Genomic DNA, 144179 nt, shown 5'->3' with positions numbered 1-144179 from the left:
TACCAATACAGTACAGCTATTTCACAGCTATTTAATTTTATTTCAATCAACCACATTATATATTTTCATCACACAGAATGCATGTGTAAAATATCTCAGCCCTTGTAATTGCGCTGTGCAGCGGATGTACATTAATTCATTAAGTGACCTGAGTCAACAGGAATGACTAAATAGGACTTACTGGTGGGCTGCACTTGTTATTTTATTGCTGTTTCTGGGGTCATTTTTCAGTTGTAATTTTCTTAAATGAGCGGGTACTCTCAATGGAATCTCCTTAATTCAGTTAAGCAGTAAATCCAAGAGCAGAGAGAGCGCGGAAGCTAGTTCTCTCTCTGCTCCTTTTAATGGGAGTGCAGCGTGCTTAATGGGTATTATTCCAAGACAGAAAGGGGTCACATTCCTCTAAACGTCCACCACCAAAATAAATGAGCTGTAAATACAATTATCTCCAGGAAAAGATTAAAACAAACAAAAAAAACATTTATGATTTATTTCATTATTTATTTAACTGCATGCATTCGCTAATGGCGCGCACAAAGTGACTGTTAGTCAGCCGTGCAACTGGGATTACGGCCGTTATGAGATTCTACTGTTTCTGATTATGCCACACGTAGTTCGTTCATCCACTTCGCTGCCAAACATGTGTTTAAGCACTCCATTGAAAATTTCCATCGTCACCCCCAGCTTCCCAGATGCATTCATTAGTGTGGCCTTAATAGTTTCAAATAAAAACGCACAGAATGCAATTTATCCAAAAAATTTGCGGGTAAGAAATGTGCACAGCATGCACGCAGACTCTCACACAAACCGCACTCACATACAAAGAAACGCACATGCCATATGATCTGCTTGCATTTTTGAAAATTAAAGACAGATGAAAAAAAAAATCCTGCCACATTACACGAACAATAAGAGGACCATCAACAAGAACGCAGCCGAGGAGAAGATAACATGCTAACATGATACGCTGTGTTTTCAGCATTTCCGTAACCTGGAATATCTCAATGTTACCTTTTCTGTGTATCTGCCAATTTAGGTGATTCAGAATTTCTTGATTTGTGCTGGAAGGAATGTTAAACACTGTAATTTACCCTCTGGAAACCTGCGGCATGGTCTAGAGAACATTTCCTTGTGTTTTTTTTTTTTTTTTTTTTTGACGGGGGTTCACTGAAGGGCGATCCAAGCCATGAAGAAACATTGCTGCACTGTCTCCCCAAAACGTCAGTGAAAACCCCATTAAAATTACGGAGTGGCACATTGATGCAAACTGTTTTGGAGGAAAGTTACTGGTCTTTTTTCTTTACCAAGTAGGCCTTGCCTCACTTGCAAACCACAATGAGATGAGTTTTTTTCATGAAAGGAGGCAAGATTCTTGCCCTTTTGAATTTTACCACTACAATATTACTACTAACAGAAACAACTTTCACAAGGAATTTGGTTATGAAATCATATTCCCCTCAAGGGCTTAGCGACAAAGTTACTTCGTGTGTATGGGACAAATAGACTTAGGGACACACTACACAATCTGTGCTGTATGTTATCACATCTATTTGATACATTTAACTATTAATTTTTCAGAACCCTGTCTTTAACGTGCAAAGAGTGGTAAATTCAAAGTATGGGACTCAATGAGCACTACAGAGAACATAACACAAACCACAGACTACAGTACCTGCAAGCTGTTCTGCAGGGGAACATCAATGGGCCTTTTTTTTATTCCTCACTGAAGTCAAAATTACATGGTTACTTTGTGCTGCAGTTTCATGAATGCAGTTCATCCGTTATACGGTAAATGCATTTCCAAGGTTGTCGGCAAGCAAGTATTTTTTAACAATACATTCCCACATAAAATTATACAAATTACATTTTTTGAACTGAGGCTGTCTCTCTGTGGGCCTTTCCACAGTAACGCAGTGCATACCGTCGAAATGCTCAGGCATGAGAAGCCACATCGATTCCAAACGTAGAATAAAATAAAGTGGAATTAAAGACCAGCAGTGTCTTTCGGATAGTTTAATAACAGTGGTCATTAAAAATAGATGATATCCATCCAGCCTGAGGGGATATATGTAATAGTGTAAAATAAATGATCATAACCTCATTAAACATTAAAGCTGGGCCATACAGTATGTTAAAGGATACATGTGTTGCATTTAAGTGCATATTGTTTAGACGTCCCCCTGAGCTGTGCCTGAGCTTGGTGTTAGATCAGGGCACCCGCCTAAACTCCTACATTCACCATTTGTGCATTTTCCAGGTCGACCAGCCGTCATTCATAATCTACAATGCGAGACAGCCAATAATCAGTTGTACATGAAATCTAATTAACAAATACTGGTACTGCACAAGCTCTAAGTCTCATTCCTGATCAATCACATATGTATTAGTCACACATGAATTGACAAATGAGTAACATGCTAGCTGCTGATCATAACTTTTTTGAATGGCCATTATGATCAGCCCTGTGGCTGTCCACTAATGTAACAGTGTGTTCATTTTTTAATTTAAAATTTTCAAATTATATAACTTCAAGTTTATGCTACTACTAAATTTATTGCTACAAATAACAGCAGTAATAAATACTCTTATTTTAGCACTTTTGCAGCTCAGTGCTTATTTCCTGTTTTACCGGTTGTCTTGTACCTATCTTCCTGTTGCTCCAGTGATATATATTTTAATGACTTGTCTCCATGGTAGGCCTGTATGTCTCTCTGGATCAAAGCCCCTGCCAAATAAATGGATAAAAATATAAATTGGCCTAATAAATGTCATACAAAGAACTCAGGAGCCCTTTATCAGTCGTCAGGACATGAGGGTTTTATGAGCTAAGAGGTCCAGGATGTGTGGATGAGAAGCAAGTTGGCCTAAAACGGTGTCATGCACAGTAAGCCTCGACATTCAGCAGAGAGCGGAGTCAAGGGGACGGGCGGCAGGGCAGGACGTTAGTAACGACACAACAGTGACACTTCCTGCTGAGCCAGTGAAATCCAGATGGCCGTTCCTTCGTTGCTTCGGAGGCTGGTGAATAATTCACTGGGCCGGCGCGGTTCGTCACAGCGCTGACGGCGCTGACGCGGGTAACGGCAGGGGGACGGGCAGAGCAGGCGGACCTCTGGCAGCCGATCCTTGAGGCATTCTGGGAGCAAAGCTTGCGGCCATTCTGTCTTTCCTCGGCTGGGCCAGCTGCATGCTCTGGACCGCCTGGAGACTGTTGCTATAGCGCAGAGAGCACCCTGGAGACAGACTGTGAGGGATGGTGGTTGGGGTGGGAGATGTGGAGGGGGGATATTCAGTGCCTTCTGCATCACTGTCCCATGGAGCGCAGAAATAATCCTGTATTTAAAACACAATTCCCTGTGTCCGGATAAATTATTTATAAGTTGTGTCAAAGAGATGGTGAGAGAGGGAAAATGTTGGTGTTACTGCAGAGGGGTGTAAGGGGTGGGGATCGTACAGACTGATGCTGTCTTGGGACAAGGATTTCCCTGAACCAGGCAAGGGTGTGGACACCCTACGCCCCACGATACAAGTGCTCATTCTGCTGTGGTTCTCATGTCTTTCTAGAGACAGCTGATGCCCTTCAGCGATAAGCCATGTGTTCATGGGAAACCAGATGAATCATCAAATGAAAGCGCAAATCAGACACACCTGGCAGCTGCTCCTGATGCATATTCTGCTTTTTGTGTTGCTCTTGCTGTTCAGAATGATGGTGCCTTGTTGCTCAGCAAAGCATGTAGTCAGCTGAGGTCAGAACAACACAATATGACATTTTCAATACACATGCAGATCTAATCAGCATCACATTTAAACAATTGCAGACAACCACATACCATAATTCCACTGAATAGCTATTTTTTATATGCTTTTCTATGAAGTAATGTGCATGTTAGAGAGATTCACATCTCTGCCATAGGAATTTATACAGTACTTACTCATGAGGTAAACATGCATTGCAGTGATCTATATGACAGTTAATACAGAGAACAGCCAGCCCATATCTGAGGGGTGACGGGGGAAAACTTCACACCCTATGCATTCAGTTTTGTTTTGTTATGCCCATTTTGTCATCACAGGACACCTGACAGTCCACTTAGTGTTGCTTTGATTCTGTTACTGACCTGAAAACGAAACAATTTTTCCCAAGACACAACAAAGCCACTTCGGTAAAGGAGATACAATTTCATGAAAAACTGAGGGGTGGCGGCTCTGAATTTTACCTGCATTTTTGAATAAAACTGATAGCTCAAGGTGTGCTCAGCCACTCACAAGGCCATAAGGTTTTGACTCCATCAGAATGATTATCTTCATTACTAAAGTAGATGTGGATCAGCGGCCCAGAAGGGTATTGAAACACTTCATGAAGCTCCCCCAGCCCCCCTCTATATGGGGTCAGTTATGGGCCAGGAACCAACAACCTCTCGGGCCCTGCAATGCACAGTTGTGAAAGAAGCCCATCTTGCCATGCCAAAAAATCCAGATCTCAGGAGAGTGGCTTCTCTTACCATCTGTCTCCAGATGGTGGTGTCACTGTCTGCTATGGGGAAATAACCAGGAACAGGCTCAGCAATGGTCTTTGCTTTCCTGCTACTCATGTACATCACAAAAGCAGTAAACTATCACCTCCTAAAAATGAATTACATTTCAACAGAAAAGAGAAAATTTCTGTGTGCTGCCATCAAGGCTATGTGGCTCCTGGCTATTGGACATTTCTTGATGCAAAATGTTTTGTGGTTGTTTAGAATCAATTAGTATAGTGTGTACGGCACCTCTGACCAAGCGCCTCTCTTTAAGAGTGGATTTTAGATTTAATTGTGTTGATTTAATGTAGCCGAGGTAGAAAGAAAAGGCCTGAGAAAAACAGCCCTTGACACAGCCCTAGCAAAATAGAGCAACAGTCTTTCATCTGCGCCAAATACAAACTCATGTGCCCTGCTTTCCTTTTTTTCTAAACAAATAAGGAGTTTGCTGTTGCGATTTGCTCACTTGATCAAAGCCTTGAAGTTCAGTTGTTCTCTTTTAAGCTTCTAAATACACAGAGCTTTCACAGTAATCTCCCTCGGCTTTTACAGAGCGATCCCAAACTCTGGTGCGCTTCAGTGAGCTTAATGTAACATTGCCGCCCTGTATTTTCCTTTTATCTTGCATTAGTTTTAACCCCCACCCCCCGAAAAGACACCCAACTGAAATAGCATCTGGACCAAATTCCAGCTGGGTTATTTAATTACATTTTTGTCCAGGGCGTTTAGGTCCTCTGTGACCTTGACCTGTTCCAGAGCCATCAGACACCCAGACGAATCCTGTAAGAAGCTAAATCCCAAACAGAAGACTCAGATCCTCAGCGTGTCCTTTTTTAAAACCCTTGCTAATGACAGCAGCTCATCTCAAAAGACAGGCAGGATTGACTGTAACATCCGCACGAGCAATGCAAGGCAGCTCAGGTATGTTGACTCATCAAAAGGGTATTTTGTCATCTTGACAACTCAAGCGCATGTCATCTCGCCTGTCGCTGAGAATGGACTTTAAGAAATCTGTACGTTAATAAAGTCTCAGCTTGTTGCTTATGGGCAGCAGTGTGGTTAAGGTGCTGGCCTTGTAACCAGAGTGTTGTTGGTTTGAATCCATTATGTCATACTGATGTTACACTGGTAGAGTATCTATGCTTACTATTGTAGAGATGTACAAACACACTTCTCTTCCAGTCTGTCTGTAGTCTGTTATGCTTGATCTTGTTATGATCTTTGTAAGTGGCGTCACATCCGGCTTGTCTGCAAACACATCTGTTTGAACAGGACTGGCTCTATGCTGTGGTGGGGCCATGCAGGTGGAAATGACATTTTTTTTGCAGGAGGTCATTTAAACAGCACACCTCACTGTGCTTTTTCTTCTACTTTAATTACTTTTTTCATCCTGCACCGGTGCTAATTATTGGATGTGCGTGTGCCTCTCTCTTTTCCGGACCTGTCAGGAGGCGTGCTTTGCTCTCTGTCACAGCACCAGTCTTAAGTACACCTTGACTGTAACATACTTTACTGCGGCTCGCAGTCCCAGAAGAGCTGCTTTTGCTGCAGGCGCTACGCCGAGCTGACAGGTGCATTTGTTTTTTACGCCCGTTTCTTTCCACTGAGTGAAGCTCGGCCTGGCATCACCCACACAGCCCCCGCCAACTACACGCCGTTTTCCGCTTTGCTTTCTACAGGTGCTCAGATCTGTAGAGGTTGTGGGATGGATGTGTGGCAAATAAAGAGGAATTGGGGGGAATCCCCTGTGAAAAGATTCTGGTGATTTTGCTTTTCCACATAATGAAAAACCACCCTGTCATCCCTGTTATGACTTTCATAATATGACATATGTATTTTATAATGTGCCATAGACTTGTGACCAGTGGGTTGCAGGTCCTAAGTGAGTCCTAGCTATGACAGAATGGTACTGTTGTGCCAATGACTGTGAAGCTTAAATCGAATTACTTCCATAAAATATCCAGCTCTGCAAAGGAACAACACATATATACTCTATGCTCACCCTTGAATAAGGCCTCTGAAAAGCATCATATCCACCTATCAGTTTGATTCATAATGTCTTGGGTGTTGCTAGTTATCTTCTGTTCTTCTGTGAATGTCTGCCAAGGAGCAAACTCAGTGCCATGGTACACATTCTGCAAGTGAAGGTGGGGATACATGGAAAGGAAAAACTTAAAAAAAAAAAGATGGAGATCAAGCAAATACCAGGAGGCCCAAAATGATATATGCGCCTGGATCTGTATACAAGCGATCACAGAGCCCTTGGCTGCCAGAGCTCAGATACTGTTTACTCAATAAATCAGTAAACCTCCCAGCGCATTGTGGGTAGTTTCTGAATTTTGCAGTGCGGTTACTGTGTTGCTTGAAAGGCGATCCATATCGCCTTAGAATGCGGATCTAATTGGATAGAAATACCACACTAACAAGAATATGAACGACTAAGCTCTATGAGCAGCATTATAAAAAATGATTTTTCCTCACTGTGTCTGCATTAAATCTTACTTTCAATACATCAGGGAAATTAGACATGAAGGAGAGAAATGGCAATAATGCAAGACTACTTAAACAGTTTCTTTTAATTACTCCTACCTGGGGATTTGCGTGTTTTATTCCAAATCGGTAAATTAATCATAACAGAATTGTAAATTCTTCAGGATGAATGTTTTTCTTTTTTTAATTAAATCATACATTTGTCATTCTGAAATCACCCTGCAGCTTGCATCATGAAGACTCGCGCACAGTACGTCACAGCCTCTCAAACAAAATGACATTGGTCACACAAGCTTGCATGATACAGTACCAGTACAGTAGTCACGTGTGTCTTTAACACTGACGTACTGAATTTTGTAAACTCTAAAATTTGTTTGTGGGCTGGCGTTTCCACAACGCTGGCATTCTTAGTGGGTTGTTGTTGCTCTTAGCTATTTTGTATTTCTTTAACATGGACACTTTTAGCAGGATGGTGTATCGTCAACATTATCACTATGTCATTAAAACTGACTCTCTTTTGGTGGGTTTTTAACACAGACACTGTCTTAAGGTTGGTGTTGCCACAGTCTGGGGTCTGTGGGCAAAGCTTTTGGTCACATTGGTTCACCATAAAGGCAGAGCAGTTCGCATTTGGAATGACAATTTCAATAGGAGGTTTTAACACTTTTAAGAATACCATACCACAGCACAGCAGACCAACAAGGGGATCCACAGTAGAGCTAGAGAAGATACTTCTCAGCTCTTGTCAGGATCTTTCAAGATCTTTCAAAATCCTTGTATATGACAGTAACTGTAACAGAATTCTGATGGTAATCTGTATTCCATGGTGATTTTAAAGGATCTGCAGAGGATTCTGGGATAGGTTTCAAGAAGATTGCAATCCTCCAACCATGGGAGAGATTGAACCAGAAAAAATCATCACAAAAATCATCACCACATGGAGGAAAGAAGACTCCATGAAACAGAATTTCCCATCAAGTTATTCATAGATTAAAATTTTAATTTCATTCCCGGAGTTGCCAATTACCCACCTCAGGCCCCTACCTATTCCCTGCATGGGGTTCACAGATTCCTAATTGACAGACATCATGATCTTCCCACCTTCACCTCCATGCCCTTTAAGCCCTCAGAATAGCCATAATAATTATTGTAAATAATAAAAATACTGGAGAAGGCCGCAGTGAAAATCAAGAACTGGAAGATGGCTAAGGTCCTATGCCTGAGAACCTTCCTTATGATAGATAAGAGCACAATGATGGCACTCTCACACTGGTTGACACACCACCCTTTCTCTGCTTCATATGATGTTGTGTCACAGTGCTTTATCATTACATGCTATAGAAACACCCGAGAGGTTATGAATGTTTCCAGTTGAGCTGTATTGTGGTTATCATCTTGTAGCCTGCCCAGGCCATCCTGATTGGATACACTCTGACAGTATATGACTGATTTTATCAGACTGTTGTGTGTTATAAACAGGGCTGCCTCCTGAAAGTAATGAGTAATCATGGGAAATAGGAGAATGAAAATGGCACTGAAGATTTCCTCTACAGTCCTGCTGAAAGTCAAACATCTGAGAGTATGTGTGAAGAACTGCAAATTGTTCTCAAGTTCATGGGGAAATGGCAGCATTTCAGACTGAGGCAAAATGAAGGCTTGACATCTGAATTTAGTAAGGATAAAAGGCGATGTCTTCAAAAGAGTGTCAGATTTTTATCCTTTTTGAGGAGTAATTGCACAGTCTTTGTCAAAGCACAGAAAGGAGCCTTCTAAAAAGCAGTGGTCATCACGTTCTGCAACAATGGGCATAACTGTGACCAAAATGAATGACCAGAGTCGGTCACACTTTATTTTATGTGCCAATTTATATTGTTAGAAGACAGAGGATAAATATAGCCCAACATATTAATTAAGTATGACCTATTCTTTAAAGTAGCTATCAAAAGACAGTGAGCAGATAGCAAATGAGTAATTACATACCAGAGTGTAAAATCCATTAGAAATCATAATTCTAAAGATCCATTTCTCCTTTGTTCAGATTTTTTGTTTTGATGTCAGTTTGTGACATTAATTTTACAGTTTAGTCACTGCCTGAAAACCAGCAGTCAAGATGGAAATTAAACATTATCTCATTCATCTGTCATTAACCGTTTTGTAAATAAGTCACACTTATTTAATACATAGTTACATATTTATTAAATGTGATAGTAATTGCATCCAGACCTGAGGATTTGTAGGCCTTTTACCTGACCATCACCCCCTCCTTCAGCTGCCATGGAAACAGTGGAGAGCCTTATTCCGCAGGTCTAGTGAGTGCAGAAATTTTAGGCATACAGCAACCTATGCATCTTTTCATATTTGTGCAAAATAAAGAATAAAAAAGGGACCAGGGACTTGGTTAATTTGCTTGTGGTCACCAGTTATTTAACCTTAGACTGAAGGTCATTATTATTATTATTGTGTTGATTCTGTACAGTTGCTGGATGTAATGCAGCATTAGCATTATTATAAATAATTATTAAAAATAACAAAATAGTGATAACTATAGTTTATTTGGATAGTTTGTGCCATTTTAATGGTCATTTGGCCTTGTGATGGTGAGACAGAATGTCTGTAAAGTGTTCATTATTATGAAGCTTTAGTGATATCTTTCTGGATCTATTCTTGTTAAAATAATTATTTTGTTTTCTTGTATGAATAAGGAATTTTGCCTCATTTCTCAGTAAGGAGTTCAATTTATCTTTTAACTGTTCAATCAGAATCAATTTGCTGTCTCTGAAATCAGAGAACTGGATCTGCAGGGTATGTCTGGCAATTTTAAGTTCAGTTTTTAGATTGTGTTATTCATGACAAGAGTAGCTTTTCATGAATCTCTTTACTGCATCCAGTCTGAAAGCAATGAATCCATTTTAGTTTACTTGAGAAGTGCTGGCAAAGAGTTATTGCAACACAGCTGTGTAGCCTAATCCTGAGTTTCAAAAAAAATAATTATACATTTTATACATATTGTACAATGTTGTCAGGAATGTACGTAAGGAAGATTTCTGCATTTTCAGTCTAGGAAAAAGGAGATAAGCAATTATCAGTTCTGGAGTAAGACTGTTGACTAGAAGGGAAAGAAACTAATATACCCTGACTGTTGGATTAAAGTTTGGCATATATAGTTACATAGCTGGGCTAGTATCTGCAATAGCTATGGGGAGAGTTAGCTGGCATGGAGCAGTGGGTGCAGTGGTTTGGGAGTGTCATACATATTTGCTCAATTAAAGCACAGTATTTATTTCAGACCCTATGAGGAAAAAAGCTCGGATAGTTTACACAAATTGTTGTAAAAGTAAAAAGATTTCAAACCAAAGATTTTCCCCCCTACCAATAGTAGTTTTTATAAATGAAATCTTACCATTCTTTTGCTCATCAGAACTCACCATTTTTGTGTGGAGTGAGCAGTATCTTAGTATGTATACCCAACTAGTTGTTTTGGGAGTAGGGGAGGAGGAAATTATCATGTATTAGTGGGTCTGCAAACATGTTCTAGCTTTAAATAGGATTTTTGAAACATAGTTATATCTTCAATTTTCTCTACACAGAAAATCAAGACACATTTGTTAGGGTGACTGAGTCCTTGTGCATTCCAGGATTGAAATGTTAATGATAGTACTCAAAGATGTTGAAGCTCGTCCTAATTTAAAACGGAAAGGTGACTGTCTGAAACTCCAAAATCATTTCTTGGAACCATTCTGAACCATTATTAAAATAAGGCACCGAGTAACATTTGTCCCTCTCTGCTGTCTGGCAAAACAATTTCTCCTTAACCAGGGCTCAACAGAAAATAATAGCATAGTGAACTAAAATCACATGAATCATTGACTTCGGCTTTCAAAACTTTTTCGTTTTTGTGTGTTTATTTTAATAGATGGTGTCAGTGTTGGCATAGGTGTTATCCAGTTAGCCATAAGTATTGCCTGCTCAACCTCACCACCACCCTCCCCAAACCAGCAGTGTCTCCAGCGACGAGTGTGCGTCTGCTTGGCTGCTGTGCTGACCTCGGGTTTGACAGCGTGTCAAGTACGATTCTCTGTCCACATGTAACCACCACCGTACCTGCATCCCGACCATCTGCTGTGAATACAGGCTTCTGTCAGGCCTCATCTGATCATCTCTGCTTCGGTCGCCTGCTTTCGCTCCGAGGAAACGCCAGGAGCGGACAAATCTATGCTCTAATTTATAATTAATACTGTCCTGATAACTTTGTTCTTGTTTTAGGTGGAGCCAAAGGCAATTTTCCATTTGTGGAAAAAAGGCGATTAATCACTTTTTTTCTACTTTTCTGCCATGAAGGGCTTTTTGTCACATTTACTATATTAAGTATTTAAACTAAAACTGCTGAGTCATTTTAAGAGATAGCGCTACTGAAATGAACGAAAAAATGGTTAGAGATCAATTGAGTGGAGTCAGATATTAATCCAGTACTGTACCACAACTCACTCTCTCTCTCTCTCTCTCTCTCTTTGACAGTTTTGATTGAAAACAGGGATAAATCCTCAACCTAAATAAAGTAAAATAAATCACATCCCTGTTTTAGTAGAACAGTAGTTGTGTAGTAGCTGGACCTCTGAACATGTTAGTTATGGGTTGGCGTGCTAGATTGGGATGTTGCTGGTGCACTGTTCTGCAAAGTTCTCACCCTCGTTTGCTTCAGGGATAGCTTTATAATTGGGTAACAGAGATGGCCAATTGAAAGCCTCTCTGAGTAATCGCATTTCCAAAGCTAACAGATGATAACAAATTGCCTAAAGTTGCAATTTGCACTTACAAAACATTATCACTGTGTGAAGGAACCTCTTGATTAAACATTCATACCAAATACATGTTTGTAAGTTCCAATGAGACAAACTAGTGTAAGGCACAGGATGGAAACGCAAGCAAACGGAGGATTATCTCCAGCGTATTCTTCCCGATATTATGCAGAGCTCATTTTCATTTCCAGTGTGACAGTTTGATAAATGCTCTTTATCTTATTTTTGTAGAGGAAGAAAATATTAATGAATCTGTTTCATGTTGCAGCATTTAAAATACCTTGACATCATTTTTTTGTCGATTCAAGGCCAGTTCAGGTGCTAAAGCTCCACGAGCATAAGTGGAGATGTACCTTTGTGTCGTCGTGGGTAATACAAAAGGCATAATTAACACTTAATTAGCATTTAGAGTCAATCTGTAACAGATGCAATGAGTGTCAGTGACCAAGCTGTTAATTCAGTTTCCCAAATTCAAATTCACCTTTTGATTTTGGAATGAATGGAATGGCACCAGAGCGCACTCTTCTCATTTTCTTTTTATTTTGGAGATCACATAAAGCAGAGGCTTTCAAGCACATGCAGTCACATAGAAGCAGAACTACAGTGATAATAAAAATATTAATAAGAATAATGTTTTATTTGTGTAGCACCTAAAGCAAACTAAACAGATGACATGTGAAATGGGATTATATAATTAAATTATTATTAAATAATATAAATAAAAGTTACAGAATTACAGTTTATAATACAAAGCACAAGAATGGCGACAAAGTGAAACATTATAGATGGTCTTATCAGTGCTGCTGCTGTTCAATACTGTTTTATAAAATGTTCTTAGGTAATTTTTTTTTTTTTTTCCTGAAAGCATCTCACTTTCATTTCAGTTTCCTATATTCATTCAGATACACAATCCTGTATCTTGGTGGCTTCTCATGAGTCGCAGGAGCCAGAGACCTTACCTTTAAATTTTAACGGTAATAAATCACAATGAGCAAGCTTACCTGAACCAGGCCCGAACACTTGCAGGTGAGTCTGTTTGCCTTAGTCAAGCTTAATGGGGTATCACCAACATGGTGCACTTCATATGAAATCATCTCACTAACAACATTTTTATATTTTTTATACGGAAGATATCCACGGTTGTCTGGTTTTTAATTTTGAACCAGTCGTTTCGTTTTTTGTCGTCTTGTTGTTTTTTCATTATGACTACATGGGAATCGCACAGACACAGAACCTCCACATTAGATGCCTTTGTAAGAGAGAGATTCTCATCGGCTGCTCATTTTAACAGTTCAGGGTAATGTTTGCTATCAAATAAAAGGAAGTTCCTTGTCTGTACAGTTTGTAGCTTCCTGACCACCGCTGATGTATATACTGTCCCCTGTGTGCTCTGTCCTGCACCACGCTGTTACATTCCATAAACCAGCACGCAACATCTTCCTGAAAGCTGGCAGGAGACTCTCAGTGCCAGCCAAGCACATCATTTGCCATTTTCAGCAAAAAAAAAGGAAAAAAAAACCAACAAAAAGAAAAACGACAAACCCAAATCAGAATCCGAACATGTTCCGAACGTTATTAAATTCCATTTGGTGCTCATTTAAGACTCAGAGATGTAAGCTAATCCTGCTATATTCCTCCCTCCTATCTGAAAATCCCATTTCTGTCGCATGTTTCTCCTCTTCAAAGGTTACAGAATAATGATCCCCGTCTTTCAATTCCGCTTAAGGGCTTTCTGAAATTGATTTTTTTTCCCTGGCAGGTTACCTGCTGAGATGTAGGTACATTCATCACAAAAGCAGTGTGTGAGAGCTATGGGACCGCCACACTTAGTATTTAGGTAAAGGTGGAGGTCTTTGAGTACACAGTGTTAATGATAAGCAGGAGGAGGGGAAGCAGTCGATAGGTAGCTGGACTTGTGGATAAGGGTCTCAAGTCTGAATCACAAATACAGGGCTGAATACCCTTTGGCGGAGCACTTCACCCAGATTGCTTCTGTAAATATTCTGCTCTATTGTTAATATCCAGATTTATCATTTTCAATATCTGGTCACTTACTTTAGATCTAATTATTACTATTAGGCCAGTATCCCAGTCATTTTACTGCACAGCAAACAGCCATTATACCCTTGTAAATACAAACATATAGATGAAACATCGATATGCGCAATAATAATTGTAACAAATGTTGTAATCTACCCTTGGAAAAGTGTTGCCACTTAAGCCAATTATGCAATTTCATAATCCACTCAGTTTCCTAATAACAGGGTGAGCAGTGAATAATATTCCAATTCAGCCTCTAAGTACTGATAATCTAATTCCCCTGCTGGACCGCGAGCGATGCACAGGGCAATCCGCAGCAATCAAAGGGGAAATGCTCTCCTTGCTGCCGGTCTCCTCTGAAGACATGCGTTTTCTAATGGTGTCCATGCTCAGCAGGACTCCCTCTGTCTCTGCCCTCAGCGTCTCAGCGTGTCCCCATCTACATCCTGCATCTCGACGGTGTTCGGCAGCGATCAGACGGTAACGGCGTGATTGAGCTGCACTGTCACCGGAACAGCTGTTGTGGGATAGTGCGAGTCCTGGCGGAGAACAGCAGGGGGTGGACTCTGCGTGGAGTTCCGCTGAGTCTCTGGAGCTCCTGAGAGTGTGAGCAAGTAAACCAAAGCAAAAAAAAAAAAAAAAAACGAGAGCACAAACACATGCTGAAACTCACCCGGAGGCCCCATCCGCTTCTGTTTCTGCTCCTGCCGGATGGAACGCGCAGCCCAGTCTGCTTCTGACAGCAGCCGTTTAACAGCCAAACCTCTGTCTCTCCTGCTCACAGGTAAGAGAGGAAGCCCATGTTTGGGGATTTGAAACCCCTGACCTTCAGGATGGAATACCAGCATGGCTGCCGAGTCGGTTCCTCGTGTGGAGAGCTCAGGTGCAATTAGTCCGAGCTGATATCTGTGTTACTTCTTGCACATCTACTCGGGAGCTACCAAGAGGTGCACTGCTTTGCCATTGCTCCCTTAAAAAATGGGAAACACAAAGTACCCGAGCATGCTCCAATAAGAGGAATGGTGGGAATACTACAGCAGCACGTTAACACACTGTTGTCTGGTGTGTGTATCAGGGGAGCGTCTTCAGCATTTGATGTCATCGACAGCTCTGATGGACCTGTGATGCATTGAAATGTTAGGCTGGAATTCCATCAGGAACAGACATTAGAGACCACAGCACGCTAAACGTCACCGGCGCACTGTTGAAATGCCACTGCCATTTATCCCCAGATTAGTGCAGCACAAATATTTTTGAAGGATGCCTGTTTTTAAGCTTCTGTCTTCTGGTGGCGAGGGTAGCTCACCTACAAAAGGTGAGAGTGGTCATGTTAGACATGATCGCTGGAAGCAGTGGGTGATTTGTTCATTTTTAACAGGGGGGATGGCAGATGCAGACGTAGCACTCTCTGTTACTAACTAGGGGATGGATAGGGGGGATGGCAGGGGGATGCATTTTGGTCATTTTGCTAACAAGGGGGATAGCATCCCCCTTCATATCGCCTACTGGCTGGAAGTATAATACTTCTCCAGGCGTTTGGATTATTAAAGAGGAACATGGTGACATTGTGAATTTTGGCCTGCCTTTTTGTGCATATTTAAGATCTTAGAAGCTAGTTACCAGGAATAGTGACATATCAGACTGGATTCGGCTTTCTTCAGCCTCTGTTCATTATTTTCCTTTGTGTTAATTATTTTAGATTTTATATACATATGCACAATGTTTCATAAAAAAGCCATGTAACCTACTGAAAAGGTTTTACAGCCTATATATTTATATATCAAACTCAAATACAATACTGTTAACAACAGAAAAGAAAACGTACATTAATCTATGCTTTAACTGGGGTTTGCAAAGAAGAGAAAAGGATCACCCTGAAATATGATTATGGAAGAAACGCCTTTAACAATTAAATTAAGAATAAGATTAAAGTTATGACAAGCTCTATGAATAATTCATACAGCGTTTATTTCCCAGGAAGTCTACTGTAAAACATATCTCCAGTTAAGAGGTCTCCCTCTGTTTGAAGCCCCTACATTTAATCTAGCACAATATTGATGGATAGCATTATAAAATAAACTAATTAAATCTGAAAAGGAAAATGAATTGTGCCTCTATTTCATACCCTACATCATTACAGAACTGAGTTAGACAATTTTTGCTGTTGAAATATTAAATGCATAAATCAACCGGTCAAATATAAGAAAAAGAAAAAAAAAGAGAGAATTCTGCTAGAGGTCTTAGTTTTAACAGATTGTGATATCCTTTATGTGATATCCGGCTGGTGCGTGCCGAATTATGCAAGACACGGGTATAGCCTCACCCTCCTTACGGCGTGCTGGAGAAAGCAATGCGATTGTTGCCGTCCGGCGATGAGGATCGCTCACTCAGACAGTGGCCATCTTTCTCATCGGCCTTCTTGTTTAATCACATTCCAGAATTTCATCTCTCTTCCCCTGGAATGGCATTCATCCATGGATATGAAGCGGGGGACTGTACGTGCCTTTGTGCTTTAAGCTTACTGTACAGGACATCCTTGTGCCAACCACTGAACAATCATGTGTGTTTACTTCTATATGTATTTATTTATATACGTATACAGTATATATATATATATATATATATATATATATATATATATATATATATACAGTACCAGTCAAAAGTTTTGACACACCTACTCATAGATGGATTTTTCTTTATCTTTACTATTTTCCACATTTGAGAATAATATTAAAGATGTCAGAAGGAGATTCATACATAGACATCAACTTCACTATTTATATCTGTCTCAGAAACTAATTTCAAGCATTTAAGCATAAGACTTTTGATCAAAATGTCTTTGAACGCATGTTTCCCATTATCTTAATCTGGTGTGTCCAAACATTTGACTGGTACTATATATATATATATACATACAAAAAAAATATATATATATTATATATATATTATATATATATATATATATATATATATATATATATATATATATATTTTTTTTTTTTTTTTTTTTAATTACCATGTTGACAGAACAATTTCAAATTTATCAGGTATAACTTGTAACTGCAGCTGGTAACTGTAATATTAATATTGTGACACCTTAAGGAGAAGGTATGATAAGTACAGAGTTATTTAAAGACAAGATCAGAAATGACTACAATCCTTCTGAGAAGGATAACATTATTATTTATTCAGATATCAGACAGTGGCAAACAGTATGTTGACATACATTTATAGAGTTGGAAATTCAGGTTAAGCAGCTTTCTCAATGACATTACCCCATCTAGGGATCAAACCTAAAACCTTGGGGTTGTACGCTGAGTCTCATTGCCGCCTCACGCTGTCAGAAGGGAGTAGAAAGATGAGAGACTGACGAGGCTGTGAAACGGATGTTCTCTGCGGGCACTGGGCTTGGCAGAGGGAAGAGTCACTGTGGTAGTTTGGCCCAGGGAGTGGAAGGTAGGTGTCACGCGAGCACACAACTCAAAGTCAGCTCTGCCAGCCAGCCTCTGTTCAGCAGACTGCCCTTTTTAATTCATTAATTAATTAATTTTTTTGCAAAAAAATGTGAGAGTGCACCTGAGCGCCCTGCGAGAGCTGAGAGGCATGGCCAGCTGGAACAGGGAGGCAGGTTGCAGGCGTGTTCACCTGAGACGGAGGCCTGACACCATGCTGAGGTCGGCGAGGCGTGTCCGTTTGACCAAACCCACCCAACGGGGCCGGGGGAACATTCAGGGCCGGTACCACTGAGAGACGCTTCCTCACGCTGGGCAATGACCGGGCCCTCACATCGCGGGTGCTGAGTCGAGTTTGGCTGCCGTGGTTACGTGACACAGTCACCGACTCCTCGTGGATGTCGGGTCGGGTCTGGCTGCCGTGGTTACGTGATGCTGTCTGTGGCTCTGAGAATCAGCTGTCTAATGAAACGTGCTGCAGGGCCGAGAAACACACTGAACAGTTTGCACTCGGAATGTTTGAAGAGAGGTTTCAGACAGCGATCAGAGCACGACTAGGAGATGAGGGAGCTCACAAGAGACCTGCAAGGGCAGCTGGTGCAAGCGTCCCACCACTGAGAAGAAACCATTCATCGGTACATTGAATGTCCAAAAGTCATTCATTCTTACCAATAATTCTCAGAAATAATTCTCTACCGATTATGGGACTAATATTATTATTATATTCTTACATATGCTTAGTTACAATGACATTCTCTAAAAGAATGTGTGTGTGTGTGTGTGTGTGTGTGTGTGCGCACATGCGAGTGTGTGTATGTGTATGTGTGTGTGTGTGTGTGTGTTTGTGAACTGGAGCTTGCCTTCACCTTTGGTTTCTAGACACCAGACACTGTATCACTTAGATATTACTCATCCTTAATCCTTCATTTTAAAAGCTACATTACCATCTGCTAGATTAGTGCTGTCTTACCAGCTCACTGGCTGAGTAAATGCATATGCTTTTATATTTCAAAGGATAAAAGTTCTTCTGTCCTTTTTCCTCACTTTGTCAGAAATAAGACAAATCAGCCAGGGACCAGAACAGAGGAAGAGATTTCCAAAAAAAAGACACTGATTGAAAATAACTCAAATTGCACAACTGCAACTGAAAAGCACATTGATTTACACTGCTGATACCTTTAATTAAACACACCTTCTCATTAAAAAAGCTTCATTTGATACACACCAGATTCTATGCTGTGATAAGGGATGATCTGATCTCCTTATTTCATGAAGGCAATGAAAATGGCAGCAAGCACTTTTGAAAATCAGGAGTGTGAAAAAGGCTGCCTTTGAAAAATGAAGACATATCCATGTCCTTCTCTAATACTAAAAAAATGATTTACATGTCTCTACAATCACTTTTTGGTCAAGGTTCTTTAACCCCACAAAGCATTTTGCTGTTAACTTTGTTAAGTTGTTAAGTTAACAAAGAAGGTATTATGTTTGCTATTTTTGTAAATAACATCATGTGTTTGACTGTTGATGGAATTTGTATGAAATGTAGCACATGAAACATAAAAAACAGATAATTTCCTCAAAGCTAAGGAAAAATATAGATTAATCATTCCTTATAGAAGCAAAAAATGTGAAAATTTCAACTAAATGACCTCATGGTTGTGACCTTACAATGCAGTTGAAGGCCTTCTTTCCTTGTGATTTCTGAATTTCAGCTTTGAATTGCCATAAATGAAAAAAGGTGCCAAAAACTTCAAATGTGATTTTGCTTCTCCCCCCAGATAGCTTGCAACCATTCACCTCTGCATCGCTGTGGCTGTGGTTTCGTGCGAGAAGCCAAGCTCGCCCACTTTAACAGTCTCATCTCCTATCTGCCTCTATATCAGCATAATACAGGCTTTGTTGTGTCTTCCATCAGGTAAGGCGGCAATGGAGTCACTGCTGATGTGGGCCAGGAGCAAGCTGATGAGCTACAAGCGCTTTAACGCAGAATATCGAGTCTGCCTTGAGGACGGTAATGAAACGTGTACCTTGAGAAAGTGGCGCCTAAATTTCAGAGTTATTGCTGCAAAATACCTCAGTGTAGACATTTTTGATATGCCAGGCACGTAGCGAAGATGTGTGCTGAAAACTGTTCCGGTTGATAAGGGGAGCGAGACGTGGTGGTTTGCTTGGTGTTGGTGACACCTGGCTGGATTCATTCATTTTAGCTGTGTCCCTAATATTATTTATGTTGTTGCTTGTTCAAATACCTTTCAAACCAATCACAAAGCTAAAAGAAGCCACCTTCTGTTAAACAACTCAATTTTGTAACCCAACTTTGTAATGTACCACTCTAAACAATTCTAAACAGTTTTGTGGGTTGTTAAAACAAATTAAAAAAAACTTTCCTTTAGTGTAATGTGGAACATTTGAAGACAGATTACGGAATCTTCCTCCAGCGTCCCCATCCTAACAGCATGCGACACGAACAGCAGCTGGAACAGGGCCGCCAGGATCCTAATTGTAAACAACAATTTGCTGCATGTAATGACCTGAGAAGATCAAATGAAGCCGGTGTACTCTGGTCGGTAGGGGTGCTGCAGCCCCGTCCCCCTCACACCATTAGTGGCCTTGATTCAAAGCAAGGCCCCCTGGGAAGGGGAGGGCGGTCACAGCCTGAAGTCCCATCATTAGCAGGGACTCGAATTTTGGGGGTTTTAAGGTGAGGTCCTCCCTAGCCCCCCAACCATAGCTGGTTCTCACTGTCATCGAAAGGGCTTTCTGTCTACAGTGGACACAAGGCACAGCCTTTATTAATTAAGTATGAAGTACTTTCATAATGCTAATAATATCTGTCATTTTTTTGTGCTGCAGGAGTATTATGTGGTTCACTTTGTAAAGCCCTCTGTACTTTTGAGTTGCTTTCCAAGTATTACAGTAACAGAAGAGACTGTAAGTACTAACCTTCCATAAAAATAAATACATAACTGTTATAAATACTATGTCTACATCTTCTACTACTACTACAACTACTACTGCTACTACTACTAATAATAATAATAATATGAAAACTTTACACTTGGGTCCAATACAATTCTCAAAGCAAATACTGCAATATCAAATCAGAAAATATGCTTCATAAATATACTTAAAAATGTTTTATATAACCGTATGTTGCATTAATCATCACTTTGTATTTAGCATATAGTATACGGCATAATGCCATAACATATTCTAATAGTATATGCATCTGTATATAAAGCTGTGTGTGTCACATATTTTAATGTATATGATTCAATGTCCTTGATATTCCGTTGTTTAATAACTGAATATCTGTTAGCATGTACAGTGCCATTTCCTCTTGAGAGGGACTGCATCCTTGACACTTGGGGGTACACGTATCTGTCACGCTTCCTGCTGCACGCTCATCACCCCCACATCTCCCCCATAATCAGTGTTTCCTGTGATGGCACCCCCTCTCTGCCGGGCCTCCACAAAGCTCTTTCCACACAGGAGACATTAGGCAGAAATACCGCCCTTCACCAAAAATAAATCAAAGGCATGCGTCTGGGGGTGGGGGGTGGCGGGGGGGCTGTCCGCGCCCCTCGCGTTTAGAAGCAGAGATGCATCACTGAGCCGCTTTTGTTGACAGAAATATTCACAAGGTTGCAAGCGCACAAGGCTGTGTTTTCTGAACGATCCGTTTCTGTTCAGGTTCTCTCACGAGAGGGGTCAAAGTTCGCCCTCGCTGTGAATCTCAATCACAACCTTGAATTCACCTGACTCCTTTTTTCCCCTTACCGGTGATATTATTCTAGATATACAGTACTGTGTGGTAGAAAAAGAATAATTCCTTTTATTAAGATTATATTTGTTAGTCCGTAATAGCTTGTCTTGTTTTCACTGACTATTTTGGGCCTCCACTGAGGCATTTTAAATATTTCTTACAATATCTGCTCACATAACGACGACATAATTACATGATTTATGACCTTTTCACATAGCAGAGAGAGATTGTGTAAGCGCACCATTCAGACCTGTCACTCAACTGATTGTTCTCATGACAACGGACACCAACAAAGCAATCAGGAAACGCAGGACCATTCAGTTTCAAGGGAAGCTATTAGTCCCGTCCTCAATACTGATTTAACCTTGCCAGTGTTTTCATTATAATGTTATTATAACGTTGCAATTGACTGCTGGGGCTCCAGTCAAAAAGATGGTGGCATTCAGTGAAACCACAGAGCACAACAACATTACATTTCAACAGCCCCACTGGCTGCCTGATCAGTCAAGCTGTGTGTCCATGATGATGCTCAGATAAATACTGTAATCTAATCCCTCCCCAGCACAGCCACAGCATACCGACCTGAACAGAGATCAGCACAGTCATCACCTGGAGGTAACTAAAGACAAGTGACCTCGTCTCTTTGTCTCCCCTAGGACAGTCATGAGGCCCATCTATTGGGCCACATTTGTATCCCCGCCACATCCCCCTGTGGCTGTCAGATTAGCTTTGCTTATTTACCCAGCAAGCTTTGCATGGCTCATAGTTTTAACATTCACCTATTCAGGTAGGTTGAATGGATGCCTGTGGAATGGGACCTTCTCAAGACGGCCCTTGTGATGGCCACGCCCCTGCCGGCTCACAAACGCAAACATGCAGACAAGTGTCTGCCACAGAAGGTGATGTCACCCCCTGGAGTGAGACAGGAGCGTGATTTAGCGAATCGCTCCTCTTGCTAGGTGTGCTGATTTCCACGGGGTGCCAGGTGGGCAGTGTGGGCCATGGCTCAAAATCTACAGCAGGCTCTACATGACAGAGCAGCACCAGACAAAGCCCCTTTTGGATTCAATACCTGGACTGATTCCGCAGATCGCTCAGTAAAGTGAGAGAGAGAGAGAGACAGGGAGGAACCGAGGGCACTTGCTCGCGGGAACACTCATGGGTTTAAGGAACGGGGGGAGAGAGAGAGATGCATAACACAAGGAGACAAACAGAGAGAGGAAGCAGAGATAAGCGCTCCCTTGCGCCCCCCCAACGCCCCCGCCACCTCCCACTGTCCTCCCTGCCAAACAAGAGCGAAGCTGCAACAAATCACCACACTGACACCTCGATGCATAAATCCGGACGCCGGAGACGGCGAGCAGAGTGTTGACTTCCCCGATGCCGCTCGAGATACAACAGCGAGATTCGCTGTAGCGCGGTATAGAGGTTATGCCGCTAGGTTGCTAATGCCAAGGTTGCAGATTTAAATCCCAATCTGGGGGCACTGCCACTCTATATCTAAGCAAGGTTGTACTTTCAGTACACTGCATCCTTGCATAGTCATCTATATACACAAAGAAGATGTAAAAAACAAGCTATGCAAGTATCCTTACATAAACCTGTCTGCTAAGGAAAGACTTGCTGTAATGTAAAGTGCAAATATTTGTGTCCTTTTATTTTGCTTTTTTTCCTGCACAATAACCATATTTTGAAATCAGTCACCTCTAAAGGACATGGAGAAAGAAGACACATTGAGGTAGCTTTCACCCTCTGTCGTTATGGAAAGGCGCCCCCCTGTGCCACCAGCATCTTTAGTCTGGAGTGCGGGAGAAGGGCGTTAGATCCAGGCTGTCGCCATTGTCGTTGAGGAGCCGGACAGGCCTGGGATCAGTGTCACTGGCATATAGCCACACCTGGACTTCCTGCTTCCTCTGGAGTTTCTGTAAAGAAGTGTGGCGCTACAGAAAGCATGACACAGGGTTAATCCACCTTGCATGGCAGTCCTGCAGGAGAACGAGCAGCAGGCCGGTGAAGTGCGCTGTGACTTTTACACACTGAGCGCGTCTCTAAAATATTAATTGACCCAAGCGTCCCCCCGTCCCCCCCACCCCACTACCCACCCACAGAGAGTGCTGCCAATGCATCAGATAACATTGACCGCCTCGCCCGCAAGCCGTGAGGCAATGCGATAGCCCCCGTATCCGAAGCTACCTCACGCCCCTGGAGATACTTCAGAATGTACAGTGAGCTTAGATCAATTAAGCTGATGCATTTACATATGCAAAGTATCATATAAATGTATGCGACCGCTGACATTCAGATATTTCCAATTAGCATATTCACCGTGCTAATCACTCCAGTCATTTCCACCCGGACCCTGTGCTTTTAATGAGGTCGGCCTGGCCCAACTCTTGCCGGATGAGCCGGAATGTTCCGCTTGGCCTCGAGAGAAAGGCAGCCCTCGGGACGCTGAAGGGTCTTGTCTGGTCTGAGCAGCACACGTTGTTCTCTATAAGATAGGTTTGGTGTAGTGTGGTGGCTGGAAAGCAGGACCTCCTGGCAGACAGGCCTAGGCTCAGATCCCTTCAAATCCCTTTCGCCTGAGTATGGGAGATGTGTTGTTTAAGAAGGTTTATGCTCATTAAATGGGTAATGTGTAAAATATAAGCTTTATCCTCTTACAAGAGTTACCTGGCATTAATCATTTTTCACCTGTAGCTTTCCACTCCCACCTGTCGCTTTCTACTCCCATGTGTAGATTTCTACTCTCATTTTTGGCTTTCTACATCCACCTGTAGATTTCTACCCCCACCTATAGATTTCTGCTCCCACCTGCAGATTTCTACTCTCACCTGTAGCTTTGCACTTTAAGCTATAACTTTCTGACCTGCCACTTCATGCTTCTGCCTGTAACTTATTCGTGAGTCTGAGATGGCTGAGCTAGGGCAACACTTGCCCCTGATTCCAAGCGTCACGGTCTCGGGCCTGCAGCCCTGTGCTACCTCAGGTCCTCCATTTAAAGTCTGTCAGCATAACATCGGCTAAGGAGCGCAGACAGAGAAAGCACGTTGTTGCCTCCTTGCCTGCTCCACGTGCTTGTTGTTTGGGAGGTCCTCACAGCTTGGAGCGATCTGGACTGTGCCGCAGCCACCGAAGATAAGAGGCTGCAGAGCACGGCACAGGCTAACCGAGTTCAGACAAGGGTCACAGACACTGCAGCGGCCGCCTGCACCGGAGACGGGTCTCAACCTGCCTCTGCACTCCTCCTGCAAGGAGCAGAATTAGAATAAACAGGTTTCATGTCTCTGGTGTGTGTTTTTTGGCATGGGATGGCCTATTACTTGTTGCCTGCCTGCTTTTCCAACAGTAATTAACACGGTGGTGATTAGCTGGACAGTGATGTGATTTACAAGTCTGAGTACACCCCCCCCCCACCCCCCTTCCAGTCCCATATGAAAATGGCTCTGGCCAATTTAGTTATCAGTTGAATAATGACTTTCCTTCAGCCAAGGAAGACACACATTTGTGAAAAATGAAAGGGTGTATTTATGTAACATAACTCTTATGTTCTCCATATCCTTGACCTATCAGCACTGCTGTTAAAAACAGCACCTCCACCCACCTCATAATTAAAAATGGAAATGGAAAATTTCCTGAACTGTTCTGCTAATCAGACAAATTGTGCTTTTTTCTATAATTACATTTGTCTCTGCAAATACCACCTAATCTATAATAATGATGGTAATAATAACAACAATAATAATCATAATAAGACAGTGAAACCAGTGACAAAAGACCACCAAAGCAGCAAAAGATGTTTTTCTTTTTTTATTATTATTATTATTCATAGTTGCTCAGACACGTGTATATACAAATACAGACCTTTAGATTTTTTTCTTTATTTCTTTTTGTTTATATAGTGGAAAAGCGGGTTGCTGTGGCACTGATAAGTGCAAAGGAAAGTCGGGACGCTGGGTGCTAGGAGCATGGGGCCTGCACATACCATGAGTGACTTTCAGTACACGGTGTCACAGAGGGGGGGACAAGGACAGAGCAAGGCTCCTGGATAACCTCCGACACACTAGCATCCATTAAAACCCTTTAGACAATGGCAGCCAGTCTATTGTGCAGAGATTTGTTTCGAGTCACAGGAGCTCGAGGGCAGAGGCTGGGGAAACACTTCACTGCTGCCAGACACACACACACACACACACACGCGCGCCGCACACACGCACACACATTCTTACATACACCCACACACATACACACACACACACACACACATATACTTACAGACACGCATGCACACGCACACGCACTTACACAGACACACACACACTTACGGAAGTACATACATACACATACACGCACACATACTTGCAAACACACACATGCACACATGTTCACACACACATACACATGCACTTACATACAGACTGCACATACAAATCTGCGCACACACACACACAGACACACACATACACAAAAACTCACACATTCCTATACAAGCGCACAGAGGTGTGAATGGAGATGGCAGACAACCAAATGTACTGTTCATGGCAGGAACAAAAAGCTTAGCAGTGTGTTCATCTCAGAAAATAATACAGACCCTTCCTCCTCCTCTTCTTCTCCTCCCCCAAAGAAACAAAGCAGGATTATGTACATTTGATTTGGTTTCTGGACAGGTAACAAGGCAAGCCTTTCAACTCTCTGATATGACTTCAGAGGGAACGCTGACACACAACATGGTACAGAGAGGAAATCCAACACTCAAAAAAACAAAAGGATACCAACAACATTTTTTTTTTATCTGAATCATGTCCATGCGCATGCCACATATGACACTGGCGGGATCCTTCGGCGAAAACGAGCTCCGCCCGTCCCCAGGGGGATTCTTCATCGGGCCAACATGCTTCGGAACGTCCGGCTCTGGCATTCGACCAATCAACATTTTAAGACAAAAACACAGAGCATCAAAAAAGTCTGCGCTTCCATTCTTTGCTAAAATCCTCTTTGATGGTGGTGGAGGGGGGGTGCGTGTGGTCGGGGTAGAGGGTCGGGGGTGGCGCATGTTGGAGGTGACACCCTTCCCCCCCAGCCCGGCTCCATGTTCACAGAGCTTGCTGCTGCCACAGAGTGCTGCAGTTCTGAGATTTAAAATCTTCGTTAAGCATCAAAGATGATGGAACAGATGTGCAAGCTCCAAACCCACAGATTCTACCTTGTTCATTTTTTTTTTATAAAAGACATAAGAATCAAATTAATACTTTAATATCAAACAGTATTTACAACAAGAGGTTTTTTCGCTAATAATACAGAGTTTTAACAATGAAGTGTCTCACGTTGTTTTTTTGTTTTTTGTTTTTTTTGTCTCTTTGTCCTCCAGAAAGGTACAAAAACCAAGTACTATCAATCTAACACTACATGTTATATTATTGACTACTTCAGGATACACGGTATCCATTTAACAAGTTGATCCTTATTTCCCTGTCTGAAGTGTGTACAAATAATGATAATAACAATAATTATAATAATAATGATGATGATGATGATGATGATAACGATACAATTAAAAAAAGAACATCCAGAACTGACGTACTAATCCGACAACAGGTCACCACCAACAACAATTCCATGGCTTCTGAACCAAAGAATGCTTTTCTTGTGTCATGAAATCTGCAGTCTAGCCTAACATCCTGTGTGATTGCCTCTGTCCATACACTGAAAGCAGCTATCATATGGAAATAGCATTGTTACCATGAACAAAACAAAACAAAAAAAATGGAGGATCTCAAACGGGGCACTGCACCTCAGCAAGGTCTGAACAGTATTCGTGTAATGTAAGATAAGATATATAAAAACAGGGGTATTGGGGTTGGTTAGTTTCTAAAAGGAGCATTTCCCCATGTTAACTCCGCCCCCTTTTACACAGCTACATCCTTCAACAGTAGAGGTCTTTGAAAATCCACAGAGGAGCCCACAGTCCTGCTTGCCCGTCCGTTTCTCGTTCCAGAAACAACTCCTTCAGCTCGCAGTGGGGGCTCTGCCCGCCCGTTACTTTGAACCTCATTAAAGGGACACTTAAGCCCGTAACAGTAGTAGCTGTGGCTCTGGGTGCCGGTCCCATACCCCCTGCCCAGTTCCGCTAGCCAGCCTGTAACAACAGACCAAGTCTCCCCCTCACGTCCGTCTCAGGCTGGGAAAGAAAACAGGATTTCCATGTAGAACAAAAACAGCCCTAAGTGTGACAGCAGGATTTTAATGGAACTTGAGTTTCACTCTGTGTGGAAAAAAAATATTAAAAATACAAATGGGGCCATATCCAGTCCAGACACAGGTATGAGAAACACGTTCATATGTAGTATAAAAAGAAAGGATGCATTTGTTTAAATCTGATTTAGAAGTGTGTTAAGTACACATAAACATGTCCAAGTCACGTATTCTAGGTGTGGGGGGGGGGGGGGTGTGAGGGGGAATGCACTATGCAGCACAGTATCCATAGCAACAGTACACGAAGGACATCACTCTCGAATTTGAGAGATTTGAGGTTGGCGTTAAGGCTAGGGGTAAAGATTTATCGAGAAATAAAACACGTCTTGGTTGCCATGCTGCCTCCACATTGAAAGTTTCTGAATCAATTATTTAAAATGCAAAAAAAGAAGAACAGATAAAAAAGGATAAAAAACGGTTAATTCAGCTCAGAGGCAACAGAGACAGAAACAGAGTAAAGGCGGCTACCTCAGGCCCCTTGACTTTTTATCTTTCAAATATCCTGAGAAATGTGTACCATTTTGAAGAAAACTGGATGGATGCGTAAAAAAAATACATAGATTCCCATTGTAATATGACCATTATTGGTAATAACTTCTAATGCAATTTAAAAAAGAACAGAGCAGAACATAGAAATGTAGAAGTGGAGCTGTGGAATAACTTCCCACCAAACAGAATCCCACCAGCGCCTGACTGAGGGAAAGTGTGGCGGCTGGAAATAGCAAAATAGTTTGGCTTATCCTTTTACACTTCACAAAATACTTTACAATGCAATCTTTTTCTGTCTGTTTTATAAAGACTGACACAAAAGAGCGATTAGAAATGAAATCCCGCCCCACTAACCCCCCCTCCCATAAACTATAAACCATGCCTGATTCGTTTGCTCCACTGCAATTAACTTCAAAAATATTGATCTTTCCTTCTTACAATAGTCCCACAAAGCACACGCAGTGAAAGCTTATTCCTCTCTTTCTGCTTCGTATCTGAGTATTCTCTTTTCGGCACCTCTTCAAATGTTACCCCTCCCTCTCCCTAATCCCCCCACCCCCCCTCCCCAACCACACAAGGGGATTCTTTACCCCACAGTCACGGATGACTTTCTGTAATTACTGTAAGTCTTCAACAAAGAGCCCACAGCACTGACACCAGACATATTGATATTTCCCAGAGAGTCTGCCTTGATCACATCCTTATTGGATGGCCAGCATTAGGCCTTGAGCCTACATAACCCCCCTCCCCTCCAAACAACATATTCTCACACACACAAACACTGTTTCCATTCCCATCCTGTCTCTCTCTGCGTAGTGCCTTTCTGTGAATATCATTTGAATTTTGAATCCTGACAATTTCGTGGGAAGGGCCTTGGGGGGGGGGGGTTCCTCGGCTTTTTTTGTATCTTGGTGTATGAAATCTGAGTAGCTTTCAGCTACATAGGGCACTAATGACAGTGGGTAGGGATGTATATAAAGGTGTGTGTGTGTGTGTGTGTGTGTGTGTGTGTGTATACACACGTGTGTGTGTAAATGTGTCCATGAACACTTGTAAAGACGCAGAAATAGAGGGCCCAGTGACTGGGGGAAGTCTAGACTTACAGGAAAATAAGAATCACTATGTGTCAAAGGACCATTTGGCGTCTTGGTGGAAAGTTCTGTGGAAACTGGCTCTCCCATATGGATCAGCTCTTTATCAGGGACTGGGAAAGACCATTTAAATAACTGCAAAAAAAAGAGTGTTCGTGGAGAGGGACCCCCCCACCCCAATTTCCTCCACCCCTTTGTGGGGGGGGGGGGTTCTGCAGCTCCAAGATGCTCTAAGTTTTCCTCCAATCAGAAACAGGCGCTATAACGGCAACAGCATGGCTAGAAAAAAGAGAGCAGAGGCCATCAGTGGGCTTGCTCTCTGCGGTCTCTCCGAGGCACTGGCATCACTGCGAGATGGCTCGGCGGACTCGTGACTTGTGTCGTCTAAAGAGAGGCAAAAAAAGAAAACAACATTTAATATATAAACGTTGGCAGGAATGAAAATCAGTTTTTCACAAGTAAACCAAGACACTGAGACTCCCTGTGCTGTAGACAGAGACTGACAGTTAAGCCCCGTCACTTCTCAAAGGGTTCCTTATTTCACTCGGTTTGGCTCCTCTTTTTTAACCAATGATTGCTAATTTTATTTCACGTATTTGTCATTATTTTTTATAATCGTCTGACTTAGTAACCGACTCCCCATTTACACGATCCTTGCTCTTTCGAAAAAATGCAGACATTATTCAGCATGTGAAAGTTATCATATAATTGTGGTCCCTAGTTTTTTTTTTGTTCGTTTTAATTTTAAAAAGAAAAACAAAACGTCCAGATCAAAAAAAAACTATTCTTTAAGGGAAACGTATTCAAAGCCTTGGCGGTCACGAAGCCGAATCTGACCGGCATTGTTAGCCGTGACCGTGCCGCGGCGGTGGAAAGCGTGAAGCCAGCAGCCGGCGGCAGACGTGCCATTGGAGAACAGACAGGTGTGAAACACAAAGAGGCAGACAAATATGCTCCTGAGCCGGAGCGGCGCGATCGCTCGCCAAGGGGCCTCAGGCAGGCATGCAGCAGGCAGGGGCACACAACCTGTGGGCTTCTGGGTAATGAATCAGGCATCTTTACGAGGGCTGCCAGAGCGGGAGGGCGAGGTGCGGCGCGAGGCCGCGCGAGATAAAATATCATTACCAGGGCACGGCAAACCGCTGCGACCAAGAGATATTGAAAATATGATATCGTACGTGGGAACACAACGGTCCGCTTTTCGACCGTAATTGCTAATGCCGTGACAAATACTCTTCATAATATTCCATTTGAAATAACTAATGCCGTGTAATCTGACAGGCTTAACCATCAGAATTTTTCTCTCTCCAACAGCAAGTGGGAGCTTCAGTAAAACAACAGAATCACCCAAGACACATTCCACTCAGGCTGGGTTAGAGGCATGCAAGTCATTGGAAACGGGCGGGAGTGTTTAACAGGGGCAATGCAATCAACCAGCAGAGACACAGGCAGAAAGACCATGACTGACCATGTGTTAAAAGCAGATGATTTCAGACATGTTAACATCTCAGTGTAGGTGTAAACAGCCATACAGTGTGTTCACTGCTTCACTGTGCCCCAATGTGGATGCAGCTCCCATATGCTGTCAATCAGTGACTCATATGAACCAATCAAACCACCTTGCTCTCAATGGCAAAATATTGTGATTGGCTCAAATTCAATGAGTAACGGACGGCACATTATGGCTCCACCCATTTTGGGGTTGATGAAGGCTCCCACCACTAAGGTTACTATGCAGCATGCAGGCATTCAGGCGCTGGTTGCCATGCTAAGGAGAGGTGTGATGCATGCACATGGACATCACAACATCACAGCAGCATAAGCCACACCTTCTAACATGATGGCCATGCTACCATGTTAGGAGGGTGGAGAGAACAGACCAAGAAAGGAAGGAGGAAAACCTCTGTGTGTGTGTGTGTGTGTGTGTGTGTGTGTGGTGTGTGTGTGTGTGTTTGTGTGTGTGTGTGTGTGTGTGTATGCAAATGTGTCAGTGTGTGTCTGTGTAGGTATGTATATGTGTGTTTCAGTGTATGTGTATGTGTGTATAGGATAGGCAAAGGGACAGAAGCACTACTTAAACAAAAAAAATTCTAAGCCATACTAACCTCTTGGTTCTAATGAATTGTCTACTTTGTCGTTAACGTCAAAAACATGATCGTGAACGCCTATAGTTTTCACACAGCTGTCTACAACAGAAATAAAGAGGATGAGCCAATCAGGTTAGTGACATTTTGACCCCACCCTCAAAAGAAAACCTCGCTCAAAGCTTATGACACCACTCAGAAACAAAAGAAAAAAGGTGTGATCTGTCTTTACTAAATCAAACACAGAGCAGCGACTGGCATAGAATTACATTAACAAAGCTGTCATGAGGAATGAACCTAGAGTGCAGTATACAGAGCAGCTCACCAGCCCCTCAGGGCTTTCATAAAGACCAGCTAAAAGTACACAGAACTTTACAAATATGTACATATATTTCTAACAAAATGCATGGTAGATCATGCGCTTTGGTTGAATGACTTTGCTTTGGAGTTACAGTTGAGATGACTTACTTGTTGGTCGGACGTAAACCTTTAGCTTCAGACATGTTCTCTTCCCATTCTCAGCAACTGTAGATGCTGCAAAGCCAGACAAAAAGATCATTTCACTTAGCAAGGAGCTAACAGTGACAGGCAATGGGGCTGCATCTGTGATCTGAGAAAAAAGACCTGTATTGCTGATGTTTATAGAACTTGCTTCCCTTGATTCCCTTGAGATCAAAATTACCACAGCCTGGAGTCCAAGATTTCCTCATTATTACTGTTATTTTCATTCAGTGATTTAGTGGAGTCCCTCTTACAGTGTCTCTATATGCATGACAGTGACTTTTCAAATTGATCACTATACACAGTACCCTTAACTCAACCATCTACCATACTTGTACTCTGAACTAATACATTTGAATTAGTGAAAGATTTTAGGAAAAAACGATTAGCTGCCCTGAAGGAATAGAGATAGAAGACTCACTCCTAGACATAAGGAATGTACCCGAAGCTTTTCTTAATATTTCTTTAAAACTGTTCTGAAATTGAGTGTAATGACAAAACTAACATGGAAGGGTGAAGTTTCTTCTTCCAGTGACCATTGTTACCGTGGTACAGTAACCTCAGAGGTCTGCCAGGGGAAACAGTGGAACATAGGCAGCCTCTCATTGGCTGTTCAAACAGTGGCGTCATCAAACGCAATGTGTGCACAACACTCTCAGTTCAGCTCTGAGCCACCAGCTGTGGTTTAGCTGGATCGATCCAACCTTCCCATGTTGAATGGGTTGATTGTGAAGTGTTGATGGAGCAGAAAAAATGAATCTAAAAAAAGTTTAAAAAGGGCAGCCCTCCTGGGGATGGTTTCTCTCTGCCTCAGCAAGACCTCTCCCGTGGGCCTTAGGGGCAGCGGGTCACAGAGATCGCCTGTCTGGGGTTTCGCGGCAGGCCTCAGGCCCTCCAAAGAGACGCATAACAGGGACACTGATGTGACCTTCTGCCTGACACAGCAAGAACCCATGCTCCTAACTCCACCCGGGGGCGGGAGGGGGGAAGGTGGTGTTAAACTGACCCAGCAGAGAGGAGCTCCACCTTTAGAACATAAAACCCTGGTCTGGCAGGACGTATCAAGCGTCTATTAATCGGCCCTGTTAGGGACACTGGCACGGTTGGGGAAACGCTCAGTGAGGCTGCCTAAATGCGTATCCCAGAGGTTCCTTTTAAAACACCCAGCGATTTGTTTTTTTCTTCCTTTCTTCTTTCCCAGAACACTCTGAAAATATATTTCCAGCACTCCGATTACACACGCGTGTTCGACGCTAACTGTCATCTAGACTAATGATGCTTTTCTCTGAAGCCGGCACACTGGTGTCCTATAACATTTCAGCCAGTCAGGGAGAGGGTGAGAGGTTCCTCGCTCTCATGTTCCTACATGGGGAACCCCTGGGTGGATGGGGGGTGCACAGCATAAACCCCCAGTCTGTGGTTACAGGCAGGAAATTGCCACTTTCCTGTCAGACACTAAAAGGTGTGAGTTACAGTTTGCCCTATGAGGGGCGCTGTCCAACAACAGTGTCCCCTTCTCATACTGCTGGGTTTCCTGTTACTGGAGCCCAGCTTTCTCAATCACCAGAGGCGCAAATTCAGAGTTCAACAGGTTACGATGAAATCACTCCCTCAAAAGGTTACCAAAGAAAAAAACCGAATGGGTTTGTGCTCTTTTTAAAAAACATAATTTTACAGAGTGTGGTTTCTAATCTATTTAAGTGAGATCACACGCTGTTTCTAGTGCACCGCTCCTGCAACTGTCAAAACCGTTTTGAGAAAAGGTGACACAAGGTTTACGTTCCAGCAAAAGAAAAACAGAAAAACAAAATAGCTTTGGGACACGAAGAGGAACTAGTCAAGCATAAAGTCAAATGACCACTGTTGGAGAAATATGCACTTCTGTCCTCACTGGAATGAAGTCTTATTAGAGTAAAAAGGAGACAGTACAGCTCAAGCTCCCCTATACTCCTTTTCAGACAAAAATCAAAATGTCCTGTTGGCTGTTGCGGCCACCACTTTGCTAAAGCCATGAATGCTGCTGAATGAATCCTGATCAATATGATTCCACTTCATGCCAGCATTGATGATGCCTTTTGGGAAGACACACCCACTACTCTTACTGTGAGATATTTGGATAGTGATATGAAAAGCCTGTTTGGGATTTCAGCCATAATGTCAACACAAAGATTTGTCTGTTTGATTTTCCGTGCAAACGAGAGGCTAAATCACGATCACACTGTGGCCTCGTGGTTGTAAGGTAACACGATTTGATGTTTGCTCAGACTGGTTACAGTAGTCCTTTAGACCCTCATGTTGTTCTGGATAATGTGTCATCTGAGCTTCCCGCTGTCAGCATATGCAGTCTTTAGAACAGTCAAGAGCACCTCCGACCACCAGAGGATATCCATCACTCTCTCGTCAGCGCCACTCGGCTGGTAACGCTCCCTCAGCCAAACCCAGCTGTGGCCTCTTTGTCTCCCCAGCCCGCTAGTGTTCATCACACGTCAACTAACCCTGCCACCCCCCCAAATCTGCCCCCCACCGCCTCCGCCACCCCCCCTCCCCCTTCCAGCTCCTCACTGCCTGTCCAATTATAGCATCACTGCTTCAATTGTCTTCTCAGAAAGAGAGCTCTGTAAGTCAGACAGCATTCATGAGCTCCCCTCTGATGAGTCCTGCATTTAGCTTAACAAATAAAGTTTAATATTCAAAAACCAATCCACTCTGGGCCTTATTAGCTGGGGTGCTATTGAGTCTTCCTCAAGCAAAAATTGTAAACGGCAACTTCAGAGTTTCTTAAGGTGGAAGTGTTCAATAGTATGAAACAACACACACACTAAGTCACACACACACACACACACACACACACGCATACACGTACTGACTCACTCATATACACACAAACAGATGTAGACAGCGTATGCAGACCTTGCAGTCTTATGGAACCGCACAATTTCTGATCACCATAGAAACTACAGCCAAGTTTCTGGTAAGGATAATTATGGTCTGTTGGTATATGGACAGTATCCAGGCCTCATCTCCCTAGTGTCAGAACATTCAGTCATAATTTCTGCTGTAAAAATATGAAAACAGTTTTTGTGTACACTACAAAGCAGGGATGCTGTCTCATTCTGCAGCTAATATAAAAACATAAAAGGAACGATATGCAGTTATGATTGCAATAAATGGATAATTATGAGTGTAGTCCCCCTTAATTAGCCATATTTTGAAAATCCTCTGTTGTATAAACTAATGGAATAAAAACATCGTTTTCATGTTATCCAGCAATAGACAGTGGGCACTCACTAGAGAAGCACACATGCAAAAATTTATGGCTTTATTACTGCTTTGCTCTTTTAACAGAGAACAGAAAAGAACAATTTTTCAAAAGAAAAAAAAAAGACTAAAACCCCACTAATTTTGGAATGAGCCAAGAAGTGTGGTCTTAGGCCATTTAAAACATACTTGTTACTGGATATTATTTTTAATACATCAAAACCAAAACATTTGAGTTTTAACTGAGAGAAAGAAGAGAAACAGAGTGCCATTGGAATAAGAGCCCTACAGACAGCTGCTTGACTTGTGGTCATTTTCTGATCACTATCTCTGTGGCTTCAATCAGACATCTTTCATTCACCACCACAGATTAGTATGGTGGTGAGGATTCAGATTTTCCACTCACTGTCACATACATACGTGCACAGAGGCACACACATGCATACATACAACTCACATATAACACGCACGCACGCACGCATGCACACACACACACACACACACTTGTTCACAGGTTGCAACACTGCATGTAACAATGGTACCTTCCACCTCTGGGCCCTGACAGCTGTCTGCCTACCATTGAAACCTCTGTGTCAGATCCCAGCTGTAGGGGAATATGGTAATAAGCATTTGTTTTGTTTTATTTTTGAAAAAGAAAACATAAATCTGTCTGCGAAAGCATTAAACATGGCAGCCCCCCCCCCCCCAGGATGGTAGCCACAGGCACCATTTCCTCAGTTTGTCCTCGCCATAAACAAGGACGGCCGAGCAGTAGACAAGGGGATGGAGACCACTCTGCTGCTTCCTTCCCTTCAATTCTCTCTAGCTCTCTCTCTCTCCCTCTCTCTCACCTCCTCTAGTCTGTAATGCGATATTTGCCTTGTCTCTGGCATATGTAAATGAGTCAGGTAAGCGGCGAGTGAACGGCCTTGTTAGCATTCTCAGATAAAGCGAAGGGGAGAGTGAGTAGCTGTTTAACACGCTTGGCTGGAGAAGTCCACGGCACGGCAGTGACCCCTGACCTAGCCGCATCCTCCACATGTGGGTGGCTGGAGTATGAGCGTGGCTTATCTACATCTCTGACTATAGAAACCCAAACTAAATCTGAGAAGCAAGTAAATGGGTCCTGTCACAGCAGGCTTACAGTACAGGAAATGAACACTAAAACAGCTGCAAAAAGAAAACCGATTGTCTCCTGCATTCATGTGCTGCGAATGGTTGGCTGGGCTTGTTCTATGGAAAAAACAAAGCCCAGGGAATTTGTCTGGTTGAACACACTGTATGAAGCATTGATGGATTTTTTTATTCTTTTTTTGTCAGAAAACTTCAAAAATACGTTAAAAGTTACAGCTACGTAGTATTCATGGCAAATGATGACTGTGAAAGAAACTCCCTTCCCAGGTTGCGGACACCTGGGTCTCATTTCTTTGAGGTACATGACTGGGCGGTGTTCCCGATCTCCGGCCAAAGGCACTGGTTCTGAGGACTGCGCTTCCTTCAATAAAGAGGACAGAGTTTGCCGGGACGTCCTGCAGGAGAGAGGTCGCAGGCGTTCCCATCTTGTCAGCCAGCAACATCAACACCTGCTATTCTTGGTCCTGTGGATGGGGCAGTTGAGCCATCCTTCCCCAGAAGGTGAAAGACCCCTCCTTAAGGTTAATGACATGAGCGGGACGTCCCAGAAACAGGTTCATTATCTGAATCACGATTGTCCCGTGCTGTTTACTGCATTTTAAAGAAACGGCATGGCACACGTATGTACGTATCTAACACGCTAACACTACCAAGCTAAGAGGCTGCCTCAGTTTGGCTGTCAGTCTCCTGGCACATCTGACTTTGGCTGTGGCCAAGCCGGCTTCTTTACAGCACCGCTGCAAACAATTAGCAAAATACATACTTCCTGTATATCAGTTCAGCAAATAAATTAAAGGCGAAGGGTTTAAACACACGGAAATGTAGTGTTCAATATCTTCACTTCAGTAAGCGCCAGTTCATTAATAAAATGAGAACTGAACAGGCGCTCTTTCTATTGGCAGCGACAAACTTGCTGGCTGCTTTTACCCTCTAGTGCCTCTGCTGGTGAAATGCTATTAATGCAGCAGGGCTCATTCAGGCAGTTGTCTCAGTGGGGGAAGAGCACTGACAACGCAGTGCTCATGACAGAATTCAACTGAGAGCATAGCAGGAAGTGCCACTGATGAAATTATTAGAAATACCTTTGCAGACTTGCCAACCTATTACTTTGAGATAAACAGTTAAAATGGAGCTGCAAAGAGAGCTAAAAACAAATCTCAGTACAAAAACCGCCGAAAGACCAGCAATTATGACTGCTGAGCACAAAGCCAGAGAATAAGAGCTCATCGCATCTCAGCACTGCGTCTGTCTCTCTTTATGTGATTAAAGACAGCGACAACAAAAAAATAAGCCACTCAAAAAGCTGTGGCTGTTCAAAGGACAGCTAATGAAGCCAGTGAGAGAGACGGACTTCCGCGCAACATTTTCCATCTGCTCAGCCAGCGAACCATGGTCACACCAAGACTCCTCTGCTCAAAGACTGTGAAAAGTTCAAAGTTTAATACGCAACTTCAGCTGCGTCGGACAACATCTTATCCCGCACGATACGCTGCAAAATCTGGAGCATGAGGTTATAGTTTAGCGTTTAACGCAAGGGCTTATTAAATAACTTAGAAACTCAAGGCCATACTTGTTTGTTCTCAGTGGAAAAAAAAATGTACAAACCCTGTCTGGTTGGACAGAACTAATCATTTATCAACATGCCATGTAAGAACACTGGACATGTTGTTCAACCAATCAGGCTCCTGCCCTGAGCCGGGAAAGTCATTTGAAGCTCCATGTAAATGTGTCGAAGTTACAGAAAACTTGCACTGGTTTTTCAGAGTGCCGGCTGCGTGCCTCTGTCTGCGCGGTGTACAGGAACGCGCTCGCCGCGGGATCTCCAGCTGGTATTAATCTGTCCGATCCCTCCTTTGATCCACTCTGCTTGCTGGGGGAGGATGGGGTTAAACCTAAATGCCCTTAAACGCTTGCTACATACCGAAACAGCCAGTTTGTCAGTCCTTAACAAACGCGCCCACAAGCCGGGCTGCCTCTGATTGAATTTGTCTCATTTCACCCAGCTCCACGATCTGCTTTGGGAACGCGACCCTCCCTGCTTGATAGGAAACAGCTCCTGGGTGAACGGACGAGGTGCAGGGACGCCCAAAACACCCCACCAAAGCCCCGCCGAGCTTGCTGGATGGGATACGGAGAGAGGAATCCTCCTGAAGGAGAGTGCTGGGTAGGTGAACTTACAATCCCAACCCAGGGAAATTCAGTCACATCGTTTAACAGGTAGTTGTTCTACAGCTGAACTTCCCCAAAGCTCTGGATGAAAACTGGGATGAAAATGATGACCGTTTAACACCAGCAATGAAAATGACTTCCAGAGCCCAAAGCATGGAACTGCAGTGCGAACCCAGGGAAAGCCAGTCAAATCAACCACAATGTGTTTTTCACAGCACGTTTTAACAACTGTACTGTCACACAGCACTGAGCAGAGTGCGGAGGAAGAAGAGAACGTTCCCTGACCCCCAGGAAAGAGTCTTGCTACATAGTTGCATGCTGGTCCATGAAGCAGGGACAATGCTCTGGGAGTTCCACTGCCTGGCCTGTCTTCCCCTCCAGCATGGCACAGTGGAGGAAAAGAGGGAGAGAGAGAAGAAGAGATGGAGAGAGAGGGATAAAGGCTGTGGTGGAAAGGGAAAGAGAGAAAGAGATTCAGACACTCTGTGAAAGACAGAGGAGACAGACAGAGAGAAATGCAGAGAAAGAGACAGTGAAAGAGAGAGGGGGACAGAGAGAGTGGGGGAGACATTAAGAGAGAGGGGGGAACAAAGAGAGAGACAGAGAGAGATAGAGATCATGAGAGAAAGAGTGTGTGTGTATGTATATGTGTGTTGGGGGGGGAGCAGGCCACAGCTGTGAGACGACATGAGGAAACACTGGGGGCCTTACAGCGAGTGTGTGTGTATGTGTGTGTGTGTGTGTGGAGAGGGTGAGGGGGGGGGCTGTCCTCAGACTGGGACATGAATGAAACAAATGTCTCTGTAAACCGGGAGGGAATACTCCACACAGAACTGTGGATGCTGCCTCTGATGGCCCGACACATAAAGACGGGGATTTAAAATGTGCAAGCGCTTGTTTTCGTTCAGGGGCAGAGTCCTCAGACATTTCTGCAAAAGAGACCAGCCGTTTGGAGCTGAGTCTGCTGCTAAGTCTTCCGACTGATTTGAGACGCGAGCGGCTCTTTGTGATGTCAAGGTTAATTAATGCTCCGCTTTCAAAGCCTTCTATCTATTCTGTTTCTTAAGTTTTGAATAAAACAGCAGAAAACAAACACGAGTGGATGAGGAACTTAGGGGGGCGGGGTTTAGCTGAGCTGACTGGTTCTTTTTCCGCCGAGCCGTGTCGTGTTACTTACCTCACTGGTTAATGAGTGATGGCAGTCTGGGGAGCTGGCCGGACGAGTGTTTTCCGTTTATTTTTAAATTGGGCCCGGAACCTGAGGACTCTCACGCCTGACATTCACAGCAGCAAAGCTGCGTCCCGCGGGAGCCATTCCAATGCCACATTTCAGTGACCGTTACACACACGCTGTCTGGAGGCCAGGAGGCCAAGTCTGAAGCCATGGTAATGGTAATACACACACAAGCACACACACACACACACACACACACACACACACACACACACACACACACACACACACACACACGCGCACGCACACACACACACACGTAAGCACACATGCACACAGCCACACACATACACGCATGTACATGCACATGCACATACATGCAAATAATCATAAACACACACACATTCACAACCACATATGGTCATACAGCATCTGTGCACAGCATCTGTATGTGTACCTTGGATTAAACTCATATTGGTATATAGATGATGTTTTTCCCTCTGATAGCTTCCTATGCGCGGGCCTCTCCCTCCATTTGACACAAAGTCACTAAGACTGCTTTTTTTTCTCCCTCCACAGAAAAGCCCTTTTGATATTGCATTTCCAGCCCTTTCCAGATTAAAATCAGACTGCAGACTCTCTATATTAGAAAAATGTGCAGCCTGAAGCACTTCATGATCCACAGTTCACTTAAGCCGTCACTGCACTGTGGCCTTTGACCCCAAGGGTGCGGGGGGGGGCCTTCCTCATCACGTCTTTAAGCGCGTCGGCCAGCCCTGCGCATGCACCTCGCTGTCATTCACAGGCACCACTTCGCCCAATCGCTTGCAGATGTGTGCGACATTAAATGGCTTCCTCTGTCTTCCTGGGGGCAGTAAATTGTGCACAGAGGAAAGTGCACAGAGAGAGAGAGAGAAACTGCTGGGCCCAGATAAGACATCGCTCAGCGTGGACCGTCTTGCCCGCTTGATGGACAATTTACCTTTTCAGGCAGAAAGCCCCCGTGGACAAAAAAGAGAAAGAGACAGAAAGAAAGAAAAAAAATGAAGAATTATGACTTCCATTTGATTTTATCCGGCGCTCGCTTGCCTTGATTAACCTGTTTCTGCTGCTCAGATAGATGACAGGGGGCCCCTGTCTGTGCCTTGTAATTTTATCAAAAAGACAACAAATCAAACCCTCTTGCATTCAACACGGGGGAAAAAAGAGAAACGTATTATACACCAGCTCTCCTGCAGAAAGTAATCTGACATCTTAATCTTTATCTAAAGGCCAGATACAAAATCAATCAAAAGTCTAATGGCTTCTCTCCCGTTCCTTCCCGCCTCTCTGGGCCGGGGTTATAGAAAACAAAAAGTTATGAGAGCAGAAGGAACGACTAATATCCCCTTCACTTTGTAAATTATCACGCTTGCTTTGACTTCCCCTCCCCGCACACTTATCAGATTGCATTTGTGCGCTGTTAAGATCATTTGGTGTTTATAACGAGATTCGCGAGAAAGGTTCCCAGCTGATCAGAGCCCGAGTCAGTTTTTTTTTTTTTCTAATACCCCAGAAATTCACCAGAGGCGCAAAAATGCCCGAACCAGATCCGGATCTGTTTCACCTGTCACCTGAAGTAACTCCAAACAATACCCAACATGCCACATTCCAAAGGGCTTTTTAGCCAAAACCGACGGTTTCGTTTTCCACCCCGCTGAAGCCTCGCAGCACTCATTCCTGAATGCCATCAACTGTTTGTTTTTGAATGCGAATGAGTGCCATGCTGAAGTTATAAAACAGTGCCCCCCCTCTCTGCTGAGGGGAATCACAAACAGTTGAATCATCGAAACTGAGTCACTGTAAACAGAGTGCCACAGCAAAATGTGTTTCCATGCTGCTGATCGCTGTGCTCCAGAGTGTCTGAAAGCCGCGTTATTCCAGCGTTTTCCCAGAGGTGGGTCCTGTTCTGGAATGCCCGACGGCACCCTCCCTCGCTGTGGTTCGAGAATGAACGACACTCTTTCACAAAATTAATGAGGGTACAGGCAGCTTACATCAGACGCACAGTGCGCTCCATCACTGCATGGTGGTGGATTCAGAGATAATCCTCTTAATTAGTTACTTACCCAATCATTACAGTTTCTTTTTTAATTATTTTAAATTTGTGTAAATGATACAGAATTTTTTTTGTGCCCTATGTCCTGTAGAGTCAATTTGGATGAACAATTCAGCCAAATCCAAGGCATGGCCTTCAATTCATGGGCTTCAATATAGCCATTGTCCCGGTTTTGCTCATAATGTGTCTCCCTGCTCAGATGCACCACTGAGGCGAAGGTGTGATCCTCTCCACCCTGTTGCCACAGGACCTCTGGTTTGCATCACCATTGCAGTACACTGCTGAGCTCAGATCATTCTTATTTCTCTCCATTCGCTTGCTTGGTCTCCTTCCTGCCTTTACTGCTTGCTGAGAGAGAGACATGGCCTTCCTTGCATGCGATCCTTAAGTGAGCGCTTCAATCGAACCAGAGAGGCGGAGCAGGGGACGGGCCAATCAGTCAATTAACATGGAGAGCACACTGCATCGACACCCAATCTGGGCCGAGCCGGCCGTCAGGGGACGTTACGGTTGATGGCTTTAATATCCACCACAGAGCAAACAGGTTAACACAAGGGAATCATTTAGAGAACAGCCCAGCAGCAGGGCATGGAGCAATGTGGCAGGTCTATGGGGAAATACACATACCACACACACGAATACACACACATCTATTCATCTGCTTCTGCACTGGGTGACCGCCTCGTCAATGCTACGATAACACTGTTTATCTTCAGTGAATACTGAAGCCATAACCTTCCTTGGCCCTTGGAAAAGTCGATTTCATTTTATTATTTTATTTTATTTTATTAATTAATTTATTTAATTGTTTATTAATTTTATTATTTTTATTTTATTATTTTATTATTACATGATTTTATTTACGATAAGAAGGCAGCTCTAGATTGTTTTTTGGATCATGTGTGAGTCAAAAGATCGAGGGAGGAAAGGTTGGTTTTCAAATAACCGCAAATTGCTGCGTCACCGACCCGCCCCAGGCTGTTTGGTCTCCTGGCTTCATGTGGGTTTGTCAAGTTTTTTTCATCCTCTTCAGCGCTCATCCTCCACTCTCTCTGGCTCAACCACTGCACTCCAAGCATTCAATCCCACCGCACAAACAGCCCATGATAACCCACAGGTCACCTTCCCTGGCTGACCACCCCCCCTCCCCTCCTACCCGCAGCCATGACCACACCCCCCCCCCACCCGCCGCGGCTGAAATTTCCCCCTGGGGTGTGGAGGAGACGTTCCTGCAAACCGGGGTTATCTGAAGTGAGCTTCCAACGGAGTGGAGTCTGACATGCAGACGCAGATGCCGTCAAAGAAAAAAAACGCCGTTTACACCTCTCTGAGAGGAATTCTTGGAGAGCATCCGACCCCCCCACATGCATACACACACACACACACACACACACACACACACAAGGCTGTGACAGGCAGAAAAGAAACAGGTGAAAGACAGAGAGAAAAGGTAAAAGTGGAAATCCCCTGTCACCTGTCAGGTTAAGTGCTTTCATCATTAAAGGTGTTTAATCTGCAGCAGGCAGTCAAGTGGCTGACTGACACAGTGAGCATTTTCTCCTTTTTTCTTACGGGTGCCGTTTGTCATGGAAGTCATTCTTCATGAATAAACAAAAGGATAGACTCCAGGAGTCCCAGCGTCTGATGAGCCGTTACATTTAAGTTTCCGTACCCCGATTTCAGCAGAGCAAAATATGAGCTCTGCCAATCGGAATCAGCTGTGAATAATCGCTACCCGGCTTTTCAGGCCAGCAGCTTTAACCAGGATCACAGAGGGCTGAGGCACTCCATGTTATCACTGTGCTTGGATAAGACTTTATTTTCCTTCTCGATTCACTCCTTCAGAGATGCATGTGTTTGCTGTTCGAGGCCAGCAGACAGGCTGACGTGTCAGAGCAGTCTGGTTCAGATGCTAAAATGAAATATCATCCTGATTTTTTTGTTGTTATTCATGCACTTACCAGACACCTTTGTCTTGGGAAATACACACTTTACATATTTTATACATTATCATATTTTACACAGCTGAATATTTACTGCAGCATCTACCTTGCTGAAAAGTGCAACAGCAGTGAGATCAAATTTAGATCCTACATCCTACTGTTGATTGGTTGCCAGTGTTTCATAACTTCTCTTCCATGTGCTGTGAAACAAAATGACAGAAATTTCAAGGATCCCTTTTTTCCGTACGTGTTTCAGTAAATTCACAGATCAAGCAAAAAAAATTCAGTAAAACAGACAGTGGCTAATCTCAGTGTAAACTGAGAGAAATGCATTTTGAAATGCATTTTGTTTGTTCTTCACTGTGGGCAGGATCCTGGAGCCTGACACAGGTTGTATAAATAAGGGCTTAAGTAGCTGTTTGCAAAAGCCCCTTCCCTTCTCAGACTGAAAGCCCTGAATCTGGACATTTACAACAAAGGCTCTTTAGAAAGAGCCATTCAGCTGAGATGATTTCCTGAGCTTACTGTTATTGTTCGACTTTGTCGGCCAAGACTTCTGCATAACAGGATCACTTTTCTGGCAAGGAAGTCCTCCATATCCTCAACGCCGAATCAAATGGTCATCCTCGACTTGCACCCTTATACTTGAAACTTTCTAAAGCTGCTTTGTGTTTTCTACCGCTAAAACAACACCAGCGATTTATAATTAAACAATAACTAACACCTCTGATCTGCAGTGCTTCAATAACCTGAGGTGAGGAGAGGGGGAGAGAAAATAACAGAGAAAGAGAGAGAGAGAGAGAGGTAACCATACTCACAGATGTAATAATATTCTCTTCCCGGCCGGAACTCGAACCCCAGTGAGAACGGGGTGAAGAGCTGGAACTTCTCGGAGAACTTGAGCGGTCCGTTGGGTGAGTGCGGCCGGTTGCACTCCCACCGTTTGAAGCCTTTGGAGGTGTGGTCGCAGGTGCTGTACCCGTCGTAGTTCACCATGTAGAGCACGTAACGCTCCGTCCGCTCCTGCGGGACCGAGTCCTCGTAGTGTGGGCAGAAGACGTCCAGGTAGTCGTTGATGCACACGTCGATGTGGTAGTCTCCCTGGTGAAACCTGCCAGTGACAAGAAAGAGCCAGAGATGAAGCCTTTCCTCTGCAAATAACCACCATGTGTCCATCATCTTCTTTTTTTGTTTTTTTTACAAAAAAAAAACTACACTGTAATTTTCAAACAAATAAGGCTTGATACAGAGCCATCACATATCAGTTCTATCTCCTTGTCTCTGATGGAGGCACAGTTGTTTAAATCTGCTGTCTCTGTATTGTATAACACATTAATCAGTTCACATTCTTTGTGTATCAAACAGGGATTTAAGGTCATAAACACTTAATATTTGGCTTTGCTAAATAACGGGGTAGGTTTATAAATCCATCAAAACAATGCTATATTTATGCCAAAACTACTCCAGATGTTGATGAACCGCACTCCGAAGGATTTTAGTCAGAGAAAATATGCATTCTTCCTCCTGCCAAAAAAAAGGTTTTCACAAAATATACTGACTTCAAGACTTTTTTTGGAATGTTTTTTGAACATCAGAGCATTCCTATGAGCAAAAGATATGTACAACGCAAGTGTTTCACAGCAATATATTTTAAAAAAGTGATGCACTTTTTCCAGAAGCCTCAAAGACAGACATTTACAAAGCATCTGAAGTCTGATGGAAACCAGACTGTGTCAGGTTAGCACTCATGTGTTTACTGTCTATATCTAATTGCCATATTTAAATAAACCCAGAGAGGAAATGCTCTGTACGCTTTCAAAACCTCAGCTACATTTTGACCACTAAGTGGTATAATTTAGTGCTTATGCCAAGATCTCTGTTTGTTATTATATATGTTACATGTAAAGGTTTTCCCTCTTATTTCTTGGCCATCAGACTGGGCTCAACTCAATCTGACCTTTGACCCAAGCGCAAGACTACTGTACAACAGGGCAGCTTCTGTTTCTGTGCAAAACGTTTCTTCACTCCAACCCCCCCACTCCAACCCACAGTCACACCGCCTGGAGCTCCACCCTGCTCCCAAATTCCCATTTCTCACCAAGCAGACGAGGGGTCAGGGTTTTAATTAGATTACAGACCCTCGTCTCGTTAGAGCAGCGACCTGAAAAGTAGCTCAACAAAACTTTTAATTGAAAGCTTCCCCATTGCACATACACCTCTTAATTGAAAAAATGAAGCAGAGTCAAAAATAAATAATATAACAGCAGGGCTGAGCAAGGCATGAAAACATTTCTCCATTTCACCTCAGCTGGGAATGTCTTTAGCCCCCCTCGGAATGCCTCTCCCTCCCTCTCCCCCCTCCCTTTCACTCTCTCTCTGTCTCCCTCCATCTCTTGTCTCTCCCTCTCTCTCTCTCCCTCTCTACCTTTCTCCCTGCCTTTCTCTTTCTGCCTCCGACTCCCTCTCTCTCTCTCCCTCTCCCTCTCCTTCGCAGGGCTCTAAGAAGTAGTTCGACTCGCTGGCCAATGTAAACAGGGACAGGGGACAGCCGTCAGATGATGATAAAAATGGTGGGTGTGTTATTAATTACCAGCGCTCTGTTGGACCTGACGGTGCTGAGCGGGGGCCAGTCCAGAGAGCTGGCAACAGACAGACTGCAACACAGCTGCATGCAGTGGCACAGCCTAATTAAAGAGGCGGGGGGGGGGGGGGGGGGGGGGGGGGCTTACAAACTACACCGGAGTCTTAGTGGCTCTGTAAGAGAGCACTTTCATAAGAACTAACCCAGAGTCTCAGTGGATCTGGAACACACTGCTTTGATAACAACTAAACCAGAGTCTCAGTGGCTTCTACACTACTTCTAAGCACTACATCAGAGTCCCATTATCAGTACTGTCACAGTAGAGTGCTTTGAGGACACAGGATATGCAAGAGATATCAAACGCTACAGCTGAAGTACAACACTTAATTGGTCCAATTACTTAATCAGAGGTTTACATTTACAACTCTGCCTATCCAAAAATGCACAGCAGTAAAATGGTTATTGTGTATAGGACACAAATAAAACCTTCAATGGTGTTGTTTCATTAAAAATAAAAATGTCAAAATAAATCGCAAACCGAGCAAATTATTGGCCTAATTAAGCTGTTAGGAGCCGAGGCTGGAGCAAAATTTGGCACACCGCGCACACTGGCCCTTCAGGAGGCGCACGTGACACCTCTGTGATAGGGGAACAAAAGCCAAAAAAAGCTGCTCTACCTTGAAATAATGTTTGCATGCATTAAGACATCTACTCATGTCTGACAGAACACCAGGCCAGCGTGAGCTTCCTCATTTAGCTCACAGATTCAGGTAAAATTATAGATTCCGCACGAATGTAAAGGTCACTGACTGAATAATAGCAGAGACTCCTATAACACAGTTTATCTGAGGGCTCGCTCTGTGCTGCTTACTACAGCGTGGGAGTCAAGGCTGGTGAACAGGATGGTGCTCAGGTGAGCTAGCCTGCACACGCACCGGGGGGGCACACCCGTCACCTCCTTTTTCAGCCTGACAGCGAAGCAGGTAATAATGTGACACGTTGTCATGCCAACTAAAACCCCAGACAAACGATTCCATTCTGCAGACTGTTCTCCCTATTCAGCGAGAGCCTGTAGCCACGTCAGGGAGTGAAGACGCCACGTCACGGTCTCTTTAACCTCAAGATGTTCCTCCCCATGCAGACGTCAGCAGATGCCTTCCACAAGGTAACAGGTAGTTTGCAGGAATTTTTAAAATCTTTGCATTTTTAAATAACTATTTCTGCTGCTCTAATAATATATGCACAAATTCTAAACATGAACATTAATACAATGTTACAATAATGCAATGTGTGTGTGACTATCCTTGCTAGAGTAAGTTGTATGTCTCACTCAGAGACATATGAATACATATGCAACATATGAATGTCAGAAATATATGAAAAAACTTCAGTCTTTCCTCGGAACAGAAAGACATGAGCAAAGAGGTTCTGGAGGCCATTAAACTCTGCCCCTACACCCCCCAAGGGAACACTCTAAAAGCAAGAACCTCTGTGAGGAGCTCCAGGCCACTGGCAGGAGGAGGAGGGAGGAGGGCGTGGTGGCGGGGGTAATTAAAAACTGGAAACGGACGGCATGCTAATTGTCAAATTATGCTAATCACAAGTCTTTGTTGCGCTACGGCTGCTCCAGAGGAGCCTTGGGGTGAAATGACGGTGACAGCGAGCTGCTGCTCTGTAATCAGAGGTGTGGCGCGCCCGCTTTAGACATTTATAATGTGCTGATTGCAGCCCCTGAAGCAGCTCTGAACGAGCCAAGCACCACCGCCACCCCCCTTCCCAAGACGGCACGCCGGATCATCGCCGCTTGGCGCGGGAAGTTTGCCTGCAATGCTTATCCCTGATTGGACCATTTCCATTACAATTACACAGACCAATGAGATCGCTGAAGGCCCATCAGCCCCAAAATGACCATTCTGCGGCAGCCCAGTGAGAGAGGGAGAGTGAGAGGGAGACAGAGAAAGAGAGCAAGAGAATAATAAGCTATCCTGCTCAGAGGGGAAAAAAAAAGGAAAATAGATATGATTGCCTCCATTGCACCTGCCCGCCCTGGCAGGTCTGCCTCCTGCCTCTGCTTAAATATGATTGAGATACATAATCATAACTGGGTTAAAGGAAACAAGCCCAGAACACGTGTATGGAGTGGGAGAGAGGCAAAGCGATCATTACGCCGGAATGGAAGTGCTGGCAGACAATAGCCCAGCCTGTCCACTTTTAAACGATTGCTAAATCTATACCTGAAGTCAAATTCCCTGTCTCCACAGTGAATTTCCAAAGGGCTGCCAGTGCACAGGAATAAACAGTACAGGCAGTGTACTACAGACAGACAATACGCAGGACCAGACAGGCATAACTCCACAGACGTTCCACTTATTTTTGGTACATTTAATTATTCACAAAAGCATTCATTTATTTGTGTTGTAGTGGAAACACATCCACCCACAGACACATGTATATGCATGTATATATCTATATATGTATGTGTATATCACACATCCATACATAGACATTATACATATAGCATAAGTACTCCAACCACGGTTTCCCCTTCCAGAGTCTGCCGGACCTGTCAGGAGGCGTGCTTTGCTCTCTGTCACAGCACCAGTCTTAAGTACACCTTGACTGTAACATACTTTACTGCGGCTCGCAGTCCCAGAAGAGCTGCTTTTGCTGCAGGCGCTACGCCGAGCTGACAGGTGCATTTGTTTTTTACGCCCGTTTCTTTCCACTGAGTGAAGCTCGGCCCGGCATTGCCTGCCCAGCTACACACCATGCTACGCTTCCTTTATTTATTTTTTTTATATAATCTGTGCTGAAATACGTCAAGATTACAGATAGATGTATGACAAAGGGGAAAAGAAACATGGCCAAGTCCCCTGGTGCTGCTACTGTAAGCATTACACTTGGGGATTTGGCTTTTCCACAAAAAGAACATGGCCCTACAAAGTCCTGCTCGATCCAGCCTACAAACTCCTACACAACATCATCCAGACGTTTTCTGTGAGTCACAGTCTGCTCTGCTGTGGCACACTGGGAGCCAGGCTTGTGATCAGCAGTTTGCAAGTTCAAACCCCCAACGTGACACAGCGGCTGCGGCCTCAAGTGAGGAGCTTAACCTATATGACTTTGGTAAAATGTCCAGCTGCATAAACGAATGACACATAATGTATATGCTGCTTGGGTTACTACAGAGGGATGTGTGCTGAGAAGATAAATAATGTAATAAAGCAAGAAAACATCACTGGGATTAAGTCAAACCGCTAAGGAAGAGCTGAACTCCCTCAGGGGTTTCAGGCGTCACTGTGAGGGCAGCTGAAATTTGGCTGAGCCTGACAAGGAAGCTGCACTCAGAATGGCTGTCCCCAGCTCACTTGTTCACATGCTGAGCAACTCCTGCAGTGATGAAAGCTAAACACTAGAGGGCACCAGTGAGCAAAAACAGCCAGAGAAGTAGTCACAGCTTTTAAGTAGAGCCCGTTGAGTATTTGTTTTTTTTTCTTTATTTTATTCTTTATTTTCGCAAATAGCCGAGGATTACTCAGCTGTTTCTTGCTGTGTGTCTTCAGCACAGCCCTGCCAGGTTTTCTGTGGGTGTTATTAGAAAATCAATAGTGAAATAGGACTTTAATACCTTAAACCATAAAGCTCTCGGAGGCAGAGGGGGGTTACATCAGATTATAAAGTAGGCTCCAACGTCGCTCCAGGCAGTTTTTTTTTTCCTCGTACCTTTATGGAAGTGACACCTGGGATTTCCGCCTATGCTTTCTCACAGACCTTTCGGAAGAGAAGCTGGGGTCTCACTGCCAAACGCCTGAGCGATACGACTCACTGAAACGTGATCGGGGAAGTATGCGGCCGTGACCGCAACGGCAGAGACATGTGGGAATCACAGCAACTTTGAGAAAACGGATTTTGTTAAGAAGAAAAAAGAACTGCGGCTTTCCTCGCAGATATGTCAAGCAAATTTACTTAACAAAAGAAGAATAAAATAATACAGTAGGATTTAGCCAATTAACTCAGGATTTTATTACTGGCCTCCTACGGGACAGCTTTTTTCAAAAGGATTCATTTTAATTTCTGTGCCTTTTTCCTGCGCGGTTTGGCGGTGTGAGAATGCAGAGACGGTCCCAAAGTCTCTGGCTCGTTTCAGGCCAGGGTGCTGGGTCAGATTTAATTAGAGTCTGTTTCGCACGGAGCTGGACGGCAGGAAAACAGAGATCTGCTCTCCTGAACTGTCTCCCCCCCTCCCCAGCAGGAGCTGTGGAGTGGCAGAACTGTGCCGAGATTCTGAGCATGATAAAGTGATACTGTGAGCCGCGCCGGGCGGTATGGCAACTGACTGAGGTGAGAGCTTGGTCATTTTACCCTTACGCTCGCACCTCTGCTCACCCCCACCCCAACCTCAACCGTTCCACTTCTCAGGGAGCACATGTTGCTTGGGAAACAGACACTGCACTTTAGTTGGGTGAGCAGGAAAGGGTAAGTCCCATTCTCCTGTACATGTATGCACCCGCTGTATGGATGCAAGGACAAAGCTTCTCAAAGAGCTCAATCAGATGCATCCCGGGACTGCAACTGTTGATGAACTTTACACTGCCAAGGCCTAAAATCTCAGCCACTCTTTCTTTTTTAAATTCCTTCCTAAAAACAACCATATAGTTTTGTCCAGTCAGAATTCTGAGAGGATGTCAGAATGATTTCAATGAGAGGAAATCTGTGGCTAATGTGTGCACACTCTGATCGCACTAAATCCATCCAGTGCAGGAAAGACATTCCCCACACCGCTGCCATAATGGAGCAACGGGATACCAACATTCCATTAGTTTCTCCCCTGACTGTCACGTTTCCCCGGCCTCCTCGCACCCCCCGCACCCCCCATCAGCACTGGTCCCATGACCCCGGGAAGTCCCAGACAAGTCACCCCAAATTAAACGTGTTAAAGCTGTGAAAGAATATATCAGCAGCATGTCTTTTTTATCATCAAACAAGTACTATACAAGCCGTCCCACCTGCTGCTATCCCAGAGTGGAGAGAATATGGGAAACACATGCGTGCAGTAAAATTTAATACCGTCCCAGTACAGGTAATATCTCTAATCCTACAGCCCCCACCTCTTTACACAGTAAACCTGTACAGCATTTAGACAGTCAGGAACGCTGTTATCAGCAGGCTCCTATACCCTCGCGTTCCTGTGACGTTTCTGCAGCGATGTCCTGAGAACCGTGCGGGTTAGCGGGTTAGCTGGTTGCCTAGCGCTCGACTCGGCCTGTCGACATGTGCTCCACACATGGCCCCATCGCCCACGGTAAAAGGAGAGGGCTAATTCTGGAAGGGGGAGGAATGCTGCCTTGAGACTCAAATTAGAGGCAGTCTCTCTCTCTCTCTCTCTCTCTCTCTCTCTCTCACACACACACACACACACACACACACACACACAATTGCTCTCAGAATCTCACGATCTTTTTTTCTCATACTTTCACACTTTCTCTCTTTTAGTGTTTCACTGTAACTCTTTCACTCCCTCTCTCTGTCACACACATTATCTCTCTATCTCTCTCTCTCTCTCCCCCTCTTCCCCGGAGGAAGAAAGGAGCTCTTTATCCAGCGCACTGACCTCACCATCACAGCGTCTTGTTTTGCAGATTCATGACGGCTGGTTCCCAGAGGAGGCTGGGATGCACCCCCATGTCCCAACACCTAACCTGAAATCTGACTAATGATGTGCCTGTGTGTGTGTGTGTTTGTGTGCGTGTTTGAGTGTATGAGTCTGTGTGTATGCCTGTCTGTGTGTAATTGGGGCTCAGAGGGGTTAATTGGGAACATTCATCATGTCACCGTGAGGGACGACTGATGAATCAAAGGATTGAATGTTAGGTGGGTCAGTACCATCAACGGCATCACCAGTCCCCTCTCCTCCTCTTCTCTGTTCTTTCTGTTTTCTCTCCTTCTCTCAGTACTTTCTGTCCATCGTCACTTGCTCTTCTTCTCTCCCCCATTCTTACAACCACATATTCAGACCATGCAATTACAGAACAGGACTACTATGCTAAACACACACACACACACACACACACACACACACACACACACATACTCCTGCACACATACACACTTGGGGCTGGAACAAGGATAAATAACGCCCCTGGAGTTTTTCCTAATGTGCAGTTTAACTTGGGTCAGACAAAGTTCAGATCCCTGTGGCTGTACACATTGCAATACATCAAAATCAATTAGTAATCATTCAGTCGGTGTAACTGTGGAGGAGAAGGAAGCACTCTCTTTCATCAAGCCATCCCTGATCCCAGTTTGGGTTTATTTCTCTTGGAAGACAAACACATCTTTTTAATGTAAACTACCCTGAGTTTCCATTAGAGTGTTTATACCATCCCTGAATCCCACTGGACAGACATAAAAAACCCTGATAAAAAGGAATTAATTCCATACGACAATGGGTGTGGAATTAAAACACTCAGCTACCATTCCTTGTGACAGCAGATCTTGTTTTAATGCGTTTTTAAATCCAGACATACAGCCTACTCATAATGATAGATACGGTGCCAGAGCAGCGGAATTTGTGTGAAAATGTTTTGTTTGGAGATGAATCCAGTGTGGCTCCACATGTCCTTCAGCTCCAGCAAACTAAGGCTCTTGGTGTTGGTTTCATTTGTTATAATTTTGATTAAGCAGTACTCTTCCACATATATTCACTGGGGAACAAACTTTCATACATGAGATCAATTTAAACCTCCAAATCTTCACAGAACAGTGTTGGACAAGACTCCTGGCCCACAAAGGATCTTGGGTAATTGAACAGAACCCTCTCGCAGCGGCCCGCCTGCTTCCTCCCCTGCAACGCAGAAAGAGATGCCATTTCATCGGGTCCTCCTTCACCCTGCGCACCTGTTCGGGGAATTTCACCGCAGAGCGGCGATAATCAAGCCCGTGGCACACCTGCGATCTCGGAGTGGCGGGACCCGCGCGGGCCGAGCAGCTGCAGAGCCCTGCCGCTCTGCGTGATGAATCTGCCTCCATCGCTCCCACTTTTATGTAGATAATTAAGTCTCTCAGGTTCCCCTGAGCAGCCGTAATTGAAGGCCTCGGCCTTCAGAAACATTCCAAACAATATGGCCAACAGATGGGGGTCATTCTCATTCTGCTTCTCTGTGTTTTTTTTTTTTTTTGGAACTTTGCTCCAGGCAGTGCCGGTGTCGACGTGCCCCCCGACACTGCCTGTCTCATTATTCTAAGCGTCCGCACCTCGCACCGGTCGGGGGGACGACCAATTCCCGACCCCTGCGTAATTCATTCTGCCGTTTCGAAGGGGACGGGAGCCGCTTGCCCAGAAACGTTAGGCGATCCTCGCGGGCGGCACAGCTCTGGGTCTGTCAGCGTTTGGCAGGTACAAGAGCGAGAAGATAGAAGGGGAAAAAAAATGAAAGGGAAGATAGACACTAGCATCTGTTTTTGTCCCCTGTCTCGTATTTTCACTTGGAATGAGGACCACCGCTGATGTCCAGAAATGAGCGTTTATTCGCATGTGAAGTTCCTCTGTAAATAGAAGTGGCCTCTCGTTATAACCTGACCTTCTGTAACTCTGAACTGCTATCACTGAGCCTCAAGCTCCTGTTTGTTTATGGTGAGCCATTACAAGTGCCTGTGCAGCATAACCTCTGTACAGCACACTCCTAATTAAGGATTCCAACAACAGTGTTATGAGTGAGCCAGCATAGTCAAAGGAACTCACTGTACAGAATTCAGTACCGGAGTCAGTGCATTCAGGGTTCACAAGCTGAACACATCTTGTCATTTTAAAACTAAACTTTTAAAAAAATCCCCTGAAAATGGATTGCTACTTACTTGCTATTTATGTAAAGAAAAAACAGTAATGGAAAGGTGCCTATGCTGTGCGTGTCAGTTTGTGTGTGTTTGTACGTGTGAGCGTGTGCGTGTGGATGTGTGTCAGTGTGTGTGCGTGTATGTGTATGGCTGTGTGTTTGTATGCATGTGTGTGTATATGTGTGTGTGTGCACATGTACACGCGTGTGTGTGGATGTGTGTGCGGTTGGCCCGCTGACAGGTACACAAATTGGCAGAGGAAGCTATTTGAATTGAGTGTCTTTTAAGAGACAAAAAATCCACTATAACAAATAACACAGGCTGGATATGCGCTAGGCTGCTTCATACCTGGAGGTAACATACATTTCACTTCTGTCATCCATCTCTGAAATTTTTAAAAACCTGAGGAGGGCAGAGCGCTCTCGCCTCCTAATGAGCTTGGAGAGCAGGCGGGCGGGCAGCACCGGGAGCGGCAGGCTGACGGGAGGCCGTCCCATGCACAGAATGCTTAAGCGCCCGCCGCCACAGCCCGTCCTACATACCCGCTAATGACATCATCCGCCAAGGTGCTAGGAGAGGGGCGGGCGGGCGAGAGAGCAACTATCTGCTCCCACCCCGGGCCGTCTGTGTGTGTGTGTGTGTGTGTGTATGTGTAAGTGTGTGTGTGCCTGAACACATGCCTGAACACAGCTGATAGCATATCACAGAGATAGAGAGGAGGAGCAAGCGAGCAAGCGAGAGAGAGAGATAGATAGAGAGAGAGAGAGAGAGAGAGAGAGAGACAGACATCTGAGAGGGAAGAGAGAGAGAGAGAGATAGAGCGAGTGAGAGAGAGGGAAAGAGTGAGCCATAGAGGGGGAGAGAGAAATTGTGAAAAAGAGAGAGATAGATAGAAAGGAATAAAACAGACAGAAGACAATGTCTCCAGCATTTTTTCCAGGTGAAATGAAAAATGACAGATTCAAGTTCTATTTCTGGTCCAGGCTCATCTGAACTCGCTTATGCCACTCGTAATAACAGCAGATTTGAGAGGCGCTACAGATGAGTGACCCAATATCTCCACATCGCATTATTCAGTGAATTTGCAGCCGGCCTCTCGCCCGGCCCGTGGCTCTCCCTCGCAACCTGCTCACATGCAGAGTGCCAGCATAAAATACGAAAAGCTGCGAAAACAGCCTCACCTCGCCGCTGCCTGACCTTCAGAGCAGCGTGCCTCGCCGCTGCGGCACCGCGTCACAATGTCACTGCTTTAACTTCTCACAGGTCATACACCGTGGGCTGTGGAACGGGGGTTATGCAAACATGGCCAGATGAAGCAGCGACTGACTGGAGTACCCAGCACGAACTGATAAAAAGCTGTACTGTGGGGAAGCTCGTTACATTTCTGCACAGTGACATGGTGGAAGGAAAAAAATGAAATGATGACGATGTTACCCTGCTGCCTCTCATGAGCCACACCCGTGATTTAAAGCAGGGGGAACCTCAGGCCTTCCTGATCCACACAACCCTGAGGGCCAGGTGTGACATCAACCATGATGTCATAATCATAGGTGATTATGACATCATAGGTAACGTCACCTATGATGCCATAATCAGGTATGATGGAGACAGAGAAACCACTCTGGAGTTTGGTTCTTCTGAATGTGGTTGAGACGTTACACTCTAATGAAGTAGCCGTAACACCTATGTTGCCCGTGTGTTCAGCTCCAGGGAAAAGCACGTTTTGGTGACGTCTCATCTGTTCTAAAGCTTCTAAAGCTAGGCCACAATCTTGGATATTTCAAGAACCTCAACAGGAAAGTGGGCCACCCTCACACGCACACACACGCCAAAATACAAGCCAACACATACATGCACAGATGCTGTACCAATGAACCAATCTCCATTGTTTTCTCTCACGAAACCTAACACTAAAACGTTATCACTCCCCCCCTTACTTGGAGTGCGTCTCCATGCCAGTGTTCTCCTCCATCCAGCGCATGGCAGAGAAACATGCCAGCCTGTACGGATCTTTCCGGATTTGCACAGATCTCTGAGAAGCGCTGCTGAGAGCCGCAGGAGGAATTCGCCAGGGCCCTCGTCCATCTCATTGTCTCTGCTAATTGTGATCGTGCTGATTGAAGGGGAAGCAGCGAGCGTGTTTGGGACAGATTCCCACTTGTGGAGATGCCAAATGCTTCTTCCACTGTTTATTAAACCTGCCATGGCTCTGCAGCAGACATAGCGACTACACCGGCAGCTATGAACTCACCCAGAACACAAAAAACACCAGAAAAAAAATGGCCTCTGCCCCTACCGTCTTACCATCTCCTGCAGGAGTGCTGAGACAACCAATGCAAAAAACTACAGGAACCGGACTAGATCCACTCCCCATATTACAGGACTGCTGTGATTTCCTGCTTTATGTCATATTTAATATGAGCATTGCAAAAGGGTGCCCCCTCATCACCACAAATATGTACCCCTCTGCCAGTATAAAGCCAGCGTCCCACATTAGTTACGTCAGCCTGCCATATCTGAGGCATATCAAACTAACCTGAGTTGAGAAATCCATCATCAAGAGCTTAGCAAACGGATGAGTTTTTCCTGTAGCATACCTTACCCAGAGATTGTCTTTAACAATGCTTTTTCTCAAGCTAGGAAGCACAGCCTTGGTCAAATAACATCAATAATGCTAGAAAATAAACAAATGTTCACCTGCTAAGCTTGCATTTGCTTACTCCAATTGCATTTGATCCTACAAGGCCTTATTCAGGAAATGTCTCCAGAATCTGTAATCTTTCACATCGTTCAGACCAAATAAAAACATAACTAAATTTCTGCTACACATGCAGTGCAACTGATAGTATTTTTTGCATATAGCAGAATATGATATGCATAAAATACGCTGTTTTTCCAAACTTCTGTGCTGTTGTGCAGAGCATATATTCATGCACAATTTGAAAAAAAGGACAGATGGTAAATTAAAGATGCTGGTAACATGTTTGTGAATTTTACCACTTTGTGCCTCAGTCTGTTAATGAAGCCATTTGTTTCTTAACTGGAGAGCAAGATGACCTTAACAGAAAAGCAAGCGGAGGTGGTGTAATTTCTCCCTTAGTTATTGGCCGGATTTGTGTTCATTATGTTCACCCCGGGCCCGAAGGTAACTTGCAAATTGGCTGTTGGGAGAGCGCCGGTGAGCGAGGGCCTCTTTCATTACGCGGTATTTTCCTCCAGACGAAGCATCAGTCAGCCCAGGGACCTGTGGCGCTGCCCAGCCAGACACAATTCAAAGTTAATGATTCATTGAGATGGATTCACGGACACCGAGACAATGTCAGACTCCAGAAACTTTTCTGAATAATAATAAAAAAAGGGATTACCCTTTGCCAGAGTTTGGCTGCGAGCGAAAATGACACTGCCGTTGATTGGGAAGGACAGACAGATGAGGGGTGGGGAGGGGGGGGGCGCACCCTCACATGAGGAAGGGCATTTGTGACCTAGGGCAGGTATCAGAGTTAATTCTTCATCCTGAGGGAGGGGCCCTCGTAAAGACCCTATTCCACAGTGACAGAAACAGACGAGTGCCACGACCTTGAGGTTCCTCTGCTCCAGGGCGGCCGTGAGGGTCACAGGGAGGCATGTCTGTGTGTGTGTGTGTGTGTGTGTGTGTGTGTGTGTGTGTGTCTGTTAGGGGGTGCGTGAACAGGAAAAAAAAGAAGGAAAAAAGGACCACCAATGTCAAAACTAACATAAAGCCCAACTGCTAGGAACTGTGAGGGGTGGCTCAGCCCCCTCCCCAAACTGGGAAGTTTCCCAACCCCTTTACTGCAAGCGCCATGCCTTAACTTTGTGGTGCCGTAACTCTGCCTGAGAGAACAGCGCTTTGTTCTGAACAACACCGAATTAATTAAACTCACCGACGACTTAGAAAGAAAAAGAACAGTCATGAGGTTTCCCCTACTTTCTAATGCTTAATCCTGCTGAAATAAATACCTTTGGTTTCTGACTGGGGCGAATAACGAAGCTTTTTTTTTTTTTAATGGAGCCACATACCTTATATCTCCCATCTGAAACTCAGCATTCTGCAGGACTCGACTTTCAAATCAGAGAGACAACATTCAAACACAAAGCAATTATCCACTGGCCCTGCCTTTGATCACTACGGGCTCCGGCGCTCGGGCAGAAAGCATCAGTAAATGGTAATTTCTGCGCGCTAGCACCGCTGCGCTTTGCTCCCTCTCTCTCTCTCTCTCCGCGCACATCAAAGGCAGTGACGGCTGTTTGCATTGTTTCATCGGGGGTCCCGCGGCGTGGCGTCCAGGTGATTAATGGCATGCGCCAGCGATGCTGCCTGCGCCGCAGTTTGCCTAAAATCCGCAGGGGTTCCACAGAGGACGGGGAGCGGGGGTGCTTTTGTTTTGCTGTAGTTTGCTCACAGACACCCCCCCACCACCACCACCCACAAACAATGCCCACCGCTCACCCATCCACTCCCAGAGACAACCCATTGTTATTATTATTTATGGGGAGTGACACAGAAAATTTATAATTCACCAGTTTGCATAGAAAGCACATGACATAATAACCTCTGATATATTCCTGCCCCAACTGATTTCTCCTGATAATGAACTAGCTCTTCTGCGAACTGACCCAGTTCATTGGTGGGGGGTGGGGGGTGGGGGGTGGCGGGGGCTGTAGATCCAACTCAGATTTCGGAATGCCTAACTGGGACGCTCTTGAGGTCAGGAGGTCACAAGAAGGAACGAACACTTTCGCCCTTCGGCGACAAACGAGCTGAAGAACTGAGCCCCCACTGGCAGCAGAGTCTAAACATAGAGTCAGGTAGGAAAACTTAGCGTCCCTCTGCTAAGGAAACACAAGCAGCTGCCCTTTTGGTTTAAACCCAGAGTAAGCTGGAGCATGCCGGGGCCTTCCACAGAAAGGGGAGGGAGGTGGGACACCGGCTGCTCTTTCACTCAGTCTCCGCCCTGAGGAGGTGGGTCCTATGTGTCATTAGGGCAGCGTGCTCTCTGATTGGCTGCACATGTTTTTAAGGAACAGAGGACTCCCCTTCCCTGCTGAATCGTTTTCTGTATGTTAGTGCTGGTGGTGAATCACTGGCAGAGTCTGACTTGTGCTGTGACTCCTGTCACCATGGAGGCCACACCCACAGATTTCAGCAACGATTCGATACAAGCTGGGTAGCAGAGCTCAGGTAGCAGGAGAACTCGCGATTCAGAATTCCATCAGCGTCTGTTTTTACGGCGGTTTATACTCCAGTGGATCAATGCCCTCGCACTGGATAATGGTTATGGTGATGCTTTACGTGACAATTTTTCATAAAATCTGTCTGTTTTATTGTTTTATTTTACACAAACCCAATACTTATGACCGTTAGCTTACAGCGTCTCAGAACTAGACTCACACACCACATCTGCCTCATATTTTCTATCTCCGTGACCATCTCGGTACCTCGGTGCGAGAGCATGCCATATTAATCACCATGCCCGGGGTTTACTTTTGCTTTTGAAAGAAACCCATTTTGCTGGTATACGTTTGACTGATTCGAAAGGCATCCACTGGACAATGAGAGTGATTCAATTCATAATTATGGTGTGCTTGATCGACGAGCAGGGGAAGAAGATTAATAGAGATAAGTTTGACTAAAACAGGAAAAAGGGAGTGCTTAACATCTAAATAACTACATTGCCTGGAAAATAGAATGGTGCGTTTTACATTGGATTCTGTTCTCACAGCCCATTGCCTTTCAAACAAATAAATAAATAACTACAAAAAATGATATTGTTTGGAAAGCAGCTCTTATCGGGCCCGAAATGTTTTTTTTTTTTTTTTTGATTTAGCGCGTTGTCTGAGACTGTGTGCAATATCCCCGTGTTCTTCTTTGAAGTCATGGATGGTGAGGCATAAATCGAACCTGTATCCTGGCTAGCCTTGGCATTCCCAAGCCACGGCACTGAAAATAAATTTCAACAACCGCCTGGCCCCTGTCCACAGCCAAGCCAATGATTATAAATCAGCAGCTCAGCGCCCAGCGGAGAGTCCAAAATGAACCTCGACCCCCTCCAACCTCCCCATCCCCCTCCCCACAACTCCCCGACCCTCAAGCCCGCTCCCCCCGCCCGCTGGTGATCTTGGCCCAATAGGACGGAGCCGCCAGGTTCTGGGATCAAAGCCGCGTCCTTCAAAGCCAGAAACACACATGGCTTCCACACCAGCAGGCCATTCTCGCAAAGTTAAAATAATGAGATTGCACACGTCTGTAGATAACGCATTGTCACCCAGCTGACTCTGCCCCTGAGCACAGCTGCCCGGGGACTGACGCAACTCCCCACCTTCACCGAACCACACTGAAATCCCTCCATCCTGTTGGTATGGGGGCAGGAAAAGATGGACACAGAGCCGTGCCATTGTGGCTGAGAGGGGACCCTGAGTGCTTCATACATATTCAACCCAACCTCGTTCCCATTTCGGCCGCAATATCACGGATCCCCTGGTGAGCCTGGTGCTGGAAAGATTGCTCACAATCAAAGGGGATGATGCAACATCTCCTCCTCCATCAGTGCTCATGAGATTCTGATAGGCCGCACAATGTGAAAAATGCAGCAATCATAAGCAGCTCTCCGGTTTAGAACATAACATCACAGCACTCCTGAGCACACTCTATGATCAGCAACTGAATGTCTACATCTTTTAGCTTATAAAAACAAAAACAAAGCTCTTTGAAATATGGCAAATATATCTTTCAGTATTTATTCTCTGAAATAATGTGCAATTTTTGATTTTGTTTCGGAATTCACACACGCAGAAACGGCAAGGCATTCCCATCAGCAGGCCTGATGGCGGGGCGATCCGTCACATAAACCAGCAGAAGGCGACAGCGCGAACTTGCAGCGTTTCTGACACACGTCCGTCACCCCATCAAGCCACATGTTCGTTAAGGCAATTTGCTCCATCTCGTGGAACCTGACAATGGCCTGACACAACGGTAAAAGGTTCAGGGTCTTTATTTTTTTTTTTTCAAACTGACCCGACCAGCTGTGAAAGGACAAAGCCCTGCTCTCCAAAGGGCCTCTTATCGGGGGCACTAAAAGCTCTTTGGAGGCACCTTGGGGAAGAATTCCCCATGACTTATCTCGCTGGGGCACTGAGAAGCCTTAATGAACTGTGGAACATTTCGGGGAGGGCGGGAGGGGGTTCGCCGGGTACATAGTAATAGCAGTGTTTTACTGATCCAAGGGCACTTAAATGACACTGTGTCTCTACCAAAGAGAGAACAGCCAGGGACAGCCAGTCCCTCACTCCTGCTACGCTACATGTGCCCAACCTCTTATTTCAGAGTGAATGTCCAGACTATCACAATGTCCCTGGAGCTGGTCTGAATGTAGCAATATCTTTTCAGAGAAATCTGTTCCACTTAAATGGCATGCCAATATAATTTTTGTTTTTATCATTTGTTGTTTATGAAGACGGCAACTCTCTACAAATGATAACCTTCCCCAAAACCAAACAATGTTTCCTTATCCCTTTTCACAACCTTGCCAACAGGCATTTGGTACTGGAATCCATGTGGTGCAATTCACTCTGGCATAATCTGATACTGGAATTAACCTAATCACCCTGCCATAATCTGATATTGGAATTAATCTAATCCCCCTCCCATAATCTGGTACTAGATTCAATCTAATCACCTTCCCATAATCTATGGCTGGAAACAATGTAATCACAATGCAGTAATCTGGTACTAGAATATCTAATCACTCTGCCATAACCTTCTACTGGAAACTATCTAATCCCACTGCCATAATCTGGTATTGGACTCATAATAATTAATCAAACTAATCCATATGCCATAAAATGGTACTATAGTCAGTTTAATACAGGCAGTGATACTTCCAGCTCAGATCAGAACAGGCACTGAGGAGAGGGTAGGAAGTTCATTTCCATGAATTACACTACTGCGCCTGTGAATCTTCATGCCCAAACCCCACCCCTTTTTGCCCCCAGCCACCCCTTCCACTCAGCACATCGATAGTAAAAATAAGGCGAGTGTGAACTAGGTGCAGCTCTGCCACGTCCTCCCCCACAACCGCAGAGCTGCCAGGTTAATGAGTCACGTATTTCCCCAGAAAGGGAAATACTCTTCAGAAGGACAGCTACTGTTTTCCACTGTTTCTGAAACAGCATTAATGCAGAGGAGATGTCAGTCATGCAAGTGGGAGGTGTCCCCAGTCCCATTAGCTGCTCAGTGTGGGGCACATAGGGGCACATAGTCAGCACTGTGTACTGCAGGAATGGGAGGTTATTCATACTTATAAACACTTTTAAATAGGTCAGAAAGACTAAGAGAGAGCGAGACTCCATATGAGACCCCATATACTCTTCACACTCACTAGCCAAGTAAACACCAGGTAATAATGTCCCCCTAACCAGCTTCACCGCCACCAGGTAAGCCTGGTGCCCCTGAATAAATGAGTCATGCCATGAGTATGAGACAGGTGAGGTTGAGATGTTAGAAGACTGAGGATTTTCTGTACTACTGTCTGAGGCCCATGCTTCATTAGATAAAGAGGAACACTCTGCTGCTAAATTCAGTAAAATTTACAGACACAAAAAAGCAAGTTATTGCGCTGGATGGATGCACAGCCCCGCGGGCCGAAGCTGTGCTGTGCGCTACGGTCCGCTCAAGCTTCGGGGAGAGTGTTACTCTGTCGGGGAATAACTCAGCTCTGTGCAACTGCTGCTCCTTTTCAGCATTACGGTTATAATAGCTACTGCTACAGCTGCTCCTGTTGTTACTTTCAATCAAAAAAAAAAAAACAAAACAAAAAAAAAAACACTTTTTGTTCATTGCCTTGGCAACAGGCTCATGCCTTGCCTATAAAACACCTTGAAATTGAAACGGGGGGGGGGGGGGGGGGGGGGCAGAAAGAATGACTGACGTAGGGGTTAGGGAGAGGAAAAGGAGGATGACAGAGAGGGAGGAAGAAGGGAGAGGGGGAGGGTAGAGAAAGGGCAGTGAGACTGAGTGATAGTGAGACTGAGTGATAGAGAGACTGAGGGAAAAGAGACGCAGAGACAGGAGCAGGCATACAGAGAGAGGAGGTGTGTGTTAGAGGAAGAAGGCATGGAGAGCGAAGGGGGGCACAGAGAGAGAGAGAGAGAGAGACAGAGACAGAGAGAGAAAAAGGGAGGGAGAGAGACAGAGGGGAGAGAAGAGGGGAAGCAGGGTGAGATTAACAGCAGATGAAAGGTGGACCTCCACAGTCTTGGAGCACTGCTGGCTTCTGAGTTGCATCTCTCTGCTTATTGCCGCACCGCTCCTCACCATTGGGAAGGGGCACCAGAAAGCACATTAGCGCTCCCGCACCGGAGGAAGGGGGCTGCAGCGTTTTGCCGTGTTCCAGAGCCCCGGTGCTCCGTTCCTCCTCCGTGCTGAGCTCCCCCGCACAGCAGCAGCAGTCTCCTTTCTGCCTTTTCATTTCCAGAGGAACGACAGTGCCTTTCAGTGGTGTGATTTTGGCAGGTTCGGCACATTTCAGATAAACACAAGTGCTCTGATGAACGCTCAAGGTCTGCTCACCAGCACTGAAAATCCTTCATCGCACTGAAATGAAAGCACTGCGCTCAGACATCACCTGCTAGATTTCTCTCTCTTTTTCGTGATGTTTAGGCCATTTGTTTTCATTTTCACTTGTAGGGGTTTACTAGGGAAACCACAGATACCTAAATATCATCAAAACAAAAGCTACCTGCACCCACTAGCTCCTTAGAACGGGAGAGGAGGGGACAGCAGACCACCGCCTCTACACCACACAGCTCCACCCCTCAGAAAGGTCACTTCGAACACCAAACTACAAATACACAGATGAAACGCTCCAGTTTTACACAAGGGGAAAAAAAAACGTCCGCTTACACCCATAACTAACCCGGCGCTTAACCCTGACCACTGTGAGAATGCCGCTAGTTAGGCCGCGGCTGCTGAATACACAAACTGAGTCCCAGCAGGAACCAGTCACAGCCCCAGGTGAGTGTTCACAAAATTAGATTAGATTATGGCGCTTGACAAATCTGTGCATCGAAACACGCGCGCTGTTGCTTCTCGCTGGGCAGGAGCGTGGCATTCTCCAACAACAGAGGGTCTTATCAGACCGGCGGCGGGCTGGCAAATACATACAGATTAGGAAACCGTCACACGTTCTCCTGCCCTGGACTGAGAGATTCAGCAAGGAGGGACGCGGAAACGTCACACGGCTTGTTATGCGGCATCGTAAAAATGCATGAGCTTGAACTGATCAAATTCGTATTTGTATTTGAATTAAAATTCCAGGATGTAAACGTGACTTTGCTCAAGGGGATTAAGACGTCACGGTTTTTATAAAAATTCCATTACTGAACATACGAGTCAAACACCTCCCAAAAGGCTTTAAGGTGTTTTTTCTCCGCTTTAAAACTAAATCCACGCAGGACTTTTCTTGTTGGAGCACAGCAGCTGCAGTGCAGAGGGGCTTTGTATCTTTTTGCCGATCCGCCTTGCATCATGTGAGCCAAAACCGATGACAAATACCAGTGTTTGAAGAATAACAGCTGAACAATCGTTCCGACAACTGCCAGGAGAGACAATGTTTACTCTGCTCAATGAACTGGCCAATTCTAATTTCTGCTCCAGCTTTTTTTTTTTTTAACACAGTGTTTTTTTTTTTTATTTGGGGGCTAAATTCATTCATGCACCGTCTCGTATGGTGTTTGCACTTGGCCTGATCTGTCTGTGTCGCACGGGAGGCGGGTGTGGACGTCAGCGGATTAGACTGTTAAACTCCTCTGATCCCCTCGTATCCTGCTCCCACACATGGCCGCATTGACGAGGAAATGCCAAAATGCGTGTTCGTATTCTCGAATAATTTCGTCTTTAATTAAATGAAACAAAAACTGAGCAGTTCAACTGTGTCCTGTTTGTGCCGGTTGTTTCCGCGCTGCTGTTTTTTATGGGTGAGAGTGAACGCGGGAGAGTGAGCGAGCGAGGGAGTGAGAGAGGGAGGGTGAGCTGAATGCTGAAGTGACCGTATGTCAGAGGTGTCGGCGCAGGGCCCGTCTGCCGGTTAACTTACATACATCTCTGAGCAGAGAGGCGACCCAGCAGCACACCCACGGCTTCGCTCGCACCTATGGACTCCCAATAACGCTGTTGCCGTGTCCCACCCCCGACCCCACCTCACAGTCACCCGACAAGAGGGATCAGGTCACATCATATAAAGAAGCCGTGTCACTAGGTGCTGTCTCTAGACGAACACCAGAACTGGAGCGAGAAACTGGAGTCACGCTCTACAGCAAGAAAATAAAGAGCAAATTACAATCCACTGCTCCCAGAAAGATCAGCGAGGAAGAGAAGAGAAGCCTGCTGGTTCTGACAGCCACAGACCGGCTCTCCATAGAAAAACACTGAGAGGACCAGTGGTGGTGTGCCATCCATCCGTTTTAATCTCAAACCAATTTAGAGAAAAGCAGGAGAAAAGTGTCATTTTTCCATCCATCGCTTAATGCGACGCGCGGCCGGGTCTCAGCCGCAGCCCGTCTCTGAACCTGCAGACAATTCCACGCTTGGCTGTCCATGTGTTGCTGACTGCATTACCATTTCGCCGTCAGACGGTCAGTGGCATGCGCTGGAAAGCATGCGCGCCCATTCTAGGTACGCGGGAACTGGGGCCGGCGTTTTCCTGAGGTGCATCACTCAATCAGATTACTGCAAGACCCACGTAATGCATGATCGGATGGAGCAGGAGAGGTTAAATGTTAAGGCTAATGGCACTAAGGTTGACACTAATGACAAAACGGATGACCACTCTGATGCAATAGAGAGACGATTCTCCGATTCGGAGACATATGGACGGGCGTTCTCTCCTCGTATAATGACCAGAGAGTGCACATACTGTACACCACGCATCAAAAGGATGCAGTTAGCGTGGAAATGATGTCACCTAAGAGGTATTCTCTACCCCCCCCCCACCCCCCCCCCACCGGCTGTCATGGGTTGCGTGCTCCGTTTGGGATACTGTGCCTCCAGACCAATAAAAAGGAGCCCCAGCTGTTAGTGTGGACCAATACCCAATCCAATAAACATGTTTCATACTTCGCTTCACTCTTTCCAGAGTGGGCTTCTGTTCCCAGTACCCCTCACCAAATGCACACGGGACAAAAACGACACCAGCACAGTCTCCTCCCCTCCTCTCTTCTGCCTTCTTGTCTCTGTCATTCTCCCCTTTCCCCTCCTTCTCAGCTCTCTGTCATTGTTGTGGTCATTGCTGGTTTTCACCTCCGTATTCCTCCAGGTGAGTTTTCCCCGCAGATTGTTCTGAAGCAGGCTCTCTAACTGCCTCTCTAACTGCCCAAGCAGACGGCATGTGAGGGGGACAGAAGGGACATATATCTGAGACAGAAGGTGATGGAAGACGGTGTCCTCCCAGCACATCCATATGTCTGATTGGTCTGCTGACGGGAACACAGGATGTCAGCGTGGCAGGGGTGCCATACCACTCTCAACCCACCCCCCAATTTTCTGTCCCTCTCCAAGAATCAAAACGAAGCAATCACCTTATGCCTTGTTGGCAGACTAACTCTCATCACAACTCTCTCTCCCCCTTTCCCTCTCCCCCTCTCTCTCTCCTCCAAGCTCCTGTGAGTGATCGCTTGCCCTAGTGTAAACTCCCCGGGTATGGTACGAGAGTGGAGTTTAAAGAAAGGGCACGCAGGATTACTGAACAATGGCAGACTTAGGTGGCTTTGACGGGGTGGAGAAAGGTAGATGGATATGCAGCGAACAAAGGGAAATAATAAAATAAAAAGGGCTTATTACAGCGCTGCACAGGGAGAGCAGGAGCAGAGCCGCCGTGCGGAGCCCCGCGCGATCACATCTGCGAAGAGAGCAGCTGCCGAAAACACGGGCAGGGAGACGGCACTCCTGCCTGTTTGTTTTGTGTGAAGTAATAACGTAAGTGTGATGTTACGTAGCGCAGCAGTTAGAAAAGGAGTCGTGGTAATCCCTTTATCCCCTGTTAATGGGAAGGCGCAGCGGAACCCGCGTTGCCAGACTCCCGGAGTCCTGTGTGGTCGGCAAATTCAGCTGACGGCACTGGAATCTTCAACGTGCAGAGACAACAGAGCCGGTTTCTCCGCTCAACCAACACCCTCAGGAGGAGAGGGAGAGGAGAGTGTGACATGAGTTTCACCACAGACACACACACATGCACATGCACATGTATGCGCACACACACACACACACACACACACATTCTGACAACTACATAAAAAAAATCCTTCATGCACACACATTCTGACATCTACAAAAAACCCTTCATACACACAAACACAAACATACGCGCACACACGCGCAAGCACACGCACACACACACACACACAAAACCCTTCTCTCATACACACACACACACACACACACACACACACACAAAAGCCTTCTCTCTCATACACACACACAGAAACACACACGCATTCACACAGCGCACACACATGCTGAACAGAAGCCAGGGGGAGAGATCTGAGCGCTTCCTTGGTCATTGTTGTGTGGCGCATTCCTTTACGCCTGCTACTTCTCATCACTCTGCACTTGAGCTATTAAACGCAGGTACTTGGAGGCTTTAGTCATTAAAGGGGGTTCTTACAAGCCTGCTAGCACAGGGAATGTGTCAGGTGACAAACGCAGGGTCCCCACACAAGCACAAGGGGACCCACCCACCCCTCCGCTCTGGTGGCCTGTGGTTCCATCATTAGAAACCACAGAGATCAGCCTCTCAGAGGATCGGCGCGCGTGGGAATCACTGAGCTCCCGTGTCTGTGACGATCAGACGGGACAGCAGGAGTCTGATCGCTTGGACCGGCTGTTAAAAGCGTGATAACACCCGAGTGAAGAGGACTGCCAATCACACAGCGCAACCATGCGGTCGCAAGCGGCCCCCTGCTGCCGCCCTGAGAACGCCGGCGAAGCATTCACCAGACTCTCACCAAAACCTGAAATCAAGAGAGCCGGGCGCCCAATCTGAGAAACGCAGTAATGGCGGCAGGCTCAGAAGCCTTTCCCTCTTCTCATAAACCCGCGGTTTCCTGCCAAAGAGTCTGCGGCTGGGAGGCATTCTCGCCGTCGGGTGTAATTGGCCGTGACAAATAGGTGACAGGTTAGGGGCGGTTCCCTTTCAGGTTTCAGGTTTGGTAGCGTTCGTTTCTTTTTTTTTCTTTTTTTTCAATCCAGATCACAAGAATAACAGTGCCTTTTTCAGAATGCCCAGATGTGAGCCTGTCGGCTGGCGTTCTGCTGCGACACCCACAAAGAGAGATCTTTCACCCCTCTATCTGCCCCCGATGATAAACGCTGAGGACGTTGCGGGGGGTGGGCCCCAGGCCCCGGCCAGAAGGGCCTGATTGTTGGCGCACAAACGGCTCCAGTGTTCTGCTCGCCGTTTCCGTCTCTCGTCTCCGCGGAAAGCGGCTCCCTGACACCGGGAGAATCGCGCAAACAAGCGCAGAGACGGACCGTTCCGAACCCACACCCAGCCTCTCCCCTGGGCCACGCTCAGCGCAGTTCATTAGGCTCAGATTCTCACCTTCTTGATGCGGTCGCCATGAAATGCTTTTTGTGTTTTAACGGAACGCTCGCAACCCGATTTGTGACTCCCCCTCAAAAATAAACACGCAAGTGAGAGATGAAGAGTTTTGCCTGGATTTTTTTTACCTAACACAATTTAAATGGGAGCACAGTGGGGATTCTTTAAAGGCTCACAGAAATGTGACTTCAGGTGGTCGAGTCACCGCACCCTCTCAAAGGATAAGAAAAGGCAAAAAGTTCCTAACATACCACAGTCTGTGTGACTGACAAGGCGCATTAGAAGACAGACACGTTCACATGAGCGATTAACCCAGAGGTTTACAAATTAGCATACATTTCCTCACTCTAATGACCCTGTCACTGGGCACCGGCAAGTAAGCCCAAGCACATGGAAGTGATCAGATATGAAGAAAACAAGGCGTGAAACGCCCACCACACCCAAAGGCCGTGCTAATGGCTCCTCCTATTTACAGCAGAAACTGTGACTCAGTCTGCCGCAGGTTTCTTTGTTCTTTTGAAACCCATCTGGAGAAGGTTCAGTTCCCACAGGTTACACTTTTGCAAATGAAGACCACGAAAGCTTCACCTTCAGCAGGGCTTCAGTGCCCTGGACATCAGAGAGCTGGGGAGAGTGCCAAAGGTCTTGCACGTTTCAAAAGAAACAGGTTGAGAATCTCTTCTCCATGGGGGGGGGGGGGGGGGGTTTGTGTGCATGTAATGATGGAAAGTCCAAAACCTGCCGCATCGACTTAATGCCACTGACTGAAACTCCATAAAATGAAAGGTTTGCTGGGCCCGGAGACCCATTAATGTTTATAATGCGAGGCGCACGGAAAGACAATAATTCAATCTAAACACCGGTAAAAGGCCAAAGTAGCAAAACGCCAGCCAAAGGAAAAATGATCATAAAGCAAATTGCCGGGCCCTAATTTGTTCATCACTCTTAATAACCGGGAGAAGTGCTCGTACACTTCAATTACCCTGCCCTGCTACTCCCCAGCGGGCCAATTACCTCACAGAAGGGCCGGTCACCTGACTCCCTGGGTCTACTTCTCTTACCAGTGTTTGGCTTTAATTTAGTGAACCCACTTTTCTGTATATATATATATATATATATAGAGAGAGAGAGAGAGGGAGGTTTTTTTTTCAGAAAGGGGTATTAGAAGGACATATCTGTTTCCTGTTCTCTGCTGTGCGTGACCATATGTTCTTGCCTTATGGGTTTCATTCCCACTTTTGCTCCCGAGTTCCTCGATTACGGTCAGTCAACCAGCCGGAAAGTTTTGCACTGCTCATTAATCGTTTGTCATTAATCATTAATCATGTCTCACGTTCACATTCACTTGTAGGTCATTCTCAGGCTTGACTCTGAAATGGCTTATTCGAGTTTCTTGAATATTGTTTTTCCTCTGATGTCATGGGTTCAAATCGTCACTGACTCTCCCCACTCTCCCCTGACGATATTTCCATGGCAACCTTAGCCGACAAACAACCATCAGTCTTCAGTAATGGCACCAGGGTAACAGGCATCAGTCTACGCTGTCCGAGTCATGGCACCAGTGTAACAGGCATCAGTCTACGCTGTCCGAGTCATGGCACCAGTGTAGCAGAGGAGGCCTGGCTCTGAGTTTTGCCCTTGTTATCCAGCACAAGACAAGAATTATCCTGCTGGGCTAAAGACGCAGGTCACTTGCCATGGGAACTAATCAGACTGTTGCTCTGGCTGGGGGGAGGAGGGGAACTCACCTGCTTCACTAGGCTCTGCTGTAGTCTCTCATATGCAGAAGCGAGCTACATATCGATAGAGAGGGATTGTGCTGCGCTGGCCAAGGACACGCGCCCCTCAGATCAAACAGCCAGCTGATTAGTAAGAGAGCGGCTCTACCCCCCTGCAAGAGGACCGGCAGCCAGGTACCCCAGGGATGCTGGAAAAGCAGTCACTCTCCAGGTGGAATTGCTGCTCTGATTCCAAACACCCGGCAAACACACAACCCATCTTACAGCATGAGCCGTAACTCGTAAAGCAGTGCGGTTCAGGCAAACGTTTGCAGACGCAGACGCAGTTGCAGTGGTACTAGCTCTATGCATGCAAAACAAGAAATTAGTGAGAGAGATTAAACCTACAGTATGCCGCTGACAGTTTGATTTGTGGTCCCTTCTCAAAGTAATCCTCCTAGGGTTTAAAACATAATTAATAGTCCCCATTTCACCCCCGGGACCACAAGCAAGCGTGCTCGCATGGTAATAAGGTACAATAACCTCTCCTCATTCCTACCGCCCCCGACAAAATGACGGGGGGGCTTGAAGGGGGTGGGGGGCGCTAATTGGAATCTGATTTGCCCGGTTAATAAAAAATAATAATTAGATAGAAACCGTCTGGGCGGCATTTATTTCTAGCCTGGTTTGGGTTATGTTTATGTATAAACTTCTCTGACCCCCGGATACTTCGGCTAAATAGAACAGCGCTGTGCCGTTTTCCCCCCCAGTTTTGTTTCCCCCGGACTCCAAACATGATTAGCGCTCATTAGCTGGCCATACATCTGGGCCCGGCTGCGAGGGGCAGGCGGCCTGCTGGAATGACGCGCACTGACAGGGGGAGGGGGGCGGTTGGGGTGGGGGGGGGGGGGTTGGAGCTGACATTCCAAACGTCTCTCCGTTTCTGCTCTCTGCTCGCGCTGCCCCTGTGAAAATGTCAAGCCGCTTTGTCTCGATTTCCCTTTATTCTGTTTCATTTGGAGTGTTGTACTACTTGTATTTTATTGTTTCATTGCTTGTTGTTGTGTTTTATTTTGTATGGCCATTTCTTTCTTTTTTATATATGTCAGTAAACCAACAAACTACAGTTCCATTTTGGAAACCTACTATTCATTTTGACTGTCTCCCCGCTGTGATTCAGAGCTGAACGGAATGAGTCAGGACGATTTGTATTTTACTATTACAATAACTGCAGTCTTGGCAGCCATTCTGGAATGTTTATTTCTGTATGGTAATTTTTTCTGTATGAGGGATGACATGGTGGTACCTTATCCTGGGCCTCATGCGCTGAATCAGACAGCAAAGATCTCTTTTACCCCCCTTTTTCCCCTCCCTATCTAAGTTCCAGCAGCTAAATTATCGTTTAGGATACGGACAGAAAGAAGCCAGCAGGCAAGGCCAACTCATCTCGGAGACGGTGAACTCCCACGCGCACCAAGTTAGAGAGATTGGCCGTTGGCTATGTAGCGTGTCTCATGTGCTGTCCACTTGAGGCAGAATGATATAGGCCCCGGTACAGAGAGAGTACAGTCATTCAAAACCCCATTTTCTCCATCTACCACAATACAGCCAGGACCAATAGGCCTCAGGCAACACTAATCCAATTCTCACAACTGGAAAACGATTCCGCCACCAATATCGCGCAAATGCATTCTTCACCGGCATGAATAATAGAAGTAATAATAAGTCACAAAAACTGTGCACCGGGCAGAAGTTCCATTTATCAGAGACCATGACTGTTTTTGCTTTCACTTTTCAAAACTAATATCCAAATAAAGAAAAAAACAGCAACTCTGTTGATGTTTAAAGATGCAGAAAGCATTTTTAAAAGCAAGCCTTAGTTGTACATTACTATTAGAGTACGTAGAACAGGATTAAGCAAATCTTAGACTTGTGTAGCACTTTGTGAAAATAAACAGTTGTCATTCTGCCCAGCTGTAAGTTTGTTTCAGACCCAGAGAAAATTGCAGTGCAGAAGGCAGGTCCTCCCAGCCTGGACCTTCTCCGCATCCCATAATACCTTGCAGCAATGACAACTGAGTGATGACGCTGCTCCTGGCACTGTCTGTCACTAATAACTGATCCAAGATCAGTGGCAGCAGGGACGACCGACACACATATAGCCATCAGCGGTAGAAAATATAGTTTAGGTGTTGCCCACTCCCTACCCCGAGATCCCAAAGCCCCATCTCTTTCATAAGCAAGATTAAAGAACTACTGCTCGAGCCAACAAATAAATAAATGGAAACGGAAAATTGGTGGGGGGTCAAATCACCACTGGAAAGGTGTCTGTACCCCCCCCCACAACCCCCCTCACACCCCCATCACTTCCAAAGGCTCTGCCTCTGTGTTTCCCCTGCAGATTTCTTTCTTATTTCCTCCTCTTGGAGCAGACTGGGTGACACTAACAGAAGAATAAATTGAAAAGAGCAGTGAGGCAGAGTGCATTTCATGCGTGGCTAACGTTGCCTCTCGCCCCGCTATCCCAGGAAAAACAAAGCGCTGAGCTAATTAGTTTACACTGTTTAATCAGCGAGATGCTGCTCTTTAATCTTCTCTGCCTAAAAACTGTGAACAAAGCCACGCCTGATCTTTAAATTTACTCTCATTCAATTGAATAAATTCAATATGTGCGTTTGTTATTTCTTTTGCTGTTATGACTGCTTCATCTGGCCAACACTTTCTTTGCTTTCTTCCCTTCATACATCTTTGCGTTTGGTTCCGGGATGAATGGGAGTTATGTAGAGTAAAAAGCAAAGCGGTACACTGTGTGGAATGGACTGTGCACTGAAAAAGAAGAATAAATAACCATGACACACAACACAAAGATGTGAGCAACAGTAAAAGTTGCAACTATGCGATAGTTGCAACCATTTATCTTTAACATTTAAGACAAGGTTACCCGGGTCCGACTACATCTTTGTCGCTGGTCCCAGAAAATGCCCAGAGCATAGTTCCATCTGCACACCACATTGCTTAGAACTCAAGACGTTAGCCTGTCCCTACACACCTCCTTTTCAATAATCCACTTGTGAGAGGCGAAAGAAAAACCAACCCCTCCACTGTCACTGCATCCACTCTCTTTCCCTCTGTGAAGGAAAACCTTTGCCGGCTCCCAGAATTTCAGGAGAATACACGCTGCGCCTCAGAACAGCTCTAAGCGGCTTTTTTTGATCAGCGATCTGCTTTGGTGTAATACAATTAGCACAGCAAACAGAGAGGGAATCCAGCCGGGAGAGCTGTGCCAGGGGAGGTGGCATTCACAGGTCCCCACTCCCCACCGGCCTTATCTCCCCTCTGCTCACCCCGGAACACCCCGGCCTGGCAGAACCCTCCCTGAGCTGCGGCTCCATGAAACCATGTAAAATAATAGGATCTCCTTCTTTTCCCTGGCCGCCTGATGGGTATTTAAGGAAGGCCTAAGTGTGTTGGGGGTGTCCATCTGAGTCTGGCTGCTGAAACTGAAGGAGCAGGGTCTGGGGTCTGTGATACTGCTGTGCTTCCCCCTCCCACCCCCAAACACACACGCACACACACACACACGCGCACAAACCCGGCCCCCTGCCTCTTTCCTGTCTGTCTGCTATAGAGAAGATTGAGAGGCTATACCTCAGAGACAACCTTGCCTTTGTGTTGGATTGTGTACAGAGGCGCAGTGTGTGTGTGTGTGTCTGTGTGTGTGTGTGTGTGTGTGTGTGTGTGTGTATGTGCATGCGGTTAGGGGTGGTAGGGGGATCACTAACACGTCTGGCTCACACCGCTGTACCCACACAGAGTGTTTGGAGAGAGATAGGATGTCGTTCGTCTCCCTGGGAGGTTAGAAACAGAAAGCCCTGAAAGAAACGTCGGGATGCTTTCACACTCAGCTCAAATTACGCCTCTCAAGAAAGCAGACCAAACCTGTACCTCTGCAGTGGACATTTCCACAAGTTACCTGCGCTTGGCGTTACACGCAATCAGGGCGACACACACACCTGCAGCACTTACGGAGCAGGGATTAATAATGCATGGCGTCACTCTATACCCCGGGACATCGCATTTCGAGAGGCCATCCGACAGCACCTCGGCTAAGGTTCCGTGTCAGTGCCAGGCCTCTCACAGAGCCCTCCAGCCAAAGGCCTCTCCTCCTCACCTCAAGTGATGTGGCGGCCGAAACAGACCCCCGAGAGATGAGGCGTGGCTAAGAGCTGACCTGACTGACAGGCGGGGCCACCATTATGACTCACCTGCACACACCAGGTAACAGGTAATTCAGGTGTCTGAGCACGTAGGCCCAGATGAGGTGGCTGTCTGAAAGCGAAGTCATTCTATTTATCGTTACTATTTTTTAACAGAAGTGAGCAGCAGGCATGATGCACTCCAGCGGTTTTTCACGGTTTACTGCGAAAAGCAGCAATTTCGAAGTTTAAACAGCCCCCGGCGATGGTGGCGGAAAACTTCTTCCCACTTCCATAGAAAGGAGGCCATGTTTGGTTTTTTGGGGAGGAAAAAAGAACAGCAAACGAGGGTAAATGGGCCATGAGTAAATATTTTATAAACACAGAGTTCTCTAATGTAATCAACCCTCCTAAAGAGATGAAGTTAACAATGAGCAGTGAAAAGGGTGTGTAATTGCTTTGTGTTGAAAGTTTACTATTAACGTGTATATGTGTGTGAGGGTGTGTGTGTGACCGAGAGAGTGTATGTGAGAGCAAGAATGTCTTTTATGGAAGCAAAAAGCATGGGACTGTTTGACTGTTTGGCTAGCATCGTTCGCTCGTTCTCTGGAGTTCCTGCTCGAGTGATCGTTTCACAGATGCTTAATCACCTCCGCTGAAGGGTTACAAAGCGAAGTCACACAGAGGCGTCGGCTCACGGATTTATTCTGCTCTTCATTCTCCTCACAGCCGTTATCTGCCGGCATTATCGTGGCGCATGGTGTAGATAAGCGAGCGACGTGGAGGAAAAGCAGGCCGGGCAGAGTGTGAAGTGCTTCTGTCAGGAGGGGGGGGGCTTCCAGAGCCAGCCCAATACCCCCCCGCCCCCCTGCTACACCAGAATTCTACCTGAACCCCCCACTGAGCTCCACCCCCTTCACCTCTCAGATACACTACAAACAGGCCAAGCAGGAACCCCAGGCCACAACCCCAAAATGAGCTGATACGCGAGAGTGACAGGAGCTCCAATAACTCTGGCAGACTTGCCATTGTAAACCTTGACAGTTAGAGGGACAATTCAGTAAATCAAAAATGACCTCCATACACAGACTCCATGCCGTGCAACCCCACATAACCTCACGCATGCCCAGCCCACCAAGCAATTCTTCCAATCACTGCGCATTTCTGACACAAATAATTTCTGATACAAAAAAAACAGAACACCTGTGGGTGGCTGAAAATAAACTGTTTTTTTTTTCTGTTTACTCCTCTCAGAGACTAAATCTGACAGGGAAACGACAGCTTTCTTTTCCTGAAGGAAACAAATCGCTCTCTTAAGGCAGCCAGGCATGTCTGAGCTGTTTTCCTTTTTTTGAAGAGGGTCGGGGGAGAGGTTCCTCCCTGTCCCACTTATTTCCGATTCAGGGTCCGTTTTATCTGGAACAGGTAGCCTGAAGGCTCCGGGGAACGGACAGAGTCTATACTGCTGCAGGCTCACCCCAAACCCACTGACTGATGGGTCTTTTTTTCCCCCCATACCACATTTTTTGTACCTTAAATTGTCTGACCTAAATTCCAGTCCTGTTCAGCAGTTTTCCTCAGTGTAATGGAAGTTAAAGCTTAAAATCCTGACATGTAATCTGAAACCGAGAAAAGATTCAGCGGTGAAAAACAGAGGAGAGGGCAACCTCTAACCCCAAAACCCAAACAGGCCTCTCTCCTCATGACAGCAGCAAATAGCTGCAGGGCACCGTAATGCTTTAAAAGGGGGGGGTGAGACTATTTAAGTCGCGTACCGCTGTACTTAGGATTGTCGCTGCATTTTTAAGATGGGGTTTTATTACAAATTAGGAACAGGCTTTGGACATCCTCAGCATGCAGGAATTTAACCTTTCAGTTACTGGACGATGACTCTCAGTGCTGACTGACAGCTCTCTGCAGGGCACCCTGCCCCCCCAGACCACCGCGGCCTGCTTAGAGATTTGATCTAAGCCCCTCCTCCCAGCGCTCACTGTCTCCTCCTCCTCCTCCTCCTCCTCCTCCTCCCATCATCTCTACGCCCAGCAGACCCCTGCTGTTTGAAGAGCTCATTAAACGCCTCTTATGCCCTCTCCGTCTCCAGTCTACGCCTCCAGTCTTTAGAGGAAACACATTTTAAGCATCGCGAGCCAGAGCTGGGCCCCTGCTGTAACGTCTCAACCTCAAACAGCCGCTCACCTGTTCACCAACATATCCCAGCTCCTGTCTGGAACGGGGTTACAAACTGCACCGTGAAGACAGAGTGGATTTGGGTGAATAAAGATTTAAAGATTTTTTCCCTCATTTGTTCATGTCACAGCAGGTTTTCCTCAACCTGAGCCAGTGAGGTGGTAAACTCAAGTTTAGAGGTGACTCAGAGTGACATTTGAACCAGTCTATTAAAGTAATAAAACTGCTGGTGATCCTCCAATGGGAAGGCCTTCATACTGTGAGTGAGAACACCAGGAAGGATCAGAGGTGTCCATGTTAAAACAATGAGAGGAATCGCAGAACAACAGAAGAGTGAGATTATAAAGAACAGGAGCCGCAACAATGAGGGCAAATCAATGCCGAGTCAAGAGGCCACCGCTGGGACTGCTACAGAGAGAAGAGGAGGATCATCTGAAGAGGAAAACTCTTCTCTTAATCCTCCCAAAAACACAGATATCCAGCATCACTTTCCCCTGGGCCTGGGCTCTCTCCTTTCCTGTAGGTGTCAGTGGTCAATTCTTCCCTTTTCCCTGAGGGAAGGCAAAGACGTGCCCAAAAGCACCGCAGTATCTCATTGTTTATCTAGTTAAAGGAACCGTTCCAGTGGAACTCAGAGGAAGTATTTGGCAAAAAACGAATCCCGATACCCTAATGACTGGATGTGACATACACCGCGCAATGGCTTGCAGGCATCAATCCACTCCTAACCCACTACACAGCTGTGGTGGTAGAAGTAGGGGATGGCGAGAGACCAGTCAATAGGACAAGTCTGCTTTCCCAGCATCCTTTTGGGCCGAGGGTGTTCTCAGAACCCAGCCTACAGTAACATGGCCATCTGCTCTCTCACCGACAGATGGAACCAGCCAGAGGTGCTTCTAAAGCCTGGCAATGACACATGCCCAGACACGCCGACGGTATTGTCCTCTCGTAATCCAAACTTAGTCCCTCTCTCCACAGAGCTCTGCATTCCCTAAACATCATGCACCTTCGGGCGGGATTTCAGACCGCTGTTTTTCAGAAGACACTTTTCTAATGCGTGCAAACCCATCTGACAGGTGCTGACTGATCGCAGCCAAAAGAACGTCCTGTAATGTCATCTAATGGTGATGCATGCATCACTCACCAGCAACCTGTTTTTAGATGCCTTTCTGTGCAGTTAATTTCCTGACATTTATTATCGTGGCAATTAATGAAAAAATGCTTTGAGGTGATGACACAAAATGTTTTGCTTTCATTTTTTAAAAATAAACTTGTTTACAAACATTCACATGTATTTAGTACATTGCTTCCATTGGCTCATTTTCGCTGTTCCAAGGAGTGTCTGTCTAGAGGGTCTGTGGCTAAAAAAACATCAGACGTTACAAAAAAGGCCTCCTTTCCCCTTCTGTAACCTCTGTCAGGTGACCCTTCTCCACCCGCTTATCTAGCATAGTCGCCTCTGGCGAGAGGAGAACATCGGTACAGCGGCAGAATGTGGGAAGAAGACCAGCCTGCAAACATGCACTAAACATGTCGAGACACCGAATCCCAAAGTCCCGCACGCCGCTGACACGGGGAACCTGCTATAATTGCTAAATAACCTGGAGGCGGCAACATAAATCTTTCAGGGAATGAGGCAGACATAAAAGGCCAGGCCATGTGAAAGGAATTACAGCGATGCAGTGCAGTTTGCATGGCCCTCTCTTTGTGCTGGGAGAAACCGCGCGGGTCTAAGATCTGTCTCTGTAAAATCACGGGTGAAGCGCATTAAGGGTTTCGGGTCAAAGCCCTGCTCCAGCGTCATTAAGGGTAAGGGTAAGAGGTAAGGGTAACAACCAACAAACTGTGCTTTGAGTAGGTAATGACTGTTGAGCAGATCGAACTCAAGATAAGGTGTGTCACTTCCACCTTCCTGTAAATCCTTCCAATGCATGCCTTTGACTTTGTGACATTGTACAAAGGGTGTCTGTCTGCTGCACTCTGGCAAACCTGACAGAGAGTTTCCCCAGTCTGTTAAAGTACAGGCACAGACTGGTTAATTACTTTACTGCCCCTTGCCTCCCCAAAGCATGTGAACACATTCACACATGCTCCAGAAGTGTACTTGACAGAGACCACAGCCTGGCTGGGGTTACTAGGACAGGGGAACATCAGACTTTGACCCCGTTGGCATACCTGCATAGAACGTCAGAACTCAGCACGTGTATGTTCAGTTCAGTGTATCCAAGTGTTCACTGTGGCGTGTATGTGAGCGTTCAGCTCAGAGCCTTTCTGAGCCGGTGTTCAGAGTGTGTTTGAGCTTTCAGTTCAGAGCCTAAATTGATGTTGAGCTCCGTGTCTGTCTGATCCCTGGGAGGCCTGCAGGGGTGACATGGAGGCTGGTGTGCACTGCGTGATTGATGAAGACCCGCGTCGAAACGGGAAACGAACACACTGTGTCGCTGTCACCGGCCACTCGAGACCCAGCGGGGGGAGGCTGGGGTGGGAGGCGAGGCTGGTGCCAAATCCAATGTCCTGTGCCACTCGCCAGCACGGATCTGTAACGTCTCAGTTACACGGAACACGCAGAGACACTGAGGCAGGGAGTTTTAGGATAATGAAGTAGCACAATCTCAGGTCTCTGTGGACACGTGCCCCCCCCCTTACCTTGGTGCCCATGCCCCCCCCCCCCCCCCAATTCTCCCCCCCAACCCTATCATGCTACCCAGAGAGACATGTAACATGCTTGTGCCCTCAGAACATGCCTGGATTTACAGGTCACCCTTCTGAGGTCTACCAGAGACAACTTCATACTTCTGCACAAGTTCACAGATTCTACACTGCCAACCGTTTCTCCCCATTTGCAGAAAGGCATCTTCCTCAGCCCATAACACAGTCAGATATATACATCCTTCCCTACCAGTAAGAGGCAAAAAGGACACTCTGCATGTTGAGACAAGCAGAGGTGTTATTAACAGCAGTTACTGTTTCTGTGCAGACATGTCTATTAGGCCCGCCCCGCGCTTCGACTCTTTTATACCCATTGAATTTGGCGACTTTTCTTCTCTTCTCAATTCATCTAATAACTCTACCAGCCAACTTGACCCCATACCAACTGGCTTCCTAAAACAGCTATTGCCTGCAATTGGCACACCACTATTAAATCTTATCAATGCCTCTCTTATGTCTGGACACGTACCTCAGCCCTTTAAAGTAGCAGTTATCAAGCCTATTCTGAAAAAGCCTAATCTTGATCCCAATGACCTGTCAAACTATAGGCCCATCTCGAACCTTCCATTCCTCTCCAAAATTCTGGAAAAAGCGGTATCAAAGCAACTCTGTGCCTTTTTACACTCTAACAACATTTTGGAAGTTTTCCAGTCCGGATTTAGACCTCACCACAGTACGGAAACCGCTCTCCTGAAAGTGCTCAACGACCTTCTACTCTCCTGTGACAATGGCTGTATCTCTCTTCTTGTGCTACTAGACCTAAGTGCAGCCTTTGATACCATCGATCATTGTATCCTCCTTGACCGCCTCGAAAACCTGGTTGGCATAAGTGGACATGCCCTATCTTGGTTTAGATCTTATCTATCAGAACGATATCAGTTTGTCTCCATCAACAACGAATCCTCCGCTCGTTCCAGAGTAAAATATGGTATACCTCAAGGATCTGTGCTTGGACCTCTGCTCTTCTCGTTATACATGCTGCCTCTTGGCGATATCATCCGTAAACATGACATTAATTTCCACTGTTACGCGGACGACACTCAGTTATACATATCAGTCAAACCCGATGTCCCTCTGAATATTTCAAACATGGAGGCCTGCCTAACAGATGTAAAGAATTGGATGGCCCGAAACTTTCTCCTCCTCAACCCGGACAAAACCGAAATATTAGTCATAGGCCAAAATTCAATCAGGAGCAAACTCACTCATTTTACATTGGACCTTGATGGTGTCTCCCTTGCCCCGAGTGCAGCCATCAAAGACCTTGGTGTTGTTATTGATCCCGAGCTCTCCTTTGAAACTCACATAACTAACACCTCTAGGACTGCCTTCTTCCATCTGAGAAATATTGCTAAAATCAGGAAAATCGTATCAATTAACGACGCTGAAAAACTAATCCATGCCTTTGTAACATCCAGATTAGACTACTGTAATGCCCTCTTGTCAGGATGTGCAAACGTCTCATTAAAACCCCTTCAGCTGGTGCAAAACGCAGCTGCTCGAATCTTAACTAAAACTAAACGCTTTGAGCACATCACCCCAGTTCTGGCCTCTCTCCATTGGCTACCTATTAAATACCGGATCATTTTTAAAATACTCTTACTCACATTTAAGGCTTTAAATGGGCTTGCCCCCCCCTATCTTAAGGACCTTCTTCATCCATATCTTCCGCAGAGAGCCCTTCGCTCCCAAAATGCCGGGCTTCTCACCATTCCAAGAGTGGGCAAAACTACTGTAGGCGGTAGAGCCTTTTCCTATCAAGCCCCTCTCCTGTGGAACAGTTTACCCTCTGAGATTCGGGGAACAGACTCTCTCTCCACCTTTAAGTCTAGGCTCAAAACATATCTATATAGTAAATCCTTCAGCTGAGGGACATGGCCTGGTGCTGGCGTGGATCATAGAGTCTCTGGTGGACTAAGTGGTCATTGCTTTCATGGACCCTGTGCCGTGATCTGGTGTTGACCGTCTTAGGGTCGCCCTCATGACTATGCCGGTCCCTTGCCTCCCGTCCCCTAGGTTATGCTGCCATAATGTTAGCCTGCCGGGGCCTTTCCTTGTTGCACACCTTTTTCTCTGCCCCTCCTTTCCTGCCTCTCTGTTCTACATCCCTGCCATTCTTATCATCCACTAACCACTGTTTTCTGTTTGCTTCCTATTCCCTGCTCCGGGCTCCTGTCCGGAGCTGTAGCCCAAGCGTCTCATCTCGTTTTCCAGTCCTGCTACCTCGCTGCCCTGCCCATCAAAGCCAACTGCATTCCAAGACCCGGACATCCTAGGAGACATTCTTATAATCACTCTACTGTTAACTGCTATTGTTTGTCAATAACAAATGTACATTGCATAATATTGTGTCTAACTCTATCTGCCCAGTGCCGGCCAGAAGCAGATGGGCCCCCCCATGAGCCCGGTTCTGCTCAAGGTTTCTTCCTGATAGGGAGTTTTTCCTTGCCACTGTTGCCTTGTTGGCTTGCTCTCAGGGGGTCTCAGGCCTGGGAACAATGTAAAGCTGCTTTGTGACAACTTGTGTTGTAAAAAGCGCTATACAAATAAAAATGAATTGAATTGAATTGAATTGAACAGCGAACAGGATGTCTGCCTGCTCCTCTGTGTGAAAATGACCTCTGACCCTGGATGCCTGGCCTGTTTGGCAGGTCATGTGTGATACAGCGAAGGCGATGGTGATAAAAAACAGTGACAGCCAATCAGCTACATCATCCCTCGGGGGGGGTGGGGACGGGGGGCATGGGCACCAAGGTAACACCAGAACCAGCTCAAGGGGTCATGGTCAAGACCTTCTGAAAGGAAACAAGACAGGGCAGAAACACAGCTCAAAACTCTGAAAATACAAACACTCACAGCCATACACGAGTCCAAACACACACACACACACACACACACACACACACACAGAGGTTATTGAACCTGATGGACTGTAATGATAGTACTATCTGGGAGTCTACAGTGTGATCCGCCACTCAGGGAATGACAGCTCAAATGGAGTGTGATTGCTGGATCTCTATCTCTCTTATGTCAATGAGGGGGTGAAAGAGAGGAAGAGATGTGTATATATGTGTGTGTGTGTGTGTGTACATGTACTTGTGCATGGTTGTGTCTGTGCATATGTGTGTCATAGTGTGTATGTGTGTGTGACTATGTGTGTGTGTTTGTGTGTGTGTGTGTGTGTGGTTGGACTTGTGCCTGGCTGTGTGTGTGTGTGACAGTACGTTTTGAGGAGCTCACAATAGAAGAAGATGCGCCCTCAGATTGCCTCCTGGATCTGACAGCCGCGGTCCGAACGTGCTCGGAGAGAGTGGGAGCGCTTATCGTTAGGCGCGGCAGAACATGGCGTGTCTCCGGCAAAGCCACACCTGCCTGTCACCTGCCAGGTGCCGCACTGTGCTCACTGTCCATCACACATCCCCCTCTGATAACCAGGTAGGGGGGCAGGTGAGGGGCTCCGAGCTCCTCCTGCTCCACACACACACACACTCCCACACACATATACATACTTACACACACTTTGAGCCTGGGCATGCAGCACAAGACAAAAGCAAGGTTATCTGTGGCCTCCTCTCATTGTTACATGCATCAGGCAGGTGAGGAGGAAGCACACAGTGGCTCATCTCACCCTCTTAGACCCCCTCAGTGGGCAAAGCCACGTGACCATGCCACTGTACCTCATCCTGTTTTTAAAGAGTGCTGGACTCTCTGTGATGGGGCTCATGTGACCGCTGTGTGAGAGTGTGTGTGTGTGTGTGTGGGTGGGGGTGGGGGGGTTAAAGGGTCTTGTTTCAGGGCTTTGTGTTCCCGTTGTCCCTGTACTCAGACCTGCTCTGAGTCACCGGCGCGGCTGGTTGCCGTCACACCATAACTGTGTGACAGGTCCCAGTTACCGCACTCACTTAACGAATTTACAGCTCATCAGCACAAAAAAGGCAGGGGAGGAGACGGGAGGACAGGGAGGAGAGGAGGTGGCCATCTTTGAAATGGGATGTGGTTTTTTCATCAGACAGAAAGACAATTTATGACTGAAGAGAGAGTGAAAGAGAGAGAGTGTAAACCTGACAACCCACAATGCGAATGTCCCTGCTCCAAAGCTGCCGAGCACACGGAAAGATCTGACCGAGCAGGAAGAGTGAAGAGGTTCAGAAGCTTACTCTGGATCTTTAAATAAATGCAAATATTCATCTGCTAGAGTAGTTCCTGTACAGAGAGAGCCGGGGGGCCAGGGTATCACCTACTAAACTCAACAAGGAAGTAGAGAAAGACTGTTTCTCCAATGCTCCTCTCAACATGAGCTGAAACGCTCAAAGTCAAGCCAAAACAGAATTCCAAATCCCAAACACACCTGTTTGATTTCTGTCCAATCACAACAGCAAAACAAACCAACTGCCTAATCCACCAATCCCCTTTCTCCATTCCTCTCAGGGATATCCAATCAAACCTCCATCCTTTTCATTTATCCAGCCAAACTATAAATAAATCTTCCCCAAATAGAGCCCAGCCTAAATTGTCCAGTACCTCACGATCATCGCCCGAAAAAGCTTGGTGCGATCAGGGCAGGAAACTGAATTAAATGACGTGCGTTTCTCGGTCAGTCTGAAGGGTTTTTTTACCCTTCAAGGGATAAAGCGATCTGAATGCAAAGTGAAGCAGGGCGGCCTTTCGTATTGCAATCCACTTACATGAGGTAAAAAAAAAGAATGACTAAGATAATGAAGTGCTCTTTGACCCTCGTCCACTTAGCTCTGGAAACGGCAGTTATGATTGGAATGTCCATTACCCAAATGGACAGCACTCTGAGATATTGATCATCTCCACTTTTAGTCCTGTCGTTTTTCATCGCACTGTTTCACCGCTCATCTGCATGCTACACAAATGGCAGGTGAGCAGGTTACGCCACCATAAATCATCCCCCTGAGGGGGGCACTTAGCGATTATCGCCACAAAACTCAGACTGCCCTCCCTGGAGGAGCAAGGCCGCGTGGAGACCTTCGGAAGAGTCCTGCAGTGGGCTAGCATTTTCCTACTGTATGTTCAGAAGAGAAGGGCTATGTCAGCAGAACCACAGATTTTTTTAAAAACATGGACCAGATATGAAGACAGCTTGGCGCACATCACATTGAAATTTCTTCATCTGCCATTGTTGAAACTATGAGCGTTCTGATTTGCTGGGGGTGTGGTCTAAAAGAGGACACCCATAAACAGCAAAGTAATGCATACAGCACCAGAACCCCCTGTTACCAACCAGATCCACCTTGACAGAGTGGGATATCTGAGTATCTGTAGCTGATTGGCTGTTTACTCCCAGCGTTCTCTTACCGCCAAGCCTCGCCATGCGATTAGAATTACAAAGCTAGGTGATGTGCTGGGAACGCCACGCTCTGAGGGGAAGTTGAGAAGTTGCCTTTTTTTGGACTTCGAGAGCATGTCTGCCCCAGACAGACAGACGAATGACTTTGGAGCGTGACATGGTGAATTTCACCATAGCAAACGTGTCCAGACCTTGCTCCTGCCAAAACAAGTCATGGCAATGGCACTTGACATGACAATGATGGTGACACTGTATGCCTTCATGAAGTTCAGACACAGGGAATATATGGGACCCATCACAGAAAGTGTTGCTGAAAACTATGAATAAAGTATAAGGCATCTGTAATTGATGGATACATACCTAAGCAGTTGTAATTATGGCATTTTTCCCTCAGTCTTCCCACGGGAGTCATTTTCATAAGACTCCACAGACTACACACTCAGGTGAGGACAGTGTCTTCCTGTCATGTGGTTTGGGGCTTATTCAACACGATCAATTACATCATTATTTTCTAAAGGGGCTTGCGGTGTAAAATGTCACTCAGAGCTTAAAGCGTGTAACTGAGAAGAGAGAACAGTGTCGAAAAACCGGACATGCTCTATAAACACGACCCGGAGAATCTCGTAAAGCCAGGATGACAGCAGACTACTTGGACAAAAAAGGTATTACATGCGCATTTCCAGACGCCGCTGTAGCTGCGCGAGCCTCCACACGCCGGCGTAGCGATCGCGTACATTCGGGGGCCGTACACTGAGCTTTGATATCTCCACGCTACAAGTAAACAGGTGCAGCTAGAGCCCGGCAGGCAGGAACGCGGCCTCAGCTCTTATATCCCCATTCAAAACCTGTCAGAAGTCGCTCTCAGCCTCTTCGCTGCAGCCTGGAAGCCGATCCCTTGAAGAGGGGAGAAGAGGAGGCTCAGGGCCCGCGGTTCTGATGCGCGCCCCCGTGCCGCTGACAAGAGCACAAAAACGGGTCTCCAAACTCACGCACCAACACCGGCACTCTGGACGTCCCTAAGAATAACAGGTGAGTGAGCCTGGGTGCAGGGGTGACTGGAAGAGGTCACCGAACCAAAATATTCACCTCGATTCGCTTACAGGCCAAATGCCCCAACTCCACACACTTTAATGCAATTCTGCAGTAGTGCGGGAATGTTGCAGGAACGCAGTAGCTCACAGACCAGATGACAACCCATCTAGCAGGGGAGGACGTTCTGCTCAGGGAAGAACTCAGGGAAGACTGAGGGGCCTCTGCAGTTTACACCACTTCAGAGATCCCACCCCATTTCCAATCAGCACTGAGTATGTACAGTAAGGTTCTTGCGCACCAGGCTAGTCCCCTTAAATACTCCAAATAATAATAATGATTTAATGAGCAAATGATGACAGACGCAACCCATGCTTAAGACTGACATCACTGGACAGCATCTGGCAGGCCCATGGACTCCTGTGGACAACAGTAGCCAGACACAAATTCACCTGCTTATCACAATTCACTGCAAAAGAGAACATGAAATCAACTTACGTGGGAAAAATAGGAGAGAGGAAGGTAGTTTAAAGTGATTGTTTCAGACAAGTCAGTGGCTGACAGCGTGTGGTAGCTGTGCACCCCCCTTGTGGAGTTTGCAAAGCCTCATTCTGCCGTCGTTAGTTCAGACTGGACACATCATTTAATTAAATATATTATGTACTCCACCCGCCCTCACCTCGCCCGCGAAAAGGCCCCTCTCACAGGAGGAGAGCCGTCAGTCTATGATTACAAACTTGTGCCTGCTTGACTCAATGATTCTTTTTTCGGTGACAAAGGTTTTTAATAACTCATTCTGAAGCCACTGAGAAATGGATCTAAATTTCAATGGGGTCACCTCAAGAATCAGTATTCCTACTGACTTGCATTCCCTAGAGACTAGCAGTGGGTTGTTGCGTTTCTAAATCGATGACCACTCGTGACTCGAGAGCAGTGCTTTCCTTTCCAAATGAAGAGGGATGAAATGACTGCGGAAACCGCCGATTACTTCAAATGCACAGTGCTTGCTCCAAATACACAGTGCCCTGTCCAAATGCACAGTGTCTGCCCAAATGCACAGTGCTCCATTCAAACTCGAGAGTTTTCCAGTTGCTTTTATGTTGGAGACAGACACAGGAGAAGGGGAAAGAGATGGAGACAGACAGAGGGGGCTAGAATGGGGAAGATTAAAAGGGAAGAGAGAAAGAGACCTTGAGAAAGGAAGCACAACAGAGTTTTGGCACCACATTTTGTTTACTGTCATGCCGATAAGGCTCCATTTAAACTGAACTGGGCTAAAACAGAGACGGAGAAGGTGAAGGGGAACAACACAAGGGAATGGACAAAGAGAGGGGTGGGAGAAAGTGAGACGGAGAAAAAGCCTAAATGAGAAGGGGAGAGAGGGAGGGAGAGAGAAAAAGAGGAGAGAGGGGTAAGAACAGGAGAGAGAGAGAAAAGGAGGAAGAGAGAAGGTAAGAATAGGACGTAGAGAGGGGGAGAGTGGTGCAGAGAGCAAAGAGAGGAGAGAGCGAGACGAAAGGAGGGAGAGGGAGCGAGAGAAACAGGGAGAGCGAGAGGAAAGGAGGGAGAGGGAGCGAGAGAAACAGGGAGAGTGAGAGGAAAGGAGAGAGGGAGGGAGTTAGCAGGGAAGTCCAGATGTGGCTGATTTATTACGCCTCTTCTCTGTGAAGCTCAGATCTGGAACAGAGGTAAAGTTGGCGGCTGGACGTGCCACAGCAGCGGCTTTGAGGTTTGACAGATTTAAAACGAGAAGGGGAGGCGTTTTATTTGTTTGGCAATTCACCAAGGCTTGAGAAACGTGGAGTTTATTTTATTTACTGTTAATGGAAAATACTTGAGTCTGAATTTTCCTTGAAAAAGAGACACATTGTGTTGTAACTGGACCAACATTAAAAGAGCTTTTTTTAAATTGTGACAAAATAAAAAGGAACAAAGACAGTGAGAGAAACTCAAAGCTGGGAAACGGCCCTCTTCACACTGTATAATTACCTAGATCTTCTACTGGTCAGAGCGTTGTGATCTCAAAACCAAACCCAACCTGAAACTGTACAACCATTTCCATCCACTCACACAGGTGCCACAACAATGCCCATTTGCCAGACACCTGGGTCGTGACCCTTGACCTGAACCTTCTTCCTTCTCTGAGGGATCAGAGGGGGTCAGCAGTTCACTACTACAAAAAATGGTGAAAGACTCTGCCTGAGTACCTGAGGAGAGCAAAGTTTCATGAATCCTAAAATGGGTGGAGTCCCTTGTTTCAGCATCCCTCTGATTTGATTTGAGTCCTTTGATTGGCTTGTAACAGTCAGTGGCTGCCAGCACATGGTAGCTCCACCGACTAGTCAACCTTAAGAGGGTCTACATCTCAGGTTACGGTGCCAACGCCATCACAGCACGGTGGGGATATCAGCCCCGCCTCAGAGCCTGAACCAGTCACAGGTTTAAAGACTCCGCCCGGGTACAAGGTAACACCTCACTCGCCTCTCGCGCACACACACACACACACACACACACACACACACACACACACAGAGCAGCCCACAGCATCTCACAGAGAGCTCTAATGAAAGGCCTAGGCTTTAAATCCCATTAAGCTTTCAGGGGTCGTGACACATCCACATGCCCTTGGAAGGCTGCTAAGAGACGCCGGCCTCTTTCACGCTCCTGTCACGATCATTTCAGCTGTGTGAATGGAGCCTTCCGGCACTCTGACCGTCCAGAACAGATAACTGCCGGTAATTTCATTTCTTTTCCAAATCGCAACAAAATCTCCTCTTTGGAGCTGGGCTAGAGGTCCCTTCCCAAGCCCCCCCCCCCACCCCCCACCCCGCCATACACACTGAATTTTCCCATTTTTACCTCAAGAGGGCGGTCGTAACTCAAAAGGCTTAAGTTTGGACGGCAAAACTTTCGAAAATGTCCCAGAGGGGAACATGTTTTGCATTCAGATTTGCAGTTTCTCACATCTGTCTCTCGCCCTGATGTCATGAGGATGATGTTTACCAGTCAGGGAAGAGCTGTGCTTCACAGAGACCCACCATGAGAATAAACACGTTTGTTCACCACTGACCGCTCCCGCACCGCTCGAAAAACATCCTGAATCACACCACCCAAGGCCACATCTGGGGAGAAAACCAACAGTGGATCAAAAAATAGAGGGACTGAGGGAGAAAGAAAGAGAAAGTGTGACATTAATTTGATTCCCTCATCCTCTCTCAAGATACCACACCAGTCTTCTGTACCCCCCAACCATCATCTCCAGGTAACTCGACTCAGGTACCCATCACCCAGCCCAACTTCAACTACCTCCCAACCATCCCCCCAACAGGAGGACACCTCTCTTTCTCTCTCGCCCTCTCTCTCTTCCTTTCTCTCTCTCTCACTCTCCTTCTCTCTGTGTATGCTGATAGCACACTTACAGGTAAGATACAGTGAGGATGAGCATAGAGAGTAACAGTGATGGGTTTTTGTTTGGCTGCTGGCTGTTATTTAGGGCTAAGGGAATTGAAAGACAGGAAAGTTCAGGTGAGGGGCACACGGCATGCTGAAAAGCAGGCTGAAAGATGTTCAGTGGCTCCTATTTCACACCACTCACTTCTTTCACTGTCCTCACAAAACACCAGGAAGTACGGTTATGTCACCAAGATGACAGACGTCACTTCATACAGAGAATGTGAGGACACCGGCGAACTTCTCCCTGTTCTCAATTCACTCGCCTGTAAATCCAACTTGTGGATTTGCAGCGGGAGAGAGACATTTGTAAATATCTGTTATCCATTCTGTCAAGAGAATGTTCTGGAAAAATGTGTTTAATCAAGTCAAGCCACGTATCAGATCAACAGCAGAGAGTGGGCGTTCTCCCTCAGTTTCCCAGCGCCCAGCCTAGTCGATCTTGTACGCAATCTCATTTGGGAATGAGCACAAACAATGGTCGACGCAGAGAACTCTTGTTTCTGCTGAAATTCTGGAAACATAGTTTCAACGTGATAAAAAAAAAAATACAAGAGGCACTTTCTTATAAAAATCTCGCAGGAAATCTGCAGAAGAATGTTCTTTGTGTGGAACGAGGGGGACATTTGATACAACCATTTAGGGGCTTATTTACACTGCGGGGAACATGTGATTAGGGCATCTATGTTTGGAGCCAATGTCAGCAAATTGAGGATCTGTAATCAGAACTGTGTGACATTCAGTACGGGCATTCATTTCCAAACATCCCAGAACCACAGAGCGAGAATTCAGGAAGCTCGCAATGCATCGTTACTACTGTCAGCACACTTTGCAAACATGTGGTTTTACCTCTTTAACACTGGAATCCTACTGAGAGAACTTCTGGAAATTGCCGTCTCATATTTTATCAGGAAACCTCTGGAAATTAATAATAGGATGGTGGGCTTCGGATCCTACCAACATTAGCCATTAACTTTACAACTCTGAGCTTTTCTCTTTTTGTATGCATGCATACTTTCTTTTCACAATTTGGGTGAGCTGAACTCACCAAACTGATTGTGAGGAAAAAAGCAACACTTTAATTTATTGAAAATGTTGACCAAATCCAGGCCCTGTGTGAAGACAGGATCTAACCCCCCCTGTGAGCAGAAGCCCCCTCCGTGTGTATTGACTGTACCTGCACTTTCCCGATTCAGATCCCCACTCCTTTTCCCAGCAGCTCCTTAAAGCAGTGTTTCATTATTGCCATGGTTATTTACCGTCATTCATCCGTCGCACGCTGAGGACTCCTCTCTCGGCACGGCCGAGCCGTGGACAGCTCGCCGCACATCACTCCCTTTAACTGCGCCATTTCCCCCCAAACGGGTTTGCTATTAGTGCAGCATATGCGCTGTCAGCTGGAAAGACTTTGTGTGTGTGTTTTTTCTTTTAATAAATAAATAAATAAAAGTTATTGCAATCTGTTTTTTTGAAGAGGGCTGCCATAAAATCCCCCCACACCGAGGCATGAATAATGGAAAAGCCGACGGCTAGCTTGAGATTCCATCCGGGTTTACACGCATCAGCACAGGCTGCCGGGTCTTGCACCAAAACACCGCTGGAGACAGGAGGGAAAAATACCCGGAACTCTGATTACATCATAGCGATGATGATATAACTGCCACGGAAGCGTCCGTCTGATTTCAGCTGCACACTCCCACAGAGCTGCTGTTGTTCTCCAGCCCTCCCCGCTTCAGGTTAGAGGCCCAGAGTCTGTTTTGTCATTCTTGCACAGTCGAGTTTTGTATTTAATTTAGTGGAAAATGAAGCTGTACCTGGGAGTAAGATTTTTATAACCTTCCTGACATCTACTGTACGTGCATAAACGTACTCACACACACATAGGCACACACACACACACACACACACACACACACAGATGCACACGCACAGTGGAAATTCAACCTTGAAGTGGCCGCAGGTGGGAAGGAGCTGCATTGCGTCTGTTCTCTGCTGGGCCCCTTGCTGAGTGATGCTGAGCTTCACCGTTTGCAGTTTCACCCGAAAGAACTGGCCTTCACCAACGTGGCCCATTCCAGCTCTCTCATGCACTGCACCCTCTATGAGACGCACTGAGCAGTCAATGAGAGGAGGAAAGTTTCTCCTCGCTGGAGAAAGCAAATTCACACAGGCCTGAACACTTCCATGTGTACAGTTTCACGCTCTGTTTCGCCTCTCCCTGATGTAGGTTTTATCAGTTCAGCATGTGGGAATGAAAGGACTTTTACAGTTTGAGAGAAAAGTGTCGTTTCCTCTTTCTAAACTCTATGCTTCTCCTTGACCCTTCTCAGAAACTTTGCTGCTACACCCCCACACACTCACGCGTGCACACACACACACACACACACGCACATACAGTTATAAAAACACACCCAAATGTGCAGACAAATACACACATACATAGGCATGAACACGCACACACACAGTTACAGAGGGACAAATTTATCTCATATATTTGTCAGTGTTAAGTACGAACATGTCTTTTCAGCAAAATTATATACAGCGTAGTATGCTGTCAATCAATGTTTTTTCTAGCCATGGAAAATTACATTCAATGGAACAGACAGAATAAAAAAACACATCTATTATTTATAAATCATCTATATTGGACAGAGCAGACAGATTGGATGAAGCAGCCAGATTATGCAGTTGGTCAAACGTTACCCATGGAGCGGTGACTAACGATACCCAAGCAAGCGTCTTATGAGCGCGTCCAAATAAAATGCACTCAAGTAGATCTGGAAAAAGTGAGATCTGAGCTCTCTGTTCAGGGGGAAAAAGCTCTCCAGTTAAAGCCAGAGTAACTACCAAACACCAAAATTACACATCCTAATTTAGCTTAACCCTATCATTTTAAGCGTCATTATACACAACTTATTTTTTCTTTTTTTCAGCCACCAGTCTGAAGGCCACAGAGCAATGTGCAGATCAGACCTTCATCCCACATGTACCTTATTCAATATTAGCCGGGAAAAGATGGAGAAACACACCCCCTTGCCCCCCAGTCTGTAAACCAAATTGGCATTGAAAGTAATTTAAGATCCATATTTGCTTGACAAAGCTAACCCCCAAGAGCTTTGTAATCTCTTCATATTATATGACACAGGGACAGCTTTTTGCAACATGTACACACAGACTTTCTCTCACGCACACACAGATACACACATACACACACACACACACACACACACACACACACACACACACACACACACACACAGAACACGCCTCCCTGTCACTTTAAAGCCCTCGGAGCTCCTAACAGCATGTTGCCCGTGACCTTGTCACGTTCGGCGGGTTTGGAGCCGCTGTAACGCGGGGTCGCGCTGTGGAATCCGAGCACAAAAGAGCCGCTTATCCCCGTCTCTCTGGGAGCCAGCAGCCTGCAAACACTGCGGCTAATTCTCTCTGTACAGGAAGCCCCAGGACAATGGCCTTCTTCTAACCACAATTAGTTATGTCCTCGCATTGCATATAAAACAGGACACACAGAGCACACACAAAAAGGCAAAAGAAACATTCCAGACCATTTACAAAACAAGGAGATATATCCTGTCTGAGCAAGAGGGGGACTAGTAAAGGAAAAAAACATGTTAGTAGACATTAGTTTTTTTTTTTATAAAAATGTTCCTTGACAGAGGACGGTTTTTAAAACTTCTCTTTTAGTCGTTTTCTTTTGAATATGCAATGAGCTGCTCCTCGAAGCCCTGTCAGCTGGCACTGCAAGCCGACCTTTCACCCCCTCCTCAGAAAAATTCATTCACAATCGCCGCAGTGCCCCATATCGCGGCAGGAATGTCACCATGGGGGGGGGGGGGCGACGTGAACAGGCTTGTTCCTCTTTCAGTGGTGGCAGGGGGACGTGTTCCTCTGTGCCTCCTTGAACCCTCTATTTTTCAGGAGAGTCTGATGGGGCCCCCCTCACCCTACCCCACATAATCCCCCAGCACTACTCCTGCCAGAGAGTGAAGGGGTAAGTGGCAGCCATTCTAGTCTGAAATTTGATTAATTTGCCGCATTCACGCCTATTCTCTGCTTGCACAATGTGAATGGACTGGCACGTAGTCCATTTACAAGACATATATATATATACGCCAAAAGGGCTTGAATCCCGGCCCACTGCTGTTGGCTGAGCAGCTATGGAGGAGAACACTGTTTGTTATTCCCTAAGGCGTTTGTCTCAGTCGACTCTCCAGTTTCAAACGTTTTCTCCCACAGAAGAACAACTGTTGAACAACCACACAGACACATCACAACCCCCCACACCTCTACACAATCCTCTCCCCCCCCCCGCAAAAAAAAATGTACAGATATACAATTAAAGAATAGCGTAACACCTTAATCATGAAAGAGAGGAAGGTCTCTTTGAAGATTTCAGTCTGGTTTAATAACAGCAGAGAGGCCTTTGAACAAAAAAAAAACCCTGGGAATTTAATTACTTGGCTGTGGCTTCTGCCTGGGAGAGAGCGGCCGGACATCTCAGGATGCACCACACTCTCTCTCACTCATGTTTATGCTTATTTATTACTACACTCTATTTCCTAACAGTCCCTTATTCAACTTTCCCAAACTCTATTACTTCTACTGAAAAAAGAAATTCAACAAAATAGACACGATCATGGGGAGAGAATTAAATAAACGAGGAAAAAAAAACAGTTTTGCCAGGAAAATAACCAACCTCTGAGAAATAAGTATTAATAAGGAGTTTAGAGCACACTAAATGAGTGCGCAGTCTCAGCTCATTAAAAGCCTTCTCTAAAACAGCATTCTTTATAATCTGAACCATTACGGCAGGTCCCCCATTACAGTAGATCCCATTACAAACAGTATCATTAGAAATGGGCTTTTGACCCTCATTTTCTTCTAGCAGAGTGATTGGTAAACACAGCAAAATGCTCTCTTACCCTGTCATTTAAATAAGGCTTACCCACAATGCACCACAGCAGCCATCCAGCAGGTTTTTTATGGGGTGGTGCTGGGATTGCAAAGGGGGGCTGTGTATCTAATGCCTTTTCCCCCATTAGATACAGAGCTGCGGAAATACGGCCTTTTCAGTTCTTCTGACACAGAATCGCGCCCTCTTTCCGCTTGGCTTATGAAAGGGTTTTTTTTTCTTTCTTTTTTACTCATTTTATCTTACTTGTCAAACACTGCAGTTAGAGAGGATTGGACCCCTGAGACAGCTAAAACTGTGTTGTAATTAGTCCTGATTGATGTCCTGCATTAGACATCAAACAATTAACATATTCGCTCAGACTCGCTGTTCTCCTGTCTGAAAACACTCCTAGTCCAACTCAGGACCTTGTCCAAACATTTGCTTGATGGAAAATGTTTTGGCAAACACACCAAATCAATTAGCAACTGAAAGACTGCAGTGTCTTCTGGGTAATGGTGTCATTCGCTTGTGTTCTCTAATTAAAGTGTTCAGAGAGGCCTTCCTTTTGTACAAGGGCATTGACAGCAAACACTTGGTTACCATCCAAGGGGGTTTGTTGTCATTCTTTTGTTAAAACGGTGACTTTGTGGTTAGACTGCTGTAAGGCTACATGACTTCTGAATGCAAAATCCAGCAAATATATTTAAGTCAGAGCAACTTACATGTAGAGGGGATCAATTTAAGCTCACTGTGGACTTTGAGAAAGTTCCAGAAAATGAGCTTTCCCTTTTGCTATTTCAACAGAAATCAATTATCCTTTTTTACTTGGCCACATTTTATGATTAGAACAAGTATGTGAAACTCAAACTTAATCGACTGTAAATTTTATTTTTTAAGTCAAGGACCTGGCTCATTGGCACAGTAAAGTTAGCATAATTCCACATATGCACTGACCGGTCCCAAAACCAGTCTTAAAGAATTGAGTGCAAGAACCCTTCCAATTGGCTCTGATCTAAGCCACTCTAAGCCTACAGTCCAATGAATAAACAGATGAGGGCTTGGCCAGAGCGGTGGGTGTCAAGCAGCGAGGCACCAGTGGGGATCTTTCAGCCTGGTTAAAGCACAAAGGGAATCTAATTCCTCCCCTTCGTTAGTCCCAGAGCAGATAGCGTTTATCCCCCTTCTCTTTCAAAAAGCCGATTCTCTTAAACCAAACTTCCCAGCATCCTCCTCTTCAGCCAGAATAAAGGCTAGTCTTTGAAGGAGGCAGAGCTGCCCTTGGCGCGAGCGGGGGCCACAGCGGGCCGCGGCGGGCCCCAGCGATGGAGCTGACACGTGGAATCTCAGAGATAGGCTAACGGGCTTATTGCCTCCTTTGAAAAGCGGCGCCGTGCGTCGGCGACCGCCTGAGAGCCGACGCCGGGCCGCCCGCCGGTGCCACTCGCGCCCGCCTTTGTGCAGAGGATGTTGATGGAAAAATCTCACGCTGGCGGCCCTCTCTGTCCCAGAGATAAGCGCCCAGCCGCGCCTGCGATGGCTCAAAGCCACACCCACCACGGCTCAAAGCACATCGCAGGAGAGATGACACTTCAATGAAATTAACAAGCAGGGGAAAGAAATAAGCCTCAAGTTCGGGATCAGTGGGGAGGTTCTGTCCCCTCTCCCCCCGCTGTTCTCCACCCAGGAGAAGTCCCCTCAAAGAAAAAAAAAAAAAAACTATGCTTTCATCACTAACTTGCTGGCTGATATTTACTGTTCTGAATTCCAATAATTTATTGTGCAGTTGATTTGTGTATGGTAACTGTCCCATGCTGGCAGCAGACACATTACTGCTCACTTGCGCAGGCAATCGTGATATAGAGTGATATATCTGGTGTGTGCAGACGCAGTATCTGCTAATGCTCTGTAAGTGACCTCAGGAAAGGGCATATGCCAAGCAGATGAAGAACCCACAACAATGGAAACCTGTCAGGCCGGCACTGAAAGCAGCCGACTCTCTCTCTGAGGCCCTGTGTCTAGGCCTCTCTCCGAGGTACAGCTAAGCCCTCATTAGGTCTCTAATGATGCAAACACTCTTTGTTTTGAAAGGGATTCAAATTCCACACATTTTCCTCTGCAATCTTTTGATTTGTGTGTGCCCGTGACGCCCTCACAGGGTCCCTCACAGCATGGTGGCTTCACAGGGGTCCGACAATAAATCCCCTGCGACTCCCGCCCCCACACCCCACCCCCCTGGGCGGGTCCTCGGCCATCTCTCCACTGCTATCGGATGCAGCCGCTTGGTTGAGACAAATCGGCACAGATGTTTCCGTTTGCGGCCCCGCCCCACCAGATTAGGACCAGGCCCCACGGAACCTTGCCCCCATAGCCCAGGCTGGTGCTAGAAAAACACCAACGTGGTGAGGCCCCCGGGAGGGAGAGATCAGGACTCTCTCCCATCACCCTCCTCCTCTGAAACGTCTCCGCTGGCCAGACGCCTTGCACAGATCTCCAAGCTCATTTTTACACTCCAGCAGGGAGTATCATACCATCAGTTAAACAGCTGAAGGAACTCGCCACCAACCGTCTCACTCCCTCACCCTCACACCACAGACCACAGCACCGGCATCACTCCCACACACTCTTTTGTACTACCATAGGGGCGGGACCCGATGTCGATCCGATGCGTCACACCCCTTTTTTTGCTGCCCCTCCCAAGTCTCACCCTGGTCCCTCCCCAGCTAAGCACACGGTACGAGGCACCAGGGTGCCCTTTCCTCACAGACATAAACACCTTTTAAAGCATGACGGCACCGCCACGGCCCTTCATTACACAGACTAAAGAGCCACTTTAGCCAGTGGCCCCCAATCCTCCACGGTACTAAAGCCGTGTGTCCTCCCTGTCAATGGAATTTGTCAGTTTACATAAGGGATATGACCCCAATGCCAGCGGTTTACATAAGGGACGTGACCCCATGGGGTGGGGGGTGTGGGGATCCAGATGGCACCAGATAAGGGCTGGACCCCTTTTTTTCCATACCTGCTCTCTCTGAGACAGAAATAAACTCATGAGTGTTTATTTTATTCCACAACCAGGAGAATGAAAAACAACCAAGGCTGGGTCAATATTCCTCCCTGTCTTCGAATGACGATGCAATGCGTATGGTACTTTTTTAAGCGCAGACACAAGTTTTTTTCATTAATTCTGGTGATTGCTCAACTTGCTGAATTGTGAATTAGGAAACGAAAAGCCAAAGCTAAGGACGAATGTTGACTGAATCCAAGCCAAATTCTGGGGAGAGGTTTGAAAGCCTTGGCTTTGGCTGTTGAGAAAGCTCAGGCAAGACAGCCAGAAACATTATAAAATATTTGTATTCTCCAGAAATCATTGTGAACAATTATATATTTAATCTTTTGTTAATTGAGAAATCCCAGCTTCCCATTCCTCCGGTAACTAACTATATTTCCACATGCTTTTGTTGGAGGTTCTGGAGTTCAGGGTCTTAGCGGAGAACACGTTTGGAAAGCTATCCATGTGAAACTGCACGAGAAAATAAATTCAGAGAAACGTGGAATAAGGTGAAAACAGCTTTCATAAAGGTGATTTACGCGTGTCTTTGTGCAGATTTAAGAGCAGCAGCGTTGCATGCATGTTTCCCGCTGCAGGGGAAGTGAGGCTTTTTCCGGTGAAGGACGAAGCAGGTACCCTCCCGTCTGACATTTCCCTGCAGCCGACAGGGGGAACCCCGCTGGCCCGGCAGCTCTCCAGGTAACATGAGCGATGATGGCGGGCATAAATTATCTGTCGTGGGGACTGGGGTGTGTGCGTTGGGGGGGGGGGGGGGGTTTAAAAAAGCAAAAAGCAAAGACCAGCACCGTGAGCTGACTACATCCAGAATTCCCGAGTCAAACAACACAAGCTCCTTCCATGCAGCGGGACAATGGCTGTGCTGAGGAGAGCAGTATGGGGATCGGGCAGCAGCTGAGACACCGAACTCTGGACCCGGAGGTGATTCAGGTTCAAGTCTCAGCCGGGGCACAGCTGCTGTACCCCTCAGACGAGCAAAAGCAAACCTGTAATCCCTTGGGGAGCAGCAGCTGTCTTGTTTCCATTCACTCCCAGTGTACGGACCGCCATTCCCAGCGGGAGGAGTCTACTCCAACTTCAGTATTCCTGTCACTCAAAAAAAAGCTTTGTTGCTTCTGCTGTCTCCCGCCACCTCTCCTCTCTGTGTAAAATCAGCAGTAAACAACTTTGTGTGTAATGCAAAATCAACAGTAAACAGGTTCATTTGCAGCACCACCATTTTCTTTTAAATTTTTTTTGGCTGAGAAAATTCGGTAATGGGGCCACAAGCCCCAAAGGCACTAAACTTCTCTAAACGGAGAGATAAAATAGTCCAATTTCATTTAAGAATGAAGGGAGCTCCTACTCCCCAAAAAAGCACCACACTCACAGAAACGACCGCACAGATCTGATCCAATCAGGCTGCCCTACCATGAAAATGCCCCTTTTCCTGAATTAATTACGTGGCGGCACACAGCGGCCTACCTTGCGAATATGTTTGAAAGCCATAATTTAGGGAAAGTTTTTTCTTTTCATTCCCCTCTTTACTTCCTGCAAAACATTAATTGTTGCTAAACCTCTGTGGCCTTTCTAGGGACGCCTGCGTTGCATTTAAGTGCGGTGTTCTGTAAAAAGGTCTCTCCTCTGACTCCGGCCGCCTCGCAGTTCAGCTCCTTCCCCACTAATGACACATCAACTTTAACCTGCAATGCAGAGATAAAACCTTTCAGATTCCTGGCGAGCGATTCCCATGGAAACGCATGTAAAAAGGGTGTGCTGCTGTCACACGCAACAGTGGAAACGGGGGGCTCCACCTCCGTCTGTGACAGAACAGTCCATAGCCAATCCTTGCACGTAGCAACACAATCCACATAACCGATAATCAGTCAGATATCCATACATCATTTGTCCGGATAGGGTTCTGACAATGTGTACAGAGTATAACTTATCATTGCTAACAAGGTAGCAAATCCTTCTGAGGTCAGGTTCATTTATTTATTTATTTATTTATTTCCCTAACTTAATCTTCCAGTTATCAATCTGACATGAGTTACACTGAACACTCAACGTGAATTATACGAACCAGTCCAGAAGTTTCACTGCACTAATAAATAATACGTATTAATAAACTGTCAGTGTCATCTGCCCGTCCGACTCAGACGCATCTTCACTTGAAGATCCCCCGTCCCCCACCCCGACCAATACCTCAGATTGAAACGAACGTCTTCATTATCAGTAGTGCTGAGAACAGCATTACACGCAGCTGATAAATCAGCATTAATTGTGGGACTTCTCCTGGACCTGCCTTTCCTATTATGAGGAACAGCTCACTTGATAAATCACATTTATACGCACTTAAACAGAGGGTTGGCGGGGCTTTTTATGAAATCAGAAAGGTGATACAAAGGGACACTTAATATCGCTGATTTAATCCTGCTCATATCCAGCCTGCCGTGTCCCGTGATCCAAAGCGCATTAACAGAAACACACCTTCGCCCAAGCACAAAAAACAAATTATTTTTAGGTATCGCAAATGCATGTGGCTTTTGCAGTGAGGAGAGCACTCCATCATATCTAACGTTAAATGGAAAACTGGCATTTTGGAAAAGGTAAATTTTTTTTTTTTTTTTTTTAAATCAAAGCCTCTTTTGAAACACTAGCCTCGTGTCGGAATCTGACCTTTTCTTGAATACGTTACGGAGAAGAGAAGTCTTGTCCTGTTACATACCGTTCTCCCCAAACAAACAGACTGGGGCCGTGAACGTCCTCAGGCGCCCCCTTCCTGATTCCGCTAAAGAAGGGAGACCCTCCGCCTGCGCTCCTACTCCTTCCAGCCAATCGCTTAATCAATCAAGGTAATTGAAAACATGCATCTCAAGTGCTTCCATGACTTCATTTAAAAGCGGATTTTAATAGGAGGCAGGTTTGGCTCGTTAGCATGTGCCCCTGTCTGCACTTTCCGCGGGCAGGTGTTTGGTTTCAGTTACCAACCGTCTACACTTTCAGCATTTCGGACTCGGGCGTGATTCCATCTGCCTGTCAATCAATCAATCAATCAATTTAGCAAATATAATGTGGAAAGGACTTGCCAGAGGCCACATCTCATTATTTATCTGAGAAACTGATCTGATTGATTAGCGAGTCATTGACTATGCCACACTTATAGTACATGCATAATGTTGCCTTAGGGGGGCAGATCAATGTAAATAGCTCATTCAGTGGAGGTCAAATAACAGCTCATTACACTTGGGGAGATGCAATTTGGGCTGGAATGAAAAGCCCTTATGCCCTTATCTGGGGTGATTCATACCTTATACCTTTGCATATCCCCTCTCATGGCTGAATGTTCACAGAAGCATTTGAGGTGCTGTAAGCACAAAGGCAGTGTCCTACCTGGGAATCACAGCTCCCATCTTGCATGCTACATCCTGCATGTGTAGTACTTTGATTACTGCTTTTATTGAAATCAATGACTCTGAATATGGTTCAGCATAATTGTGTGTGAGTCTCTGTATGTGTGTTAGAATGGGTGTGTGTATGCATGTGTTGCGTGTGTGTGTGTGTGTGTGTGTGTGATCATGAGTGTGTGTACATACTTCAGCTAATGGGAGAAGAGAAACCACAGAGAGAAAAGGATTTAATTACAGCCCAGACCACAAAGCCTCCCCTTTCAGCAAGCAAAATGAAGAAACGCTGCAGATAACTCTTTTAACAGAGTTACACTGTACAGCTGCCAATACAAGGAAGAGTTAAAATATGGCCACACACAGATGGAAAAATAAGATGTGAATATTTGCCCACAGTATATGTATTATCAGTGACTACAGCGCGCAGCATACACACTTCAGCTGTAAAAAAACATCATGTTTTGCCTTTTCAGCTGCATTTCTGTGCTAAGCATTTTAAACATGCTGTGGATGTATGCTCTACGCATTAAGCACAAAGTTTTGACCTTTGTACAGCAGAATTAATTGATTCCCTCTTAGCAGAAACGTGAGCAGTCACGATACCGTAGCGATTCCAACTGTGCAGCGGTGGAATACGATACCGTCTCCCGAAAGCTGCTCGGGCAAACGCGTCTCCCTGTGTGAAAACGGCTGTGTATGAGACTGCCTCAAAGGCTCGGAACCTTCCGGGCCGTCGGAACATCGGCTTGGCAGAAGGTTTCTGAAAGGCTGTGGAGCTTGTATTCAAAGCCACTCTTTACAGCCCGTCCCACACGGCGCTAGGAAGGAAGGCGAGGGATTTGCCGTTTTTATGTCCTTGTGAATTAAATGAATGCCTAACAATCCACCCCTCTCACGTGAGGAGACACAAGGCTGTGATACGCATCACAGTGAAACGGACACAAAACAAAACGTCATGACAGTATAGTCAGTGTACAAAACCTGCCAGTGATAAACACACTGATGATCTCTCCTGTATGGCTTTGACTGCCTCAATCTAAACTTGCTTCTGTAACTGCAGTTCAGAGTTACGACTCACAGACTTATCTTTGCAATTTGTTTCTCAGCAAAAAAAGAAACTAATGTCCTGTAACCATGAGGTGAGTGGGCACCTAGGAAAAAAGGAAACAATGTAGGGTATTCCGTTCACTCAAAATGAGAGTTCAGTATAATTTATATGTGCTGTAAAAAATGAGATTTTCAAATCGTATGTGACAAATTGCCACATACCTAAACAAATGCATGTTTTCGTTATGGAGTGACACATTAGAACCTGGGTAAAAACCATCACGATCGGTCACAAGTTTCTGTGTATTGGATTACAGGGTGTGGTTGCGGCACTAACCGGGCCAGTATTAATGCAATATAAAGCCAGTCTCATTTCTACACAGAATCAAATTAAGTCGCTGCGATTATCTTCTAGCTCTGCCATACCCGAGGGTGGGGGGGGTGCTCAAATTGAAATCAGTAGGTGGAGGGTTGGGACAAGCAATTGACTTAAGTGCATCTGCAGTCGCAGGGAGGTTAAAGGTATTCATCAATGGAATAGGATTATGGGGGAGAAAGCGATTACGGCCTGACACCGTAACAGCCCCAGGTGCTGTGTCACTGTAACACCCGAATCATAAACCCAATTTGGATGCCGGGTGCCAGATTAAACGGATTCTAATGGCTATCCGCTTCCAGACGGCGCGAGCTCGTTACCCGCTAGTCCTTCTCTCGGTTCATTAATGACTCGGTAGTTAAACACGTCTCCGGGCAGGGGATGGTGGAGAGGGGGGGGTGGTGTTGCCAGAGCGGCGTCTAACATTGCTTTGATTAGACCAACTTGAGAAGGAAGGCTGTTGTTTGTGAGGCTTCAGGCCTTTTCTCTCGTGATGCAGCCAGCAGAAATGTCAGGTTGGGGAGAGGGCTTTTTGAAGCCTGACCCGCGCCGCCGTCCGTGGGCACGCTGGGCGAGTGACGGAGAGCGCCACAGCGGTCTGGGGTCAGCAGGAGGTCCTCCGCCACACGGACGGAGATGACTGGTGTCCCGCGAGGGGGGCGCCAGAGGCAGGGCGCAGATGAAGGGACCTGAGGGGGAGAGTTCCTCACAGATGCAGACCCGGGAGAAAATTTAATAAAGCCGACACTGCCTAAGACCAAAAAAAAAAAGAATGAAAAGAAAGAAAAAATAAATGAAAATACGGTCAGGCAGAAAGAATGAGAGAATAGAAGCAGTGCCTGCAAGGGACGGTGCCGACCTCTCCGGCCTCAGGGCTCACTGTCCTCGGAGCCTTGCTGAACAGAGAGACGTCACACCGCCAGCCACTCCAGGAAGTGCATGGCGCCCAAAAAAAAAAAAAACGCTGAGTAACAGAGAGCTTCTCTCCTCCCCTAACCCTGAGATAGAACCACCAGAGCCTGAGACTGACCATTGTTAACATTGTTAAACTCTTCTATGACAACATAATAACACCACGATAAGATTCCACTGGGAACACAACGGATTAAAAAAACTTACAAAAAAACACAACCGTTGCAGGAACAAATTGTAACTCTCCATGGGAACAAAAGGACGATGGAACCTCCTCTGTTACCTTTTCTTTCTGCCTTTCAGGTGAACACATGGGTGTTACAAGAGGCCACAGACAAATCCACAGATGAAGGGAGGCGTGGAGGCTCGAGACCATTCTCTGCAGCGCGATCAGTTGCTCTCACTAGCAAAAGGTGAGCAACATGAACAGTAAGAGCCACGTACCAAATCAGAGCTTTCTCCTGAACTAAACGCTAGCAACTCTCGGCCTAATGAAATTATTATTATCAATCCAAGACCAGGAACCTACCCTGGCCGAAATGTAACCTTCTCCTAGCGTTACAGCATTATGTGAGAGAGTGGCAGGACAGTAACTGTGTGCTGGCAGCGTGGCTGGTGACCTTGCAGGGTTGAAGCATGACAAGAGGAAGGGGAAGGGGCGCCAGTTCCCCCCCATCACCACCACCACAAGCACCCGCTAATGTCCCCCTCTTTCATAGATAATTACCCACAGCAGGAAGGGAAGGGGCCACTGCCCTAATAACCAGGCTGGAGACAAAAATAGCGGGCAGAGGTGGGCAGAGCTCCATGCCACCCACCAGATGGTGTCTAATTTGGGTGGGCACGCAGACGGGGGGGGGGGGGACCTCCAACACAAAGCTGTCGTGCCACGCCAGCCGGCAAAACAGCCACGCCCTGGAGCTATCAGCACTGAGCTCTCGGCGGGTTTTGATGGGCGGAGACCTTAGACGGGGTCTTGAGAGTGTACAGGCACACGGCGACTAAGCCCCCCAGACCGAGGCCTTGCCATTAACTGGGTCACGCATGTTTTTTTTTCTCTTTAAAGTAAGAATCACATTTAAATTCTGTCCCCTTTTTATATTTTGTTTTACTCTTTTTGCTGTCTATTTTCCGGGCCCAGGCGTATCTGTAAGGGCGCGGTGACAGTGACAGCTGTGTGAATCAGCTTGATTCTTCATCGGCTGTTTGGTTTGGATCTGGCAAAAGCCGATCGTTTCAAAATCTTTCAGGGCCGGGGTTGAGGGGGGCTAGCTTTGAGTCATGTGGGATGAATTAAGAGCTGCTGTTCGAAATAAACTCTTAAAGGCCTGACAAAACCCAAGATTCTAACAAAGAGGAAACTGTTGCACAGCCTGCATTTTTTTTCCCTCCAATAACCTCGCGGCCTCCGGTCAACGATAGTGCAGAAATCAGTCAGCAGTACGCAGCTCCAGGGCCACTAATGCATCCTCACAATCCAGGCCATCAGAAACGCGGGCATTCAAAATTCCTCCACTAATTTAAACATTTTTTGTTCAACACAGTATCAGCAGATTGAGAGGTTTTCTTTCACAAGGGCGGCAACCTGAGGACAGGGTTTGTGGATTAAAACATGATACCAGTCGCACCTGTGCGTAAGCAGCAACCCCCCTGACCCACTGCCCTTCCTCTACCACGTGGAGGGAACCAGCACAGAGGCATGGCTGTACATTAATGACCCCCTTTCATTGGAGACTCGTACAGCACGGTTCACAGAGCTCTGTCAGACTAGAAGGTGCTGCGTTCAAAGCATCATTCTGGCCTGTTGAGCCACCGATCTCCATATTACAGCGTCTGTTGGTAAACTTCGCTGCTCCCCCAGGCAGCTGATGTCACGCGACGTGAACTCCGCTAGCACACTGATCCCACAGACATGTCACGGCGGCTTTTTCCCTGCATTAGCTTATGAGCCCTTTTTGATTATAAATCACCAAAGTGATGATATCATTTTACACACAGTTACTCATTCTCACGCCCTATCCCCTCCACACCTCCCTCCTTTTATGTACTTTATCAAGTGACATCGCTGACATCTGCCATGTACGCTGAGGACACAGAGAGAGTGACACACGCTCCTGTGACAGGAGGATTCCGTGGCCTGTGTGGGATTTATTGACAGTATCTTGTTGTTTTGGTCAAAAGGAAGTGCCAATCCAAATGACAGTATGATGGGGGCTGGGGGGGGGGCGTTGGGTCAGGAATCTGTCTCTTGGCAGCCTGACAGCAATGCTGGCAGAGTATCCTTGAGTGCCAGAGCTCCTGATGGACACAGGTCCTCGCCCTTGTCCTCTCACCGCTACTGCCCCGGGTTGTGGCGAGCCTTATCCTCTGCGGAGCCCAAGCTGACCAACCCGGCATGGCACGATTGCCTTCCTGTTGCATCACGCGTGAGGTCACACAGGTCGCCACGCCTGGTTGGCTCTGCTGAGGCCCATGTTTGTCATCAACTCAATCCACCTCGGCGATAGTGACATGCTCCATCCTCCCTGTCGGGGTTATCACTTCTGTTTTTAGTGCCCATGACAATGGGATCAGCACTGACTCCGCCCACAGCCTGCTAGGAAGTAGGACACCAGTAATGCCAATGGACTGAGCTGACACAGGGTCAGCACTGGAGGAAAAAAAGAACCAGGGAAAACCACCCAGAAACCGAAATTAGCAAGCTGGCCCGCTTCCAGTTCTACATTGGAAAAAAAGGGGTATTAGAACACTACTTCAAAGAGGAGCTACGGAGTTCAACAGCTGCGGCACCTCTCTTGACCTTTTCGCCCTCTAGTGGTGAAATATCGTCACTGCCATTCAGTGTGGAGGGAGCCACTGACTCAGAGGGGGTTCCAGAGGCAGCTGAAAGCTTCGGTATCAGGCGTAATTACCCTCTGATTCTCTGATACACCGCAGTTCAGTACAGGAGGGGGATCTGTGAGCCGGCCGGCAGTGACACCCCTATGCACTGCGCGCTTTTATCTCGATGCAGATGCGCTATTGATCGGAACCCTCTGAGAAGCAGGTAATGGTACAAGGCAAAAAAAAAATTACCCACAAAAAGAAAATCAATCCCCTCAGCTTTAATAGTGCATACCGCGCTGAAAGTCGGCCCCCACTTCTTCTCACAAATACGCCCTTGGTCTCTCCAACAAGCATCCCGCCCCCACTCCCCCCCCACCCCCCCAAAAACTGTGCACTCCCCTCCACCCTGACGCTTTTCCCCTTCCCCCAGTTCTTTGTCTGACTCTGTTCAGCAAATTCTTTCCCTTTGTCTGCGGCACCTTATACCTTTCCTCATTAGTGTTATTGCCATTTAAGGGCAAGGTGATGCACATTGGAGTGGACAGGTGGGGATGGGGGTGCGGGGGGTCGCGGGCGGGGTGAAAATCAGGCTGAATGTGAGCCAGCAGGCCACCACTGCAGCCGTCTGCAGCGCACGAGCCACGCCCGCCCTCATTACACCTCACTCCTCAGGAGCGACCGCAACCTCTTCCGCTCCAGCCGTCTCCTTCTTTTATTTTTATTCACGGAAGGAAAAAATTCTTTTTTGAAAATGTTCTAAAAATAAAAAACCATCCGCCGTTTGACCAGGGAACGAAAGCGGCTACATCCTGCGAAGGCTCGCTAGTGGTACCTTGCATCGTTGTCCAGTTATTTTTCCGGCTCCGGAAATTCGCTTTTTATTGTACATGCCTTCGCCAGAGGACTCGCCGGGCGAAATCTTTCGGAAAGGAGAGAGTCGCGTGTGGAGCCGTGCCATTCTCCTGCACATCGCGTGCCAGAACTCACCGGGGAAAACGAGACCCACGTGATGGTGTGGAGTGCTCGTCGGGCACTTACTCACGCACCCTCACCCCACCTGGGGCAGCTACGGATGCGCAGCCTGGTTCAAAACCAATGACTCCGACAGTACCAACTGAGTCCAGCCGCCGTGGCGCCTATCAGAAACTGGAAACATTACAAAAAATTTGAAATTAAATAGCTACAAATCAAACACAAAGCAATACGCGCCATTCTTCACGACGGCTTTACTGTGTACAATGATTTCAAATAATAGAGTGGTTACTGGCATTACAAGCCGATCCTCATATCTGTTCCTGTGGCATTTTTGGATACAGGTAGGTCATAAGAAAAAAAAAAAGAATAATATTAGTGTAAAAAAAGCTCTCGGTTGGTTTTTATAATTTATTAGTTTTTTTTTCAAAACACACACATACCTGGTGGGTTTTTTAATGAATAAAAAAATTCTAAGCATTAGTTCTGCGGAAATAATTTTTAAAATAATAAATATTTTTTTTAAATAAATATTTTTAAATTAATGCCAAAGATCATGAAATGGATGGGGTTTTTTTTCTCGTGGGTTCAAGGGTATGTTTACCTGACCTTTTAATCTTAAGAGAGCGACGGGTGTCACACTGGCCTTTTCCTTTCAGGCACCACTAAATGACCTTCCAATAAAGACTGGCAGCTGGACAGAAGAACCAGTAAATCTGGGCCTTTGCTGGTGCGTGAAAATGGGGGGCCATAAAAGCATTACTGGGCTGTAAAGTGCTGAGAAATATACAATTAAAAGACTCATTGGAAGCTGAAATAACAGCGCGTGCATGTGTGTCTGTGGGCAGTGATTATGTAGGTCCAGAGACTTGGTAAAATAAGTCTTTCCCTGATGATACTGCAGCACTGCCACTGTCTAAATAGCCTACATTTATTATATTAATGCATTTTAAGTTGTTTCTCTAGCCTGAAAGAAAACAGAGTTTAAGGGTCAAAATCATCATCATTGTTACATCTGAAATGCTTAAAGATACAGATGTCTTATTTACAAACAAATTCCTTTTATCATTAACACTAATACCCCCGATTATTAAGATGGGGAAAATGTAATACAAAATGAATAACCCCAAATGCTGCTAAATGTGTTCCACACGCCAATAATGTTAGTGTCATGGGGAGGCCTCATCATCGTCCTCACCATCTACTTACTGCATCACAGATGAGGGCTTTAATGGCTGTGTATCAAATTTAAGTGTGGCGCAGGGGTTAAGAAATCAGGCATGTAATGAGAGGGTTGCAGGTTCAAGTCCCTTGTGGGGCATTGCTGTTGCACCCTTGAGCGAGGTACTTAACCTGAACTGCTTCAAAAAATATCCAGCTTTATAAATGGATAATGTAAGAGGTATGCTATTTGCCCTGGATCCAGGTTCAACCGCTACACAAATACATGATAATAATACATCTTATCTCCGCCAAACAAAACATGTACTTAGTGTAGTGTGTCAACAGGGGTGCATAGGGGAAACGCAGGCAGGGCCAAAGTCATAAAGGTACAAGGTCAAAGGTCGCACAGAAACCCCTCTTCTGGAGAGTTTTAATTAAAGACGGGAAGTACTTTCAAATCAGGTGGAATCTGTTACAGTCTACTCCTGCAGGTTAACTGAAGGGAATTGTACCTTCATGCTTCTCAGATTACATGTTAGGGCTTTCGCTCACACAATATATTCATGAAATCAATTCTGCTACAGTGAAGCATATTCCTTGATGAAAAGTAATTCGGTAAAGGTAAATAGGGTCATCTTAAAAAAAAAAAAAAAAAAAGACACTTCATCACTGGCAGTAGACGCATTTGGTAAATTGCTCATTTGAGTGAATATGCAAAATAAAACATTAGCATGGTAATTATTGTAATAGATGATAATAATGTATCTAACCGTTGAACAATCTAATTACAAGTACCATAATTAACTGTTATATCTTGGTAATGTCTTAAACATTACAAGCTGTGCTGCAAAAAAAGAAAGAAATAAAGAACGAAAGAAAGCTCATTTCAGAGAAGACTGTGAAAGGTCATGAGAAATGATTATGTATAAATGTCTTCTTGGGGGGAAGGCGAATATTAAAATCAAATTAAAGTATAAGTATAGCACCACGCCGCCCTCCCCATGAACAGCAGGACCACGGCATGGCCTCTGAAGGGTAGAACCAACGATGGGGAGGAAAATTCCTGCAATTAAACACCACGGCGAGACCGCAGGAAGTAATCCATACCTGCAGGTAGCGTGTGATTTAAAGGACAACGTGGGGTGAAACGGACTAGACTAAAAAACACGCGTACGTCACCCAAGCACTCCTTGCTTCGTCTGAAGTCCTCTTTAAGAGACTTGTACACGAAGGCAAAAGGGATGACCAATGCTTGATTCGCGAGTTTTTTAGGTTGATGAGTTTAAGACGCACCCTTTTTTTTTTAAAATGCGATAGATGACCTATGACCCCTCTGTGATGAGCCACTCTTACTTAGCTGGTTCGCTGTGCTTGTGCACCGTCTGAGGCCTGTGATCTGCAAGCGGTGATCTAAGTTTTATGAAATCTCTACTTACGGCTTTTCGGAATAGCTCAGAGGCGAGCAGACTTAAAGTGCGGTCATAAATCCTCTTTATGCGTTTCCTGAACACATCGGAGCTAATGTTTCCATCGGAAGTCTTTATGATCGCATTGTAATAATTCACTTGAAAGAAATACGTACTTCCATATATGGAATATATGTTGAGAACTGGCATTCCATATACTGGCTGCCTTTTTTAATATGGGCATCTATACAACAAACTTTAGTCTTATACTACATTGCATTTTAGAGGACTATAGCTGCTCCCCTCGCAAATTCTCTATGATTCACAGTGCTGCTTGACCATTTAGAGTTATATAAATATTAGTAAGGGTCTGTAATATGAAAAATATTTTCTTAAATCTATATAATATATAATCTCACTGTAGCGGTTTGCTACAAAAGCTAAAAGCAGAGGCAGAAATAGTTTCCGGCATACTATGACAGAATTCAATAGAGTGAGGTTATTAATATATGTAAAATACATACAAGTACTACAAAACATATTATTTTAGGGTGGCAGCTTAACCATCACATCATCATACATTCTGAATCTGGGTAAGAATGTGGGGGGTGGCGGGGTGTAACACAGAAAGACAGAAATTATTTGGCATTTTGAAGATTGAAACACATACATATTTAATCAAGAAATTAACAAATGACTGTAAAACAACTTCCTCTTAAGAATCAACTTTGTCCTCTCCTCAAGAACATGAGTAAAAAAAAGTCTCTCTCTCCACTTCCACCTTCAAGAACATGGCCCCCACAATAAAGCACCTTAAAAAAAGAATCAATGATATTACAGCGGACTTATGCATGAGACGCACGTTTCAGGAAGCACACGCAACTCTTTCGCTGTCCCTTCTCAGCTCCAAAGCCGCCTCCTTTGGAAATTCCACCTTTGAAGGAGGATTTGAAACTGGAGAACGTCTCCCAAAACCCCTCGATGTCCTTTCTCATCCACAACAGAGGGACCGACAGATTTCACATTGAAGATACGGCCTTTTAAAACATGATCCCAATGCTGTTTTTTGTTGGGGTTTTTTTTCCAGAGTGTGTCAGTTTCAGGAAGAGGATTTGGTATTTCCTACGACTATGGGATATCCGTGAACTTTATCTCCACTGCTGTTTGAAGCTGCCCGACTGTGGGTTATTAGAAGCTGAAGTCCATTGTTCAGAGGACAAAGGAGAACTGTTCAGCAGTTAGCACGGCTTTGTCAAGGGCCTCCGAGGTGTTAAATAGGCTACACCTTTAGGCCGTGTTTACAACTTGAGATTTCAGTCACACAAGTGCCAGGTATTCCAGCTCCGCCTGAATATTACAAAGGGGAATAAAAAAAAACAATTTTGGGAAGTGAAGGAAGTGGATGTTTATGAGGGAAAGTAAAACAATAGTGAAAGGAAACGGACTGGCAGAATTGCTGGCATCGGTGAAAATAATAAATTAACAAAACAAGAAGAGTAATTAAATGAAATGGCAAGAGGTAACTGCTGTAGGAGGTTTTCAAGCAGTGCTGTCTTCTAAGAAAATATAATTGGATGCTCTGTTACATCAAATCATCCCAATGGACAACACCTCTTGAAAATTTGGGAAAAAGCCAACTGCTATACTGCAGTGAAATTAAACTTATGTGTAGCAGTGCATAGGGAGAAGAAATGATCTTAACTCCCTGTATTACTGAATCATTGTTTCTGTCTGAATGCATTTTACAGTTTAAGTATTGTTACAAAAAGCGCCCTAATTTTAATAAAACAATAGGTCGCCGTTTCCACACAGACACTGAAAGAATGCCACAATACGTGCATAGATATGATTAAGCAGAAATAAAGAATTATTATACCACCAATGTGTTCTTATTCAGCATTGCCAGTTTAGTTTGATCCATGATATTTTACACTACATTTCCAGGAAGCACGAAAATTTCAAGCCAAGTTCTTTGTAATCCATAACGCTGAATCTTTTAGAAGAAAAATAACACACGCTCACACACAAGACTAAGAGAAATTGAACAATTTATTGTTCAAAATGCAGAATAAAAGATATAATCTGCTTCAGAAAAAAAATAAACTGCCAAAAAACATTTTGAATACAGTGCAAAAACATGAAAAAAGTACTTCTGTCCTTCCCCAGCCTTGTTCAAGTTAACTGGCTTGAATATTTGGGAATACGGCATTCTAGCCCAGCTCAACGTCAAGACTCGTTAACGCTCGATGTCCTCCCCTCTCCTTCGACTCCATGGTCTCCGCACGCGATCCCCATACCGAAGGTACCTCTAACGCCACACTGGGGCCCCGGCAATGGGCCTCCCCCCCCCTCACTTTCGCTTCCCATTACTTCTGCTTTTATAACTTTTCCACTACTGAGCACTCGTAATTATGCACTAGAATAACAGAGGCCCGGCCCCGAGCCCTGACATAAAGGCCGATTATGAACCTGAATAATTCAGGCTCCTGCGTGCCATGTTCCTTTTACCACCGATACGAGCACCAGGGCGCCGGTAATGTACGGCGTAGGGAATGTCAGGGTCCCGACGTAAGGGCGATTCACCGTGCGCACGGTGGTGGTGGTGGTGGTGGGGGGTCTCCTGCATTATTAACGGCCCGAGTTCGTTGCCATTGACAGATAGGAGCGAGGTTACAGTGACAGGGAGCCGCAGTGGCCCGTGAAATGAAAGAACATGATCAATAGAAGAGGGCTTCACCTTTCCAACTTTGCAATTATTCTTACATTTTCATTTATTTATTTATTTTTTAACGACTCAATATTTTTTTTACGCGCAACAATTCAGATTTACCGATCATTTGGTCGCTTATTAGTTTTCATGAAGAAAGTTTTAAAATGTGTTTGATTATTGCTGTAGAGCATACGAATGTGTGTAATAAGTAACAAATAAACTTATTTTCGTTATTTTGCGAAAGACCTGTCTGACACTTTCTCTGGTTTGCACTATCAACCATTTTTATGTAATCGTATCCTCAAATACGCTAAATATTTTTCTCTTATATAGTTCAGACAACACATAGTTCAGAACCTGAGCTGTTTTTCTGGGTTACGAATAGGGGACTCATGTGTTGTGTAGGGTGGGGAGGGGAGGGGGGTAACTCAAAATGGAGTCTGATATGAAAATGGCCGTCCTCAGTCTGCCTGCTGTTCCGAATCAGACAAAGGAAAAGAACCCCGTCACACAAAGACAGAGACATCCTAACGAGGAATGGTTTCCGAGACCATTAAAAAACTAGCCTGTATGTATGAATTAAAAAATCGATCAATCTTTTAGCGAAAAAAAATCCGCTACATATTCAAATCGGGAGAAACAGGACATACGATGCAGACCAAGGCTCAAAACCATTCCAAAGATGGCTGCCGTGACCTCATTTCTCCTATCTTGCGTGCGAAGGTTTTGCACGCCCTGGTTGACTGTGACATCACACACAGCTTTCAATATTTCAGTAGGCCCCAAAGTGCAGAGCGTGCTCAAATCCAATACAGACAAACACTGCCCTCTCCTTCACAAACTAACAAGCCATCTTAACAAGTCACCAATCTACTAAAAATAAAACTGCCTTCTATACTTCCAAAAAAGGTGGCACTATTTTTGTACAAATTTAAAAATGAAAACAATCTGATATTTTTCTGAAGAAATGAACGCATGGTGCGAGTATAGCTTTAGTGGTGAGATCCAGCCATCAAAGGTAGACTCATCATTTTGTTATTTGGTTTCATGAATTCATAATCGATTAATTCCGCCAGCACTTCATTGCCGATGAACCACTGGCTTTTGTGGTTGTGCTATTTATTTTATAATTTTTATATGTATGCAAACATTCTAAAAAGATTTAACAAATGTGGCTGTTCTTATATTTTTATAGGTATAAAATAGAAAACAATTATTCTATAAATATATTGAAGTGTGGTTACACAAAAAATTGTTTTAAATAATTTTCAATAGGTTGTTTTTAATGCTATCTAATATTATCAAAATAAAACAAAAAATGTAGTCTTAACTGATATCAAAAATATTTTTGTTTTCAATTTAAAATAAAAAAAAATAAAATTCAATCCATCAGTAGTGTACCTGAGCAATGGCAAAAATATTTTTAAAAGTGTAATTTTTCCATAAATTATACTTCCAGCTCAAAAAGACAAATAAATAACAGTAAAATATAAATAACCAATTACATAGCACTGATGTAAATATTAATCAATAATGTTTTTGTTTTTTTTTATTAAAAAAAAAATTGAACCCACACATACATTTTCACCTCAGTTTCCTTCAGTTGTTTAGAACATAAAAATGCATTTTTTTTTCTCTTATCTTAGAAGCATTAAAATTTCATCACAATTTACACAGAGTAGTAGGGATGAGTAAAATTAGTTTTCCCACAAAGACAAAAGAAAGTAATTCCATTTTAAATATTTGGCCCTGTGTTTTCCATAGGTCTTCTAATCTGGAGCGGAATGTCTCCGGTAGTTTCCCCAGAATGACACAAGCCGCTGTGGTGGAAGATGAATGGAACACAGCAGGTGAAACGGAACACTGGCGGGAATGTTCAGCGGAATCCGAGTGCTACCGCTATACAGTACGCTGGCCTGGGAACGTTCACACAAAAAACCCACCTCGTCCAAGAACGAACCTGCTATCCAGTTATGTCTGTAAAAAGAATGCACGTCCATTCATTTGGTCAAAAAGAGTGTAAAACCGCACAGCTGCAGCTGTTTAAAAAAAAAAAAGTTGAAATGACATTGTTTCGCTAATGAGTCATTCCTTTGTTTCATTTTGGTCTTTTTTTTTCTTTTGTGGCTTTTGCTACTTTCACAGTAACCCACCTTCAAAAAAGCCAAAAAAGAAAGCCTGGCAGCAGATAACCTGTGGGTAATTACAGATAATTTTATTATTCTAGGACAAAGAAGAATCATTGCGCTGGTGCTTTAATCAGTCCTGTTTAACGTTCACTCTGCAGTCATGTTTTAGGCCATTTTGTATGATTTTTTTGGAGGGGGGAAGAAAAAATAAATTAAAAATCTGGCCATGGCGCTGAAGCTTGAATCAAACATGGCTGCCATCGTTACCCTTTTCTGTCTGCCCACACCGCCCCACATTTTTCCGTCCGACGGCCGCCATGTCGCTTGGATCCCGGGGTCTCTCTCTGAAACGTTGGATGGCTTGTGACTCCTGGCCCGCTGTTCCCAGCCCGCTCGTAATTTACCTTGACCATCTGGATTGGCGAGAGGAGGCTGCCAGCATTAAGCCCCAATCTCTCGGCAGCCACAACACCAAGGCCCAAACAGAACACAAGACACGGGGGGTGTCTCAGGAAGGCCCCCCTCCTAAAGCCTGGGGACTTATCACAGAAATTTAAAGGGCCAGTAATCTCTGATTACCAGGAGGTGGCGGGGGGGCCTCCAGCTGCTGCCGTTTTTATGAACAGGTCTAGAGAGCGGGAAAGAGGAGGAGAACAAACCAAAAGCCAGGGAAAAGAGCAGGCATGCAAACACAGAAATACCGATAAGTGTGTACTGATAAGGGCCACAGCGCCAGCCTAGCCTTCTTCATCTCACCCGTTTAAAAAAAAATAAATAACCCCCCCCCCCCCCCCCCCCCCCCCCCCCAAAAAAAAAAAAAACACCAGACGACAGTGACAGTAATAAAGTAAGGAAAAGCACGGGAAAAAAGTGAGAAGTAATTTCTGGTGGAAACACACAGAGGGTCCATTGCCCCAGGCGATGGTTATCACTTCTGTTTATCTGAGGGACTTTGGCCTCTTCAGGAGATCTGCTAAAGTCCCCTTTAGCTCATTAGGCTGTTTAAACTGATTAATATGAATACACAGCCAGGCCCGGCCTTTCTGTGGAAGCCAGGGAGGGAGAACTGGGATGAGCAGACCCCAGAGGAAGGGGGGATTGTGTCAGGAGACAATGAGCCGATGGCTTTTTAAGCCCTCCAATGACTCAGTGCTAATACCCTGGTGATGGGGGATACAGGATTTCAAAGAGGCTGTGGGATATTAGTTTCACTCAACACAAACAAAAACATATACAAACACAAATAAAGCAAAATAAACACACCAGCACATGCAAAAAGAATTAACTCTCTTAAATTACAGGAACTGTTTGTGGGGAATGAAGGAAGCCAAACATTTAATTTTTTTTTCTATTTCAAACTTACATTTCAAAACTCCACAAAGAACATTTTCATTTCAAACTCCACAAAGAGTTCCACTTCTTGGTTTCTAAACTATTGTTCAGTTCTGGAGACGGATAAAACCAATAACCTCACAACTTAAAGATATAAACATATTCACATAGGTGCGCGCACACACACACACACACATAGCCCTCCTTACTAGCTGACAGTGTGTGGCAGCAGCTCTGCTTATTGCAAGAGCCTAATAAACATTTGTCTCCATTTGAAGCTGCTGAGAAAATTTCAGTCAGCAATCACCGTTCGGGTCAATTAAAACTCACTCTACTCGAACGCGTTTGTGTTCCAGACAAAAATGTATTAAAAAAAATGTTGCCCGGCAACAATGACGCAGGTTCAGTTGAGGATACCACACCCCTGCGGCACAGGTGAGGAGCGTGAAGACTGAGCCAAACCGGAGTTCACCCAAATTATTGCAAAAAAAAAACCAAACAAAACCGTGCATGACAACAGTACAGCGTATCTGTGAGAATCTCTGACCGCCACTGAATTTTATTTGCGCTCTTCTCTCTTTTGTCATTACATGTATGAAAGCTATGAGCAGGACATGTCTTTCACAATCCCCTCTGCTAACACCACCCCCACTCCAAACCTGCCAGAAATAGTGACTCCAGAAAAGACACAGAATAAATGCAGACTGAAGGAGGAAGAGAAATTTGACATTTAAAAGGGCCGACTCCATCCACGGAGCGGAGGGAGAGGATGCCCTGCCGCAGCTCCTGCTGCACGCAATGTGTGCGCTGATTAATGCCAGCGCTGGCAGACCTTATCGGCATGTCGGTAAGGGGAGCTATGGGGGGAAAATAACCAAATTAACTTTGGCTGTTTCGCCAGAGGCAGCCCTCGGGAAGTCACCTCGGCTCTCCTGGCTAACACGCAGCACCGCCACAAACAGGGCGCTGTTATCCTTAGCCAGGATGCTAGTATTCGCTGTTGGGACCAGAGCACTGTTATCCTCTTGTTAGCCAGGATGCTAAGATTCGCTGTTACCACCAGATCGCTGTCATCCTCTCATTAGCCAGGAAGCCACTAAGAATGCTGTTAGGACTCGAGCCTCCGCAGGGGGCACAAATCTGGGGTGTCTGAGCTTTGATGGGGTTCAAGCTGCTAGCCAGAGCACAGAACACAAGCTTTTCAGAGAAATACCACATGACCACATACCTATATAACAATATACCTATATGCCATGTAACCATACAGCTATATCATAACCATGCACATGCATCACATATATACATCTCTATCATAAACATACATGTGATATGAAGTCTGGAGGCCTTCACAGAAAGGGTCGAGGGCATTGATTCTCCATTGCTCCCTACAAATTTGGGGTTACGCTGACTAGAATCCTCTGCCTTGCAGTACGATCACCCCTTTGCCGTCCTCTGTGAGTGCTTGACTGTGACCCCCCCCCCCCCCCACCGCCTTTCTTTTATTCCCCTTTTAAAGGCATGCATACTTTTAGCCCTGGCAGTGGAGTGCCGACCAGGCCAGGAACAATAGAGGCCTTTCAGACCCTCACAGCCTGGCAGAGAGAGGGGGCCGAAGTACTTGTGGGAGACCCTCGTCAATATTTACCGCGAGTTTGGATGCGGACGCCTTTTTGGCGGTTTTCTCCCGACCGAGCAGCGGGGGTTCGGTGACAGAGGGAGGGGCGACCGGTGGGAGGGAGGGTTCATGAGGAGGGTTGGGGGAGGGGAGTAAGGGTGAACATCAGAAACAAAAAGTACAAGCAAATCATTAAGAGGAAATGAAATCGAAATCAAGTTAGAACAAATAGAGTCAGTTTTTTTTCTTTTTTTCAATAAACAAAGTCTGGGCTTATTTTAGTACGAGCACACTAGGAGTGCTGCAAGCCAAGGCTAGGGTTTGCTCAGGGAATACAGCCTTTTCAGGATGTTTGCAGACACCTAAAAGGAACTTGTTGAATAACTTTCTCCCTTCCAACTCTAATGAGAAATATGTGTGCATTGTCAAAGAAAGTTTAAGGATAAAACATTTGCCCAAGTCAAGACTTTCTGCCTTGCCTTGATGCCACCGAAATTTTAGACTCGGAGAACAGAAAGACGGAAGAACAAAATACCTAGGCGTACACGATAGTCTTGTGACGTCAAAAATAATAACAAACATGAATGTGTATTTTTTCCATAAACATTTTTCTGTGTTTACTTTGTCAGCACTTTCCTGAGTTACACAGTTATGATTAATGACACGGACCTGCTATGAAGCCATATTTCATGACTGGTTGGATGTAGGTTGAGAGCTGTCATTATGACTGACTCGCTCAAAGGTGTCTTTTTCGAATGCCACGCACCAGTAATTTAGCGCAGTGTGAAAAGATGTGTTTGCTGGAGTTGCAGCAGTCAGCAAGCAGGCTTAATAAAGGCTTGGCTTATTTACCTTTCTCTAGACCACCATACACCAATCTCACGCCGCAAAAATTCTTTACATGTTTCAGTCTGCCCCTCTGGTCTGAGTTTACTTATCTTACTGCAGAAAGCACGTTTTCCAAGCACTGAAACACACCTTGTGAAATTTCACCTCTAAAAAAATAAGTAACTTTGAGTCATATCTAGTGTGATTATGTTAGGAAAGGCACCAAATGTGAAAAAAGGTAAGACTAATAAAGAAAATTAATACCCACACAGAGTTATACTGTTATTCTTCCTGTGAGTGTAAAAAAGTGCACTTTTTCCAAGACTTACACTGGCACACTATCAAAGAAGGCCTCTGAAAACATAAACCCTGGGAAAGCATTTGGTTGGACAGGAAAACAAGCATTTCTGTATCAACCTTGAAACGGAATAATATGCTCCGTATGTAAAGCTTAGCATTTAGCCTAGCGTTTATTATTAACTTAGAAAAGAGTAAAATCTTTGAAGGATAAAGTACCCCAGAGGGCAAGCACTCACTGATTAGAGAACGAGACGCCCTTCCAGAAAACATGTGTCGCCTGTGATGGGCAGATTTAACAGGGACTTTACGAGATTAAAATCAACCCTCTGATACCGTCCACCTACAGAATGTTGAGATGATTCCCTGTCCGTCACTTTCCTGACAACCCAGTATGGCCCCTCCCACTCAAGCAACTGCTTCACTCATCAGCACAGCTCCTTCAACGCTTGCCGATTAGCGGGGTATCGGGTTTCACAGAGCTGAGAGAAAAATTCAGGCTAAAAGCCACACAGATTCAGCATGTCCCCCCCTTGAGTAAATACACCGAGTCCTCCCTGCTTCCTTTCAATGCAAATAAATGCTTTTCTTCTGTGCAGACCCTTCCCAAAGAACAAACACAAGCATTTTGCATGAAAACACAAATGAAGTTTGGGACACCCCTTCCAACTCCTCCATTGCTGGCCAAAATTACAGCCTGAACTCCTCCCCTGAATGATGAAAAGTCCAAACCCAAGAGAAACAGTTTTGCGGTTTAGTATGCACGTGTAGGTATTATGTGGAAAAATGAAACATAATCTAGCTGTCTTCTTAATGCTGCAGAACTGTCACACAGTGAAAAGCACCTAGTTTTTTCATGACAGAATCGTTTCCTTGCACTTGTACAGCCATGACTGAACCCTAAACCTCACATCTGTTGTTTTTGTACAAAGGACTCTTTTCAGATCTGACCTCTCCAAGGTTCATCTCTTCACAGATTTTGCATAGCCAAAAACAGGCCCTGCTCCTCCAAGCCTTATAAAGGGGGAAGAGTCAGTTAATATTAGTGAGCCATGAACATACTAATCTCCCCACTTCTAATCCGTGGGTCATACTTTCCAGTTACACAGATATTCTATATGTTGACCAGACAGTGAGCTCCGTCTTCTTGACGCAAAAAGCTCTGTTTCTGTCATCCCGTCCCATTGGCCAGTTTTTGGCATGACTATTAAAAGTCTAAGAAGCTGAGTCTGAAAGGAGATAATACACACTCCCATTCAGAAAAGTGACCAGTGAACCTGCTGAGGCCCAGTCACTGGATCACTGACCAGGTTCATTGAGACATGCGCTCTTTCTCTCTCTGAAGGCAAACATCCCTATCATTTCTGTCACAACTGCCATAAATCTGAGGAAGCTTCTTCATTTTTCTTCTATCAATTTCTGTGATGTTGACGTTCACCTCTGCTGACACAAACTCTACCGCTCTTACATTCCCCCCAGACGGAGGAAGTGACATAAGTGACATATGAGAATAAAGGTAGGCACTGCAGGGGTGCTAACCAAAGGGCACACAACCACCACATCCAGCACAGGTATGGTCACCTCATTCATCAATGCAGCGGAGAGATAAGTGAGTATCTGGCAGACTTGTGTAGCCTGAGTCCCTCTGTCCTGCTCTGTGTAGCTTGAGTCTTATTTCTGATGCAGTTTCTGTTTGTCCCTCCATCCTGCTCTGTGCAGTTTGCCCCTGAGTCGCTATTAAAAAATGGAAACTCCAGCTTTTCCAGTTTCCTATGCAAATCCTGTAATTGCATGAGCATGCATAAACTGCAAGCCTAAACGAGGCAAACAGCAAACAAGATGTAGGTCAAGCGAGACAAAATCTCCCAGTTGCAGTCAAATAAATTAATAAGGGGCCAAGTAATATTACACGGTTTCTATAGCTTTAAAATTCATGCAAAAAATCCCACAAGCAGAAATGAAAGTTTATATTTAATGTGATGAAAAGTAATTTCAAAAAAACAACAATACAAGGCTTTGTATCTTTAAGTAAACCTGTGACACAGTACCTCTGTTATGGAAACCCCTCTACACCAATGTACTTTTCACACATACAAGTGAACAAGAATGCTACTTTTTAAAACAGAACAAAGAAATGAATGAGTGGGCATGTATTTTGACAGTCACCGTGGCTATTTGCCAGCGTTGTCCTACTCAATGCTCCGCTGGGCTACACGTGTCTTCTGTGTTATAACCTGCACTGTGTTGCCTTATCTACTGTCTTACTGTACAAGCTATGAAAAGGAAATCCTCCCACAAGCACAACAAAAAACGTCTAATCGAGTCATTCAAAGACCAAGCAAAGCTGGAGCAGTTATCAGTCAGCTATACCATGATGCAATCTGCAAAATAGCCCATATGAGGACATCAATTAGCTGGTCCTCTCAGTGTGGCAGCGGGCCTGTGGGTGTTCATGAAATCCTACAACGTGGTGATTCGACTGGCGGAGCGCCCCCCTCTGGGTGTATATAAGAATGAACAGCTGAGGCTGAGCTGGCCAGTGGGTGATTACATTACTGCGTTCTTCATCCAAAAAGAGCCGGATGAGTACTAGAGCAGGGACTGCACAGCCACGAAGCTCCAGTGGAGGAGGTTCACGAAACAGAAACTGGGAGTGTGTGGGTGTCGAGTGCTGCTGGAGGGGAGGGGGGAAGAGGGGTTTGGGGGTGGAACATTAGTCAGTCTGCGCTAGGCAGCGCCCCCTTGTGGGTGGAGGCCAATCCACCACCTCCACTTGCATCCCCTCCTCCAAGCCTTTGACGGCAGCGCTTAACAAAGCATTCCCGGAGTCTGTGTGCGTCAGCTCTGACAAACTTTAAACGCAGCTCACTAAAGGAGCAACCACCGCTGGAAGGGCATTTAATCAATGCGTTGGCTGTGTTTGAGGAGCATCTGCTGGCCACACAGCCTTGATACCATAGACGTTACATTTCAGTTATCTGTAGCTAAGTGCATAGCATTATATTTATAATATTTTTATATTTAATCCATTTATGCTGCTGAATGTTTACAGAGGCCATTCTAGTTAAGTATCTTGCACTGGGGTACAACAGCAGTGGCCCATTGATGATTAAACCAGCAACCTTTTTGGTTGCAAGATCTGTTCCTTACCACCACACCAGTGTCTGCAAATTCACAGATCACCAAAGTGATCTGTGTTTGTTCATTTTGGTAATCAACATTTGCATTCATTTCTTAGTCAAAGTTAAGGACAAATGCATACAGAACATAGGTGTCTGCTCTGAATATTTTTACTTGTTTTCTTTGGAAAGCACTTTGAACCATACCTTCAGTAAACTCCCCTTTCTAATAGGGGGTGCTTGGAGAGGATATTGGAAATGCTATGAGAGACAAACTCCTGTCAGTCCAGTTAAGAATTCATAACTATTTTCACAATATAATATATGCCCAATTGCTGTGAATATATATTGAAAATTTGTTTACTGTCATTTACTGATCAGAGTCTGATGAACTTTCATTACGGTTTGGATCTGTTCTTGCTGGAGGACAATGACCCCATAAACTTATTAATATGTTTCTGTTGAAGGAGTAACATCATAGCACCTTAGCATTTCATTGCAAAGGCTAATTCATGTGGCTGGACATATTCACATTCATATTTATAATTTACACAGCTGGCCATATTCACATTCATATCCATAGACATATGTCAGGCAAGATCATTGTGCAGTCCCATTATGACCCTGAGTGATTGACAGGTGGCGACCCATGTTCGGGATCACTCCCCTACAGAGGGAGCCAGAGCTGAGGTCACCTCGGGGGGTCCACACTTTCCCATTCCCCCCAGCGTTCACTTGCATGAAACGAGTGCCCCATGAATCTCTACCGCCTTCATCTCTCTATCCCTGTATCTGTTCATTCCCGCATTCCTCCCTCTCTCTTTCTCTCTCTCTCGCACTCAAAAACACAAGAAAGGAATGTCCCCATGGCTTCGGAGACTTAACATAAATGGTTGTGTGATATTTTATATCAAATAACATTAAGTAAAATGTACATCTCTGTCTCTGAGGGCTACTTCACAGACCATGGAAAAAAAGGTATAAATGTCTGCTAGTTGTTTTGATGAGAATCGGAGAGCGAGCGGAGACCATCTGACTGGCGGAAAGAAACCCTCTAATCACATTCTAGGCCACCCAAAATTCAAGAAATACCCCGCATGGATGTTTTTCACTTTCTCGGGCCAAATAAAATAGCACTGACAAAAACTGATTCTGTTTTTTTAACACATTCATGGCTGAAGACAGGAAAGCGACTTTTCCCCAACAAATTTTTTTTGTTTATATTTTATTTAAATAAAGCAACAATGACCATCATAATTATTGAAATTTTTATATATTTTACCATTATATATTTTTTTAACTAAATGAAAGTTGAGTTTCTCCGATATCTGTGCAAAATGAGTACCAGGAGTCACAGCCGATTACCCCTGTCTAGTGGCACCCCCCCAGCGAGGTCACACTAACCGGAAAGACAGGGCAGATTCTACTAAGCACCAGAGAGAAGGAACAATCAGGATTTTAAAGAAAAGAAAAGAGGGGGAGAATAAAAGAGGCCATGGAGGACGAATGGGGATGGGTGGGGGGTGGGAGGGTTAGGGGTTGGGACAGTGTAGCAGAAATTTCTGATCCCTTCCTGCTCCCACCCAAAAAAAATTCTGCATCATAAGCAGCCACAACAGAAAAACCAAGCAATGCCCTGGTGATAGGTAACAAGCGGCAAGTGATGGCGGGGTGTGTGATTACGCCAAATTGCTCAAACCACACAGAGACAGCAGTATACAGAATGCCTCTACAATCAGGAAACAAAGGAGCAGTCGTATTAAACATTAACATAAATATTCCACAGTACTCGTAAGATGGAATCCTACTTAGTTTATTCATAACCTATATGACCTTTGAAAGGAAAGGTTAGACCAAACTTGTAGTACTCAAAGATCCTATCATTTTTTTAGGCACCAAAAGTACACAAATAGACAGCACAATACGTTCATTTGATTGTTTTAGAAAAAGGAATATAATTCTCTTTAATGTATGCCACTACCACCCCTTGCTGAAACACAGACTATCTCAACAGTCAGCCTTCCAATTCAGGATGCAGGTTCCTCTAGTCGGGACCCAAAACCACTCGGCCCCTTTCTCGAAAGAGGGTTAGTTTTCAGTTTTTCTCTTTGAAAAACCATACAACATTTTTTTCTGATATCGAGGAGGGGGCGCGCTGTTTTAACAAGTAGAAAGAACTGGTCTGCGGTTTGGGGGGAGACATCAGTATTGCCTTATGTGGTAATTCCGAGAACAAACGGGCCTGTATTGTTAAAGGAAGGGACACGTTACTATCCATGTGGTTTACATTACCGACACCAGTGTGTCACGTTCCCAGATCAAAACCAAGGCCCAAAGGGATTATGGGGTATTTGTGCATATACGTACCCTCTCCCAGCATCGGCCGAGCATGAGGACACAGATCTAGTCCTGCGTATATGGGTACGAGAAAAAGATATGGGGCGAGCAACCAGAAGGGAGCAGGCTTGACTCTCCAGTGAGGCCTCATTGTTGTACCCATGAGTAAGGATCCTAATCTGGATTTCTCCAATAGATATCCAGCTGTATGAAGTGGATAATATCTGAAAAGGAAGTCCTGTGCGTCACCTACGGGGAGGGGGTCAGCTAGGCAAATAAATAAAACAGTCCCTATTGCAAGAATTTCTTTTAACGATTCACATTTGTTTACCCCACAAACACAAAGCAGAATCCACTCAGAACGAAGAAGTTGTGTATAACGGCAGCACTACGCTCCTTCTGTTTTTTTTCTTATATTATCAATAAATCAGTCAATCAAGTTTTATTTGTTTTAGCACATTTCTGCAATCAAGATTGTCACAAAGTGTTCTATATAGTGCATTTTCTAGAGGGAATTTAAAAAAAAAATGAAAACCCAAGGCTACTTGGAAAAAAAATTAGTTATAAATACATTTCTTCATTTATTTTTACTTAACATGTTCGCACAGGTTGGTGCGTTTCACTTCCGAAAAATCAGTCTGCTTTTCTTACCCCCATTTTCCGGAAACATGTCCACTGTATGCGTCTGTCACAGACGGGGCCCCCGTGAACCCGTAACTGTGTTCCCTTGCTTCCCATGCCCAGTGTGGCTTTGGGGAAAGGCGGTGGTCCATAACACGTACCGCTCCAGTATAGACTTCGGAGTGCAGCACACGGGGAAAATCCACCCCTTCATTAGGGGCATTAGCGATACTCAAAGGCTAGCACTGGTACGGGGGTGGGGGGGAGAGTATTCAGAGGAGTAATTAAGCAGTTAACACTCTTTCTCCTCTCAGACCGAGGTGTGAGCTCTCCCGCTACCATTGGCTCGTTATGTGCCGATACAGACAGCAGTGGCAGCAGCCTGGCTCCTGGCACCGGAGAGCAGAAAGAAAAGCAGGCGCTGAGAGACAAGCTCCAGTACGTGGAGGTCATTGTGTTGTTTTTTTTTTTAAATGTACACCTCTGTTTCAGTTTGTTAAATGTAATTCCACAGATGGCTTTAGCAATTTCAACGACGTAACAGATTTTTTTTTTCAACCCAAGAAATACCGGTCCGTTTTTTTACTGTCTGACCATGGTATTTTAACAGTCGGGGAAATATACAATGGCATAAAACAATGTCACACGTGAATGGTGACTCAAAATATCTGTGCATTGAGTCATACGATTTAATGTGTTTGTTTGCCTCTCCTCTGGCTTTCCTTCTTGCCAGATGCAATTGCCCTATGGGAGAAAAGAGTCAAACAAACTGCCATTATTCAAAAGAAAATGACTCACACCATGCTGCAAAACCCCTCCGAAAACCTGTTTCCTTTCTTCGGGCAATAAAGGGTCTAAAAAGCAGGAGTCCCAGGAAACTATATTTTTCTCATATTTTACAAGGGAGATCAAAGTTCACCATGTGTACTCCTTCAATGGTCCGGCTGGGCATTTTTTCCACCTCTAAACAGAGAATGAAGTTTACTTTAACTTCTGATTCTAAAATTCTCTCTTCTTCGCAGAGAGAGAATGTGTGCACATCTGGACAAAATTATTATTATTATTATTTCAGCAGAACTGCCAGTCAATTTTGAAAAATGTGTACCATAATGAAACTGTGTCTATCAACACAACAGATCTGATTAAACTCTGGGCTCAGTTTGAAGAAAGCGACACATAAATAAACCCTCAACTTAAACTAGACGCGAGGCACTGACCACAACAGACCCAATACTCGGGATATCTGTGCAGGAATCTAGCACACAGGCACCGAGCTCAATACTCCTTTTGTAGAGTTCTGCGCTGACCACCAATTGCTTTGGATAATTAATCTTTCTCAGGAACTGCAAGCTAAATATAAATATTTATTCAACAAAGTCAGTATACGATTAATGACTTTGCCAATTATGTGCTCTGAGATTGAAATTAAAATTTTAATTCAGCAGACACTGAACATTTCCTTGCTTTGGCTGAGCTGTTAGTATCCAGTTTTTTCTAAGCATCAATGTCAAAGGTTACACCAAGAACTTTATTAAATAGGCCTACATGTTATAATCCATATTCCATTTTTGTCTAGGCTTGGCTGAACTGTTCTAAAGCCTGACCACAAAAGCGTTGACCATACCTCGTATGTGGGTATAGACATTAAGTTGCAATGATATGTATACTTAGGCATAACTTAATGATTGGATAAATGATTCACTCTTACTCTATGACCTCCAAAATTGCTTAGAGCCATCACACCCACTACTGAACTCCTACTCTGCTTTTGCATTGAGTAACACGCTTGGGCTCTGCCCATGAAAATGACTGCTACGAACGCTTTTAAATACAGCACGATGGTTTGCGCGAATTTCCCCATCAGCTCCAAAGAAGGTGAATAAGGCTGGAGAGTTCAATTTTTTCACAGCGCTGAATTTAGGTTTATTTTTAGCCGACCTAAATTTCGTTTTCACTGTTTGAAAACTCTATGCGTGTTGTTTTTCAGCAAAATTAGTTTCTTTCATCCTCTTGAGTCCCAAAGGTACACAGAGGCAAATGTGCCGTTGGACACCGTAGGTTGAGACTTTGCACCTTGCTTGATTAAAGTATAAATTTGGTGGAAAGGTACACGCTGTGCAAACTTTTTTACACTAAATAATTCAAGGCCAAGTCCCAGTTAGGCTTATTTTGCCTCGCACCTCGACAACCTACAATGCTAGACTCCTCAAGAAGACACGGACCGGAGGACAATGAACTGCTGATGTGAATAGTGAATTACTGTTTCGGAGTTCACTTTAATCTACACCAAACATTTACAACTCGTTTAATTTATCTTATAAAAATATACAAAGTACACGTTTACTTTACCTTTTATCAGTTGTTTATTGTTTGGCGCTGGTGATTAGTGCTTCATTTTTAAAGCCATGGCTTATTTTCTTACAATTAATCGCCTTAAAATGTCTCAGGAAACACAGCCGAAGCTTTGAGCATGAAAACGCTGCGATTATCAGTTAATGCCAGTGTCAAGACAAACTCGTAAATCCTGACCGCCCGCAGTATTTGTTTTAAATACATTATAACAATTCTCTATATTGTAAAAACTCGATATGAAGACTTCCGATTTTTCAGTTTTAGAGCGAACTATTAATTCGCTATAAAACTGTAAAAGTACAACTTTTTCCAGACTTTTATCGAAGCAGTTTGTAAACAGTCCTCTGTAACAAAAGCCGTAAAATTGGCGGTAACATTAAAAGTATCAATTATATTGTCCTGTGGCAAGACTATACCTAATAAAAGCTAAGATGTTCATTTACAGTAAGGCTTTGTGAGTTACAAAAAATAATTTTATGAACTGGGGCCAATATAACACCATTGCACTTCATACATATTCAGTTATCTGTTAACTTCACATATCTGAAAATCTAAAAACTTTACAGAGAAATTCTTATTGCGGGATTCCACAGTAGCCTATATGGGAGATGGTTTTGATAAAACAGGATCTCTTCTTGTGAGTTTCCCAACAATGAGAGATTCTGAAATAAAAGGCATAGTTTTCAAGAGATGTGAAAATCTATAGAATGAAGAGATGAGACAAAAATCAATGTCGAAAAGCTTTACCATACGGCGCTGATAACCCCAAGTGAAACAGTGCGACCTTTTGCACTCAGCGAGCTACTAAAATAATTGACTGCTTTGTTCATAAATTAGCACCATCACAAACACAAAGGGAAAAATGAACATTTCATGTACTGTATGCTGCAGTGGATTTTTCTTGAGATGTGGAATAACCATAAATTAAGACGTGGCTGTCTGCAATAATTCCGCTCGTGTGTATAAAATAGAAATAATTTGACTCATTTAGCTCCAACTGCTGATAACTAACTGCTAATAACTATTCACACTGTATGTTTTCTTTAAAAACATTACGGCGTGCACTATGCAAACTGTGTCATCTCTGCCGTCCGCCGCGTGCCTCCGCGCGGAAGAGCTACCTACTCAATAGAGCGAGTTCATTCAGTGCGCGACGAAACAAAATGATCCGTGTAGCAAAAAGGTGATGTGCATTACACTGACGGGGTATTGATTATAACAATCCGACGAGACGTGTAAAATGCGCGCTCTGGCTTGCCGTATTTTGTTGTTCCTAATTACGAATCCTTTGCAGTGAGCGAAATGAGATGAACAATGCACGCACGAGTAGTCTCCACTTGTTCGTCTCTTCCAAACACGAAGAAAATGCCGTTTTTTTCTCTTTGGAGGATACACAGGCAGTACTAGCATGTAAAAATAAAATTATGGTGTAGCAAAAGGGACGACAGAAAAGACATGTGTACGAGGATGTCTGGACGGATTAATTGCAGAATCCAATACTTGACTACAGGTTCTGCTTTGTTGCACTAAATAAATGTGTGGTTCTTCAGTTTTGAGGGACAGGATTGCTACCCTGGGAAGCACTGGTCATAGACAGGCTTAGTTGAGCAACTGTACATTTCTAATAATAGTCATCATTCTTTGATTCATAGATTTGTCATAATAAAGCCGACCCGATCCGCGAAAGCGGACGGCTCAAGTCAGTGAGCTGTAGCTATCCCAGGCCTCTGTGCGCAGCTAAAATGTCAACTTACCTGGGGTTGGTGCTGTTCCAGTAGACGGCATAGCGATCAGCCACCACCTTAGAGCCCGGCTCTTGGCTAAATACACACATCCAAAGTATCAGAAAAACGAGAATGATCATTTCCACATGCAGCATCACTACTAAACTTCGACACGCAATCCGCTTCGGCGCGAACTAGGAATGCTGCTCGTGCAGCTTGTGGTAACTTCAGTCAGAACTGACCAAGTGTCATTCACATTTGTAGTCCCTTTTTGTCTTATTTGTGTTTAAATTGTCAGTTTTGGGGGGTTTAATCTTTCTTCTAGGATATAAGAGCTATGAGCGCAACGTGCACCAGTGACGACGCTTTATCTTTATTTAGAGTCACACTTCGTTTAGAACTGACTTCAATATAGGCGGAGAAATAATGAAAAGTGACTGTCAATGTATGAAGTCCGTATCGTTTACGAACAGCAGATTGCTCCCAGACGACTCTCCTGTTTGATCATGTATTCATAGCAACAAGCGCATCAGTTTTCGCGGATCCTCAACGCATGCAATTGTTGGGATGCAATTTTCCCAACCAAAAAATTCTAGGGGCGATCCAATGAGAGCAGTCAACGAAGGAAAATGCAGTGTTAACATCCAAATACAGTGCGAATCTCCGCAATTTTCCGGGTGATCATGCAAGTAGCTTGTGTGCTAAGTCTACAACCAGTTACTGCGTGCAGAAATTCAACAGCGCAGGGTCAAGTCCAAGAATTTGAAAAGAAAAGGGAATGCGTGTCGTCTTTCCGTGCCTCACATTAGAAGTCCATCTTCTCCGTAATTTCGTTCATAACTTTTGAACCCCATTTAAAAGAAGCCCCATAACTCGAGTCGTATTTTGTAGTGTTGTTATACTGCTGCCGTCCCCGGGTGGCTTGAAGGAGCCGTATCCTTTCCCAGCGTCGTCTTCAAAGTGTCGCTGCAGAGGGGGGGCAAGTCCTTCGCTGAACTGCGAACCGAAAGGCTTTTTCATGTGCTGCGTGACAGTAGACCCGATTGTAAATCCTGGATCCAAATGCGAGCATTCCAGTGCTACATCCAAATATATAAGGACTGGCGAAATCAAACGCAGATCATGCGCTATCTCGTGCAGTTCGCTTTCAGACGAAATGAGAAGGTGAGACCAAAGGCAGGCGCTCGCCGACTGCGCGAGGAGTGGGTTAGGTTTCAGCCTCGCGCAGCGCAGTCCCATTGGTTTGAATTTTGAAGTGGGCGTCTCCCGTCCGAACAAACCCCTCCCCGACATCCCAAAACTAATTCAATTAGGCTACTAAAAGGCAGCTGAGAGCGTCAGTCCCACTAGAGGAGATCGCCGGCTAGGACAGGGACCGACAGTAGATCAGACCCGATAAACATATATGGGCAATTTAATTTCCTCGCATACAAAGAAAGCATTGTGAGCGTCGTCATGTCGCGGGGTGGTGCAGACATAGCCTGGTCTTGTTATTTTCCTTTTGTCAAAGATGGCAGTAACAAAGTATGGAATCTAAAGTTGTTTTACATCTAGCATTTTTTTCAAACAGATAAAAGAGAATGGTATCACTGTTCTTGTGCCAAGATTTTGTGTACCAGAAGCACACAGTATTGTAACATCCCAAGACATCACAATGCCAATGAATGATTCTACTACCGCTTTTAACATTTACATGCAGTGTTATTCAAACCATAATTTAAGTAACACTGTGTATTATTGTAGTGTGCTTCATGTCTACGGTTTATAGCACTGGTCTGTTTCACTGTCGCGACTCCTGAAACGTTAGCGTCAGCTGTTACGGTTTATACGGGTATCGTTTTCCTGAAGATAAATCCACGTTCTTTTTCACTGTCACCTGGTGGATACAGGTGTCCGTTTTTCCTGACGAAAAGCGGTAAGTGGAAATTAACAGTGTTTTAAAAGCATATGCATACGCATTTGACGTTCTATTGATTATTATGTCATCATCACGGTATTTAATAATGTTGTAACAAAGAATTTAAATTAAGTGTATACGATATGAAACTACCCATTTTCTAAAGTATTCATTAGCTGATAAATGAAGGAAATGTATTAAGCTTTCAGTATTTTCTTTGCTATTAGTGAGCTAGACAGTATTATCAAAGCGATTCGAACTTTATCAAAATTGTTATCAACAGTTTTTAATTTGTGGTAATTGTAAGCATAACATTCCGCACTCCGGTTAGCTCCTTAACTCCCTGTATCCAGAAATTTATAAAATAAACCAATGCACTTAAGATATTGTTGTCATAATAACGACAGTAATTATTATTATTATTATTAGTAGTAGTAGTAGTAATAGTAGCAGCTGTATTAGTAATGTATCGCACGATTTACAATATGCGAAATGTAAGGAATTTAAAGGTTGGTCTTCCGTGCCCTTGCCTTTTGATTCACGTAATTTATAATAGCAAGCAACAAGACAATGGCACGTTTAGAAGTTCACTAGAAATGTACAGGGCTGTATTTAAACAGTTATTAAAACAAATTAGAAAATGCTTTCTGTCGTTGTACATTTCAGTGATTCAATCTACATTTACGGTCAATTTATTTTTCATGTACAGTTACTGATATATTTTCTGACGCAAAAGTTTAAGTATTCAAAGCGTTTAATTGTTTACTTTCGCTCGAGTGTGGCGGAGTGATAACCTGTTACTGTAACGAAAGCGCCCAGACGCCGCGTAGTGGAGGCAACGCAAAGTGCTCTATCGGAGGACGACGCCATGCACCCCCCAAACCCCCCGCGGACATACGTACATACACATATTCCAGTTCCTTACACGTGTATTTACGGTTCAGAAATGAGAATCCCTCAATTACTGATTATTTCACGTGAGAGCACAGAAACGGAGGTAACTAATGCGGGAATGCAATTTTACTGGTTACCTTGAAATGAGCGTACATTTTAAGCACGGATCTTGATGCAAGTTTGCTGGCAGATATCTGCACCACGCATGATTGTTTTTTACTTAATGCATTACAAACCACGTACTCTTTCTGTCCGGTTTTGTCTCTCTTTGAAAAAGAAAAAAAAGCATTGGCAAAACTGTCTTCAGGATGATGCTCTGTTTGGCAGCTCGCGCAGTGGAACGCAGAGCTCCAGAATTCACTCGTCCCCATCACTGCCCATCATTTCAGATGGAACACTCAGCGCTGAGTGGCACGGCACGGCTTGGCGAACGAAGAGGGAGGGAAATCGGGTGGGGGTGGGGGGCCGTGAGGAATGCACTGAATTCAGTTGAAGCATATTTTCGGTGTGTGTGTGTGGGGGGGGGGTTAAAACAGCATGCCTCTTCAGAAGGTAATTCATCTACTTTACGTATTTTCAGTCATTTGTCCACCATGTTCAGCTTATATTGTGGAAACTAGGACAGTTGCAGGTACGCTTCCCCAAACTTGTGTTTACTACTGTTGAAGTCATTGATGTGTTCAAGAGTGCATCTAATTATGACTTTGGCAGAATAATAACACCATTTTAAAAATTATCTTTGTTGTATTGAGCCAGACTATTTTTTGCCATACAACAAACTGCACTTGTGGCCAGCCACATTCAAAAATTTGCTAGGCACACACCATCAGATTTCTCAAGACCATGTTGCATGTTTTAGCTTCGGGGACATGATTATTCATAATAACACATGTGTTTGCGTTACATTTACATTTATTCATTTGGCAGACCCTTTCATCTAAAGCTACTTACAAGTGAAGCAGAGTACAACACAAGCAAAAGCTAAACACAGAGTCACAGTTTTTGAAGTGCTGCATGATCAGATTCCAATAGTTGGCCAGACAAGGTGCAAGCTAGCTGGTAGAGACAGAAGTATATTCAACCATTAAAGGAAAACAGAGTTTAGGACATAAGAAATTGCTTTAGGTGGTAGTGATGCAGGTGATCAGGTGAGTTCAGAAGAGATCTTCAGATGCAGTTTGCATGTGAGTCGTTTATGCAGGTGTGTGTATTAAAGTTATTCAGCAATTCAGGTGGGGTACTTTGCAAATACCAGTGCTTCTTCTAAGACTCAGCCTTGCAGCTTGGTTACAAATTGAGTTGCTACCCGAGAGGAGCATTTAACCCACTAGCCCAGCAGACCTGGGACTGTCAAGGTATAACACCTCTTTTGTCCAGCTCAAAGGCATGACATCACTGTTATACATGAATCAGTTCTTTTCGAGGTGCGCAATGGATCGTTCCTACTTAGAGGGCCTACAGGCACCCATAGGAAACAGTCCCTACCCCTGAGTCACCATGCTGTGAGCTCTGTGGTGACACCTTCATTGTCTGGACCTGATTGGTTGCCTGCCAGAATTTCCCCCTGCCTAGAAATCTAGCTGTTGTGAGTTTGTACCAATAAGTTGTTACAGTGTGGTTTTTTGTAGCCGTTGCCTGTGAGGGTTACATCTTGGACAGTGTGCTGAAGCCTCAGAAATGGGGGGGTGGGGTAAAATTGGGTGAGGAGGGTCATGTTGCAGAGCAAGTGGAGTGGACCACCAAGCTTGGAAAAAACAGGATCCACTTGTAACACGGAGGCTATTTTTGTGTGGGCAGCTAGGGTGATGAATGGGAAACTCCATCCGGCTGCGGGCGCAAACGCCAGAGCAGCAAAACAAACTGGAAATGGACCACAGACTGAGTCTGGAGCCTCTCAAATAATTCCCTCCAGCTACAGACACTAATGGGGTGTACCGGTCAGAGCAGCAGGGTCTGGACCAGAGGGCTGTGGATTGGAAATTCCAGGTGACGATGCTGCACTAGTGCCTTTTGAACAAGATGCTTATCCCAGCTGCTCAGGTATAAATCCACCAGTTAATCACGTTTGATCCAGTATAGTGCTCTTAACAGGGAACTCATCACAGAATGCTGAGCATAGAGTATTTCATAGAAACGATGCAAGTTATAGGGGATGTAAGATGAAAGTAAGGGTGATGGTGCTTTGATAAACAAGAAGAAATCACTCAGAATGAGATTATTCAGAAGTGATGCCATATGTCAAAACTGTGCAGATCTGTGGATAGTGACATGTCTTAATAAAGCACCTAACCATAACATAGTTTCATATGGTATCAGGCCAGTGATTTACTCCAATTGTACAAATGCGAGGTTTCAGCCTAATGGCCACTGAAACCCAAGGAGAAGTACAGTGTTTAGAGAATTGTGCCATTTTCACATCCAGGGCTGCAGTCTACTCACCCCATCCATGTACAACCCCACCCCCACTCAATAGTCATAGCAAATGAAGCTATTGAAATTACTTTATAGAGTGGATCTTATTTTTTTTCACACAGACATGAACTGCATTTTTTCCACCAGAAAACACAGAGAGTCTGCATTCAGTTTTAATAGTTTATTTCCTTCAGCTGAGCGTAGACTCGACAGCGACCACACCAGCTAGTAAAGGCTGGTCCACTCTGTGGCAGGATGCATGTTGTAGGAGGCAATAAATCTAAAAAATATACTTGAAATAGAATAATAAAAAAAGATTTACAGGGAAAACCGATGCCGTAAGTTATTGGTCTGTGTCTCACATTCGCACCTTTTGAAATGTTAGATTTTTCGTGACATACGGTTTCAGTTCAACGCAGGTCACAGCTCTACACGGGGTCATAAATACCGTCAAAATACAGCGGTGGGAGTCGGGCTGAGTGTCACAGTGTCGTAAGTAAGCACGTGCGCTCCTGTCTGTGTCTAATCCACAAGCTCAGCACGAGCCATAGACATTTCCTCCAACGCAACGGAAAATCGTCTGTTATGTTATTGCTGCTGGAATGTTTAGTCCAGCTAAACAAGGTTGATGTTTTTTTAGCAATCCTACACTGAATTGCTCTGATGTAAGCACATCTGTGATGCATTACATATACAGGTCCCACCTGACCTGACGTGTTTGTGTTTAAAAATCAGTTCTGTCATGTCTCTACAATAATGCAATGCTTGAGCGGTTGGTGTTTCAGACTCCAGACAAGTCGGTCACGACAAGTATACAAATGAGTGTTTCATCAGAAATCACGCAAGGGCTTACTTCTGTTGGTCTTAAAAATATATATAGCCTATATATTGTTGGGCACAGATTGTGTTTTTGTTGGGACCCATATTCATAGCCTTTTATGTATTTCAGCACCAGGAAAATGTCAAATAAACTTGTATTTGAGCTTGACGTACGGAAGGAGGCCTACGTCACAGTGGCTGAATGCATTTGCATTCCCTTGTTGCTTGTTAGTAGAACTGAGACTGTCGTTTGTACAACTCAATGCCCAAGTCGAGGAAGAATAAAACATTTCTCCGCTGATCATTGCGCTCATGTCTTTGTATTTATTCACGCGTTCCAGTAATCTGGGAATTACAATTTACGTTCCTGATAATCTAGTGACTCATCCAGACATTTTACTGGAATTGTGCAAATCCTCTGGACTTTACATTCCGGCCCTCGTCAAAGCTTCTTTGTTAAAGACTTTTTGTTCATCTTTCAAATAAGTATGATTCACATTATTTGTGAGAAATACGCTAGAATGCAGTGGAGTACTATGTTTCAAAACAGTGCGTTTCTTGAAAACATAAATAATGCAAATATATTTTTATGATATTTATGCACAGACAAAAAATGCATTTCGAAAACAGATAGATAGAAGAATAATACTGTATATTCGGTTACAATGGAGTAGTTTCCCAGCTGCATCGTAGTATGGATGTCGGCGAAGCTTATGTTTATTTAGGTTAAGCGGTCTTAAGACAAGGACAAATCTCAGTTTGTCTCATGACCTGTAAGCACCATGACTGTTCTATAAAGCCTTGCATCCTGTCTGGCTGTAATCGAGGAGCAGCGTCCATCCGACAACCTGCAGAGCAGGACAGCTAATCCACCAACCCACCCCATTCATTTTTAAACCATTAGACCACTCACTATCCTGTTGCAGTACCCCTGACAATGGAGTCATTTGAAATTAAGGTCACCGTGGCATAATGTGTCATAACCGAGTCCCCCCCTCCTCCATATTCCCTCATTGTTCTGCTTCTTACTTCCCCCAACAGCTGATCCAAGATCAGCATACTCACACCCAATTCAAACACCCACCAACTGGAATAAAAGGTGAATGCCTGTTCCAGGGGTTGGGGGGGGGTTCTTTGTTTCTCATCACATTACATTACATTATTTATGTCCTAAGCAGATATATATTTACATTATATTTTCACAGCTGGATATATTATAAAGTAACAGTGTTAAAACCTTCAAGGGATGAAACAAAAGGTCTGATTTTTTTTACTTTCTTACTTACTTTTTTTTTTTTTTTTACAAGTTTTCAAACTGACAAGTCCTGGCAGATATTCAAAAAAGAACAAAGATCCTATATCCTAACACATTGAAGTTCTATATGCAAAACCCACAGAAAACTGTGAGCTCACATGTACCTCTCTGCTTTGGTTGTATTTGTCTTTAATTAATGTCATATTGAACTCTGGGATTTTACTGTCATGCTAAATGCACTAAACCTTTTTCCAAACTAAACCACTCTAAAGCCTTTTTTCACCTTTGTCATAGCAAACAGACACCTTGGTTTGACAAAGTCACGAGAAGAAGAGGAGATCGATGCAAAGTGCTAATTGAATATATTTCCTCAGCAACCCCCCCACCCCCACACCCCACTCTCCTGAATGCTGATGATGGAGGGATGGTTTCGACGGGCGCAGCAATTAGTACTCCGTCCGCGTGCGGTATAGGTGGAAAAAAAAGAGGCTCCATCCAGCCAATAAGAAGCAATAAAGTGCTTTTCCAAAAGCCAGCCAGCTATGAAGCACATGCCAATTTGTCTTCCAAGCTTTCTCTTGCCTTGGACAGGTCGGTTATCCCAGGGAGCGTCTGGCGAAAATCTGTTCTGGGTCTCAGACCCGCCGTGCCAGAACAGCACGCACACCCCGGGGCTGCAGGCATGCCGTACAGTTTGCAGGCATCAGGGGGATGTCACGTCGGGGTTCATGTCGTCGCGGGCGGTTTATGAAGCCAGACCTGCACCAAAACACACTCAAAGTCACAATTCTGTAGCAGTCTTCTGTTGGGGGGTGGGCGGAGAAAGATGAATGTGTCTGAAAGTTATTTATCAACACTAGATTTTTCTTTTGTTTGAGTGGGAGTGTGAGGTGGGGGGGGCATTTTTTATGAATGTCCAGTTTTAGGTGTGGCCGAAAGATTTCCAGTGTTTGCCACAGTGTTCTGTGCACCTTTGTTTTTCCAAGATCGTTTAATTTAATTTGTAATTCATTATTTTTCAAGTGGCCGCTCGCTGTTATCATTCAGAGCGATTTGATTCTGCATTTTTGTGAGCGTTGCCATGCAAAACTGGGTCAAGTCTAATGGGGTGTTTGGAAGTGATGGATAGAGAAATACTAATGTGCATTCTTCCAAGGCCTCGTATCAGCCAGCGCATGTAAAACAGCTGTTCGGTGTCACCGCTACATGGTGGTTTTCAGCAGCCTAGATACTGTTGCTCTTCTTTTCCTCTCTATCTTTGCTTGCACAGCCATTCCCCTAGACGTAGCCAGGATGTCTCGGTAACCATTTTGTTCCACAGCGGCCCTCACAACCCGCCGGTGATATAGACGTGCATTTCGCCAGTAATAAAATGGTTTATTTCTTTGTGTCTCAGTGTGATAAATTCTGGGGGATTTATCGCGAAAACTCCCGGTGTGACTGACTCCAGCTGTCCGCTCCACTGCGGCACTGGCTACATCTGTGCTCCCGGGGAACCGTGCGAATAACCTCCCTGCCAAATTGTGATGTTTTCACAACATTAAGGATACGTTTCAGCAACGTTCATGGTTACAGGGACATAGAGATGCAGTAAAAGCATTATAGGACTGGAGAAATTCAACATTAGTTCTTAACATGGACTAATTATTAAATTCACAATACTGTTTTTTGGGACTAGCACAATTTTTTTTCAATAAATTCAGTGATTGTCAAGCTCTCCAATCTATGTGTGATATAAGTAACACTTGCACTCACTTGTTAGCCAAAGTTAACAACAAACGTCAATTGACTTCAGGCCATAGGCCTGCTTGCTGAGCATACTGCATCAGTGAGCCTACCAATGGCAAAACCATGCTTATACTCTCTCTGAATCAGGAATAATTTGTGATTCGTGAGAGTATTTTCTCATTGCCCGTAGGTCAGTTTTTTCAAACTCCTGGTATTCTACTGATTGATGCAAGCCGGTGGACCGCACCCAGCTGGCCAGTTCTGAGTGAAGCTCACAGGAGTCCTATTCAGCATTGATCCAGTTACAGCAAAGTTACAAAAACTCCTAAAGCCTTAAATCGAGCTCTTCATCTAACCACTAACTCACTTCTACTGTGCTCTTTTCCCCTCTTTTTCCCCTAAAATCATTTCCGAGCCTTTTTTGGAGAACTGCAGTGCATTTTAAACGTGATTTGAAAAGAGCTTGTGTGATGGAAGAGCCAGATTTGCAGCTCAGAGCGGTGAGGATCATTAGATCACGGCACATAAGTGTGCTGTTTTTTTGGAAGAGGAGGGTTTTGGGTGGGGGTTTGGGGGGGGGGGATTGGGGTGTCTTTAAACGTGTTTCCATAACTCGGCACTCTGGTTCCGCGGCAAGACGCGTTTCTGATCTGAAAACCATCCTGCTTAACCTCATCACTGGGAGAGCGAGGCCTGTTGACGTTGGAATGCCAGCAATTTTCGAAAAGGACGTTTTCATTTCGTTTTTTTTAAATCCCTTTGGCGGCAGAAAGTACAAACATGCTTCCTGAGAGTGGCACAAATCATACTACTCAGATGGAAAGTGCTGTCTGAAACACTAAAGACCCTGTAATATATACAAATATAATACACAAGAGATGAATACTGGAGAACACTGTGGAAAATCAGTAAATCCTCAATCGCCCCAAAGAAATCTGCTCCCTAGAGTGCTCAGAAAAGCCTCATCAAATCAACAAATCTGGAAGTGATGGGTTCTGTAGGCATTGGTACCAGACATGACAAGGCACACTGAAAAAAAGTAAAAAATCTCAAATTTTCTTGCCTGCTTATTTATGAAAAGATACATAAAAACATTTTTGAATTATTGAATAAAAATGAGAAAAGGGGCTCCTGAGTGGCTCACTTGGTAATGTGCTCACCTTGAGTGCAGGCTGAGCCCTATTGGAGTATACTGTGAATGGCAGAGGTGTGTGTATCGGAGTATACTGTGTATCAGTATACGACATTTGCCTCGCTCCAGTGCTCTTGAATGCGCACAGAGGATGTCTCTGTGTGACAACACTAATGTACTGCTGATGATTCCAAACCAGGTTTGCATAAAGGGAAAAAGCATAAAAAACGAATATGCAAAAAGAATATGAATTTCTGACCCACTGTTCTGGCTCATGTAGAGGTGGTGTTTGGCGAGGCATGGGCACACAATACACACAAACACACTCACCACTGGATATATTTTATACTACAAGCTATGCAATACTCTGCAGGAGAGCTGGTGTTTACCAGAGGAGCAGAATTCTCTCACTGACAACAACCTTGTAACACCATGGCATGTGGCAAGTCATTCGAAGGCACTAAAGAGCAGGGATCCAGAAAACCCTGGCCAACCTAACCCCCCCACCCATGCCATGCCACCGCAGAGTCTCAGTCATAGTCGGCCAATGGCAGAATCCAAACACTAACTGCTAAGATCTACACAAAGGGAGTACCTTTTCTGACCGAGTAACTCGCGAGCCTCATTTAATTACCTTTAATTAGGGAAAGATATGTTTACAGCACCTTCATTCTATTCAACTTAAACATTAAGCATGAAACAAATAATGTAAGCTAGCTGGCTATTGAAATATCTTATAGCTCTCAATATAACAACAAGCTTCCTGTGAAATATTACAATTCTGTGGTTTTAGTCATAGTCATAGTGATAGCTTTTTATGCAGAATACATCTGTAACGTGCAACCATAGAGCAATTCAGACTCATCAAATTATACGCCGAACTCCTACATGAAAGTTTTATGGGTTTTTCCAAATCTTTATTAATTCTTTGGGGACTTTTGTGAAGGGCGCTTTCATACAAATGCTTAGCACACTATCACCACAAAAGCTTGAAGGATAAAGTGAAGCACTGCTGAATTATATTTGCGTCCACTGTGGGTTTAATCATTAAGATGAATGTAAATTCTGTTAATGGGGCAGACTGCTATGCATACAGTGTCATTATAGTCACCATAGTCTGCCTCCCTTTGAAGTCAAGAATAGAATTGATGTTCTACTACAGTTTATTACAATTATATAAATAATAAAAGAAAAGATTTCAGCCATTGGTGCGAGCAGAATTAATGGGGACTCCACTGAAAGCACAGACAATAAAGGGATATTAACTTCTTGTCAGTTCTGTTCAAAGAAGATTAATCTGCAATTAACAGCAGTTTATTCATTTTTGGCCTTCGTTTTTTTTCCATGTTAAACCATTGAGAGAGCTTTGTGCTGAGAGCAAAATTCAGAGTTCAGAATCTGCTGGCCCTGCTCATCTTCCTCATCATAAAAATGATCAGCCAGTCATTAAAAACTTCATTCATAATGGATAAACACTGAGATGCTATTCGCACAGGCTTAATAGCCCTGATCAATTTAAGAACATTAGGTATCAAATGGGGGGGGGGGGGGGGGGGGGGGGGGAGATCTGATTGAGATTCACCAGTGCAAATGGACTCATGTAAAAAAACTACTAACATACTAACATTTTCTTTTTAAAAGAAAAATAAAGGTGGTATAAAATATAGTGTTTTAATGTTTTAAGATATAATTAATTTAATATTAATTTAGTAATTTAAGATAATAATATGGAGGACATTAACTCACATGTTCCACCTGAATGTCAGTCGTTTTAAGTTTTACTAAAAACAGTTTACCTTAGCTTCTGATTCAATAATAATTGAAATTTAATTAAATTAGACTCAGTTTCATAACATCATAATTGTATATTGTCAATGCTTTTAAATATTCATTCTTGACATATCACTTAAGAATAATTCTACTTTTATTTCTTGTCTTTCATGTTCCCTCTGTAATTTTACTTCTCTGCTCTTGTAATGCTCTTTTATACTGTATTTGCCTGTTATCAGGCAATGTAATATTTTTAGTACTCCTGGAAAAGTCTGTTGAGAGCAATGCCTAATGCCATAAGTTTTTTGTATTATTATTATTATTATTATTATTATTATTAATATTAACAGGTCTGCAATTGCAGGGTTCTAGTCTGTGACCAGATCTTAACCGTAAGATTAAATTTCAGTTCCAGTAACTCAATCTCACAGTTTATCCTCTGTTGTGATTAAAATCAGATCAGCTTTTGAGCATGTTATTGTGTGTTCAGGAGTTCACAGTTCCATGAGCACTCCATATAATCCTGAGTGCGTCTGAGCTGTTTGCTGCTCTCAGGGGCTGAAGGCAGCCCTAAGGGCAGATTGGTACGTTAGTCATTGTTCACTTTTCCACTGGCCTCACAGGGCATCTCTGACACCATCTACAAGTCACAATTTGTTTTTCCTTTTTGCTACAATCCAGATTTTCTTTTGTTAGTTTTCCGATAGGACATGAGAACATTTGTTTTCCACACAGTGACAAGTTGAGCCATTCCGGCCGCAAACACGGACAGTATCACTCAGGCGCTGTGATAGCTGACTTCCTGATCATTTGGGCTTTTTTTTTCGCTCTCCTTTTTTCTTTTTAAAAGGAGCAGAAGGTTACACTGGTGCCTTCCATTTTGTGCCAGTCAGACTACCCTGATACTTCTGTGAGAGTTTTTATTTCTTTGAGTGCTTTATTTTTGTCTTTTTTATCTTCTTTCACCAGTGACTAACAGGGCTGTTTGAGGAAGCACAGGCCTGATCCAAGAGCACTGTGTAGAGCAAAACACCGGAAATGTACAGCGGAATGGAAAAGTGTGTAATGATGGGTGACTCTCACACACACACACACACACACACACACACACACACCTGTGTTGGCTGTTGTTGTTGTGTGTCTGTTAGTACTCCCATTTCCAGGGCGACACCAAGGGCCTGTGCCACACCTGTGTCGTGATGTCATCACCTCTGTGTCCCCCTCTGTAATGAGACAGGAAGGGAAGGTGTGTTCATATCATTGAAGACCTATAGCAGTGACATGAATTACAATGGAAACCAGTTGACTGGATCGGCCTGTTGTGGTTACGCACTGAAGCAAGTCCATCTCAGAGCACAAGGGGCAGAAGGGAAGGCCAGAACCAATCCAGCATCTTCATGACTCACTGTCACCTGCGCTTCTCATTGGCTGAGCAGAACCCACACCCAGAGGTCACTCACAGGTATATACACACTCACTGTGTGTCTTTAAGCATACAGTCATACAGGAATGTTCTAATCACAACCTGATTCACGCTTGTGTACGAGTATGTACTACAAAAGCAAGAATAATCACAAAAGTCTTTTCATTATCAAGGTTCTAAAGCCAGAAGTCCTGCACTGACATGCTCTCCTACCATACAAACTGCAACAGGTGCTGCACAATGCATTTCATTACATTATTGTCATTTAGCAGTGCTCTTATCCAGAGCAACTTTCATAGGTTACAATTTTTAATGTTATCTATTCATACAAAATTATATTTACTGAGGAAATTCTGGGGTAAGTACCTTGCCCAGGGGTACAGCAGCAGTGCCCAAGTGGGGAATCCAACCAGCAACCTTTCAATTACGAGCACTGCTCCTTGCCACTATGCTAAACTGCTGTCCTAATGCCACACTAATGAATCCTTCTACAATGGGAAATGATAAGACATCGATTTTGAGCTGGGATTCCTATTTTTGCTTCCTCCTTACCAGCTACCCAGGGCCAAGTACGCTCTGTGAACCCTGGCCAACACTTCATTCTGAAATCGATGCTCAGGCTGGAGTCTTTGAAGCCATACTTTATAGAGATTAAACAAAGAGGATAAATTATGGCATGGGATGGCATATTACAGTATGGTACAGCATTGTGATCTCCTATAAAGTTTTTTAATCTACCAGCAGCAGCATGAACACATCTGGAAATTTAAATGTTCTTCAGTATTATTTTTCATGTCATTACTTGATTGATAAACAAAGGAATGAACCTGTTTTGAGAACAACACTCCACAATGGGTGGTAAAGCATGCAGGAGTTTCACAGGCAAGGGCAGCTGCTGAAGGTCAAAGGCATTTAAAGCAAACACATCAACATCCCGTTATGCACACCATGATGTCAACAGTTTACCAAAAACAGACTGCTTCATTATTATGACCCTCCCCCTTCCCCCCATGTAAAAGCAGTTTCAGCTGGAACTGAAACTGGGAAATTGCCCAAGAAAACAAGGCATAAATCCACAGCAACCGTTGTGCTAAAGTTGATCACCTGTATATATCAAAAACATGAACACAGGTGAGGAAAAAAATTGTAGACAGACATGGGTAAAGCGGAGTATGTGAGAATAGGAGTGTTTTGGGGTATATATAAAACCATCCCTGAATTTAAGGCTCTGAATTTAAGGCTTGTGCATAATTTGAGAAATAGGGGTACAAAATGAAATGTGCTGACACGGAGTAAGCTCACCCCCAGCGACCTACAGCGTGAGATGGCCGCCGTTTTTTTAATCTAATGGTGTTACTACAATCAAGGCGTACGAAATAATTTGCATCATAAACGGCCTTGCTTAATGTGTCTTGAAATTAATTCCTAATTTCGAAATTCGCAAAGCGGCGCGGGCTCAGGGGCTGTTGGTTACTGGGTTGTTTAAACTGGGGGGCATGAGTTCTAAGTCCCACTAACAGCATTTTCATTTTTTCACTAATACATTTCATTGACACCCTCCCTCAGAGAACACAAAATGCTCCTTTTTCGTGTCGTTTTTTTTTCCCCTGTCTTTCTTTTAAAACGAGTTTGACTTTTTCAAAGTATCATAATGAACTGCTTTTAGATTTGCCCTTCGACTGTCTTAACGGTAGTTAAAGGAAATGTTTCATATGTCAAAACAGCTGCAGCCAAGAATGACTGGTATGGGTTGTCGTTTGGAAGCAGCGAGCGTTAATTGTCCTCCCCGGGAGAGTTAGGTTCGCAGCACAGCGCGGCTCCTGTCTGCTTCAAGTCTTTAACATCTCATCTGGATCAAAGACGGCTGGCACCGCGGGAAAAGCGTTACAAATCACATTTTTACCGAGAGCCCCATCTCTAATTTCTGAAGACTGGGGCGAGGCGCATTGTTGCCGTGGAGCGCTGATTAGTTGTCTGATATGATTGGGTTATGTTACGCAGCGTGAGAGCGCGGGCATCTGCGTCGAGAGAGGGTCTAGCGACAGGAGTGAGATAAGAGCTGAAAATGGATGGAACCGAGTCCGCAGTTCAAAATCACTTCTACCTCGCAACCTTGCGATTTCATAAACACTCATTAAGGACCTCAGGACACCACATAATCGTATTCCTTATACACATGCATTTGCATTGATAAAGCTTGATGCTTTAACAGTTGCTACTAAGACAAAATTTACATTAAGGGTGCAGCGATATTATTGGTTTGCGTGTGCGCCTATGGTGGTGTAAGGAAGAGTCATACCGGAATGCTCTGTGTCACGCGTGAAATATGCACTGTAAGTAGAAGCATTTGTATTCGTTGGCGTTTTTTCCCTATTCGCCTCGAGCTACAGAGCCGGAATACTGGACCACCTGCTAATACCGGTGTGTAAACACATGAGGTGATGACAGTCTGTCTCGCGATTGACGGAATCAAGTCTCAGAGCCTTGAGGACAGGAGAAGACCAGTTCATCCTTGACGCTTTCTGCTCGCGCAAAAGGCTCCGGGATAAAAACTGCACACCCTCGTTTGAGAACAAACCAAACATATTCAACAGTTCAGTACAGAGCGCGGAGTTGTCTCTATGCTTGTTCTGAGCAACATATGAGCTGGCTGTATTAATATTGTTTACAATTTCTGTTGATAACCGTCTGTTGATACTACTCCTTGCCTCCTGTGTTGGTGAACCCCCCAGGGCAAAACCGTCAACAAGACATCTTATTAACTGACTTTGCTTTATAACGATTTTCAGTAGATAAACATATTCACAAATGTACAGTTCACATATAAT

General features: G+C 44.8%; 1 protein-coding gene across 1 annotated transcript; it reads right to left on the bottom strand.

The window, feature by feature from the left end:
• Positions 1-28600: 28600 nt before the first annotated feature.
• Positions 28601-129195, bottom strand: efna5b (ephrin-A5b). The gene is made up of 5 exons (XM_036526943.1): positions 128052-129195; positions 44076-44368; positions 31449-31514; positions 31002-31082; positions 28601-29280 (listed from the first exon to the last, which is right to left on the bottom strand). The coding sequence occupies exons 1-5, from the start codon at positions 128174-128176 to the stop codon at positions 29156-29158; spliced, it is 690 nt and encodes a 229-aa protein (XP_036382836.1). The 5' UTR covers positions 128177-129195; the 3' UTR covers positions 28601-29155.
• Positions 129196-144179: the final 14984 nt, after the last annotated feature.

This window comes from Megalops cyprinoides, chromosome 4 (genome assembly GCF_013368585.1).
Source record: "Megalops cyprinoides isolate fMegCyp1 chromosome 4, fMegCyp1.pri, whole genome shotgun sequence".
In the NCBI taxonomy this organism is placed as follows: domain Eukaryota; kingdom Metazoa; phylum Chordata; class Actinopteri; order Elopiformes; family Megalopidae; genus Megalops; species Megalops cyprinoides.
The sequence above is the reverse complement of the archived record's forward strand: the minus strand, read 5'-3'. Positions and strand labels throughout refer to the sequence as shown.

What these genes read in the sequence shown, in the direction of transcription:
- efna5b (XM_036526943.1), bottom strand. Translation starts at nt 128,176, where the DNA reads ATGCTGCATGTGGAAATGATCATTCTCGTTTTTCTGATACTTTGGATG. An exon ending in AAGAGAATATTATTACATCT is followed by an intron (nt 31,515 to 44,075) that starts GTGAGTATGGTT and finishes CTGGCTTTGCAG; the next exon opens with CATCTACAGTTGCTGAGAAT. An exon ending in CAATTCATTAGAACCAAGAG is followed by an intron (nt 29,281 to 31,001) that starts GTTAGTATGGCT and finishes GCCTCTCTTTAG; the next exon opens with ACGACACAAGTCACGAGTCC.